The sequence below is a fragment of the Dendrobates tinctorius genome, unplaced genomic scaffold (assembly GCF_039654945.1).
Source record: "Dendrobates tinctorius isolate UK_male_01 unplaced genomic scaffold, ASM3965494v1 ptg000464l, whole genome shotgun sequence".
Taxonomy (NCBI): Eukaryota; Metazoa; Chordata; class Amphibia; order Anura; family Dendrobatidae; genus Dendrobates; species Dendrobates tinctorius.
The window spans coordinates 1,766,978-1,890,000 of NW_027362126.1; the positions used below are offsets into that span (position 1 = coordinate 1,766,978).

At 52.0% G+C, this 123,023-nt stretch overlaps 1 protein-coding gene across 2 annotated transcripts; it reads left to right on the plus strand.

Moving 5' to 3' along the window:
- Window positions 1-280: 280 nt before the first annotated feature.
- MGST1 (microsomal glutathione S-transferase 1) lies at window positions 281-89,172 on the plus strand. 2 transcript variants are annotated; one of them, XM_073564621.1, is made up of 4 exons: window positions 281-417; window positions 21,916-22,033; window positions 74,507-74,601; window positions 88,745-89,172. In XM_073564621.1, exons 2-4 carry the CDS (start codon window positions 21,917-21,919, stop codon window positions 88,989-88,991), a joined length of 459 nt encoding a protein of 152 aa, XP_073420722.1. In that variant the 5' UTR covers window positions 281-417; window position 21,916; the 3' UTR covers window positions 88,992-89,172. The 2 variants fall into 2 exon arrangements, with proteins under 2 accessions (XP_073420722.1, XP_073420723.1); XM_073564622.1 differs by lacking the exon at window positions 281-417 and adding an exon at window positions 14,265-14,392.
- Window positions 89,173-123,023: the final 33,851 nt, after the last annotated feature.

Here is a 123,023-nt window from a genome sequence, read left to right on the forward strand (position 1 = left end):
TGGAGGAGAGAAGGGTTCTCCACCAACTTAGAAGAGGATTCTTTACTGTTAGGGCAGTGAGAATCTGGAATTCCCTGCCTGAGGAGGTGGTGATGGCGAACTCAGCCGAGGGGTTCAAGAGAGGCCTGGATGTCTTCCTGGAGCGTAACAATATTGTATCTTACAGTGATTAGGTTCTTTAGAAGGACGTAGATCTGGGGATTTATTCTGATGGAATATTCTGGACGGACACGGGGCTTTATACAGCTTATGAGGGTTGGGGGAGGACGGGATTGTACCTAGAGGAGGGGACCAGGCGGTGTAGTTTGTGACTGTACAGGGTGTGATCTGAGGGCGGACATAGTCCAGCATTCACACAAGCAGGAAGGAGTTTGTTCTCCACATTGATTTCTGTTCCAGGACCCTCACAGCTCTCAGGTGGGATTCACTAGGTTTCGGCATCTTGTCCTTATCTTTTGCATTTGGACTCTACTGTGCATGCTCTGCGGTTCTGCGCTGCGGTTCTGCTCTGCGGTTCTGCTCTGCGGTTCTGCTCTGAGGTTCTGCTCTGCGGTTCTGCTCTGCGGTTCTGCTCTGCGGTCCTGCTCTGCGGTTCTGCTCTGAGGTTCTGCTCTGCGGTCCTGCTCTGTGGTTCTTCTCTGCGGTTCTGCTCTGAGGTTCTGCTCTGCGGTTCTGCTCTGCGGTTCTGCTCTGCGGTCCTGCTCTGCGGTTCTGCTCTGAGGTTCTGCTCTGCGGTTCTGCTCTGCGGTTCTCCTCTGCGGTTCTCCTCTGTGGTCCTGCGCTGCGGTTCTGCTCTGTGGTTGGGCTGTGCGTTTCTTCTCTGCGGTCCTGCTCTGAGGTTCTGCTCTGCGGTTCTGCTCTGTGGTTCTGCTCTGTGGTCCTGCTCTGCGGTTCTGCTCTGTGGTCCTGCTCTGCGGTTCTGCTCTGCGGTTCTGCTCTGTGGTCCTGCTCTGCGGTTCTCCTCTGCGGTCCTGCTCTGCGATTCTTCTCTGCAGTCCTGTTTTGTGGTCCTGCTCTGCGGTCCTGCTCTGCGGTTCTGCTCTGTGGTCCTGCTCTGCGGTTCTCCTCTGCGGTCCTGCTCTGCGGTTCTCCTCTGCGGTTCTCTTCTATGGTCCTGCGCTGCGGTTCTGCTCTGTGGTTGAGCTGTGCGTTTCTTCTCTGCGGTCCTGCTCTGAGGTTCTGATCTGCGGTCCTGCTCTGCGGTCCTGCTCTGAGGTCCTGCTCTGAGGTCCTGCTCTGCGGTTCTCCTCTGTGGTCCTGCTCTGAGGTCCTGCTCTGCGGTTCTCCTCTGTGGTCCTGCTCTGCGGTTCTCCTCTGTGGTCCTGCTCTGTGGTCCTCCTCTGCGGTTCTCCTCTGTGGTCCTGCTCTGCGGTTCTCCTCTGTGGTCCTGCTCTGTGGTCCTCCTCTGCGGTTCTCCTCTGTGGTCCTGCTCTGCGATTCTTCTCTGTGGTCCTGCTCTGCGGTTCTGCTCTGTGGTCCTGCTCTGCGGTTCTGCTCTGCGGTTCTGCTCTGTGGTCCTGCTCTGCGGTTCTCCTCTGCGGTCCTGCTCTGCGGTTCTGCTCTGCGGTCCTGCTCTGCGGTTCTGCTCTGCGGTTCTCCTCTGCAGTTCTCTTCTATGGTCCTGCGCTGCGGTTCTGCTCTGTGGTTGGGCTGTGCGTTTCTTCTCTGCGGTCCTGCTCTGAGGTTCTGATCTGCGGTCCTGCTCTGCGGTCCTGCTCTGCGGTTCTGCTCTGCGGTTCTGCTCTGTGGTCCTGCTCTGCGGTTCTCCTCTGCAGTCCTGTTTTGTGGTCCTGCTCTGCGGTCCTGCTCTGCGGTTCTGCTCTGCGGTCCTGCTCTGCGGTTCTCCTCTGCGGTTCTCTTCTATGGTCCTGCGCTGCGGTTCTGCTCTGTGGTTGGGCTGTGCGTTTCTTCTCTGCGGTCCTGCTCTGAGGTTCTGATCTGCGGTCCTGCTCTGCGGTCCTGCTCTGCGGTTCTGCTCTGCGGTTCTGCTCTGCGGTTCTGCTCTGTGGTCCTGCTCTGCGGTTCTCCTCTGCGGTCCTGCTCTGCGATTCTTCTCTGCAGTCCTGTTTTGTGGTCCTGCTCTGCGGTTCTGCTCTGCGGTCCTGCTCTGCGGTTCTCCTCTGCGGTTCTCTTCTATGGTCCTGCACTGCGGTTCTGCTCTGTGGTTGGGCTGTGCGTTTCTTCTCTGCGGTCCTGCTCTGAGGTTCTGATCTGCGGTCCTGCTCTGCGGTCCTGCTCTGCGGTTCTGCTCTGCGGTCCTGCTCTGCGGTTCTCCTCTGCGGTTCTCTTCTATGGTCCTGCGCTGCGGTTCTGCTCTGTGGTTGGGCTGTGCGTTTCTTCTCTGCGGTCCTGCTCTGAGGTCCTGCTCTGCGGTCCTGCTCTGCGGTCCTGCTCTGAGGTCCTGCTCTGCGGTTCTCCTCTGTGGTCCTGCTCTGAGGTCCTGCTCTGCGGTTCTCCTCTGTGGTCCTGCTCTGTGGTCCTCCTCTGCGGTTCTCCTCTGTGGTTCTCCTCTGCAGTTCTCCTCTGTGGTCCTGCTCTGCGGTTCTGCTCTGCGGTTCTCCTCTGTGGTCCTGCTCTGCGGTTCTGCTCTGTGGTCCTGCTCTGCGTTTCTTCTCTGCGGTTCTGCTCTGCGGTTCTGCTCTGCGGTTCTGCTCTGCGGTTCTCTTCTATGGTTCTGCTCTGCGGTTCTCTTCTATGGTTCTGCTCTGCGGTTCTGCTCTGTGGTCCTGCTCTGCGGTTCTCCTCTGTGGTCCTGCTCTGCGGTTCTGCTCTGTGGTCCTGCTCTGCGGTTCTGCTCTGCGGTTCTGCTCTGTGGTCCTGCTCTGCGGTTCTCCTCTGCGGTCCTGCTCTGCGATTCTTCTCTGCAGTCCTGTTTTGTGGTCCTGCTCTGCGGTCCTGCTCTGCGGTTCTGCTCTGCGGTTCTCCTCTGCGGTTCTCTTCTATGGTCCTGCGCTGCGGTTCTGCTCTGTGGTTCTCCTCTGCGGTCCTGCTCTGTGGTTCTGCTCTGTGGTTCTGCGGTTCTGCTCTGCGGTTCTCCTCTGTGGTTCTGCTCTGCGGTTCTGCGGTTCTGCTCTGTGGTTCTCCTCTGTGGTTCTGCTCTGTGGTTCTGCGGTTCTGCTCTGCGGTTCTCCTCTGTGGTTCTGCTCTGTGGTTCTCCTCTGCGGTTCTCCTCTGTGGTTCTGCTCTGTGGTTCTGCGGTTCTGCTCTGCGGTTCTGCGGTTCGGCTCTGCGGTTCTGCGGTTCTCCTCTGTGGTTCTCCTCTGCGGTTCTCCTCTGTGGTTCTGCTCTGTGGTTCTGCGGTTCTGCTCTGCGGTTCTCCTCTGTGGTTCTGCTCTGTGGTTCTGCGGTTCTGCTCTGCGGTTCTCCTCTGTGGTTCTGCTCTGTGGTTCTCCTCTGTGGTTCTCCTCTGCGGTTCTCCTCTGTGGTTCTCCTCTGTGGTTCTGCTCTGTGGTTCTGCGGTTCTGCTCTGCGGTTCTCCTCTGCGGTTCTGCTCTGTGGTTCTCCTCTGCGGTTCTCCTCTGTGGTTCTGCTCTGTGGTTCTGCGGTTCTGCTCTGCGGTTCTGCGGTTCTGCTCTGCGGTTCTGCGGTTCTCCTCTGTGGTTCTGCTCTGTGGTTCTGCGGTTCTGCTCTGCGGTTCTCCTCTGTGGTTCTGCTCTGCGGTTCTCCTCTGCGGTTCTCCTCTGTGGTTCTCCTCTGCGGTTCTCCTCTGTGGTTCTCCTCTGTGGTTCTGCTCTGTGGTTCTGCGGTTCTGCTCTGCGGTTCTCCTCTGTGGTTCTGCTCTGTGGTTCTCCTCTGCGGTTCTCCTCTGTGGTTCTGCTCTGTGGTTCTGCGGTTCTGCTCTGCGGTTCTGCGGTTCGGCTCTGCGGTTCTGCGGTTCTCCTCTGTGGTTCTCCTCTGCGGTTCTCCTCTGTGGTTCTGCTCTGTGGTTCTGCGGTTCTGCTCTGCGGTTCTCCTCTGTGGTTCTGCTCTGCGGTTCTCCTCTGCGGTTCTCCTCTGTGGTTCTGCTCTGTGGTTCTGCGGTTCTGCGGTTCGGCTCTGTTCTGTTTGCTCTGCAGTTGCGCTCTGCTGTTCCTCCTGCAGCCTCGCTGTGCTCGGAGCCCCCGCAGGGTTATAGGGCCCCATATTCTCAGTAATTCTCAATGTAGGGGGTGGGGCACCTACTAAACTAAGAAAAAGTATCTGCACCCCCTGTACATACAGAGCTGCAATGACATGACCAAAGTCCTCACGCCAGATCACACACAGGAAAAAGTATCTGCCCCCCCCCACATCATGAATCTGATGAGTCACCAAATCCTTGCACCATGTACTGATCTCACAGGAAGTCTTATCCTCCAGTCACCTCCAGAGCTGCACTCACTATTCTGCTGTTACATCGTGTCTTATCCTCCAGTCACCCCCAGAGCTGCACTCACTATTCTGCTGTTACATCATGTCTTATCCTCCAACTCTTTTATTTTACAAAATTATCAAAATTACACTCAGAAACAAACCACAATACATAAACTAAAGAAAACCAACATAGACAGACATAAAATGTGCAAAACATGCGCAAACAACTGAAAGTCCAAATCCTTTCCTTGTCCCCCACTGAGCTCGGCAGCTTAGGGTCCCCCAGCAGGAATCCACTTAAAAGAGAATACAAAGAAACATAAACCCCACTCCCCACTCTCACCCCATTCACCCCCATTCACCCCCATTCACACCTCACCGATTTTACTAGTTTACTATTTACAATTTTACTATTTACAAAAACGAAAATAACCCTTTCCTGGCCCTCCGCCTTGAAAAAAAACAAGAACTCTGCCACTTTGGCCGACAAACCTTACCTCCTATTACACAGCAAAGATTTTTTTTTTTTCTTTTCTCCCCTCTCCCACACATGGCAACAAGTTCGCAGCCTTTTTTTTCCCACCACCTTGCACCGCAGGTCCTACAAGTTTGTAGCCTTGTCACTGCAAAATCTGGTCCACGAAAGTTTATGGCCTTTTGATTCCACACGAAAACTATTTCCAGGGTCCGCAGAGTCTACTTCTCCTGCCCTGCTCCTTTGCTCCTTCATGTTGCTCTTGGCATCCGGACATCCATCCACCACCCCCCATGCACCCCCCTCCCAACCTGACTACACCCCATCCACACATTCTAACTAAAAAAACAAAAAAAACGTGTGTTATATGTTTTTCCTTTTACCAAAGCACAACCAAAAGACATTTTCCAAACCTCTCAATACCATCCCATCTACTTACGCATTAATATACAAACTAAACACAGCATTTACATACCCAAGGCCCAAGTTTGGCACCTGTAAGCCCAATATCCATTATATGTCCTGTTTTTAAAACAAAAAGCTAAGGTGGCATGCACCAGCCCACCACCAGGAAAACGGGGTCCTAGAGGCTCCATCCCTCACTAACACATTGATCCTATCCCTCAAGAACTAAGACTGTCCCTACTTCTGTCCCTAAAAAAGAAACCTGTCCCTATCTGTCCCTACCTGCCCCTACTCTACCTAACTTATCATAACTAACTCTCTATCTGTCCCTCAGTGCCTGTCCCTCCCTGTCCCTATCTGCCCCTACTTCTGTCCCTAACACACCCAGTGAAACTTATGCTATCCCTACCCTCATTCACACGGAGCTAGCTCTCCCTTGAGTGCGTTTTTAAAAGGAGAGGCCTCTCCAAAGCCAAGAGGCCTTCCTCACACCCAACCTTTCGAACTCCAAAGAACGGACCTTCACCAGGTCACCCAAGATGTTTCCTACCACCTCATCCCTTGGGAGGGTTATTTCCGCGTCAAAACTAGGCACCGTGCATTCCAAGTGTGGAACCTAACCGCTGCACTGACTAGGAATAAAGTGCACAGGTCCCGGCCACCCAGGGATCTGAACGCTCCATAGGCCCATTCAGCGTAGGAGAGGGACACCAGCCGCGGCCAACGTATGGAGACACCCACCCTGTTGTAAACCTCTGAATTAAAGGGACAATGAAGCAGGAAGTGCTCCATGCTTTCCAGCACGTCGCCACACTCCTCACGAGGGCAACCCCGGTCATCGGAGTTCCTGCACTTCAAGTTGTCCCTTACATACAGCCTCCCGTGGAAGCAACGCCAGGTCAAGTCCCAAAACTTCATGGGGATCCGCTTAGAATTTAAAAGCCCCAGCTCGACCTCCAGATCCCGGCCTGGGCAATCCTTAAGGACCAGGGGCTTCTGGAAATGGGTCAACAGGACCCTCCTGTCAAGGCACTGCCTCGACATGGTCCTGATTTCCCACATTCCCAGACCCCACCGGCGGATCACCTTCAGAACCGGGGTAGCATAAGCCGGGAGATGCCCATGAGGTGTGCGTAGGTCCTTCACCCGCCCTCCTGTCTCCCCATTCCTGGAAGAAAGGCCAAAGCCAACCCTTGCAGGAGACTACCCACGGAGGAGCCCTCTCTAGCCAGAGGTTGGAGAAGTTAGTCTTAAGAAAGGTGTTTACTAGAAACACCACCGGGTTGACCATACCCAACCCGCCTAGTCTCCTCGTACGGTATGTAACCTCCCTCTTGATTAGGTTAAGCCTATTCCCCCATAGCAATTGGAAGAACAGGCTATAGACCCGCGTCCAGAGAGGTTCCGGCAAGATGCACACACTGCCCAGGTATATCAATAAAGGTAGCAGATAGCCTTTAGCCAGGGCAACCCTTTCCCTCAGGGTTAAAGACCAACCCTTCCATTGGTCCACCTTTTGGGCGGCGATCTTAAGTCTGCCCTCCCAATTTTGCTGGGGGTAGTCCCCGGGGCCAAATTCGATGCCTAGAATTTTGGCGGTGGCCTGGGGCCCTGGAAGGGTGTCCGGGAGATCAAAACTAGGATCTCCCCCTCCCAGCCAGAGACTTTCACACTTATCCCGGTTGATCATGGACCCGGATGCCTCCGAGTAGCGCACTACCTCCGACATGACCCAGTCCGCCTCCCCTCTCGAGGATACGAACAGGGAAACATCATCGGCGTACGCCACCACCCTCAGAGAGGAGCCAGAGCCCGCCCGGTCCATCCCGACTCCCGCCAACGGTCCACGATCTACCCTCCTTAAGAAGGGATCGATCGCGAACACGTATAAAAGCGGGCTCAGCGGACAGCCCTGACGGACCCCAGAACCCACCTCAAAAGGACGACCTGACCAACCGTTAACCAGCGGAAAAGTCTCAGCCCCTTGGTACAAGATCTCTAACCATTTTACAAACCTCCCAGGCAGACCATACCTCAAAAGGACGGACCAGAGGTACTCGTGGTTGACCCGGTCAAAGGCTTTCGCTTGATCTAATGACAGCAAGTACCCCTTCCAGTGACCTGCCCTACCCTGCTCTACTGCCTCTCGGACACCGAGCACAGCACTAAAAGTACTGCGGCCTGGAACAGAGCAATGCTGGGCCCCTGAAAGGAGCCGGGGTGCAAACTTCACCAGCCGATTAAACAGCACCTTGGCCAGAACCTTCCGGTCCGTATCGAGAAGCGCTATGGGACGCCAGTTCTCGATTCGGGACGGATCCTTACCCTTTGACAGAATAATGAGGGCTGACTTCCTCATTGAGCCGGGAAGAGTGCCCGAGGAGAGACACTCATTAAAGACCCCTGTCAAGAGGGGGACCAAGGAGTCCCTAAAAGTCTTATAGAACTCAGATGTTAAGCCATCCGGACCTGGCGATTTCTTGAGCCGAAGCCCATCAATGGCCAGTCTCACTTCCTCTTCCCTGATTTCTTCTGCCAAAACACCAAGAGAGGGGTCACCCCCTGGCTCAGGGACGGCTTCAGCCAGGAAAGCCGACATCCTGTCCTGATCCAGATCCTTCTTTTCCAAGAGGTGTGAGTAGAAGGATCTGACTACCTCCAGGATCCCTGATTTGGATCTGTTCAGGGATCCCGTACTGTCGATCAGTCCTGTCACCATCTTACAATTCACTGACATCTTACTGTTTCTGTAAGGGTCGGGCGAGCGGTACTTCCCGAAGTCCCTCTCAAAAACCAAGGATGTGTGCCTATCATACTGACACCTCTTGAGCAAAGATTTCACTCTGGAGATTTCCTCTCGGTCACCTCCAGTCGAGACAAGCTGCTCAAGTTTCCTCTCCAGAGCCTGGTACAAGCGGTGCCTGTTCAGACTCCTGAGGCTCAAGAGCTGACGGAAGAACCCCGCCACCCGCTTTTTGAAGATCTCCCACCACTCTGACTTACTACTACAGAGATCCAACAGCGGTACCTGGCTCTGAAGAAAATCCTCGAAGGATTGTCTCACCTCCGCTTCTTCCAGCAGGGACGAATTGAGCTTCCACAGCCCTCTTCCCATCCGAGGAGTCTCTGCAACATTCAGAGAAAAGAAAATTAGACAGTGATCGGAGAACTCCCCCTCAACGGCGGACACAGCAGAAAAGATGGCGTCCTCCTTCAAAAAAAACCTGTCTATTCTAGACCTACAGCTACCCCTATGGTAGGTGAAACCTCCGTGACCTGGGGTGTGCCGGATGTGGGCATCCACCAGGCGAGCTTCACTGGCTATGCTATTCAACGCGACGCTATCATAAGCCAGGCGATCTCCGGGACCCCCCCGGTCACGGGACCTCGTAATGGTGTTGAAGTCCCCACCGAAGACCACCTGTCGGCTCGTAAAAAGAAAGGGCTTGATCCTCAGGAAGAGACATTTGCGGTCCCACTTGGACTGCGGGCCGTAGATGTTGATGAGCCGGAGCTCTTGTCCCCTCATGAAGACATCTAGGATCAGGCACCTCCCCATTTCCAACTCAGTAACCCGTCGGCATTCAACTGCTGCAGTCTTAAAAAGGACTGCCACCCCGCTATACGGCTCGGCCGCAAGAGACCAGTATGAGGGCCCGCACCTCCACTCCCTCCGTGCTTTATAGATGGCCCCCATGTCAGTTAGTCTGGTCTCTTGCAAGAATAAAATTTCTGCCTCAATCCGGGAGAAAAAATCAAAGGCCGTGAAGCGAGCCGCATCTGACTTAATGCTGGCGACATTAATAGACGCCAGCGTCAACGGGGCGAGTTCAGCCATCATGGGTGATCGAGTTGGATGGCCAATTTCTTCCCTACCCCGCTATTACCTCCTCCTGGGGAGGGGTCAGACACCTTCCTTTTCAGGGAAGCTCCCGACGTGTCCATCCCACCCCCCCCGGTGTCCTCGCCCCCGGGTTCCAGATCTGTCCCCCCCTCAGGAGGAGCAATGCCCCCTGAGGGACGGACTCCGCCATCCCCTGAAGGACCCTCCGGTGTTGCCCCCGGCCCAGTACCCTCGTCTTGCGGTTCATCATCTGAACCCCCGAGGGCGCTGAACCGGTTGGAGAGTCTGATCAGAGGGGGGTCAGCGGGCCCTTCCGTATGCACCCTTGTGGTCGGGGGCGGGGGGGACTTTGAAGGCTTGTCAGCCTTCCTCCCCACCGCTTTGCGCTTGGCACGCCTGGTTTTGCCACCTGGTGCTGTAGGCTGCTCTTGGACATCCTCATCAACACTTTCATACTGAGAGGAATTGTCCGAGTCAGCCGCTTTCTCCTCTCTCTCCATCCTCCTGATCTCCTCACTCACCGCACTCTCCCCCAGGGCCTCAGAGGCTTTGGCCACGGGCCTGGAGGGAGGAGCAGGCATCACCCCGGTTGCCCGAGGCTCCACCTGTCCCTTACCTCCCTGGCGCTTTTCCTGCCTCCGCTGGTACGCGGGGCCCCTTGCAGCATTGCCCTTCCTCACTGGCCCCTCAGCCCTTCCCCCTTCGCCACCACCTGCCACAGCAGAAGCAGCGCCACCGGGGGTTGCCCCCCCGCGGTCTCCCCCCACCGGGCCTGTGGCGGCATTAGAGAAAGAGCGAGGGCAGCGGCTGAGAGGGTGACCCAGGTCACCACACAGGTGGCACCGAATGTCTTTGCACAAGGCAGCCAGGTGACCTACCCCACCACACAACGCGCACTTCTGCACCTTGCAGTTGGCGCTGAAGTGAGTGGGGTCGCCGCACTTGTGGCAGACCTTCGGTTGCCCCTGGTAGAAGACCAGGATCCTGTCCCTTCCCAGGAACGCCGAGGAAGGGATGTGGGTGACCGTGCCGCCGGAAACCTTCAATTTGACCATGAAGGTCCAGCACCCCGACCAGATGCCAAACTCGTCCCTGTTCTTTTTTGGGACCTCGGTGACCTCCCTGTAACGGGAAAGCCACGTCATGATGTCCACGCCTGCGAGTGACTCGTTACATGTAACCATGGTCACTCGCTTGACGGAATTTTGGCGAGACACCGCTTGAGCCACGAAGTCTCGCCATCCGGGCTCTTCTCGCACCAGCTCGTAGTTTGACCAGAAGAGCTCAAGCCCCTCTGGCCGCACGAAGCTGACGTCGAAGAAGCGGGACGCCGAAGGGTGTATCAGGGCAAAGATGTCATTCGCCCCGAAGCCCATCTTAAGGAGGAGCTCCACCACCTTGCTCCTAGGTGGACAAGCTTCACTGCCCCCCCACCTAAGACGGACCACATTCCTTCTTGGCGGCCCCTGCCCGGCTGTGGGGAGAGACCAAACAGTCCCTCCCTCCCTTTGATTTTGGAAGGCTGCTAGGCCATGTCTCTCTATCCAGAAAGACAGGTCCACTGTCCTCCCCTCTACCATGATCGATCTTTCTCCCCTTTGGAGGGCCTCCAGGAAACGGCGGTGCAAACCGCCGTCCCCGGAGCCCGGAGGCGAGGAGACCCCCCCGGAACCACCCCGACCCCCAGCCGCGACCCCCGCATAATTACGTTGGGGCCTCGCGGATGGGGGGGCAGACGGGCCAGCCCTCCCACCACTACCACCACTTGTGCCAGCACCCTCATTCACTCTCCCGTTCACTCTTTTATTATTTCCACTCGCTCCGGCACTCACTCCAGCATTTACTGCCACATTCACACTCGCACTCACTCCCTCATCCATATCGCTCACATCACCATTTATGTCCTCAAACAGCTCTTCAAAAATATCTCCTATCTCACTCCCACTCTCACTTCCAGATAGACCACTATTTACATTAGCAGACTTGGTGTTGCAGTACCCCTGCCTGCCTGCTGGGGGCCCTGACTGGCCAGTGCTCTGCTCCTTGGAGCTGCTGGCACTGCTCCAACTCTTGTCCAGGAGTGCCGCTGCCCCTTTAAATACCTCCGAGCAGAGCGCACTCAGTACGCCCTGCCCGAGCCTGGGAGCAGCAGCAGCTCCTGGGTTCTCTGGCTCCACTTTTTTTTCTTTTTGCGGTGTCTTTGCACTGAGGACAGGGACGGCCACTGCCACCGCACCCTGCCCTCTGCTGTTCGCCCCCGCCGGCTTCCCAAGGAGCGCCAGAGCCCCCGCACCACCAGATGGAGGTAAGCGGGCTGGGGACCCCGACAACTCCCTACCGACTTTTGGGGGCACTATGCTGCTTGAGGGGGTAGGCGGGACAGGAGGCAGTGGGCCCGCCAAGGCCACGCCCCCCCGCCGGCCGCAGCCACCCCGGGCAGAGCAGTGACCCCTTGCGAGGCCACGCCCTCCCCAGGTGACGCGGGCACAGCGGGCGGGACAGCGGCCGAGGAGGACACCCCCCCCGCATGCCGCAGCCTTTGCAGGCTGGGCAACACTCGGGGAGGCCACGCCCCCCTCACGGACTGTCACTGCGCCCCTGAACCCACCACTTGATGTTGGCAGGGCTGGCCACTCCCCCTCGTCGCCCAGCGGCGGCGGTGCCCCCAGCACGGACCCTTTTTGGGTCTACGCGCCGGGGACCCCGCTCTTGCCACGGGCGCCGTCAGAGGAGCTACCAGCCCCTTGCATTTTTTTAGCTGCTGCTTCACAGCAGCCTCCACGCCCTTTCTAGGTCTCTGGACCCCCATAAGTGGACCAGACTTAACGGACCCGTGCGTGGGGGATCCAGAGACCCCAGCACTCACCGCCGGAGGTGCGGTCCTGGCTGTACCCGTGCTGAGCGCCAGGCCAGCCCCCCCTGCCACCGGGGACTGAGCCCGGACAGCACTACTGCCAATACCGCCAGCGGCTGTTACACCACTGGCACCAGCACCGACCTCCATGTCGCTGCCTGAACCCTCACCGCCACCACCAGATGTGACGGTAAGGTCCAGGCACACATCACTCTGCCCGCGCCCCCGCTGCGGACCCACCACAGGGCCCGAGCCGGGGTGGGCAGCGGGTTCCATACAGCGGGACAGAGGGGCCCCGGAAAGAGGGACAAACATAAGTTTGTCAGCCACGGTGTTTTTTGGCTTGCGCTTGTTTTTTTTCTTTTTCCTCTTTCCGGTTGCCTCGTCCTCAGGGCAGACCTCATCCCCAAAGAGCAGTGTGCCAAACCGCTCTGGGGACTCGATCTGCCTCACCTGTTGTAGGACGAGGCAGCCCCCCTCACTACTACTGTCCCCACTCCCACCAGCCTCCCCCTCGCCCCCACTTTCCTCAGAGTAACTGGAGTCCGGTGGGAGAGCCACTTGCTCAGGGGCCACCCCGCTGCATGTTACCTGGGTGTTGTTGCTCACCAGGCCTTCAGGTGGGGCAGGCATAGATGTTCCGCCATCCTCCTCCTCCTCTTGGCCCTCCACCTGGCAGGGGCCTCCCGACCCCCCAGGAGACCCTCCGGTCATGGCTCTAAACCGGTCATCGTTTTTCAGTTTCTCTGCGAAGGGCCCGCTCCCACTCAGGATAGCCGCCCGTATCTCCTCCAAGGCCCTGATAGCCCCCTTCAGCCTCTCCACCGTGGCGGAGACCTCAGCTCGTCTCGAGGCGGGGAGCCGGTTCTTAGCCACCGCTCGTGCTCCCCTTAACTCCTCCCGGAGTTTTCTCAGCTGTTTGGCGGCCTCCTCATATTCGCAGAGGTGCGCATGGATGCGGGAGGCGTAGATGGTGGATGGCTCTCCCTCAGCTCTGGAGCCCCAGATGTTGGGGGGCTCTGCCACTGCACCTCTGCTCTGGGCCGCCACTCCTCCGGGAGGAGGAGCCGCCACGGTACCAGCTTCGGGGGGCCCGGTGTCCCGGGGCTCCTGGGTCCTGCGACCCCCTCTCTCCTGGCTCCGTCTCTTCCCCATCTCCCTGGGACTGGCTGGCTGCACCCTGGCCTCCGGATGGTGCTGAGGCCCCCCACCCCCAGCTGGCTTGCCGGAGGGTGGGAGCCAGGGGCACAGCCCCGGCGCTCAGTCCCAGGGAAAGTCCTCTTTCCTGGGAAGGGGGCAGATGGAAAGTCCTTGCAGGAAAAAACCTCCCTTCCCAGGAGCTTAGCAAGGCTCTAGCCTGCAGATGCTCAGCACAGATGCTCCTCCTCTTCCTGGGCGTGCTCTATCCTCCAACTCTTTTATTTTACAAAATTATCAAAATTACACTCAGAAACAAACCACAATACATAAACTAAAGAAAACCAACATAGACAGACATAAAATGTGCAAAACATGCGCAAACAACTGAAAGTCCAAATCCTTTCCTTGTCCCCCACTGAGCTCGGCAGCTTAGGGTCCCCCAGCAGGAATCCACTTAAAAGAGAATACAAAGAAACATAAACCCCACTCCCCACTCTCACTCCATTCACCCCCATTCACACCTCACCGATTTTACTAGTTTACTATTTACAATTTTACTATTTACAAAAACCAAACGAAAATAACCCTTTCCTGGCCCTCCGCCTTGAAAAAAACAAGAACTCTGCCACTTTGGCCGACAAACCTTACCTCCTATTACACAGCAAAGATTTTTTTTTTTTTTTTTTTTTTTTTTTTTTTTCCTCTCCCACACATGGCAACAAGTTCGCAGCCTTTTTTTTCCCACCACCTTGCACCGCAGGTCCTACAAGTTTGTAGCCTTGTCACTGCAAAATCTGGTCCACGAAAGTTTATGGCCTTTTGATTCCACACGAAAATTATTTCCAGGGTCCGCAGAGTCTACTTCTCCTGCCCTGCTCCTTCATGTTGCTCTTGGCATCCGGTCATCCATCCACCACCCCCCATGCACCCCCCTCCCAACCTGACTACACCCCATCCACACATTCTAACTAAAAAAACAAAAAAAACGTGTGTTATATGTTTTTCCTTTTACCAAAGCACAACCAAAAGACATTTTCCAAAACTCTCAATACCATCCCATCTACTTACGCATTAATATACAAACTAAACACAGCATTTACATACCCAAGGCCCAAGTTTGGCACCTGTAAGCCCAATATCCATTATATGTCCTGTTTTTAAAACAAAAAGCTAAGGTGGCATGCACATTTTTTTTTTCTCTGCATTAAAGGGACAATGAAGCAGGAAGTGCTCCATGCTTTCCAGCACGTCGCCACACTCCTCACGAGGGCAACCCCGGTCATCGGAGTTCCTGCACTTCAAGTTGTCCCTTACATACAGCCTCCCGTGGAAGCAACGCCAGGTCAAGTCCCAAAACTTCATGGGGATCCGCTTAGAATTTAAAAGCCCCAGCCCGACCTCCAGATCCCGGCCTGGGCAATCCTTAAGGGCCAGGGGCTTCTGGAAATGGGTCAACAGGACCCTCCTGTCAAGGCACTGCCTCGACATGGTCCTGATTTCCCACATTCCCAGACCCCACCGGCGGATCACCTTCAGAACCGGGGTAGCGTAAGCCGGAAGATGCCCATGAGGTGTGCGTAGGTCCTTCACCCGCCCTCCTGTCTCCCATTCCTGGAAGAAAGGCCAAGCCAACCCTTGCAGGAGACTACCCACGGAGGAGCCCTCTCTAGCCAGAGGTTAGAGATGTTAGTCTTAAGAAAGGTGTTTACTAGAAACACCACCGGGTTGACCATACCCAACCCGCCTAGTCTCCTCGTACGGTATGTAACCTCCCTCTTGATTAGGTTAAGCCTATTCCCCCATAACAATTGGAAGAACAGGCTATAGACCCGCGTCCAGAGAGGTTCCGGCAAGATGCACACACTGCCCAGGTATATCAATAAAGGTAGCAGATAGCCTTTAGCCAGGGCAACCCTTTCCCTCAGGGTTAAAGACCAACCCTTCCATTGGTCCACCTTTTGGGCGGCGATCTTAAGTCTGCCCTCCCAATTTTGCTGGGGGTAGTCCCCGGGGCCAAATTCGATGCCTAGAATTTTGGCGGTGGCCTGGGGCCCTGGAAGGGTGTCCGGGAGATCAAAACTAGGATCTCCCCCTCCCAGCCAGAGACTTTCACACTTATCCCGGTTGATCATGGACCCGGATGCCTCCGAGTAGCGCACTACCTCCGACATGACCCAGTCCGCCTCCCCTCTCGAGGATACGAACAGGGAAACATCATCGGCGTACGCCACCACCCTCAGAGAGGAGCCAGAGCCCGCCCGGTCCATCCCGACTCCCGCCAACGGTCCACGATCTACCCTCCTTAAGAAGGGATCGATCGCGAACACGTATAAAAGCGGGCTCAGCGGACAGCCCTGACGGACCCCAGAACCCACCTCAAAAGGACGACCTGACCAACCATTCACCAGCGGAAAAGTCTCAGCCCCTTGGTACAAGATCTCTAACCATTTTACAAACCTCCCAGGCAGACCATACCTCAAAAGGACGGACCAGAGGTACTCGTGGTTGACCCGGTCAAAGGCTTTCGCTTGATCTAATGACAGCAAGTACCCCTTCCAGTGACCTGCCCTACCCTGCTCCACTGCCTCTCGGACACCGAGCACAGCACTAAAAGTACTGCGGCCTGGAACAGAGCAATGCTGGGCCCCTGAAAGGAGCCGGGGTGCAAACTTCACCAGCCGATTAAACAGCACCTTGGCCAGAACCTTCCGGTCCGTATCGAGAAGCGCTATGGGACGCCAGTTCTCGATTCGGGACGGATCCTTACCCTTTGACAGAATAATGAGGGCTGACTTCCTCATTGAGCCGGGAAGAGTGCCCGAGGAGAGACACTCATTAAAGACCCCTGTCAAGAGGGGGACCAAGGAGTCCCTAAAAGTCTTATAGAACTCAGATGTTAAGCCATCCGGACCTGGCGATTTCTTGAGCCGAAGCCCATCAATGGCCAGTCTCACTTCCTCTTCCCTGATTTCTTCTGCCAAAACACCAAGAGAGGGGTCACCCCCTGGCTCAGGGATGGCTTCAGCCAGGAAAGCCGACATCCTGTCCCGATCCAGATCCTTCTTTTCCAAGAGGTGTGAGTAGAAGGATCTGACCACCTCCAGGATCCCTGATTTGGATCTGTTCAGGGACCCCGTACTGTCGATCAGTCCTGTCACCATCTTACAATTCACTGACATCTTACAGTTTCTGTAAGGGTCGGGCGAGCGGTACTTCCCGAAGTCCCTCTCAAAAACCAAAGATGTGTGCCTATCATACTGACACCTCTTGAGCAAAGATTTCACTCTGGAGATTTCCTCTCGGTCACCTCCAGTCGAGACAAGCTGCTCGAGTTTCCTCCCCAGAGCCTGGTACAAGCGGTGCCTGTTCAGACTCCTGAGGCTCGAGAGCTGACGGAAGAACCCCGCCACCCGCTTTTTGAAGATCTCCCACCACTCTGACTTACTACTACAGAGATCCAACAGCGGTACCTGGCTCTGAAGAAAATCCTCGAAGGATTGTCTCACCTCCGCTTCTTCCAGCAGGGACGAATTGAGCTTCCACAGCCCTCTTCCCATCCGAGGAGTCTCTGCAACATTCAGAGAAAAGAAAATTAGACAGTGATCGGAGAACTCCACCTCAACGGCGGACACAGCAGAAAAGATGGCGTCCTCCTTCAAAAAAAACCTGTCTATTCTAGACCTACAGCTACCCCTATGGTAGGTGAAACCTCCGTGACCTGGGGTGTGCCGGATGTGGGCATCCACCAGGCGAGCTTCACTGGCTATGCTATTCAACGCGACGCTATCATAAGCCAGGCGATCTCCGGGACCCCCCCGGTCACGGGACCTCGTAATGGTGTTGAAGTCCCCACCGAAGACCACCTGTCGGCTCGTAAAAAGAAAGGGCTTGATCCTCAGGAAGAGACATTTGCGGTCCCACTTGGACTGCGGGCCGTAGATGTTGATGAGCCGGAGCTCTTGTCCCCTCATGAAGACATCTAGGATCAGGCACCTCCCCATTTCCAACTCAGTAACCCGTCGGCATTCAACTGCTGCAGTCTTAAAAAGGACTGCCACCCCGCTATACGGCTCGGCCGCAAGAGACCAGTATGAGGGCCCGCACCTCCACTCCCTCCGTGATTTATAGATGGCCCCCATGTCTGTTAGTCTGGTCTCTTGCAAGAATAAAATTTCTGCCTCAATCCGGGAGAAAAAATCAAAGGCCGTGAAGCGAGCCGCATCTGACTTAATGCTGGCGACATTAATAGACGCCAGCGTCAACGGGGCGAGTTCAGCCATCATGGGTGATCGAGTTGGATGGCCAATTTCTTCCCTACCCCGCTATTACCTCCTCCTGGGGAGGGGTCAGACACCTTCCTTTTCAGGGAAGCTCCCGACGTGTCCATCCCACCCCCCCCGGTGTCCTCGCCCCCGGGTTCCAGGTCTGTCCCCCCCTCAGGAGGAGCAATGCCCCCTGAGGGACGGACTCCGCCATCCCCCGAAGGACCCTCCAGTGTTACCCCCGGCCCAGTACCCTCGTCTTGCGGTTCATCATCTGAACCCCCGAGGGCGCTGAACCGGTTGGAGAGTCTGATCAGAGGGGGGTCAGCGGGCCCTTCCGTATGCACCCTTGTGGTCGGGGGCGGGGGGGACTTTGAAGGCTTGTCAGCCTTCCTCCCCACCGCTTTGCGCTTGGCACGCCTGGTTTTGCCACCTGGTGCTGTAGGCTGCTCTTGGACATCCTCATCAACACTTTCATACTGAGAGGAATTGTCCGAGTCAGCCGCTTTCTCCTCTCTCTCCATCCTCCTGATCTCCTCACTCACCGCACTCTCCCCCAGGGCCTCAGAGGCTTTGGCCACGGGCCTGGAGGGAGGAGCAGGCATCACCCCGGTTGCCCGAGGCTCCACCTGTCCCTTACCTCCCTGGCGTTTTTCCTGCCTCCGCTGGTACGCGGGGCCCCTTGCAGCATTGCCCTTCCTCACTGGCCCCTCAGCCCTTCCCCCTTCGCCACCACCTGCCACAGCAGAAGCAGCGCCACCGGGGGTTGCCCCCCCGCGGTCTCCCCCCACCGGGCCTGTGGCGGCATTAGAGAAAGAGCGAGGGCAGCGGCTGAGAGGGTGACCCAGGTCACCACACAGGTGGCACCGAATGTCTTTGCACAAGGCAGCCAGGTGACCTACCCCACCACACAACGCGCACTTCTGCACCTTGCAGTTGGCGCTGAAGTGAGTGGGGTCGCCGCACTTGTGGCAGACCTTCGGTTGCCCCTGGTAGAAGACCAGGATCCTGTCCCTTCCAGGAACGCCGAGGAAGGGATGTGGGTGACCGTGCCGCCGGAAACCTTCAATTTGACCATGAAGGTCCAGCCCCCCGACCAGATGCCAAACTCGTCCCTGTTCTTTTTTGGGACCTCGGTGACCTCCCCGTAACGGGAAAGCCACGTCATGATGTCCACGCCTGCGAGTGACTCGTTACATGTAACCACGGTCACTCGCTTGACGGAATTTTGGCGAGACACCGCTTGAGCCACGAAGTCTCGCCATCCGGGCTCTTCTCGCACCAGCTCGTAGTTTGACCAGAAGAGCTCAAGCCCCTCTGGCCGCACGAAGCTGACGTCGAAGAAGCGGGACGCCGAAGGGTGTATCAGGGCAAAGATGTCATTCGCCCCGAAGCCCATCTTAAGGAGGAGCTCCACCACCTTGCTCCTAGGTGGACAAGCTTCACTGCCCCCCCACCTAAGACGGACCACATTCCTTCTTGGCGGCCCCTGCCCGGCTGTGGGGAGAGACCAAACAGTCCCTCCCTCCCTTTGATTTTGGAAGGCTGCTAGGCCATGTCTCTCTATCCAGAAAGACAGGTCCACTGTCCTCCCCTCTACCATGATCGATCTTTCTCCCCTTTGGAGGGCCTCCAGGAAACGGCGGTGCAAACCGCCGTCCCCGGAGCCCGGAGGCGAGGAGACCCCCCCGGAACCACCCCGACCCCCAGCCGCGACCCCCGCATAATTACGTTGGGGCCTCGCGGCTGGGGGGGCAGACGGGCCAGCCCTCCCACCACTACCACCACTTGTGCCAGCACCCTCATTCACTCTCCCGTTCACTCTTTTATTATTTCCACTCGCTCCGGCACTCACTCCAGCATTTACTGCCACATTCACACTCGCACTCACTCCCTCATCCATATCGCTCACATCACCATTTATGTCCTCAAACAGCTCTTCAAAAATATCTCCTATCTCACTCCCACTCTCACTTCCAGATAGACCACTATTTACATTAGCAGACTTGGTGTTGCAGTACCCCTGCCTGCCTGCTGGGGGCCCTGACTGGCCAGTGCTCTGCTCCTTGGAGCTGCTGGCACTGCTCCAACTCTTGTCCAGGAGTGCCGCTGCCCCTTTAAATACCTCCGAGCAGAGCGCACTCAGTACGCCCTGCCCGAGCCTGGGAGCAGCAGCAGCTCCTGGGTTCTCTGGCTCCACTTTTTTTTCTTTTTGTGGTGTCTTTGCACTGAGGACAGGGACGGCCACTGCCACCGCACCCTGCCCTCTGCTGTTCACCCCCGCCGGCTTCCCAAGGAGCGCCAGAGCCCCCGCACCACCAGATGGAGGTAAGCGGGCTGGGGACCCCGACAACTCCCTACCGACTTTTGGGGGCACTATGCTGCTTGAGGGGGTAGGCGGGACAGGAGGCAGTGGGCCCGCCAAGGCCACGCCCCCCCCGCCGGCCGCAGCCACCCCGGGCAGAGCAGTGACCCCTTGCGAGGCCACGCCCTCCCCAGGTGACGCGGGCACAGCGGGCGGGACAGCGGCCGAGGAGGACACGCCCCCCCCGCATGCCGCAGCCTTTGCAGGCTGGGCAACACTCGGGGAGGCCACGCCCCCCTCACGGACTGTCACTGCGCCCCTGAACCCACCACTTGATGTTGGCAGGGCTGGCCACTCCCCCTCACCGCCCAGCGGCGGCGGTGCCCCCAGCACGGACCCCTTTTTGGGTCTACGCGCCGGGGACCCCGCTCTTGCCACGGGCGCCGTCAGAGGAGCTACCAGCCCCTTGCATTTTTTTAGCTGCTGCTTCACAGCAGCCTCCACGCCCTTTCTAGGTCTCTGGACCCCCATAAGTGGACCAGACTTAACGGACCCGTGCGTGGGGGATCCAGAGACCCCAGCACTCACCGCCGGAGGTGCGGTCCTGGCTGTACCCGTGCTGAGCGCCAGGCCAGCCCCCCCTGCCACCGGGGACTGAGCCCGGACACCACTACTGCCAATACCGCCAGCGGCTGTTACACCACTGGCACCAGCACCGACCTCCATGTCGCTGCCTGAACCCTCACCGCCACCACCAGATGTGACGGTAAGGTCCAGGCACACATCACTCTGCCCGCGCCCCCGCTGCGGACCCACCACAGGGCCCGAGCCGGGGTGGGCAGCGGGTTCCATACAGCGGGACAGAGGGGCCCCGGAAAGAGGGACAAACATAAGTTTGTCAGCCACGGTGTTTTTTGGCTTGCGCTTGTTTTTTTTCTTTTTCCTCTTTCCGGTTGCCCCGTCCTCAGGGCAGACCTCATCCCCAAAGAGCAGTGTGCCAAACCGCTCTGGGGACTCGATCTGCCTCACCTGCTGTAGGACGAGGCAGCCCCCCTCACTACTACTGTCCCCACTCCCACCAGCCTCCCCCTCGCCCCCACTTTCCTCCGAGTAACTGGAGTCCGGTGGGAGAGCCACTTGCTCAGGGGCCACCCCGCTGCATGTTACCTGGGTGTTGTTGCTCACCAGGCCTTCAGGTGGGGCAGGCGTAGATGTTCCGCCATCCTCCTCTTCGTGCTCCACCTGGCAGGGGCCTCCCGACCCCCCAGGAGACCCTCCGGTCATGGCTCTAAACCGGTCATCATTTTTCAGTTTCTCTGCAAAGGGGCCGCTCCCACTCAGGATAGCCGCCCGTATCTCCTCCAAGGCCCTGATAGCCCCCTTCAGCCTCTCCACCGTGGCGGAGACCTCAGCTCGTCTCGAGGCGGGGAGCCGGTTCTTAGCCACCGCTCGTGCTCCCCTTAACTCCTCCCGGAGTTTTCTCAGCTGTTTGGCGGCCTCCTCATATTCGCAGAGGTGCGCATGGATGCGGGAGGCGTAGATGGTGGATGGCTCTCCCTCAGCTCTGGAGCCCCAGATGTTGGGGGGCTCTGCCACTGCACCTCTGCTCTGGGCCGCCACTCCTCCGGGAGGAGGAGCCGCCACGGTACCAGCTTCGGGGGGCCCGGTGTCCCGGGGCTCCTGGGTCCTGCGACCCCCTCTCTCCTGGCTCCGTCTCTTCCCCATCTCCCTGGGACTGGCTGGCTGCACCCTGGCCTCCGGATGGTGCTGAGGCCCCCCACCCCCAGCTGGCTTGCCGGAGGGTGGGAGCCAGGGGCACAGCCCCGGCGCTCAGTCCCAGGGAAAGTCCTCTTTCCTGGGAAGGGGGCAGATGGAAAGTCCTTGCAGGAAAAAACCTCCCTTCCCAGGAGCTTAGCAAGGCCCTAGCCTGCAGATGCTCAGCACAGATGCTCCTCCTCTTCCTGGGCGTGCTCTATCCTCCAGTCACCTCCAGAGCTGCACTCACTATTCTGCTGTTACATTGTCTTATCCTCCAGTCACCTCCAGAGCTGCACTCACTATTCTGCTGTTACATTGTGTCTTATCCTCCAGTCACCTCCAGAGCTGCACTCACTATTGTGCTTACCACTGTCATACAGTCGCCTTCTCCCACAGGGTCACACATAAATTGTCACTCCCTCATTAGGGTTACGAGGGTTACGACTGGGGCGGTTCTTGCAGGAAGCTGCTGTGCCCCCCAGTTGCTCTTCCCCGGGGTCAGTGTGATTTGCTCATGCTCCACCGTCGTCTCTCCTGCAGGATGGTGCAGTTGGCAGATAACGATGTTTTCCGGGCGTTTGCCACCTACGCCACCATCGTCCTTCTGAAAATGATGTTATTGAGCCTGGTGACCGCTTTCTACAGAATCACTCGTAAGGTAAAGATCATGACCACTCTTAGGACCACCACAGACACACTCCAAACCATGACAGACCAGGTCAGACCACCTTAGACACACTCCAAACCACTGCAGGCCAGGTCAGACCACCTCAGACACACTCCAAACCATGACAGACCAGGTCAGACCAACTCAGACACACTCCAAACCATGACAGACCAGGTCAGACCACCTCAGACACACTCCAAACCACTGCAGGCCAGGTCAGACCACCTCAGACACACTCCAAACCATGACAGAACAGGTCAGACCACCTCAGACACACTCCAAACCATGACAGACCAGGTCAGACCACCTCAGACACACTCCAAACCACGACAGACCAGGTCAGACCACCTCAGACACACTCCAAACCACTGCAGGCCAGGTCAGACCACCTCAGACACACTCCAAACCACTGCAGGCCAGGTCAGACCACCTCAGACACACTCCAAACCATGACAGACCAGGTCAGACCACCTCAGACACACTCCAAACCATGACAGACCAGGTCAGACCACCTCAGGCACATGCCAAACCATGACAGACCAGGTCAGACCACCTCAGACACACTCCAAACCACTGCAGACAAGGTCAGACCACCTCAGACACACTCCAAACCACGACAGACCAGGTCAGACCACCTCCGACACACTCCAAACCACTGCAGGCAAGGTCAGACCACCTCAGACACAATCCAAACCACTACAGGCCAGGTCAGACCACCACAGAAACACTCAAAACCACTACAGACCAGGTCAGACCACCACAGACACACTCCAAACCATGACAGACCAGATCAGACCACCTCAGACACACTCCAAACCACTGCAGACCAGGTCAGACCACCTCCGACACACTCCAAACCACTGCAGACCGGGTCAGACCACCTCAGACACACTCCAAACCACTACAGACCGGGTCAGACCAACTCAGACACACTCCAAACCACTGCAGACCAGGTCAGACCACCTCAGACACACTCCAAACCACTACAGGCCAGGTCAGACCACCACAGACACACTCCAAAACACTACAGACCAGGTCAGACCACCTCAGACACACTCCAAACCACTGCAGACCAGGTCAGACCACCACAGACACACTCCAAACCACTGCAGGCAAGGTCAGACCACCACATACACACTCCAAACCACTGCAGACCAGATCAGACCACCTCAGACACACTCCAAACCACTACAGACCAGGTCAGACCACCTCAGACACACTCCAAACCACTACAGACCAGGTCAGACCACCTCAGACACACTCCAAACCACTGCAGACCAGGTCAGACCACCTCAGACACACTCCAAACCACTGCAGACCAGATCAGACCACCTCAGACACACTCCAAACCACTACAGACCAGGTCAGACCACCTCAGACAAACTCCAAACCACTACAGACCAGGTCAGACCACCTCAGACACACTCCAAACCACTACAGGCCAGGTCAGACCACCACAGACACACTCCAAACCACTACAGACCAGGTCAGACCACCTCAGACACACTCCAAACCACTGCAGACCTGGTCAGACCACCTCAGACACACTCCAAACCACTGCAGGCCAGGTCAGACCACCTCAGACACACTCCAAACCACTACAGACCAGGTCAGACCACCTCAGACACACTCCAAACCACTGCAGACCAGGTCAGACCACATCAGACACACTCCAAACCACTACGGACCAGGTCAGTCCACCTCAGACACACTCCAAACCACTGCAGACCAGGTCAGACCACCTCAGACACACTCCAAACCATGACAGACCAGGTCAGACCACCTCAGACACACTCCAAACCACTGCAGACTAGGTCAGACCACCACAGACACACTCCAAACCACTGCAGACCAGGTCAGACCACCTCAGACACACTCCAAACCACTGCAGACCAGGTCAGACCACATCAGACACACTCCAAACCACTACAGACCAGGTCAGTCCACCTCAGACACACTCCAAACCACTGGAGACCAGGTCAGATCACCACAGACACACTCCATTCCACTACAGGCCAGGTCAGACCACCTCAGACACACTCCAAACCACTGCAGACCAGGTCAGACCACCTCAGACACACTCCAAACCACTGCAGGCCAGGTCAGATCACCTCAGACACACTCCAAACCACTGCAGACCAGGTCAGACCACCTAAGACACACTCCAAACCACTGCAGACCAGGTCAGACCACCTCAGACACACTCCAAACCACTGGAGACCAGGTCAGATCACCACAGACACACTCCATTCCACTACAGGCCAGGTCAGACCACCTCAGACACACTCCAAACCACTGCAGGCCAGGTCAGATCACCTCAGACACACTCCAAACCACTGCAGACCAGGTCAGACCACCTAAGACACACTCCAAACCACTACAGACCAGGTCAGTCCACCTCAGACACACTCCAAACCACTGGAGACCAGGTCAGATCACCACAGACACACTCCATTCCACTACAGGCCAGGTCAGACCACCTCAGACACACTCCAAACCACTGCAGACCAGGTCAGACCACCTCAGACACACTCCAAACCACTGCAGGCCAGGTCAGATCACCTCAGACACACTCCAAACCACTGCAGACCAGGTCAGACCACCTAAGACACACTCCAAACCACTGCAGACTAGGTCAGACCACCACAGACACACTCCAAACCACTGCAGGCCAGGTCAGACCACCTCAGACACACTCCAAGGCACTGCAGGCCAGGTCAGACCACCACAGACACATTCCAAACCACTACAGACCAGGTCAGACCACCTCAGACACACTCCAAACCACTGCAGGCCAGGTCAGACCACCTCAGACACACTCCAAACCACTGCAGACCAGGTCAGACCACCTCAGACACACTCCAAACCACTGCAGACTAGGTCAGACCACCACAGACACACTCCAAACCACTGCAGGCCAGGTCAGACCACCTCAGACACAATCCAAACCACTGCAGACCAGGTCAGACCACCACAGACACACTCCAAACCACTACAGACCAGGTCAGACCACCTCAGACACACTCCAAACCACTGCAGACCAGGTCAGACCACCTCAGACACACTCCAAACCACTGCAGACCAGGTCAGATCACCTCAGACACACTCCAAACCATGACAGACCAGGTCAGACCACCTCAGACACACTCCAAACCACGACAGACCAGGTTAGACCACCTCAGACACATTCCAAACCACTACAGACCAAGTCAGACCACCTCAGACACACTCCAAACCACTGCAGGCCAGGTCAGACCACCTCACACACACACTCCAAACCACTGCAGACCAGGTCAGACCACCTCAGACACACTCCAATCCACTACAGACCAGGTCAGACCACCTCAGACACAATCCAAACCACTGGAGACCAGGTCAGACCACCACAGACACACTCCATTCCACTACAGGCCAGGTCAGACCACCTCAGACACACTCCAAACCACTGCAGGCCAGGTCAGACCACCTCAGACACACTCCAAACCACTGCAGGCCAGGTCAGACCACCTCAGACACACTCCAAACCACTGCAGGCCAGGTCAGACCACCTCAGACACACTCCAAACCACTGCAGGCCAAGTCAGACCACCACAGACACATTCCAAACCACTGCAGACTAGGTCAGACCACCTCAGACACACTCCAAACCACTGCAGACCAGGTCAGACCACCTCAGACACACTCCAAACCACTGCAGGCCAAGTCAGACCACCACAGACACATTCCAAACCACTGCAGACTAGGTCAGACCACCTCAGACACACTCCAAACCACTGCAGGCCAGGTCAGATCACCACAGACACATTCCAAACCACTACAGACCAGGTCAGACCACCACAGACACACTCCAAACCACTGCAGACCAGGTCAGACCACCACAGACACACTCCAAACCACTGCAGGCCAGGTCAGACCACCTCAGACACACTCCAAACCACTGCAGGCCAAGTCAGACCACCACAGACACATTCCAAACCACTGCAGACTAGGTCAGACCACCTCAGACACACTCCAAACCACTGCAGACCAGGTCAGACCACCTCAGACACACTCCAAACCACTGCAGACCAGGTCAGACCACCTCAGACACACTCCAAACCACTGCAGACCAGGTCAGACCACCTCAGACACACTCCAAACCACTGCAGACCAGGTCAGACCACCTCAGACACACTCCAAACCACTGCAGGCCAGGTCAGATCACCTCAGACACACTCCAAACCACTGCAGACCAGGTCAGACCACCTAAGACACACTCCAAACCACTGCAGACCAGGTCAGACCACCTCAGACACACTCCAAACCACTGGAGACCAGGTCAGATCACCACAGACACACTCCATTCCACTACAGGCCAGGTCAGACCACCTCAGACACACTCCAAACCACTGCAGACCAGGTCAGACCACCTCAGACACACTCCAAACCACTGCAGGCCAGGTCAGATCACCTCAGACACACTCCAAACCACTGCAGACCAGGTCAGACCACCTAAGACACACTCCAAACCACTGCAGACTAGGTCAGACCACCACAGACACACTCCAAACCACTGCAGGCCAGGTCAGACCACCTCAGACACACTCCAAGGCACTGCAGGCCAGGTCAGACCACCACAGACACATTCCAAACCACTACAGACCAGGTCAGACCACCTCAGACACACTCCAAACCACTGCAGGCCAGGTCAGACCACCTCAGACACACTCCAAACCACTGCAGACCAGGTCAGACCACCTCAGACACACTCCAAACCACTGCAGACTAGGTCAGACCACCACAGACACACTCCAAACCACTGCAGGCCAGGTCAGACCACCTCAGACACAATCCAAACCACTGCAGACCAGGTCAGACCACCACAGACACACTCCAAACCACTACAGACCAGGTCAGACCACCTCAGACACACTCCAAACCACTGCAGACCAGGTCAGACCACCTCAGACACACTCCAAACCACTGCAGACCAGGTCAGATCACCTCAGACACACTCCAAACCATGACAGACCAGGTCAGACCACCTCAGACACACTCCAAACCACGACAGACCAGGTTAGACCACCTCAGACACATTCCAAACCACTACAGACCAAGTCAGACCACCTCAGACACACTCCAAACCACTGCAGGCCAGGTCAGACCACCTCAGACACACTCCAAACCACTGCAGACTAGGTCAGACCACCTCAGACACACTCCAAACCACTGCAGACCAGGTCAGACCACCTCAGACACACTGCAAACCATGACAGACCAGGTCAGACCACCTCAGACACACTCCAAACCACTGCAGACCAGGTCAGACCACCTCAGACACACTCCAAACCACTGCAGACCAGGTCAGACCACCTCAGACACACTCCAAACCATGACAGACCAGGTCAGACCACCTCAGACATACTCCAAACCATGACAGACCAGGTCAGACCACCTCAAACACATTCCAAACCACTACAGACCAGGTCAGACCACCTCAGACACACTCCAAACCATGACAGACCAGGTCAGACCACCTCAAACACACTCCAAACCACTGCAGGCCAGGTCAGACCACCTCAGACACTCTCCAAACCACTGCAGACCAGGTCAGACCACCTCAGACACACTCCAAACCATGACAAACCAGGTCAGACCACCTCAGACACACTCCAAACCACTGCAGGCCAGGTCAGACCACCTCAGACACACTCCAAACCACTGCAGACCAGGTCAGACCACCTCAGACACACTCCAAACCATGACAGACCAGGTCAGACCACCTCAGACACACTCCAAACCATGACAGACCAGGTCAGACCACCTCAGACACATTCCAAAGCACTACAGACCAGGTCAGACCACCACAGACACACTCCAAACCACTGCAGGGCAGGTCAGACCACCACATACACTTTCAAAACCACTACAGACCAGGTCAGACCACCTCAGACACACTCCAAACCACTGCAGACTAGGTCAGACCACCACAGACACACTCCAAACCACTGGAGACCAGGTCAGACCACCACAGACACACTCCATTCCACTACAGGCCAGGTCAGACCACCTCAGACACACTCCAAACCACTGCAGGCCAGGTCAGACCACCTCAGACACACTTCAAACCACTGCAGGCCAGGTCAGACCACCTCAGACACATTTCAAACCACTACAGACCAGGTCAGACCACCTCAGACACACTCCAAACCACTGCAGACCAGGTCAGACCACCTCAGACACACTCCAAACCACTGCAGGCCAGGTCAGACCACCTCAGACATACTCCAAACTACTGCAGACCAGGTCAGACCACCTCAGACACACTCCAAACCACTGCAGACCAGGTCAGACTACCTCAGACACACTCCAAACCACTGCAGACCAGGTCAGACCACCTCAGACACACTCCAAACCACTGCAGTCTAGGTCAGACCACCACAGACACACTCCAAACCACGGCAGGCCAGGTCAGACCACCTCAGACACACTCCAAACCACTGCAGGCCAGGTCAGACCACCACAGACACATTTCAAACCACTACAGACCAGGTCAGACCACCTCAGACACACTCCAAACCACTGCAGGCCAGGTCAGACCACCTTAGACACACTCCAAACCACTGCAGACTAGGTCAGACCACCACAGACACACTCCAAACCACTGCAGACCAGGTCAGACCACCACAGACACACTCCAAACCACTGCAGACCAGGTCAGACCACCACAGACACACTCCAAACCACTGCAGACCAAGTCAGACCACCTCAGACACACTCCAAACCAGTGCAGACCAGGGCAGACCACCACAGACACATTCCAAACCACTACAGACCAGGTCAGACCACCTCAGACACACTCCAAACCACTGCAGGCCAGGTCAGACCACCTCAGACACACTCCAAACCACTGCAGGCCAGGTCAGACCACCTCAGACACACTCCAAACCACTACAGGACAGGTCAGACCACCACAGACACACTCCAAACCACTGCAGACCAGGTCAGACCACCTCAGACACACTCCAAACCACTGCAGACCAGGTCAGACCACCTCAGACACACTCCAAACCACTGCAGACTAGGTCAGACCACCACAGACACACTCCAAACCACAGCAGGCCAGGTCAGACCACCTCAGACACACTCCAAACCACTGCAGACCAGGTCAGACCACCTCAGACACACTCCAAACCACTGCAGGCCAGGTCAGACCACCTCAGACACACTCCAAACCACTGCAGGCCAGGTCAGACCACCTCAGACACACTCCAAACCACTGCAGACCAGGTCAGACCACCACAGACACATTCCAAACCACTACAGACCAGGTCAGACCACCTCAGACACACTCCAAACCACTACAGACCAGGTCAGACCACCTCAGACACGCTCCAAACCAATGCAGACTAGGTCAGACCACCTCAGACACACTCCAAACCACTGCAGACCAGGTCATACCACCTCAGACACACTCCAAACCACTACAGACCAGGTCAGACCACCTCATACACACTCCAAACCACTGCAGACCAGGTCAGACCACCTCAGACACACTCCAAACCACTACAGACCAGGTCAGACCACCTCAGACACACTCCAAACCACTGCAGGCCAAGTCAGACCACCACAGACACATTCCAAACCACTGCAGACTAGGTCAGACCACCTCAGACACACTCCAAACCACTGCAGACCAGGTCAGACCACCTCAGACACACTCCAAACCACTGCAGGCCAAGTCAGACCACCACAGACACATTCCAAACCACTGCAGACTAGGTCAGACCACCTCAGACACACTCCAAACCACTGCAGGCCAGGTCAGACCACCACAGACACACTCCAAACCACTGCAGGCCAGGTCAGACCACCTCAGACACACTCCAAACCACTGCAGGCCAAGTCAGACCACCACAGACACATTCCAAACCACTGCAGACTAGGTCAGACCACCTCAGACACACTCCAAACCACTGCAGACCAGGTCAGACCACCTCAGACACACTCCAAACCACTGCAGACCAGGTCAGACCACCTCAGACACACTCCAAACCACTGCAGACCAGGTCAGACCACCACAGACACACTCCAAACCACTGCAGGCCAGGTCAGACCACCTCAGACACACTCCAAACCACTGCAGGCCAAGTCAGACCACCACAGACACATTCCAAACCACTGCAGACTAGGTCAGACCACCTCAGACACACTCCAAACCACTGCAGACCAGGTCAGACCACCTCAGACACACTCCAAACCACTGCAGACCAGGTCAGACCACCACAGACACACTCCAAACCACTGCAGGCCAGGTCAGACCACCTCAGACACACTCCAAACCACTGCAGGCCAAGTCAGACCACCACAGACACATTCCAAACCACTGCAGACTAGGTCAGACCACCTCAGACACACTCCAAACCACTGCAGACCAGGTCAGACCACCTCAGACACACTCCAAACCACTGCAGACCAGGTCAGACCACCTCAGACACACTCCAAACCACTGCAGACCAGGTCAGACCACCTCAGACACACTCCAAACCACTGCAGACCAGGTCAGACCACCTCAGACACACTCCAAACCACTGCAGGCCAGGTCAGATCACCTCAGACACACTCCAAACCACTGCAGACCAGGTCAGACCACCTAAGACACACTCCAAACCACTGCAGACCAGGTCAGACCACCTCAGACACACTCCAAACCACTGGAGACCAGGTCAGATCACCACAGACACACTCCATTCCACTACAGGCCAGGTCAGACCACCTCAGACACACTCCAAACCACTGCAGACCAGGTCAGACCACCTCAGACACACTCCAAACCACTGCAGGCCAGGTCAGATCACCTCAGACACACTCCAAACCACTGCAGACCAGGTCAGACCACCTAAGACACACTCCAAACCACTGCAGACTAGGTCAGACCACCACAGACACACTCCAAACCACTGCAGGCCAGGTCAGACCACCTCAGACACACTCCAAGGCACTGCAGGCCAGGTCAGACCACCACAGACACATTCCAAACCACTACAGACCAGGTCAGACCACCTCAGACACACTCCAAACCACTGCAGGCCAGGTCAGACCACCTCAGACACACTCCAAACCACTGCAGACCAGGTCAGACCACCTCAGACACACTCCAAACCACTGCAGACTAGGTCAGACCACCACAGACACACTCCAAACCACTGCAGGCCAGGTCAGACCACCTCAGACACAATCCAAACCACTGCAGACCAGGTCAGACCACCACAGACACACTCCAAACCACTACAGACCAGGTCAGACCACCTCAGACACACTCCAAACCACTGCAGACCAGGTCAGACCACCTCAGACACACTCCAAACCACTGCAGACCAGGTCAGATCACCTCAGACACACTCCAAACCATGACAGACCAGGTCAGACCACCTCAGACACACTCCAAACCACGACAGACCAGGTTAGACCACCTCAGACACATTCCAAACCACTACAGACCAAGTCAGACCACCTCAGACACACTCCAAACCACTGCAGGCCAGGTCAGACCACCTCAGACACACTCCAAACCACTGCAGACTAGGTCAGACCACCTCAGACACACTCCAAACCACTGCAGACCAGGTCAGACCACCTCAGAAACACTGCAAACCATGACAGACCAGGTCAGACCACCTCAGACACACTCCAAACCACTGCAGACCAGGTCAGACCACCTCAGACACACTCCAAACCACTGCAGACCAGGTCAGACCACCTCAGACACACTCCAAACCATGACAGACCAGGTCAGACCACCTCAGACATACTCCAAACCATGACAGACCAGGTCAGACCACCTCAAACACATTCCAAACCACTACAGACCAGGTCAGACCACCTCAGACACACTCCAAACCATGACAGACCAGGTCAGACCACCTCAAACACACTCCAAACCACTGCAGGCCAGGTCAGACCACCTCAGACACTCTCCAAACCACTGCAGACCAGGTCAGACCACCTCAGACACACTCCAAACCATGACAAACCAGGTCAGACCACCTCAGACACACTCCAAACCACTGCAGGCCAGGTCAGACCACCTCAGACACACTCCAAACCACTGCAGACCAGGTCAGACCACCTCAGACACACTCCAAACCATGACAGACCAGGTCAGACCACCTCAGACACACTCCAAACCATGACAGACCAGGTCAGACCACCTCAGACACATTCCAAAGCACTACAGACCAGGTCAGACCACCACAGACACACTCCAAACCACTGCAGGGCAGGTCAGACCACCACATACACTTTCAAAACCACTACAGACCAGGTCAGACCACCTCAGACACACTCCAAACCACTGCAGACTAGGTCAGACCACCACAGACACACTCCAAACCACTGGAGACCAGGTCAGACCACCACAGACACACTCCATTCCACTACAGGCCAGGTCAGACCACCTCAGACACACTCCAAACCACTGCAGGCCAGGTCAGACCACCTCAGACACACTTCAAACCACTGCAGGCCAGGTCAGACCACCTCAGACACATTTCAAACCACTACAGACCAGGTCAGACCACCTCAGACACACTCCAAACCACTGCAGACCAGGTCAGACCACCTCAGACACACTCCAAACCACTGCAGGCCAGGTCAGACCACCTCAGACATACTCCAAACTACTGCAGACCAGGTCAGACCACCTCAGACACACTCCAAACCACTGCAGACCAGGTCAGACTACCTCAGACACACTCCAAACCACTGCAGACCAGGTCAGACCACCTCAGACACACTCCAAACCACTGCAGTCTAGGTCAGACCACCACAGACACACTCCAAACCACGGCAGGCCAGGTCAGACCACCTCAGACACACTCCAAACCACTGCAGGCCAGGTCAGACCACCACAGACACATTTCAAACCACTACAGACCAGGTCAGACCACCTCAGACACACTCCAAACCACTGCAGGCCAGGTCAGACCACCTTAGACACACTCCAAACCACTGCAGACTAGGTCAGACCACCACAGACACACTCCAAACCACTGCAGACCAGGTCAGACCACCACAGACACACTCCAAACCACTGCAGACCAGGTCAGACCACCACAGACACACTCCAAACCACTGCAGACCAAGTCAGACCACCTCAGACACACTCCAAACCAGTGCAGACCAGGGCAGACCACCACAGACACATTCCAAACCACTACAGACCAGGTCAGACCACCTCAGACACACTCCAAACCACTGCAGGCCAGGTCAGACCACCTCAGACACACTCCAAACCACTGCAGGCCAGGTCAGACCACCTCAGACACACTCCAAACCACTACAGGACAGGTCAGACCACCACAGACACACTCCAAACCACTGCAGACCAGGTCAGACCACCTCAGACACACTCCAAACCACTGCAGACTAGGTCAGACCACCACAGACACACTCCAAACCACAGCAGGCCAGGTCAGACCACCTCAGACACACTCCAAACCACTGCAGACCAGGTCAGACCACCTCAGACACACTCCAAACCACTGCAGGCCAGGTCAGACCACCTCAGACACACTCCAAACCACTGCAGGCCAGGTCAGACCACCTCAGACACACTCCAAACCACTGCAGACCAGGTCAGACCACCACAGACACATTCCAAACCACTACAGACCAGGTCAGACCACCTCAGACACACTCCAAACCACTACAGACCAGGTCAGACCACCTCAGACACGCTCCAAACCAATGCAGACTAGGTCAGACCACCTCAGACACACTCCAAACCACTGCAGACCAGGTCATACCACCTCAGACACACTCCAAACCACTACAGACCAGGTCAGACCACCTCATACACACTCCAAACCACTGCAGACCAGGTCAGACCACCTCAGACACACTCCAAACCACTACAGACCAGGTCAGACCACCTCAGACACACTCCAAACCACTGCAGACTAGGTCAGACCACCACAGACACACTCCATTCCACTACAGACCAGGTCAGACCACCACAGACACACTCCAAACCACTGCAGACCAGGTCAGACCACCACAGACACACTCCAAACCACTACAGACCAGGTCAGACCACCTCAGACACACTCCAAATCACTGCAGACCAGGTCAGACCACCTCAGACACACTCCAAACCACTGCAGACCAGGTCAGACCACCTCAGACACACTCCAAACCACTGCAGACCAGGTCAGACCACCACAGTCACATTCTAAACCATGACAGACCAGATCAGACACATTCCAAACCACTACAGACCAGGTCAGACCACCTCAGACACACTCCAAACCATGACAGACCAGGTCAGACACATTCCAAACCACTACAGACCAGGTCAGACCACCTCAGACACACTCCAAACCACTGCAGGCCAGGTCAGACCACCACAGACACATTCCAAACCACTACAGACCAGGTCAGACCACCTCAGACACACTCCAAACCACTTCAGACTAGGTCAGACCACCACAGACACACTCCAAACCACTGCAGGCCAGGTCAGACCACCTCAGACACACTCCAAAACACTGCAGGCCAGGTCAGACCACCACAGACACATTCTAAACCACTACAGACCAGGTCAGACCACCTCAGACACACTCCAAACCATGACAGACCAGGTCAGACACATTCCAAACCACTACAGACCAGGTCAGACCACCTCAAACACACTCCAAACCACTGCAGGCCAGGTCAGACCACCTCAGACACTCTCCAAACCACTGCAGGCCAGGTCAGACCACCACAGACACATTCCAAACCACTACAGACCAGGTCAGACCACCTCAGACACACTCCAAACCACTGCAGACTAGGTCAGACCACCACAGACACACTCCAAACCACTGCAGGCCAGGTCAGACCAACTCAGACACACTCCAAAACACTGCAGGCCAGGTCAGACCACCACAGACACATTCCAAACCACTACAGACCAGGTCAGACCACCTCAGACACACTGCAAACCATGACAGACCAGGTCAGACCACCTCAAACACACTCCAAACCACTGCAGGCCAGGTCAGACCACCTCAGACACTCTCCAAACCACTGCAGACCAGGTCAGACCACCTCAGACACACTCTAAACCAGTGCAGACCAGGGCAGACCACCTCAGACACACTCCAAACCACTACAGACCAGGTCAGACCACCTCAGACACACTCCAAACCACTACAGACCAGGTCAGACCACCTCAGACACACTCCAAACCAGTGCAGACCAGGGCAGACCACCTCAGACACACTCCAAACCACTGCAGACCAGGTCAGACCACCTCAGACACACTCCAAACCACTACAGACCAGGTCAGACCACCTCAGACACACTCCAAACCACTGGAGACCAGGTCAGACCAGGTCAGACCACCTTAGACACACTCCAAACCACTGCAGACCAGGTCAGACCACCTCAGACACACTCCAAACCACTACAGACCAGGTCAGACCACCTCAGACACACTCCAAACCACTGGAGACCAGGTCAGACCACCACAGACACACTCCATTCCACTACAGGCCAGGTCAGACCACCTCACACACACTCCAAACCACGCAGGCCAGGTCAGACCACCACAGACACATTCCAAACCACTACAGACCAGGTCAGACCACCTCAGACACACTCCAAACCACTGCAGACCAGGTCAGACCACCTCAGACACACTCCAAACCACTGCAGACCAGGTCAGACCACCTCAGACACACTCCATACCACTGCAGACCAGGTCAGACCACCTCAGACACACTCCAAACCACTGCAGTCTAGGTCAGACCACCACAGACACACTCCAAACCACTGCAGGCCAGGTCAGACCATCTCAGACACTCTCCAAACCACTGCAGGCCAGGTCTGACCACCACATACACATTTCAAACCACTACAGACCAGGTCAGACCACCTCAGACACACTCCAAACCACTGCAGGCCAGGTCAGACCACCTTAGACACACTCCAAACCACTGCAGACTAGGTCAGACCACCACAGACACACTCCAAACCACTGCAGACCAGGTCAGACCACCACAGACACACTCCAAACCACTGCAGACCAGGTCAGACCACCACAGACACACTCCAAACCACTGCAGACCAAGTCAGACCACCTCAGACACACTCCAAACCAGTGCAGACCAGGGCAGACCACCACAGACACATTCCAAACCACTACAGACCAGGTCAGACCACCTCAGACACACTCCAAACCACTGCAGGCCAGGTCAGACCACCTCAGACACACTCCAAACCACTGCAGGCCAGGTCAGACCACCTCAGACACACTCCAAACCACTACAGGACAGGTCAGACCACCACAGACACACTCCAAACCACTGCAGACCAGGTCAGACCACCTCAGACACACTCCAAACCACTGCAGACTAGGTCAGACCACCACAGACACACTCCAAACCACAGCAGGCCAGGTCAGACCACCTCAGACACACTCCAAACCACTGCAGACCAGGTCAGACCACCTCAGACACACTCCAAACCACTGCAGGCCAGGTCAGACCACCTCAGACATACTCCAAACTACTGCAGACCAGGTCAGACCACCTCAGACACACTCCAAACCACTGCAGACCAGGTCAGACTACCTCAGACACACTCCAAACCACTGCAGACCAGGTCAGACCACCTCAGACACACTCCAAACCACTGCAGTCTAGGTCAGACCACCACAGACACACTCCAAACCACGGCAGGCCAGGTCAGACCACCTCAGACACACTCCAAACCACTGCAGGCCAGGTCAGACCACCACAGACACATTTCAAACCACTACAGACCAGGTCAGACCACCTCAGACACACTCCAAACCACTGCAGGCCAGGTCAGACCACCTTAGACACACTCCAAACCACTGCAGACTAGGTCAGACCACCACAGACACACTCCAAACCACTGCAGACCAGGTCAGACCACCACAGACACACTCCAAACCACTGCAGACCAGGTCAGACCACCACAGACACACTCCAAACCACTGCAGACCAAGTCAGACCACCTCAGACACACTCCAAACCAGTGCAGACCAGGGCAGACCACCACAGACACATTCCAAACCACTACAGACCAGGTCAGACCACCTCAGACACACTCCAAACCACTGCAGGCCAGGTCAGACCACCTCAGACACACTCCAAACCACTGCAGGCCAGGTCAGACCACCTCAGACACACTCCAAACCACTACAGGACAGGTCAGACCACCACAGACACACTCCAAACCACTGCAGACCAGGTCAGACCACCTCAGACACACTCCAAACCACTGCAGACCAGGTCAGACCACCTCAGACACACTCCAAACCACTGCAGACTAGGTCAGACCACCACAGACACACTCCAAACCACAGCAGGCCAGGTCAGACCACCTCAGACACACTCCAAACCACTGCAGACCAGGTCAGACCACCTCAGACACACTCCAAACCACTGCAGGCCAGGTCAGACCACCTCAGACACACTCCAAACCACTGCAGGCCAGGTCAGACCACCTCAGACACACTCCAAACCACTGCAGACCAGGTCAGACCACCACAGACACATTCCAAACCACTACAGACCAGGTCAGACCACCTCAGACACACTCCAAACCACTACAGACCAGGTCAGACCACCTCAGACACGCTCCAAACCAATGCAGACTAGGTCAGACCACCTCAGACACACTCCAAACCACTGCAGACCAGGTCATACCACCTCAGACACACTCCAAACCACTACAGACCAGGTCAGACCACCTCATACACACTCCAAACCACTGCAGACCAGGTCAGACCACCTCAGACACACTCCAAACCACTACAGACCAGGTCAGACCACCTCAGACACACTCCAAACCACTGCAGACTAGGTCAGACCACCACAGACACACTCCATTCCACTACAGACCAGGTCAGACCACCACAGACACACTCCAAACCACTGCAGACCAGGTCAGACCACCACAGACACACTCCAAACCACTACAGACCAGGTCAGACCACCTCAGACACACTCCAAATCACTGCAGACCAGGTCAGACCACCTCAGACACACTCCAAACCACTGCAGACCAGGTCAGACCACCTCAGACACACTCCAAACCACTGCAGACCAGGTCAGACCACCACAGTCACATTCTAAACCATGACAGACCAGATCAGACACATTCCAAACCACTACAGACCAGGTCAGACCACCTCAGACACACTCCAAACCATGACAGACCAGGTCAGACACATTCCAAACCACTACAGACCAGGTCAGACCACCTCAGACACACTCCAAACCACTGCAGGCCAGGTCAGACCACCACAGACACATTCCAAACCACTACAGACCAGGTCAGACCACCTCAGACACACTCCAAACCACTTCAGACTAGGTCAGACCACCACAGACACACTCCAAACCACTGCAGGCCAGGTCAGACCACCTCAGACACACTCCAAAACACTGCAGGCCAGGTCAGACCACCACAGACACATTCTAAACCACTACAGACCAGGTCAGACCACCTCAGACACACTCCAAACCATGACAGACCAGGTCAGACACATTCCAAACCACTACAGACCAGGTCAGACCACCTCAAACACACTCCAAACCACTGCAGGCCAGGTCAGACCACCTCAGACACTCTCCAAACCACTGCAGGCCAGGTCAGACCACCACAGACACATTCCAAACCACTACAGACCAGGTCAGACCACCTCAGACACACTCCAAACCACTGCAGACTAGGTCAGACCACCACAGACACACTCCAAACCACTGCAGGCCAGGTCAGACCAACTCAGACACACTCCAAAACACTGCAGGCCAGGTCAGACCACCACAGACACATTCCAAACCACTACAGACCAGGTCAGACCACCTCAGACACACTGCAAACCATGACAGACCAGGTCAGACCACCTCAAACACACTCCAAACCACTGCAGGCCAGGTCAGACCACCTCAGACACTCTCCAAACCACTGCAGACCAGGTCAGACCACCTCAGACACACTCCAAACCAGTGCAGACCAGGGCAGACCACCTCAGACACACTCCAAACCACTACAGACCAGGTCAGACCACCTCAGACACACTCCAAACCACTACAGACCAGGTCAGACCACCTCAGACACACTCCAAACCAGTGCAGACCAGGGCAGACCACCTCAGACACACTCCAAACCACTGCAGACCAGGTCAGACCACCTCAGACACACTCCAAACCACTACAGACCAGGTCAGACCACCTCAGACACACTCCAAACCACTGGAGACCAGGTCAGACCAGGTCAGACCACCTTAGACACACTCCAAACCACTGCAGACCAGGTCAGACCACCTCAGACACACTCCAAACCACTACAGACCAGGTCAGACCACCTCAGACACACTCCAAACCACTGGAGACCAGGTCAGACCACCACAGACACACTCCATTCCACTACAGGCCAGGTCAGACCACCTCACACACACTCCAAACCACGCAGGCCAGGTCAGACCACCACAGACACATTCCAAACCACTACAGACCAGGTCAGACCACCTCAGACACACTCCAAACCACTGCAGACCAGGTCAGACCACCTCAGACACACTCCAAACCACTGCAGACCAGGTCAGACCACCTCAGACACACTCCATACCACTGCAGACCAGGTCAGACCACCTCATACACACTCCAAACCACTGCAGTCTAGGTCAGACCACCACAGACACACTCCAAACCACTGCAGGCCAGGTCAGACCATCTCAGACACTCTCCAAACCACTGCAGGCCAGGTCTGACCACCACATACACATTTCAAACCACTACAGACCAGGTCAGACCACCTCAGACACACTCCAAACCACTGCAGGCCAGGTCAGACCACCTTAGACACACTCCAAACCACTGCAGACTAGGTCAGACCACCACAGACACACTCCAAACCACTGCAGACCAGGTCAGACCACCACAGACACACTCCAAACCACTGCAGACCAGGTCAGACCACCACAGACACACTCCAAACCACTGCAGACCAAGTCAGACCACCTCAGACACACTCCAAACCAGTGCAGACCAGGGCAGACCACCACAGACACATTCCAAACCACTACAGACCAGGTCAGACCACCTCAGACACACTCCAAACCACTGCAGGCCAGGTCAGACCACCTCAGACACACTCCAAACCACTGCAGGCCAGGTCAGACCACCTCAGACACACTCCAAACCACTACAGGACAGGTCAGACCACCACAGACACACTCCAAACCACTGCAGACCAGGTCAGACCACCTCAGACACACTCCAAACCACTGCAGACCAGGTCAGACCACCTCAGACACACTCCAAACCACTGCAGACTAGGTCAGACCACCACAGACACACTCCAAACCACAGCAGGCCAGGTCAGACCACCTCAGACACACTCCAAACCACTGCAGACCAGGTCAGACCACCTCAGACACACTCCAAACCACTGCAGGCCAGGTCAGACCACCTCAGACACACTCCAAACCACTGCAGGCCAGGTCAGACCACCTCAGACACACTCCAAACCACTGCAGACCAGGTCAGACCACCACAGACACATTCCAAACCACTACAGACCAGGTCAGACCACCTCAGACACACTCCAAACCATGACAGACCAGGTCAGACCACCTCAAACACATTCCAAACCACTACAGACCAGGTCAGACCACCTCAGACACACTCCAAACCATGACAGACCAGGTCAGACCACCTCAAACACACTCCAAACCACTGCAGGCCAGGTCAGACCACCTCAGACACTCTCCAAACCACTGCAGACCAGGTCAGACCACCTCAGACACACTCCAAACCATGACAAACCAGGTCAGACCACCTCAGACACACTCCAAACCACTGCAGGCCAGGTCAGACCACCTCAGACACACTCCAAACCACTGCAGACCAGGTCAGACCACCTGAGACACACTCCAAACCATGACAGACCAGGTCAGACCACCTCAGACACACTCCAAACCATGACAGACCAGGTCAGACCACCTCAGACACATTCCAAAGCACTACAGACCAGGTCAGACCACCACAGACACACTCCAAACCACTGCAGGGCAGGTCAGACCACCACATACACTTTCAAAACCACTACAGACCAGGTCAGACCACCTCAGACACACTCCAAACCACTGCAGACTAGGTCAGACCACCACAGACACACTCCAAACCACTGGAGACCAGGTCAGACCACCACAGACACACTCCATTCCACTACAGGCCAGGTCAGACCACCTCAGACACACTCCAAACCACTGCAGGCCAGGTCAGACCACCTCAGACACACTTCAAACCACTGCAGGCCAGGTCAGACCACCTCAGACACATTTCAAACCACTACAGACCAGGTCAGACCACCTCAGACACACTCCAAACCACTGCAGACCAGGTCAGACCACCTCAGACACACTCCAAACCACTGCAGGCCAGGTCAGACCACCTCAGACATACTCCAAACTACTGCAGACCAGGTCAGACCACCTCAGACACACTCCAAACCACTGCAGACCAGGTCAGACTACCTCAGACACACTCCAAACCACTGCAGACCAGGTCAGACCACCTCGGACACACTCCAAACCACTGCAGTCTAGGTCAGACCACCACAGACACACTCCAAACCACGGCAGGCCAGGTCAGACCACCTCAGACACACTCCAAACCACTGCAGGCCAGGTCAGACCACCACAGACACATTTCAAACCACTACAGACCAGGTCAGACCACCTCAGACACACTCCAAACCACTGCAGGCCAGGTCAGACCACCTTAGACACACTCCAAACCACTGCAGACTAGGTCAGACCACCACAGACACACTCCAAACCACTGCAGACCAGGTCAGACCACCACAGACACACTCCAAACCACTGCAGACCAGGTCAGACCACCACAGACACACTCCAAACCACTGCAGACCAAGTCAGACCACCTCAGACACACTCCAAACCAGTGCAGACCAGGGCAGACCACCACAGACACATTCCAAACCACTACAGACCAGGTCAGACCACCTCAGACACACTCCAAACCACTGCAGGCCAGGTCAGACCACCTCAGACACACTCCAAACCACTGCAGGCCAGGTCAGACCACCTCAGACACACTCCAAACCACTACAGGACAGGTCAGACCACCACAGACACACTCCAAACCACTGCAGACCAGGTCAGACCACCTCAGACACACTCCAAACCACTGCAGACCAGGTCAGACCACCTCAGACACACTCCAAACCACTGCAGACTAGGTCAGACCACCACAGACACACTCCAAACCACAGCAGGCCAGGTCAGACCACCTCAGACACACTCCAAACCACTGCAGACCAGGTCAGACCACCTCAGACACACTCCAAACCACTGCAGGCCAGGTCAGACCACCTCAGACACACTCCAAACCACTGCAGGCCAGGTCAGACCACCTCAGACACACTCCAAACCACTGCAGACCAGGTCAGACCACCACAGACACATTCCAAACCACTACAGACCAGGTCAGACCACCTCAGACACACTCCAAACCACTACAGACCAGGTCAGACCACCTCAGACACGCTCCAAACCAATGCAGACTAGGTCAGACCACCTCAGACACACTCCAAACCACTGCAGACCAGGTCATACCACCTCAGACACACTCCAAACCACTACAGACCAGGTCAGACCACCTCATACACACTCCAAACCACTGCAGACCAGGTCAGACCACCTCAGACACACTCCAAACCACTACAGACCAGGTCAGACCACCTCAGACACACTCCAAACCACTGCAGACTAGGTCAGACCACCACAGACACACTCCATTCCACTACAGACCAGGTCAGACCACCACAGACACACTCCAAACCACTGCAGACCAGGTCAGACCACCACAGACACACTCCAAACCACTACAGACCAGGTCAGACCACCTCAGACACACTCCAAATCACTGCAGACCAGGTCAGACCACCTCAGACACACTCCAAACCACTGCAGACCAGGTCAGACCACCTCAGACACACTCCAAACCACTGCAGACCAGGTCAGACCACCACAGTCACATTCTAAACCATGACAGACCAGATCAGACACATTCCAAACCACTACAGACCAGGTCAGACCACCTCAGACACACTCCAAACCACTGCAGGCCAGGTCAGACCACCACAGACACATTCCAAACCACTACAGACCAGGTCAGACCACCTCAGACACACTCCAAACCACTTCAGACTAGGTCAGACCACCACAGACACACTCCAAACCACTGCAGGCCAGGTCAGACCACCTCAGACACACTCCAAAACACTGCAGGCCAGGTCAGACCACCACAGACACATTCTAAACCACTACAGACCAGGTCAGACCACCTCAGACACACTCCAAACCATGACAGACCAGGTCAGACACATTCCAAACCAATACAGACCAGGTCAGACCACCTCAAACACACTCCAAACCACTGCAGGCCAGGTCAGACCACCTCAGACACTCTCCAAACCACTGCAGGCCAGGTCAGACCACCACAGACACATTCCAAACCACTACAGACCAGGTCAGACCACCTCAGACACACTCCAAACCACTGCAGACTAGGTCAGACCACCACAGACACACTCCAAACCACTGCAGGCCAGGTCAGACCAACTCAGACACACTCCAAAACACTGCAGGCCAGGTCAGACCACCACAGACACATTCCAAACCACTACAGACCAGGTCAGACCACCTCAGACACACTGCAAACCATGACAGACCAGGTCAGACCACCTCAAACACACTCCAAACCACTGCAGGCCAGGTCAGACCACCTCAGACACTCTCCAAACCACTGCAGACCAGGTCAGACCACCTCAGACACACTCCAAACCAGTGCAGACCAGGGCAGACCACCTCAGACACACTCCAAACCACTACAGACCAGGTCAGACCACCTCAGACACACTCCAAACCACTACAGACCAGGTCAGACCACCTCAGACACACTCCAAACCAGTGCAGACCAGGGCAGACCACCTCAGACACACTCCAAACCACTGCAGACCAGGTCAGTCCACCTCAGACACACTCCAAACCACTGCAGACCAGGTCAGACCACCTCAGACACACTCCAAACCACTACAGACCAGGTCAGACCACCTCAGACACACTCCAAACCACTGGAGACCAGGTCAGACCAGGTCAGACCACCTTAGACACACTCCAAACCACTGCAGACCAGGTCAGACCACCTCAGACACACTCCAAACCACTACAGACCAGGTCAGACCACCTCAGACACACTCCAAACCACTGGAGACCAGGTCAGACCACCACAGACACACTCCATTCCACTACAGGCCAGGTCAGACCACCTCACACACACTCCAAACCACGCAGGCCAGGTCAGACCACCACAGACACATTCCAAACCACTACAGACCAGGTCAGACCACCTCAGACACACTCCAAACCACTGCAGACCAGGTCAGACCACCTCAGACACACTCCAAACCACTGCAGACCAGGTCAGACCACCTCAGACACACTCCATACCACTGCAGACCAGGTCAGACCACCTCAGACACACTCCAAACCACTGCAGTCTAGGTCAGACCACCACAGACACACTCCAAACCACTGCAGGCCAGGTCAGACCATCTCAGACACTCTCCAAACCACTGCAGGCCAGGTCTGACCACCACATACACATTTCAAACCACTACAGACCAGGTCAGACCACCTCAGACACACTCCAAACCACTGCAGGCCAGGTCAGACCACCTTAGACACACTCCAAACCACTGCAGACTAGGTCAGACCACCACAGACACACTCCAAACCACTGCAGACCAGGTCAGACCACCACAGACACACTCCAAACCACTGCAGACCAGGTCAGACCACCACAGACACACTCCAAACCACTGCAGACCAAGTCAGACCACCTCAGACACACTCCAAACCAGTGCAGACCAGGGCAGACCACCACAGACACATTCCAAACCACTACAGACCAGGTCAGACCACCTCAGACACACTCCAAACCACTGCAGGCCAGGTCAGACCACCTCAGACACACTCCAAACCACTGCAGGCCAGGTCAGACCACCTCAGACACACTCCAAACCACTACAGGACAGGTCAGACCACCACAGACACACTCCAAACCACTGCAGACCAGGTCAGACCACCTCAGACACACTCCAAACCACTGCAGACCAGGTCAGACCACCTCAGACACACTCCAAACCACTGCAGACTAGGTCAGACCACCACAGACACACTCCAAACCACAGCAGGCCAGGTCAGACCACCTCAGACACACTCCAAACCACTGCAGACCAGGTCAGACCACCTCAGACACACTCCAAACCACTGCAGGCCAGGTCAGACCACCTCAGACACACTCCAAACCACTGCAGGCCAGGTCAGACCACCTCAGACACACTCCAAACCACTGCAGACCAGGTCAGACCACCACAGACACATTCCAAACCACTACAGACCAGGTCAGACCACCTCAGACACACTCCAAACCACTACAGACCAGGTCAGACCACCTCAGACACGCTCCAAACCAATGCAGACTAGGTCAGACCACCTCAGACACACTCCAAACCACTGCAGACCAGGTCATACCACCTCAGACACACTCCAAACCACTACAGACCAGGTCAGACCACCTCATACACACTCCAAACCACTGCAGACCAGGTCAGACCACCTCAGACACACTCCAAACCACTACAGACCAGGTCAGACCACCTCAGACACACTCCAAACCACTGCAGACTAGGTCAGTCCACCACAGACACACTCCATTCCACTACAGACCAGGTCAGACCACCACAGACACACTCCAAACCACTGCAGACCAGGTCAGACCACCACAGACACACTCCAAACCACTACAGACCAGGTCAGACCACCTCAGACACTCTCCAAACCACTGCAGACCAGGTCAGACCACCTCAGACACACTCCAAACCACTGCAGACCAGGTCAGACCACCTCAGACACACTCCAAACCACTGCAGACCAGGTCAGACCACCACAGTCACATTCTAAACCATGACAGACCAGATCAGACACATTCCAAACCACTACAGACCAGGTCAGACCACCTCAGACACACTCCAAACCATGACAGACCAGGTCTGACACATTCCAAACCACTACAGACCAGGTCAGACCACCTCAGACACACTCCAAACCACTGCAGGCCAGGTCAGACCACCACAGACACATTCCAAACCACTACAGACCAGGACAGACCACCTCAGACACACTCCAAACCACTTCAGACTAGGTCAGACCACCACAGACACACTCCAAACCACTGCAGGCCAGGTCAGACCACCTCAGACACACTCCAAAACACTGCAGGCCAGGTCAGACCACCACAGACACATTCTAAACCACTACAGACCAGGTCAGACCACCTCAGACACACTCCAAACCATGACAGACCAGGTCAGACACATTCCAAACCACTACAGACCAGGTCAGACCACCTCAAACACACTCCAAACCACTGCAGGCCAGGTCAGACCACCTCAGACACTCTCCAAACCACTGCAGGCCAGGTCAGACCACCACAGACACATTCCAAACCACTACAGACCAGGTCAGACCACCTCAGACACACTCCAAACCACTGCAGACTAGGTCAGACCACCACAGACACACTCCAAACCACTGCAGGCCAGGTCAGACCAACTCAGACACACTCCAAAACACTGCAGGCCAGGTCAGACCACCACAGACACATTCCAAACCACTACAGACCAGGTCAGACCACCTCAGACACACTGCAAACCATGACAGACCAGGTCAGACCACCTCAAACACACTCCAAACCACTGCAGGCCAGGTCAGACCACCTCAGACACTCTCCAAACCACTGCAGACCAGGTCAGACCACCTCAGACACACTCCAAATCACTGCAGACCAGGTCAGACCACCTCAGACACACTCCAAACCACTGCAGACCAGGTCAGACCACCTCAGACACACTCCAAACCACTGCAGACCAGGTCAGACCACCACAGTCACATTCTAAACCATGACAGACCAGATCAGACACATTCCAAACCACTACAGACCAGGTCAGACCACCTCAGACACACTCCAAACCATGACAGACCAGGTCTGACACATTCCAAACCACTACAGACCAGGTCAGACCACCTCAGACACACTCCAAACCACTGCAGGCCAGGTCAGACCACCACAGACACATTCCAAACCACTACAGACCAGGACAGACCACCTCAGACACACTCCAAACCACTTCAGACTAGGTCAGACCACCACAGACACACTCCAAACCACTGCAGGCCAGGTCAGACCACCTCAGACACACTCCAAAACACTGCAGGCCAGGTCAGACCACCACAGACACATTCTAAACCACTACAGACCAGGTCAGACCACCTCAGACACACTCCAAACCATGACAGACCAGGTCAGACACATTCCAAACCACTACAGACCAGGTCAGACCACCTCAAACACACTCCAAACCACTGCAGGCCAGGTCAGACCACCTCAGACACTCTCCAAACCACTGCAGGCCAGGTCAGACCACCACAGACACATTCCAAACCACTACAGACCAGGTCAGACCACCTCAGACACACTCCAAACCACTGCAGACTAGGTCAGACCACCACAGACACACTCCAAACCACTGCAGGCCAGGTCAGACCAACTCAGACACACTCCAAAACACTGCAGGCCAGGTCAGACCACCACAGACACATTCCAAACCACTACAGACCAGGTCAGACCACCTCAGACACACTGCAAACCATGACAGACCAGGTCAGACCACCTCAAACACACTCCAAACCACTGCAGGCCAGGTCAGACCACCTCAGACACTCTCCAAACCACTGCAGACCAGGTCAGACCACCTCAGACACACTCCAAACCAGTGCAGACCAGGGCAGACCACCTCAGACACACTCCAAACCACTACAGACCAGGTCAGACCACCTCAGACACACTCCAAACCACTACAGACCAGGTCAGACCACCTCAGACACACTCCAAACCAGTGCAGACCAGGGCAGACCACCTCAGACACACTCCAAACCACTGCAGACCAGGTCAGACCACCTCAGACACACTCCAAACCACTACAGACCAGGTCAGACCACCTCAGACACACTCCAAACCACTGGAGACCAGGTCAGACCAGGTCAGACCACCTTAGACACACTCCAAACCACTGCAGACCAGGTCAGACCACCTCAGACACACTCCAAACCACTACAGACCAGGTCAGACCACCTCAGACACACTCCAAACCACTGGAGACCAGGTCAGACCACCACAGACACACTCCATTCCACTACAGGCCAGGTCAGACCACCTCACACACACTCCAAACCACGCAGGCCAGGTCAGACCACCACAGACACATTCCAAACCACTACAGACCAGGTCAGACCACCTCAGACACACTCCAAACCACTGCAGACCAGGTCAGACCACCTCAGACACACTCCAAACCACTGCAGACCAGGTCAGACCACCTCAGACACACTCCATACCACTGCAGACCAGGTCAGACCACCTCAGACACACTCCAAACCACTGCAGTCTAGGTCAGACCACCACAGACACACTCCAAACCACTGCAGGCCAGGTCAGACCATCTCAGACACTCTCCAAACCACTGCAGGCCAGGTCTGACCACCACATACACATTTCAAACCACTACAGACCAGGTCAGACCACCTCAGACACACTCCAAACCACTGCAGGCCAGGTCAGACCACCTCTGACACACTCCAAACCACTGCAGACCAGGTCAGACCACCTCAGACACACTCCAAACCACTGCAGACTAGGTCAGACCACCACAGACACACTCCAAACTACTGCAGGCCAGGTCAGACCACCTCAGACACACTCCAAACCACTGCAGACCAGGTCAGACCACCACAGACACACTCCAAACCACTACAGACCAGGTCAGACCAGCTCCGACACACTCCAAACCACTGCAGACCAGGTCAGACCACCTCAGACACACTCCAAACCACTGCAGGCCAGGTCAGACCACCTCAGACACACTCCAAACCATGACAGACCAGGTCAGACCACCACAGACACACTCCAAACCATGACAGACCTGGTCAGACCACCTCAGACACACTCCAAAGCACTGCAGACCAGGTCAGACCACCTCAGACACACTCCAAACCACGACAGACCAGGTCAGACCACCTCAGACACACTCCAAACCACTGCAGGCCAGGTCAAACCACCTCAGACACACTCCAAACCACTACAGGCCAGGTCAGACCACCTCAGACACACTCCAAACCATGACAGACCAGGTCAGACCACCTCAGACACACTCCAAACCACTGCAGGCCAGGTCAGACCACCTCAGATACACTCCAAACCACTGCAAGCCAGGTCAGACCACCTCAGACACACTCCAAACCACTACAGCCCAGGTCAGACCACCTCAGACACACTCCAAACCACTGCAGACCAGGTCAGACCACCACAGACACACTCCAAACCACTACAGACCAGGTCAGACCACCTCAGACACACTCCAAACCACTGCAGGCCTGGTCAGACCACCTCAGACACACTCCAAACCACTACAGGACAGGTCAGACCACCACAGACACACTCCAAATCACTGCAGGCCAGGTCAGACCACCTCAGACACACTCCAAACCACTGCAGGCCAGGTCAGACCACCACAGACACATTCCAAACCACTACAGACCAGGTCAGACCACCTCAGACACACTCCAAACCACTGCAGACCAGGTCAGACCACCTCAGACACACTCCAAACCACTGCAGACCAGGTCAGACCACCTCAGACACACTCCAAACCACTGCAGACTAGGTCAGACCACCTCAGACACACTCCAAACCACTGCAGACCAGGTCAGACCACCTCAGACACACTCCAAACCATGACAGACCAGGTCAGACCACCTCAGACATATTCCAAACCATGACAGACCAGGTCAGACCACCTCAAACACATTCCAAACCACTACAGACCAGGTCAGACCACCTCAGACACACTCCAAACCACTGCAGACTAGGTCAGACCACCTCAGACACACTCCAAACCACTGCAGACTAGGTCAGACCACCACAGACACACTCCAAACCACTGCAGGCCAGGTCAGACCATCTCAGACACACTCCAAACCACTGCAGGCCAGGTCAGACCACCACAGACACATTCCAAACCACTACAGACCAGGTCAGACCACCTCAGACACACTCCAAACCACTGCAGACTAGGTCAGACCACCATATACACACTCCAAACCACTGCAGGCCAGGTCAGACCACCTCAGACACACTCCAAACCACTGCAGGCCAGGTCAGACCACCACAGTCACATTCCAAACCACTACAGACCAGGTCAGACCACCTCAGACACATTCCAAACCATGACAGACCAGGTCAGACCACCTCAAACACACTCCAAACCACTGCAGACCAGGTCAGACCAACTCAGACACACTCCAAACCACTGCAGACTAGGTCATACCACCACAGACAAACTCCAAACCACTGCAGGCCAGGTCAGACCACCTCAGACACACTCCAAACCACTGCAGGCCAGGTCAGACCACCACAGACACATTCCAAACCACTACAGACCAGGTCAGACCACCTCAGACACACTCCAAACCACTACAGACCAGGTCAGACCACCTCAGACACACTCCAAACCACTGCAGACTAGGTCAGACCACCTCAGACACACTCCAAACCACTGCAGACCAGGTCATACCACCTCAGACACACTCCAAACCACTGCAGGCCAGGTCAGACCATCTCAGACACACTCCAAACCACTGCAGACTAGGTCAGACCACCTCAGACACACTCCAAACCACTGCAGACCAGGTCATACCACCACAGACAAACTCCAAACCACTGCAGGCCAGGTCAGACCACCTCAGACACACTCCAAACCACTGCAGGCCAGGTCAGACCACCACAGACACATTCCAAACCACTACAGACCAGGTCAAACCACCTCAGACACACTCCAAACCACTACAGACCAGGTCAGACCACCTCAGACACACTCCAAACCACTGCAGACTAGGTCAGACCACCTCAGACACACTCCAAACCACTGCAGACCAGGTCATACCACCTCAGACACACTCCAAACCACTGCAGGCCAGGTCAGACCACCACAGACACATTCCAAACCACTACAGACCAGGTCAGACCACCTCAGACACACTCCAAATCACTGCAGACTAGGTCAGACCACCATATACACACTCCAAACCACTGCAGGCCAGGTCAGACCACCTCAGACACACTCCAAACCACTGCAGGCCAGGTCAGACCACCACAGTCACATTCCAAACCACTACAGACCAGGTCAGACCACCTCAGACACACTCCAAACCATGACAGACCAGGTCAGACCACCTCAAACACACTCCAAACCACTGCAGACCAGGTCAGACCAACTCAGACACACTCCAAACCACTGCAGACTAGGTCAGACCACCTCAGACACACTCCAAACCACTGCAGACCAGGTCATACCACCACAGACACACTCCAAACCACTGCAGGCCAGGTCAGACCATCTCAGACACACTCCAAACCACTGCAGGCCAGGTCAGACCACCACAGACACATTCCAAACCACTACAGACCAGGTCAGACCACCTCAGACACACTCCAAACCACTGCAGACTAGGTCAGACCACCATATACACACTCCAAACCACTGCAGGCCAGGTCAGACCACCTCAGACACACTCCAAACCACTGCAGGCCAGGTCAGACCACCACAGTCACATTCCAAACCACTACAGACCAGGTCAGACCACCTCAGACACACTCCAAACCATGACAGACCAGGTCAGACCACCTCAAACACACTCCAAACCACTGCAGACCAGGTCAGACCAACTCAGACACACTCCAAACCACTGCAGACTAGGTCATACCACCACAGACAAACTCCAAACCACTGCAGGCCAGGTCAGACCACCTCAGACACACTCCAAACCACTGCAGGCCAGGTCAGACCACCACAGACACATTCCAAACCACTACAGACCAGGTCAGACCACCTCAGACACACTCCAAACCACTACAGACCAGGTCAGACCACCTCAGACACACTCCAAACCACTGCAGACTAGGTCAGACCACCTCAGACACACTCCAAACCACTACAGACCAGGTCAGACCACCTCAGACACACTCCAAACCACTGCAGGCCAGGTCAGACCACCTCAGACACACTCCAAACCACTGCAGACAAGGTCAGACCACCACAGACACACTCCAAACCACTACACACCAGGTCAGACCACCTCAGACACACTCCAAACCACTACAGACCAGGTCAGACCACCTCAGACACACTCCAAACCACTGCAGACTAGGTCAGACCACCTCAGACACACTCCAAACCACTACAGACCAGGTCAGACCACCTCAGACACACTCCAAACCACTGCAGGCCTGGTCAGACCACCTCAGACACACTCCAAACCTCTACAGGACAGGTCAGACCACCACAGACACACTCCAAACCACTGCAGGCCAGGTCAGACCACCTCAGACACACTCCAAACCACTGCAGGCCAGGTCAGACCACCACAGGCACATTCCAAACCACTACAGACCAGGTCAGACCACCTCAGACACACTCCAAACCACTGCAGACCAGGTCAGACCACCTCAGACACACTCTAAACCACTGCAGACCAGGTCAGACCACCTCAGACACACTCCAAACCACTGCAGACCAGGTCAGACCAACTCAGACACACTCCAAACCACTGCAGACTAGGTCATACCACCACAGACACACTCCAAACCACTGCAGGCCAGGTCAGACCAACTCAGACACACTCCAAACCACTGCAGGCCAGGTCAGACCACCACAGACACATTCCAAACCACTACAGACCAGGTCAGACCACCTCAGACACACTCCAAACCACTACAGACCAGGTCAGACCACCTCAGACACGCTCCAAACCAATGCAGACTAGGTCAGACCACCTCAGACACACTCCAAACCACTGCAGACCAGGTCATACCACCTCAGACACACTCCAAACCACTGCAGACCAGGTCAGACCACCTCATACACACTCCAAACCACTACAGACCAGGTCAGACCACCTCATACACACTCCAAACCACTGCAGACCAGGTCAGACCACCTCAGACACACTCCAAACCACTACAGACCAGGTCAGACCACCTCAGACACACTCCAAACCATGACAGACCAGGTCAGACACATTCCAAACCACTACAGACCAGGTCAGACCACCTCAGACACACTCCAAACCACTGCAGGCCAGGTCAGACCACCACAGACACATTCCAAACCACTACAGACCAGGTCAGACCACCTCAGACACACTCCAAACCACTTCAGACTAGGTCAGACCACCACAGACACACTCCAAACCACTGCAGGCCAGGTCAGACCACCTCAGACACACTCCAAAACACTGCAGGCCAGGTCAGACCACCACAGACACATTCTAAACCACTACAGACCAGGTCAGACCACCTCAGACACACTCCAAACCATGACAGACCAGGTCAGACCACCTCAAACACACTCCAAACCACTGCAGGCCAGGTCAGACCACCTCAGACACTCTCCAAACCACTGCAGGCCAGGTCAGACCACCACAGACACATTCCAAACCACTACAGACCAGGTCAGACCACCTCAGACACACTCCAAACCACTGCAGACTAGGTCAGACCACCACAGACACACTCCAAACCACTGCAGACCAGGTCAGACCACCTCAGACACACTCCAAAACACTGCAGGCCAGGTCAGACCAACTCAGACACACTCCAAAACACTGCAGGCCAGGTCAGACCACCACAGACACATTCCAAACCACTACAGACCAGGTCAGACCACCTCAGACACACTGCAAACCATGACAGACCAGGTCAGACCACCTCAAACACACTCCAAACCACTGCAGGCCAGGTCAGACCACCTCAGACACTCTCCAAACCACTGCAGACCAGGTCAGACCACCTCAGACACACTCCAAACCATGACAGACCAGGTCAGACCAGGTCAGACCACCTTAGACACACTCCAAACCACTGCAGACCAGGTCAGACCACCTCAGACACACTCCAAACCACTACAGACCAGGTCAGACCACCTCAGACACACTCCAAACCACTGGAGACCAGGTCAGACCACCACAGACACACTCCATTCCACTACAGGCCAGGTCAGACCACCTCAGACACACTCCAAACCACGCAGGCCAGGTCAGACCACCACAGACACATTCCAAACCACTACAGACCAGGTCAGACCACCACAGACACATTCCAAACCACTACAGACCAGGTCAGACCACCTCAGACACACTCCAAACCACTGCAGACCAGGTCAGACCACCTCAGACACACTCCAAACCACTGCAGACCAGGTCAGACCACCTCAGACACACTCCAAACCACTGCAGACTAGGTCAGACCACCTCAGACACACTCCAAACCACTACAGACCAGGTCAGACCACCACAGACACACTCCAAACCACTGCAGACCAGGTCAGACCACCACAGACACACTCCAAACCACTACAGACCAGGTCAGACCACCTCAGACACACTCCAAACCACTGCAGACCAGGTCAGACCACCTCAGACACACTCCAAACCACTGCAGACCAGGTCAGACCACCTCAGACACACTCCAAACCACTGCAGACCAGGTCAGACCACCTCAGACACACTCCAAACCACTGCAGACCAGGTCAGACCACCTCAGACACACTCCAAACCATGACAGACCAGGTCAGACCACCTCAGACATACTCCAAACCATGACAGACCAGGTCAGACCACCTCAAACACATTCCAAACCACTACAGACCAGGTCAGACCACCTCAGACACACTCCAAACCACTGCAGACTAGGTCAGACCACCTCAGACACACTCCAAACCACTGCACACTAGGTCAGACCACCACAGACACACTCCAAACCACTGCAGGCCAGGTCAGACCATCTCAGACACACTCCAAACCACTGCAGGCCAGGTCAGACCACCACAGACACATTCCAAACCACTACAGACCAGGTCAGACCACCACATACACACTCCAAACCACTGCAGGCCAGGTCAGACCACCTCAGACACACTCCAAACCACTGCAGGCCAGGTCAGACCACCACAGTCACATTCCAAACCACTACAGACCAGGTCAGACCACCTCAGACACACTCCAAACCATGACAGACCAGGTCAGACCACCTCAAACACACTCCAAACCACTGCAGACCAGGTCAGACCAACTCAGACACACTCCAAACCACTGCAGACTAGGTCATACCACCACAGACAAACTCCAAACCACTGCAGGCCAGGTCAGACCACCTCAGACACCCTCCAAACCACTGCAGGCCAGGTCAGACCACCACAGACACATTCCAAACCACTACAGACCAGGTCAGACCACCTCAGACACACTCCAAACCACTACAGACCAGGTCAGACCACCTCAGACACGCTCCAAACCAATGCAGACTAGGTCAGACCACCTCAGACACACTCCAAACCACTGCAGACCAGGTGAGACCACCTCAGACACACTCCAAACCACTACAGACCAGGTCAGACCACCTCAGACACACTCCAAACCACTGCAGGCCAGGTCAGACCACCTCAGACACACTCCAAACCACTGCAGACCAGGTCAGACCACCACAGACACACTCCAAACCACTACAGACCAGGTCAGACCACCTCAGACACACTCCAAACCACTGCAGGCCTGGTCAGACCACCTCAGACACACTCCAAACCACTACAGGACAGGTCAGACCACCACAGACACACTCCAAACCACTGCAGGCCAGGTCAGACCACCTCAGACACACTCCAAACCACTGCAGGCCAGGTCAGACCACCACAGACACATTCCAAACCACTACAGACCAGGTCAGACCACCTCAGACACACTCCAAACCACTGCAGACCAGGTCAGACCACCTCAGACACACTCCAAACCACTGCAGACCAGGTCAGACCACCTCAGACACACTCCAAACCACTGCAGGCCAGGTCAGACCACCTCAGACACACTCCAAACCACTGCAGGCCAGGTCAGACCACCACAGACACATTCCAAACCACTACAGACCAGGTCAGACCACCTCAGACACACTCCAAACCACTGCAGACCAGGTCAGACCACCTCAGACACACTCTAAACCACTGCAGACCAGGTCAGACCACCTCAGACACACTCCAAACCACTGCAGACCAGGTCAGACCAACTCAGACACACTCCAAACCACTGCAGACTAGGTCATACCACCACAGACACACTCCAAACCACTGCAGTGCAGGTCAGACCACCTCAGACACACTCCAAACCACTGCAGGCCAGGTCAGACCACCACAGACACATTCCAAACCACTACAGACCAGGTCAGACCACCTCAGACACACTCCAAACCACTACAGACCAGGTCAGACCACCTCAGACACGCTCCAAACCAATGCAGACTAGGTCAGACCACCTCAGACACACTCCAAACCACTGCAGACCAGGTGAGACCACCTCAGACACACTCCAAACCACTACAGACCAGGTCAGACCACCTCAGACACACTCCAAACCACTGCAGGCCAGGTCAGACCACCTCAGACACACTCCAAACCACTGCAGACCAGGTCAGACCACCACAGACACACTCCAAACCACTACAGACCAGGTCAGACCACCTCAGACACACTCCAAACCACTGCAGGCCTGGTCAGACCACCTCAGACACACTCCAAACCACTACAGGACAGGTCAGACCACCACAGACACACTCCAAACCACTGCAGGCCAGGTCAGACCACCTCAGACACACTCCAAACCACTGCAGGCCAGGTCAGACCACCACAGACACATTCCAAACCACTACAGACCAGGTCAGACCACCTCAGACACACTCCAAACCACTGCAGACCAGGTCAGACCACCTCAGACACACTCTTAACCACTGCAGACCAGGTCAGACCACCTCAGACACACTCTAAACCACTGCAGACCAGGTCAGACCAACTCAGACACACTCCAAACCACTGCAGACTAGGTCATACCACCACAGACACACTCCAAACCACTGCAGTGCAGGTCAGACCACCTCAGACACACTCCAAACCACTGCAGGCCAGGTCAGACCACCACAGACACATTCCAAACCACTACAGACCAGGTCAGACCACCTCAGACACACTCCAAACCACTACAGACCAGGTCAGACCACCTCAGACACGCTACAAACCAATGCAGACTAGGTCAGACCACCTCAGACACACTCCAAACCACTGCAGACCAGGTCATACCACCTCAGACACACTCCAAACCACTACAGACCAGGTCAGACCACCTCATACACACTCCAAACCACTGCAGACCAGGTCAGACCACCTCAGACACACTCCAAACCACTACAGACCAGGTTAGACCACCTCGGACACACTCCAAACCACTGCAGACTAGGTCAGACCACCACAGACACACTCCATTCCACTACAGACCAGGTCAGACCACCACAGACACACTCCAAACCACTGCAGACCAGGTCAGACCACCACAGACACACTCCAAACCACTACAGACCAGGTCAGACCACCTCAGACACACTCCAAATCACTGCAGACCAGGTCAGACCACCTCAGACACACTCCAAACCACTGCAGACCAGGTCAGACCACCTCAGACATACTCCTAACCATGACAGACCAGGTCAGACCACCTCAGACACACTCCAAACCATGACAGACCAGGTCAGACACATTCCAAACCACTACAGACCAGGTCAGACCACCTCAGACACACTCCAAACCACTGCAGGCCAGGTCAGACCACCACAGACACATTCCAAACCACTACAGACCAGGTCAGACCACCTCAGACACACTCCAAACCACTGCAGGCCAGGTCAGACCACCTCAGACACACTCCAAAACACTGCAGGCCAGGTCAGACCACCACAGACACATTCTAAACCACTACAGACCAGGTCAGACCACCTCAGACACACTCCAAACCATGACAGACCAGGTCAGACCACCTCAAACACACTCCAAACCACTGCAGGCCAGGTCAGACCACCTCAGACACTCTCCAAACCACTGCAGGCCAGGTCAGACCACCACAGACACATTCCAAACCACTACAGACCAGGTCAGACCACCTCAGACACACTCCAAACCACTGCAGACTAGGTCAGACCACCACAGACACACTCCAAACCACTGCAGGCCAGGTCAGACCACCACAGACACATTCCAAACCACTACAGACCAGGTCAGACCAACTCAGACACACTCCAAAACACTGCAGGCCAGGTCAGATCACCACAGACACATTCCAAACCACTACAGACCAGGTCAGACCACCTCAGACACACTGCAAACCATGACAGACCAGGTCAGACCACCTCAAACACACTCCAAACCACTGCAGGCCAGGTCAGACCACCTCAGACACTCTCCAAACCACTGCAGACCAGGTCAGACCACCTCAGACACACTCCAAACCATGACAGACAAGGTCAGACCAGGTCAGACCACCTTAGACACACTCCAAACCACTGCAGACCAGGTCAGACCACCTCAGACACACTCCAAACCACTACAGACCAGGTCAGACCACCTCAGACACACTCCAAACCACTGGAGACCAGGTCAGACCACCACAGACACACTCCATTCCACTACAGACCAGGTCAGACCACCTCAGACACACTCCAAACCACTACAGACCAGGTCAGACCACCTCAGACACACTCCAATCCACTGGAGACCAGGTCAGACCACCTCAGACACACTCCAAACCACGCAGGCCAGGTCAGACCACCACAGACACATTCCAAACCACTACAGACCAGGTCAGACCACCTCAGACACACTCCAAACCACTGCAGACCAGGTCAGACCACCTCAGACACACTCCAAACCACTGCAGACCAGGTCAGACCACCTCAGACACACTCCATACCACTGCAGACCAGGTCAGACCACCTCAGACACACTCCAAACCACTGCAGTCTAGGTCAGACCACCACAGACACACTCCAAACCACTGCAGGCCAGGTCAGACCATCTCAGACACTCTCCAAACCACTGCAGGCCAGGTCTGACCACCACATACACATTTCAAACCACTACAGACCAGGTCAGACCACCTCAGACACACTCCAAACCACTGCAGGCCAGGTCAGACCACCTCTGACACACTCCAAACCACTGCAGACCAGGTCAGACCACCTCAGACACACTCCAAACCACTGCAGACTAGGTCAGACCACCACAGACACACTCCAAACTACTGCAGGCCAGGTCAGACCACCTCAGACACACTCCAAACCACTGCAGACCAAGTCAGACCACCACAGACACACTCCAAACCACTACAGACCAGGTCAGACCAGCTCAGACACACTCCAAACCACTGCAGACCAGGTCAGACCACCTCAGACACACTCCAAACCACTGCAGGCCAGGTCAGACCACCTTAGACACACTCCAAACCATGACAGACCAGGTCAGACCACCACAGACACACTCCAAACCATGATAGACCTGGTCAGACCACCTCAGACACACTCCAAAGCACTGCAGACCAGGTCAGACCACCTCAGACACACTCCAAACCACTGCAGGCCAGGTCAAACCACCTCAGACACACTCCAAACCACTACAGGCCAGGTCAGACCACCTCAGACACACTCCAAACCATGACAGACCAGGTCAGACCACCTCAGACACACTCCAAACCACTGCAGGCCAGGTCAGACCACCTCAGACACACTCCAAACCACTGCAAGCCAGGTCAGACCACCTCAGACACACTCCAAACCACTACAGACCAGGTCAGACCACCTCAGACACACTCCAAACCACTGCAGACCAGGTCAGACCACCACAGACACACTCCAAACCACTACAGACCAGGTCAGACCACCTCAGACACACTCCAAACCACTGCAGGCCTGGTCAGACCACCTCAGACACACTCCAAACCACTGCAGGCCAGGTCAGACCACCTCAGACACACTCCAAACCACTGCAAGCCAGGTCAGACCACCTCAGACACACTCCAAACCACTACAGACCAGGTCAGACCACCTCAGACACACTCCAAACCACTACAGGACAGGTCAGACCACCACAAACACACTCCAAACCACTGCAGGCCAGGTCAGACCACCTCAGACACACTCCAAACCACTGCAGGCCAGGTCAGACCACCACAGACACATTCCAAACCACTACAGACCAGGTCAGACCACCTCAGACACACTCCAAACCACTGCAGACCAGGTCAGACCACCTCAGACACACTCCAAACCACTGCAGACCAGGTCAGACCACCTCAGACACACTCCAAACCACTGCAGACTAGGTCAGACCACCTCAGACACACTCCAAACCACTGCAGACCAGGTCAGACCACCTCAGACACACTCCAAACCACTGCAGACCAGGTCAGACCACCACAGACACATTCCAAACCACTACAGACCAGGTCAGACCACCTCAGACACACTCCAAACCACTGCAGACTAGGTCAGACCACCTCAGACACACTCCAAACCACTGCAGACCAGGTCAGACCACCTCAGACACACTCCAAACCACTGCAGACCAGGTCAGACCACCTCAGACACACTCCAAACCACTGCAGACTAGGTCAGACCACCTCAGACACACTCCAAACCACTGCAGACCAGGTCAGACCACCTCAGACACACTCCAAACCACTGCAGACCAGGTCAGACCACCACAGACACATTCCAAACCACTACAGACCAGGTCAGACCACCTCAGACACACTCCAAACCACTGCAGGCCAGGTCAGACCATCTCAGACACACTCCAAACCACTGCAGGCCAGGTCAGACCACCACAGACACATTCCAAACCACTACAGACCAGGTCAGACCACCTCAGACACACTCCAAACCACTGCAGACTAGGTCAGACCACCACATACACACTCCAAACCACTGCAGGCCAGGTCAGACCACCTCAGACACACTCCAAACCACTGCAGGCCAGGTCAGACCACCACAGTCACATTCCAAACCACTACATACCAGGTCAGACCACCTCAGACACACTCCAAACCATGACAGACCAGGTCAGACCACCTCAAACACACTCCAAACCACTGCAGACCAGGTCAGACCAACTCAGACACACTCCAAACCACTGCAGACTAGGTCATACCACCACAGACAAACTCCAAACCACTGCAGGCCAGGTCAGACCACCTCAGACACACTCCAAACCACTGCAGGCCAGGTCAGACCACCACAGACACATTCCAAACCACTACAGACCAGGTCAGACCACCTCAGACACACTCCAAACCACTACAGACCAGGTCAGACCACCTCAGACACGCTCCAAACCAATGCAGACTAGGTCAGACCACCTCAGACACACTCCAAACCACTGCAGACCAGGTCAGACCACCTCAGACACACTCCAAACCACTACAGACCAGGTCAGACCACCTCAGACACACTCCAAACCACTGCAGACCAGGTCAGACCACCACAGACACACTCCAAACCACTACAGACCAGGTCAGACCACCTCAGACACACTCCAAACCACTGCAGGCCTGGTCAGACCACCTCAGACACACTCCAAACCACTACAGGACAGGTCAGACCACCACAGACACACTCCAAACCACTGCAGGCCAGGTCAGACCACCTCAGACACACTCCAAACCACTGCAGGCCAGGTCAGACCACCACAGACACATTCCAAACCACTACAGACCAGGTCAGACCACCTCAGACACACTCCAAACCACTGCAGACCAGGTCAGACCACCTCAGACACACTCTAAACCACTGCAGACCAGGTCAGACCACCTCAGACACACTCCAAACCACTGCAGACCAGGTCAGACCAACTCAGACACACTCCAAACCACTGCAGACTAGGTCATACCACCACAGACACACTCCAAACCACTGCAGGCCAGGTCAGACCACCTCAGACACACTCCAAACCACTGCAGGCCAGGTCAGACCACCACAGACACATTCCAAACCACTACAGACCAGGTCAGACCACCTCAGACACACTCCAAACCACTACAGACCAGGTCAGACCACCTCAGACACGCTCCAAACCAATGCAGACTAGGTCAGACCACCTCAGACACACTCCAAACCACTGCAGACCAGGTCATACCACCTCAGACACACTCCAAACCACTACAGACCAGGTCAGACCACCTCAGACACACTCCAAACCACTGCAGACTAGGTCAGACCACCACTGACACACTCCATTCCACTACAGACCAGGTCAGACCACCACAGACACACTCCAAACCACTGCAGACCAGGTCAGACCACCACAGACACACTCCAAACCACTACAGACCAGGTCAGACCACCTCAGACACACTCCAAATCACTGCAGACCAGGTCAGACCACCTCAGACACACTCCAAACCACTGCAGACCAGGTCAGACCACCTCAGACATACTCCTAACCATGACAGACCAGGTCAGACCACCTCAGACACACTCCAAACCATGACAGACCAGGTCAGACACATTCCAAACCACTACAGACCAGGTCAGACCACCTCAGACACACTCCAAACCACTGCAGGCCAGGTCAGACCACCACAGACACATTCCAAACCACTACAGACCAGGTCAGACCACCTCAGACACACTCCAAACCACTTCAGACTAGGTCAGACCACCACAGACACACTCCAAACCACTGCAGGCCAGGTCAGACCACCTCAGACACACTCCAAAACACTGCAGGCCAGGTCAGACCACCACAGACACATTCTAAACCACTACAGACCAGGTCAGACCACCTCAGACACACTCCAAACCATGACAGACCAGGTCAGACCACCTCAAACACACTCCAAACCACTGCAGGCCAGGTCAGACCACCTCAGACACTCTCCAAACCACTGCAGGCCAGGTCAGACCACCACAGACACATTCCAAACCACTACAGACCAGGTCAGACCACCTCAGACACACTCCAAACCACTGCAGACTAGGTCAGACCACCACAGACACACTCCAAACCACTGCAGGCCAGGTCAGACCAACTCAGACACACTCCAAAACACTGCAGGCCAGGTCAGACCACCACAGACACATTCCAAACCACTACAGACCAGGTCAGACCACCTCAGACACACTGCAAACCATGACAGACCAGGTCAGACCACCTCAAACACACTCCAAACCACTGCAGGCCAGGTCAGACCACCTCAGACACTCTCCAAACCACTGCAGACCAGGTCAGACCACCTCAGACACACTCCAAACCACGACAGACCAGGTCAGACCACCTCAGACACACTCCAAACCACTGCAGGCCAGGTCAAACCACCTCAGACACACTCCAAACCACTACAGGCCAGGTCAGACCACCTCAGACACACTCCAAACCATGACAGACCAGGTCAGACCACCTCAGACACACTCCAAACCACTGCAGGCCAGGTTAGACCACCTCAGACACACTCCAAACCACTGCAAGCCAGGTCAGACCACCTCAGACACACTCCAAACCACTACAGACCAGGTCAGACCACCTCAGACACACTCCAAACCACTGCAGACCAGGTCAGACCACCTCAGACACACTCCAAACCACTGCAGGCCTGGTCAGACCACCTCAGACACACTCCAAACCACTACAGGACAGGTCAGACCACCACAGACACACTCCAAACCACTGCAGGCCAGGTCAGACCACCTCAGACACACTCCAAACCACTGCAGGCCAGGTCAGACCACCACAGACACATTCCAAACCACTACAGACCAGGTCAGACCACCTCAGACACACTCCAAACCACTGCAGACCAGGTCAGACCACCTCAGACACACTCCAAACCACTGCAGACCAGGTCAGACCACCTCAGACACACTCCAAACCACTGCAGACTAGGTCAGACCACCTCAGACACACTCCAAACCACTGCAGACCAGGTCAGACCACCTCAGACACACTCCAAACCACTACAGACCAGGTCAGACCACCTCAGACACACTCCAAACCACTGCAGACCAGGTCAGACCACCTCAGACACACTCCAAACCACTGCAGACTAGGTCAGACCACCTCAGACACACTCCAAACCACTGCAGACCAGGTCAGACCACCTCAGACACACTCCAAACCACTGCAGACCAGGTCAGACCACCTCAGACACACTCCAAACCACTGCAGACTAGGTCAGACCACCTCAGACACACTCCTAACCACTGCAGACTAGGTCAGACCACCTCAGACACACTCCAAACCACTGCAGACTAGGTCAGACCACCTCAGACACACTCCAAACCACTGCAGACCAGGTCAGACCACCTCAGACACACTCCAAACCACTGCAGACCAGGTCAGACCACCTCAGACACACTCCAAACCACTGCAGACTAGGTCAGACCACCTCAGACACACTCCAAACCACTGCAGACCAGGTCAGACCACCTCAGACACACTCCAAACCACTGCAGACTAGGTCAGACCACCTCAGACACACTCCAAACCACTGCAGGCCAGGTCAGACCACCTCAGACACACTCCAAACCACTGCAGACCAGGTCAGACCACCTCAGACACACTCCAAACCACTGCAGACCAGGTCAGACCACCTCAGACACACTCCAAACCACTGCAGACTAGGTCAGACCACCTCAGACACACTCCAAACCACTGCAGACTAGGTCATACCACCACAGACACACTCCAAACCACTGCAGGCCAGGTCAGACCATCTCAGACACACTCCAAACCACTGCAGGCCAGGTCAGACCACCACAGACACATTCCAAACCACTACAGACCAGGTCAGACCACCTCAGACACACTCCAAACCACTGCAGACTAGGTCAGACCACCACATACACACTCCAAACCACTGCAGGCCAGGTCAGACCACCTCAGACACACTCCAAACCACTGCAGGCCAGGTCAGACCACCACAGTCACATTCCAAACCACTACAGACCAGGTCAGACCACCTCAGACACACTCCAAACCATGACAGACCAGGTCAGACCACCTCAAACACACTCCAAACCACTGCAGACCAGGTCAGACCAACTCAGACACACTCCAAACCACTGCAGACTAGGTCATACCACCACAGACAAACTCCAAACCACTGCAGGCCAGGTCAGACCACCTCAGACACACTCCAAACCACTTCAGGCCAGGTCAGACCACCACAGACACATTCCAAACCACTACAGACCAGGTCAGACCACCTCAGACACACTCCAAACCACTACAGACCAGGTCAGACCACCTCAGACACGCTCCAAACCAATGCAGACTAGGTCAGACCACCTCAGACACACTCCAAACCACTGCAGACCAGGTCAGACCACCTCAGACACACTCCAAACCACTACAGACCAGGTCAGACCACCTCAGACACACTCCAAACCACTGCAGACCAGGTCAGACCACCACAGACACACTCCAAACCACTACAGACCAGGTCAGACCACCTCAGACACACTCCAAACCACTGCAGGCCTGGTCAGACCACCTCAGACACACTCCAAACCACTACAGGACAGGTCAGACCACCACAGACACACTCCAAACCACTGCAGGCCAGGTCAGACCACCTCAGACACACTCCAAACCACTGCAGGCCAGGTCAGACCACCACAGACACATTCCAAACCACTACAGACCAGGTCAGACCACCTCAGACACACTCCAAACCACTGCAGACCAGGTCAGACCACCTCAGACACACTCTAAACCACTGCAGACCAGGTCAGACCACCTCAGACACACTCCAAACCACTGCAGACCAGGTCAGACCAACTCAGACACACTCCAAACCACTGCAGACTAGGTCATACCACCACAGACACACTCCAAACCACTGCAGGCCAGGTCAGACCACCTCAGACACACTCCAAACCACTGCAGGCCAGGTCAGACCACCACAGACACATTCCAAACCACTACAGACCAGGTCAGACCACCTCAGACACACTCCAAACCACTACAGACCAGGTCAGACCACCTCAGACACGCTCCAAACCAATGCAGACTAGGTCAGACCACCTCAGACACACTCCAAACCACTGCAGACCAGGTCATACCACCTCAGACACACTCCAAACCACTACAGACCAGGTCAGACCACCTCATACACACTCCAAACCACTGCAGACCAGGTCAGACCACCTCAGACACACTCCAAACCACTACAGACCAGGTCAGACCACCACAGACACACTCCAAACCACTGCAGACTAGGTCAGACCACCACAGACACACTCCATTCCACTACAGACCAGGTCAGACCACCACAGACACACTCCAAACCACTGCAGACCAGGTCAGACCACCACAGACACACTCCAAACCACTACAGACCAGGTCAGACCACCTCAGACACACTCCAAATCACTGCAGACCAGGTCAGACCACCTCAGACACACTCCAAACCACTGCAGACCAGGTCAGACCACTTCAGACATAATCCTAACCATGACAGACCAGGTCAGACCACCTCAGACACACTCCAAACCATGACAGACCAGGTCAGACACATTCCAAACCACTACAGACCAGGTCAGACCACCTCAGACACACTCCAAACCACTGCAGGCCAGGTCAGACCACCACAGACACATTCCAAACCACTACAGACCAGGTCAGACCACCTCAGACACACTCCAAACCACTTCAGACTAGGTCAGACCACCACAGACACACTCCAAACCACTGCAGGCCAGGTCAGACCACCTCAGACACACTCCAAAACACTGCAGGCCAGGTCAGACCACCACAGACACATTCTAAACCACTACAGACCAGGTCAGACTACCTCAGACACACTCCAAACCATGACAGACCAGGTCAGACCACCTCAAACACACTCCAAACCACTGCAGGCCAGGTCAGACCACCTCAGACACTCTCCAAACCACTGCAGGCCAGGTCAGACCACCACAGACACATTCCAAACCACTACAGACCAGGTCAGACCACCTCATACACACTCCAAACCACTGCAGACTAGGTCAGACCACCACAGACACACTCCAAACCACTGCAGGCCAGGTCAGACCAACTCAGACACACTCCAAAACACTGCAGGCCAGGTCAGACCACCACAGACACATTCCAAACCACTACAGACCAGGTCAGACCACCTCAGACACACTGCAAACCATGACAGACCAGGTCAGACCACCTCAAACACACTCCAAACCACTGCAGGCCAGGTCAGACCACCTCAGACACTCTCCAAACCACTGCAGACCAGGTCAGACCACCTCAGACACACTCCAAACCATGACAGACCAGGTCAGACCAGGTCAGACCACCTTAGACACACTCCAAACCACTGCAGACCAGGTCAGACCACCTCAGACACACTCCAAACCACTACAGACCAGGTCAGACCACCTCAGACACACTCCAAACCACTGGAGACCAGGTCAGACCACCACAGACACACTCCATTCCACTACAGGCCAGGTCAGACCACCTCAGACACACTCCAAACCACTGCAGACCAGGTCAGACCACCTCAGACACACTCCAAACCACTGCAGACCAGGTCAGACCACCTCAGACACACTCCATACCACTGCAGACCAGGTCAGACCACCTCAGACACACTCCAAACCACTGCAGTCTAGGTCAGACCACCACAGACACACTCCAAACCACTGCAGGCCAGGTCAGACCATCTCAGACACTCTCCAAACCACTGCAGGCCAGGTCTGACCACCACATACACATTTCAAACCACTACAGACCAGGTCAGACCACCTCAGACACACTCCAAACCACTGCAGGCCAGGTCAGACCACCTCTGACACACTCCAAACCACTGCAGACCAGGTCAGACCACCTCAGACACACTCCAAACCACTGCAGACTAGGTCAGACCACCACAGACACACTCCAAACTACTGCAGGCCAGGTCAGACCACCTCAGACACACTCCAAACCACTGCAGACCAGGTCAGACCACCACAGACACACTCCAAACCACTACAGACCAGGTCAGACCAGCTCAGACACACTCCAAACCACCGCAGACCAGGTCAGACCACCTCAGACACACTCCAAACCACTGCAGGCCAGGTCAGACCACCTCAGACACACTCCAAACCATGACAGACCAGGTCAGACCACCACAGACACACTCCAAACCATGACAGACCTGGTCAGACCACCTCAGACACACTCCAAAGCACTGCAGACCAGGTCAGACCACCTCAGACACACTCCAAACCACGACAGACCAGGTCAGACCACCTCAGACACACTCCAAACCACTGCAGGCCAGGTCAAACCACCTCAGACACACTCCAAACCACTACAGGCCAGGTCAGACCACCTCAGACACACTCCAAACCATGACAGACCAGGTCAGACCACCTCAGACACACTCCAAACCACTGCAGGCCAGGTCAGACCACCTCAGACACACTCCAAACCACTGCAAGCCAGGTCAGACCACCTCAGACACACTCCAAACCACTACAGACCAGGTCAGACCACCACAGACACACTCCAAACCACTGCAGACCAGGTCAGACCACCTCAGACATACTCCAAACCACTGCAGACCAGGTCAGACCAATGGCACAGGAAAGGAACAGAAGGAGAAAGACATAGAACTGCAACCTAAGCTTCCATAAGAGAGAGAAAGAACAGTGCGGAACGAAGGAGTTGTGGGTTGGAAGAGGAACCCTGCCTATAGGTTCTCAGAGCAAGGCCGGGGCCCGGTCCCCGAGGTTGTATTTACACTTATGGTTCTGCAGCAAACACTGGTGGAGTAGTTGGCTGTAAATGCTCTACTCCCATCTAAGACTTGGGGCACAACAGCAACTGAATAGAGAGCCAGGACTCCGGAGAAGGGAGTCCCCGAGAGAGGCTACAGCTGTCTGCCATACAAGTAGAGTTGTTAGGAACATCTGACAGGAGGAACTCCAGAGTACCACGGTACTGGAGCTCTTCACACCTTAAGGCGCAATAGAGGAGTCGTTCAGGAGAGGAACATGTTGGTGGAGTGTTGGAGAGGAGAACCCTGACTTGCCCGGGAGGTTGATTGAGTCTCTGCCCCGGAGGACACGGCACAGAGGCAGGCACCAGTGTGTACCACGGACTGTGAGTAAAGCTTTGGAACTGCAAGCCCTGGTGTCTTCCATTCATTTGTGTGCTAACACCGTCAGCACCGCTACATCTGGGTACCAGCATTCCTCACACCGCCTGCGCCTATTCTCATCTATTGCCATTACACTGCCCTGGGGTTACAGCTTCACCTGTGGGGAGCTACACCATCTATGCTGCAACCCACTATCAGCCCCAGAGGATCTGCACGCAGCGTTGGCTTAACATCTTGCTTGCCAAACACCACAGGTGGCGTCACGAACTATCACATAATCTATATCACAAACCTCCATTGATTTGGGCGCCCAGGGCCACGGACCGGGTCACCGCTGCTGTGAGACCTTTCCACCTGACACCGGCCTGGTACCGAGTACCCCACAGCCCTGGGAGGGTGACCCACAGACTCACCTCAGACCACTATGGACTAAGCAAGACCACTATAAACACACTTCAGTGCACTATAAATGACGCCATACTACCACAGACACAACTCAGAGCCTACAAACCAGGCCAGACCACCACAAACACATCTCAGACCAATACAGACCAGGCCAGACCACCACAGACACACCTCAGACCATGAGCGACCACCACAAACATACCTCAGGCCACTATAAGCCAGACTAGACCATGCCAGACTACCATAGACCATCACAGAATGTTACAAACCACCTAAAACCAGGACAAACCACCCCAAAATAACACTTCACCACCAGAGAACACTACAGATAAGACCAGCACACACCATGCCAGATGACCAGAAAATATCAAATCACCACAGACCACTTCTAACCAACACCAACTCCACCAAATCAGCACAGAACACTACTACAGACCACCTCAAACACTGCACATCACCATAGACCAGCCCAGGGCACCACCAGAACAGGCCCAGCACACCTCAAAACACCCCCAGACCTGTCCATACACACCCCCTAGCATCACAGATCACCACAGACCACTTATGACCAAAACGGAACACAAACAACCACCTGCCTTCCTAGACCACCCGAAGAACCACAGATTACCCTTAATCCATGATCACAGATGACCCGTACTCAGACCAGTAGAGACCAATATAGATCATTCTGCACTGTCACAGGCAGCCCTGACAACCCCTCTGTAAGGCCAGAGGGATTCTATGTCATATGGGCTGTATAAAATAAGCGGAGGACATGACAGGAGGGGAGGTCCATGGTGTAGGACATGAGAAAAGGGAAGGTCTACTTGTATGACATAAGAGGAGGGGAGATCTGCGTACAGGGCACGAGAGGAGGGAAGGTCTGGATGTAGGACATGAGAGGAGTGGAAGTCTGGGTATAAGACGAGATGATGGGAGGTCTGGGTGTAGGACATGAGGAGGGGACTTCTGGGTATAGGATATGAGCGGAAGGGAGGTCTGGGTGTGGGCCATGAGGAGGGGAGGTCTGGGTGTGGGCCATGAGAGGAAGGGAGGTCTGGGTGTAAGGTGTGAGAGTAGTGGAGATCTGGGTGTAAAACATGAGAGGAGGGGATGTCTGGATGTCAGATATGAGAGGAGGGGAGGTCTGCTTACAGGGCACGAGAGGAGGGGAGGTCTGCGTACAGGGCACGAGAGGAGGGGAGGTCTGGATGTAGGACATGATAGGAGTGGAAGTCTGGGTATAAGACCTGAGATGATGGGAGGTCTGGGTGTAGGACATGAGGAGGGGACTTCTGGGTATAGGACATGAGACGTGGGGAGGTCTGCGTACAGGGCACGAGAGTAGTGGAGATCTGGGTGTAAAACATGAGAGGAGGGGATGTCTGGATGTCAGATATGAGAGGAGGGGAGGTCTGGGTGTATGACATGAGAAAAGAAGAGGTCTGGATTTTAAACAAGAGAGGAGGGGAAGTCTGGGTGTAGGACATGAGAGGAGGGGACTTCTGGGTGTAGGACATGAGAAGAGGGGTGGTGTGCGTATAGGACATGAGAGGAGAGGAGGGGAGGTCTTGGTGTAGGACATTAGAGGAGGGGGGTGTGGGTGTAAGACATGGGGCTGGGGTTCTGGTTGTGAGACATTGGCAGCACGGTGGCTCAGTGGTTAGCACTGCAGCCTTGCAGCGCTGGAGTCCTCGGTTAGAATCCCACCATTACAACATCTGCAAGGATGATCCAGGACTTGGTATAGGGTGCCCTTGGGATTCAGGCCTTGGTATAGGGTGCCCCAGGGATCCAGGTCTTGTATAGGGTGCTGTTATGAATGAGTCACCGAGGAGGAAAAACAAAAACAAGCTAAGCCACAGAAAACCAGAGAGGTTGGTAACTAAGCGGATTGCAGACCCCTGATCCTAACCACACAACTAGCAGTAGCCGTGAAGCGTACCTACGAAGATCCTAGACGCCTCGTCACAGCCGGAGAACTAAATAAGCCTAAAGCAAGAAAAGGGGAAATCTAAACTGCCCCAGAGCAGACCCCAAAGTAATAAACAGCCCCCAAACATGTATTGTCGGTGAGACAAGATGAAAACACAAACACAGATAGAAAAATAGCAAACGATGGGGCCCAAACTATCTAGAAAGGACAAGAAAGGAAAGATGCTGTCTGCAATCACGCACAAAACCCTGCCAAAAAATGTCCAACACTTTCTGATAACAAAAACCCTGAAGTCGCTAGACTTCAATTCCCTATATCAGTACTCTGGTATATTCTGAAGACAGAGCAAAAAGAGACCAATCTGATCAGGGACAAAAGCAAACTGGCATAAACAGAGACATAAGAATGGAAATTCAGCACAGCCCCAGCAGGGGCTGGCTGACCACAAAAACTGAGTAAACCAGACCTAATCTCATGTGAAAAAATAGCAGAGCACACTTAGCTTGAGAAGGCAGGAACAGAACTGGAAACCAGAACCTCTGGGCAGGAAATCACCAGCACAAAATTAGGGAGTCGGCTGTCTTAAATCCAGTCAGAGACTCCTGATGTCCACTCACAGTCCTCCTCCTCAGGTGGCAGGTCTCTGCCATTTAGATCAGCTTCATTACCTACTGTCACCAGAACTCACAACTCCTCTGTCAACACAGCCAGCTCCACCACCCTCACCAGAAGCTAGAGGTGAACCAGAAAATGAGTTCACAACAGGGTGCCCCTGGGATCCAGGCCTTGGTATAGGGTGCCCCAGGGATCCAGGTATTGGTACAGGGTGCCCCAGGGATCCAGGTCTTGGTATAGGGTGGCCCAGGGATCCAAGTCTTGGTATAGGGTGGCCCTGGGATCAATGCCTTGGTATAGCGTCGGACTGGGATCCAGGTCTTGGTATAAGGGTTCCTACCAATGACTTTCGACTAACCTCTGCACTAATCCGTGCCTCCCATTCCCAGCTCCAAAACTTCTCCTGCGTTGCGCCAATCCTCTGGAATGCTCTACCCCAGTAATTAGGACTATCCACAACTTACACAGCTTTAGGCTCTCCTGCAAAACACATCTGATCAGAGCGGCCTATCATGTTCCCTAATCAAAGTCCTTTTATGTGTAAGTGTGTGTAGCCCACTATCTATCTGAGAATAACCCTCCATCAAACTCCACCGCACCCAACAACACCACAAATACTGGCTGGTGACTGCCTCATGCTGCCTTTACCTAACCCCTACTCCCTCAAGATGGCCGGACCACAATTGTAAATAAGCACCTGTACTTTGTGTATCCCCCCACCTCATTGTAGATTGTAAGCTCTTACGGGCAAGGTCGTCTTTATTCTGCTTTGATTATTGTATTACTTTGAATGTTGTTACTTATGACTTATATATGAACTGTTGAATTGTAAAGCACTGCAGAATATGTTGGCGCTATATAAATATAGATTATTATTACTATTAATTATAATTAAAGGGTGGCACTGGGATCCAGGCCTTGGTATAGAGTGGCCCTGGGATCCAGGCCTTGGTATAGGGTGGACCTGGGATCCAGACCTTGGTTTAGGGTGGCCCTGGGATCCAGGCCTTGTTATAGGGTGGCACTGGGATCCAGGCCTTGGTTTAGGGTGGCTCTGGGATCCAGGCCTTGGTATAGGGTGGACCTGGGATCCAGACCTTGGTTTAGGGTGGCCCTGGGATTCAGGCCTTGGTATAGGGTGGCCCTGGGATCCAGGCCTTGGTATAGGGTGGCTCTGGGATTCAGGCCTTGGTATAGGGTGGCTCTGGGATCCAGGCCTTGGTATAGGATGGCTCTGGATATAGGCCTTGGTAGAGGGTGGCTCTGGATATAGGCCTTGGTATAGGGAGGCTCTGGATATAGGCCTTTATATAGGGTGGCCCTGGGATCCAGGCCTTGGTATAGGGTGGCCCTGGGATCCAGGCCTTGGTATAGGGTGGCTCTGGGATCCAGGCCTTGGTTTAGGGTGGCCCTGGGATCCAGGCCTTGGTTTAGGGTGGCCCTGGGATCCAGGCCTTAGTATAGGGTGGCTCTGGGATCCAGGCCTTGGTATAGGGTGGCTTTGGGATCCAGGCCTTGGTTTAGGGTGGCTCTGGATCCAGGCCTTGGTATAGGGTGGCTCTGGATATAGGCCTTGGTATAGGGTGACCCTGTGATCCAGGCCTTGGTATAGGGTGGCCTTGGGATCCAGGCCTTGGTATAGGGTGGCCCTGGGATCCAGGCCTTGGTTTAGGGTGGCTCTGGGATCCAGGCCTTGGTATAGGGTGGCTCTGGATATAGGCCTTGGTATAGGGTGACCCTGTGATCCAGGCCTTGGTATAGGGTGGCCCTGGGATCCAGGCCTTGGTATAGGGTGGCCCTGGTATCCAGGCTTTGGTATAGGGTGACTCTGGGACCCAGGCCTTGGTATAGGGTGCCCCTGGGATCCAGGCCTTGGTATAGGGTGGCCCTGGGATCCAGGCCTTGGTATAGGGTGGCCCTGGGATACTACAGTTGTAGTGATTCTGCAGATATCTCTCATTGACAGAGCTGACATTTGACCATGTGCTCATTCTCCAGTCACTCTTCCAGAGTCGTGTTTTCTATTCCACTGCTTTGCTGTTAACTCTCTGGATCACATCTTCTGTCTTCCCACTGGTTCAGCGCTGTGCATGCGACTGTTTGCCTTGTATCTCAATATCCTGGCCAGTTCACAGTGGCTGCTGGGTACCCCATGACCCCTGGCTATATGACTCCTCAATGACTGTTAGAGCAGTCTGTCTAAACCAAGGGGTCACCTCCTCCTCCTGCCCACAATACCTTTGTTCACTGTGTGTTACAATGCAATGATGGCATCAGATATCTTCTCTGGTTACAGGTCTTTGCCAATCCTGAAGATGCTGCAGCTCACAGCAAAGGAGGTGACACCAAGAAATTCCTCCGAACTGACCAAGATGTGGAGCGGGTCCGCAGGTAATAATCACCTATCAAGAGTGCCAGTAATGTAGGGTACGATCAAGTGTCCATATGTACAGGGCATCCTCAGGTCTCTACTTCATGTGTGGAGGGCGTCATTGTATCTCTTCTCCACTGTGGAGGGCATCCTGAGGTCTCTCCTCCATGTGCAGAGTGCGTCCTCGGAGCTTTTCTCTTTCTGTGGAGGGTGTCCTCGGGTCTCTCCTACATCTGCTGAGGGTGCCTTCCTTTCATTCTTCCATCTGCGGAGGGCATCCTCACATCTCTTCTCCATCTGTGGACAGCATCCTCAGGTGTCTTCTCCATCTGCGGAGGGCGTCCTGTTATTCTTCCATCTGCAGAGGACATCCTCGGATCTTGACTTCATCTGCAGAGGCTGTCCACAGAAAGAGAAGAGATCTGTGGACGGTGTTAGATCTTTTTCTCCACATGCGGAGGGCGTCCTTGGACCTCTTCTCCATCTGCAAAGGGTGTCCTCGGATCTCTTCTCTATCTGTGGACTGTGTTCTCAGCAGGTCTTTTCTCCATGTGGAGGGTGTCCCCAGATCTTTTCCCTGTCTGTGTAGGGCGTTCTCGAGTCTGTCCTTCATCTGCGAAGGGTGTCCTTGGATCTCTTCTCTGTCTGTGGACGATGTTCTCAGGTCTTTAGTGCATATGTACAGTAGAGGGCCTCCTTGGATTTCTCCATCTGCATAGGGCATCCTCGAGTCTCCTCCATGTTGCTCAGGTATCTACTCCATCTGCAGAGGGTGTCCTCAGGTCTTTTCTCCATCTGCAGAGGGTGTCCTCAGGTCTTTTCTCCATATGGGGAGGGTGTCCTCAGGTCTTTTCTCCATATGTGGAGGGTGTCCTCAGGTCTTTTCTCCATCTGCAGAGGGTGTCCTCAGGTCTTTTCTCCATATGTGGAGGGTGTCCTCAGGTCTTTTCTCCATATGTGGAGGGTGTCCTCAGATCTTTTCTCCATCTGCAGAGGGTGTCCTCAGGTCTTTTTTCCATCTGCGGAGGGTGTCCTCAGGTCTTTTCTCCATCTGCAGAGGGTGTCCTCAGGTCTTTTCTCCATCTGCAGAGGGTGTCCTCAGGTCTTTTCTCCATCTGCAGAGGATGTCCTCAGATTTTTTCTCCATCTGCAGAGGGTGCCCTCAGGTCTTTTCTCCATCTGCAGAGGGTGTCCTCAGGTCTTTTCTCCATCTGCAGAGGATATCCTCAGGTCTTTTCTCCATATATGGAGGGTGTCCTCAGGTCTTTTCTCCATCTGCGGAGGGTTTCTTCAGGTCTTTTCTCCATCTGCAGTGGGTGTCCTCAGGTCTTTTCTCTATATGTGGAGGGTGTCCTCAGGTCTTTTCTCCATCTGCAGAGGGTGTCCTCAGGTTTTTTCTCCATATGTGGAGGGTGTTTTCAGGTCTTTTCTCCATCTGCAGAGGGTGTCCTCAGGTCTTTTTTTCCATCTGCAGAGGGTGTCCTCAGGTCTTTTCTATATCTGCAGAGGGTGTCCTCAGGTCTTTTCTCCATCTGCAGAGGATATCCTCAGGTTTTTTCTCCATCTGCAGAGGGTGCCCTCAGGTCTTTTCTCCATCTGCAGAGGGTGCCCTCAGGTCTTTTCTCCATCTGCAGAGGGTGTCCTCAGGTCTTTACTCCATCTGCAGAGGGTGTCCTCAGGTCTTTTCTCCATATGTGGAGGGTGTCCTCAGGTCTTTTCTCCATCTGCAGAGGGTGTCCTCAGGTCTTTTCTCCATCTGCAGAGGGTGTCCTCAGGTCTTTTCTCCATCTGCAGAGGGTGTCCTCAGGTTTTTTCTCCATCTGCAGAGGGTGTCCTCAGGTCTTTTCTCCATATGTGGAGGGTGTCTTCAGGTCTTTTCTCCATCTGCAGAGGGTGTCCTCAGGTCTTTTCTCCATCTGCAGAGGGTGTCCTCAGGTCTTTTCTCCATCTGCAGAGGGTGTCCTGATATGAGCTCATTTTCTCCTTCACCTTTGATGTCCGATGAACTCCCTCTGCTGGTGAAAGGAGGTAGTGAAATTGTTTTGGATGGGAAAAACCTGTCATCTGAACAGGTGGAGTGTGATTGGACATTCGGAATCTCTGAGTGGATATAAGGCCGCCGACGCCCTGCTGGGTTGCTGGTGATCCTCTCTGCTCTGAGCTCTGGCCTCCAGTCTAGTCCTGTCTACTAAAGCTAAGTTTTTGCTCTGCTATTGTTCCATGAGATTTTGTCTGGTTTACTTAGTGTTTGTGTTCAGCCAGCCCTGGTTGGGCCTGGCTGAACTCTATTTTTGTCTCTGATCAGTTAATCTCTTTGCTCTGTTTTCAGAATATACCTGAGTGCTGATATAGTGATTTTGAAGTCTAGTGACTTCAGGGCCTTTTCTATCAGACGTGTTGGACATTATTTTTGGCATGGTTTTTGCGTGATTGCAGACAGTTGCTTTTCTTTCCTGTCCTATCTAGTTAGTGAGGGCCCCATCGTTTGCTCAGCCTGTCTTTCTGTCTGTGTTTGTGTTTTCATCTGTTTTCACCGACAATACATGTTGGGGGCTGTCTATTGCTTTGGGGTCTGCTCTGGGGCAATTTAGATTTCCCCTTTCTTTCTTTAGGTTTATTTAGTTCTCCGGCTGTGAACGAGGTGTCTAGGACCACCGTAGGAACACCCCACAGCTACTGTTAGTTGTTGTGAATAGGATCAGGGGTCTGCAATCCGCTAGCTACGAACCTCTCCGGTTTTCTGGACTTAGCTTGTATTTTTGTTTTTTCCTCCTCAGGTGACTCATTCATAACAGAATCACCAGCCATACCACAGATTATAGGGTACTCAATAGCAGGAAAGAATTGTAAAAAAAAAAAAAAAAGTGTCAGAATTGTTTTTTTTTTTTTAATGTATATTTTTTCCTCTTTTTCTCTGGGGCCGTAGGAGGAATTTTCTCAATGGAGATAAAGCAATTGTCTGATCGTGTGGAGCAGCTTTCTGCTGAAGTGCGGGGAATTTCCGCCTATCTTGCTCATTCACATGCTGCTGAACCAAAGATCCCTACTCCTGATGTGTTTTTTGGGGATTGGTCTAAATTTTTGAATTTTAAGAATAATTGTAAATTATTTCTTGCCTTGAAGCCTAACTCATCGGGGAGCTCTGCGCAGCAGGTTAAAATTGTCATCTCTTTGCTGCGTGGCGATCCCCAGGATTGGGCGTTTTCTTTGACACCTGATGATCCTATTCTAACTAATGTGGACGCATTTTTTCAAGCCTTGGGGTTGTTGTATGATGAACCTAATGCTATTGATCAGGCTGAAAAGGCCCTGTTGGCATTGAGCCAGGGTCAGGATTCTGCAGAGTTATACTGTCAAAAATTCCGAAAGTGGGCGGTCCTTACTACCTGGAATGATGGTTCCTTGGCAGCTCTCTTTCGGAAGGGTTTGTCAGAAACCATAAAAGATACTATGGTGGGATTTCCTGTTCCCTCTGGTCTTGACGATTCTATGTCATTAGCCATTCAGGTTGATCGGCGTTTACGTGAACGTAAAAGTACACGAGAAATATTGCCATCTGTTGAACAAATGTCTGAACCTCTGCAATGTGATAGAGTTTTGTCTAGGGCGCAACGTCAGGAGTAAAGAAGGCGTAATAAGCTGTGTTTTTTCTGTGGAGACGCCTCTCACATGATTTCTGTCTGCCCTAAACGAGAGAAACGTTTTGCAAACACATTTGCTGTTGGTAGTGTTCAACCTAAGTTTCTTCTGGCAATTACTCTGATCTGCTCCCTGTCCACATTTTCCACTAAGGTTTTTGTGGATTCGGGAGCAGCTCTGAACCTGCTATGACACCTCTGCGGACGCCTATTCCTTTGAGGGGTATTGATGCTACTCCTTTGGCGAAGAATAAACCTCAGTCTTGGACCCAGGTGGTAATGCGGGTTGCCCCAGACCATCAAGAAAATTGCAGATTTTTGGTGTTGCATGGTCTGCATGATGCCGTTGTTCTGGGATTTCCCTGGTTGCAAATCCATAATCCAGTTTTGGATTGGAAATCTGTGCCTGTGGTGAGTTGGGGTTGTCGGTGTGCTCTTAGTGACGCTCCTGTTTTCTCCACTTCTCCCCAGTCGCATGATGTTCCTGACTATTTGCCTGATTTCTCTGATGTATTTAGTGAGAATGAGTCTGCGTCTTTGCCTCCTCATAGGAGTTATGACTGTGCAATTGAGCTGAGCCCTGGGTGTAAATTTCCCAAGGGTCGACTTTTCAATTTATCTGTACCCGAGCACGAAGCTATGCGATCTTATATTAAGGAGTCGTTGGAGAAGGGTCATATTAGACCATCCTCTTCACCCTTGGGTGCTGGGTTTTTTTTCGTGGCCAAGAAGGATGGTTCATTAAGACCTTGTATTGACTATCGTTCCCTCAACAAATTACTGTTAAATATCAGTATCCGTTACCCCTGATTTCTGATTTATTCTTCAGAGTTAAAGGTGCTTGCTGGTTTACCAAGCTTGACCTCAGGGGGGCATATAATCTTATTCGCATTAAGCATGGGGATGAATGGAAGACGGCGTTTAATACTCCGGAGGGACATTTTGAGTACCTGGTGATGCCTTTTGGGCTCACTAATGCCCCTTCTGTCTTCCAGTGCTTCATGAATGATATTTTCCGGGACTTTGTGGATAAATTTTTGATTATCTATCTGGATGATATTTTGATCTTCTCCAAGGATTGGCATTCTCATGTGGAACATGTTCGGACTGTGTTCCGGATTTTGAGGGAGAATTCCCTGTATGTTAAGGGATCGAAATGCCTTTTTGGAGTACAGAGGGTTTCATTTTTGGGATTTATTTTGTCTCCGTCAACTATTGAATTGGACCCGCCCAAGGTACAGGCCATTTATGATTGGGTTCAGCCCACTTCTTTGAAGGCCCTCCAGAAGTTTTTGGGTTTTGCTAATTTTTATCGTAAATTTATAGCTAATTTTTCTGGTATTGCCAAACCATTGACTGATCTGACTAAGAAGGGTGCTGATGTGCTGAATTGGTCTCCAGAGGCTGTTTCTTCCTTTCAGGAGCTGAAGCGAAGCTTCACTTCTGCTCCGGTTTTGCGGCAACCTGATGTCTCACTCCCGTTTCAGGTGGAGGTGGACGCTTCTGAGATTGGTGCAGGAGCTGTTTTGTCCCAAAAAGATCCGGTAACATCTAAAATGAATCCCTGTGCTTTCTTTTCCCGAAAGTTGTTCCCATCCGAACGCAACTATGATGTGGGGAATCGGGAACTGTTAGCCATGAAATGGGCATTTGAGGAGTGGAGACATTGGTTGGAGGGAGCTAAACATCAAGTCGTGGTCCTTACTGACCACAAGAATTTGATTTACCTTGAGTCGGCCAAACGCTTGAACCCTAGACAGGCTAGGTGGGCCTTGTTTTTCACACGTTTTGATTTTGTGGTCTCTTTTCTTCCGGGCACTAAGAATGTCAAGGCAGGCGCCCTCTCTAGGAGTTTCTTTGCTGATTCTCCTATTGTGACCAAGCCTGCTTACCATCTACCGTTCTTTCTGCCATCTCGCCCGATTTGAGACATGCTCTGGAAGAGTTTCAGGAGGACAAACCTGAGCGTTGTCCCATTGGAAAATTGTATGTTCCTGACCAGTGGAGGAAGAGAGTAATGTCTGAAGTTCATTGCTCCGCATTGGCTGGTCATCCAGGTATTTTTGGTACTAGAGATTTGGTGAGTCCGTCTTTTTAGTGGCCCGCCTTGTCTCGTGATGTCAGGAATTTTGTGCAGTCCTGTGGGACTTGCTCCCGGTCTAAACCTTGTTCTCGCTCTAGTGGGTTGTTGATGCCTTTGCCGGTGCCCAAGAGGCCACGGACCCATATCTCAATGGATTTTATTTCTGATATGCCTGTCTCTCAGAGAATGACTGTTATTTGGGTGATTTGTGATAGATTCTCTAAGATGGTCCATCTTGCACCACTCCTTAAGTTGCCATCTTCCTCAGAGTTGGTGCCCTTGTTTTTGCAACAGGTGGTTCGCTTGCATGGAATTCCTGAGAATAGTCTGACAGAGGAGTTCAGTTTGTTTCTAGATTTTGGAGGACTTTTTGTTCCAAGCTGGGAATTCAGTTGTCCTTCTCCTCTGCGTTTCACCCTCAGACCAATGGGCAGACGGAGAGAACAAACCAGACTTTGGAGTCTTATTTGAGATGTTTTATTTCTGCTGATCAGGATGATTGGGTTTCATTTTTGCCCTTGGCCGAATTTGCTTTAAATAATAGAGCTAGTCCTGCCAATTTGATGTCACCTTTTTTTTGTAACTTTGGGTTTCATCCTCGATTCTCTTCAGGGCAGGTGGAGTCTTCTGCCTGCCCAGGTGTTGACACTGTGGTGGAGAGAATGCACCAGATCTGGGACCAAGTGGTGGATAAGTTGTCTCTCTCCCAGGAAAAGGCCCAGCGGTTTTCCAACCGGCATAGGACCATTGGTCCCAGGTTTAAGGTGGGTGATATGGTTTGATTGTCATCAAATAATATCTCTATGAAGGTGGCTTCTCCAAAGTTTAAACCTAGAGTTATTGGACCTTACAAGATTTTGGCGATTCTTAATCCGGTCTCTTTTCGATTGGCTCTTCCTGTTACATTCAAGATCCATAACGTGTTTCATAAGTCTCTGTTAAAGAGGTTTGTTGAGCCAGTAGTTCCTGTGGTGGCACCTCCTTACCCTGTATTGGTTGAAGGTAATGTGGAATATAAGGTTGAGAAGATACTGGATTCTCATCTGGCTAGATGGAGACTCCAGTATTTGGTTAAGTGGAAGGGTTATGGCGAGGAGGATAATTCTTGGGTCTCTGCATCCGATATTCATGCCGAAAGATTGGTTCGTGCTTTTCATCGGGCCCATCCTGATCGCCCTGGTGGCGTGGATGAGGGTTCAGTGACCCCTCCTCAAGGGGGAGGTACTGTTATGAGCTCATTTTCTCCTTCACCTTTGATGTCCGATGAACTCCCTCTGCTGGTGAAAGGAGGTAGTGAAATTGATTTGGATGGGAAAAACCTGTCATCTGAACAGGTGAAGTGTGATTGAACATCCGGAATCTCTGAGTGGATATAAGGCCGCCGACGCCCTGCTGGGTTGCTGGTGATCCTCTCTGCTCTGAGCTCTGGCCTCCAGTCTAGTCCTGTCTACTAAGGCTAAGTTTTTGCTCTGCTATTGTTCCATGAGGTTTTGTCTGGTTTACTTAGTGTTTGTGTTGAGCCAGCCCTGGTTGGGACTGGCTGAACTCTATTTTTGTCTCTGATCAGTTGATCTCTTTGCTCTGTTTTCAGAATATACCTGAGTGCTGATATAGTGATTTTGAAGTCTAGTGACTTCAGGGCCTTTTCTATCAGACGTGTTGGACATTATTTTTGTCAGGGTTTTTGCGTGATTGCAGACAGTTCCTTTTCTTTCCTGTCCTATCTAGTTAGTGAGGGCCCCATCGTTTGCTCAGCCTGTCTTTCTGTCTGTGTTTGTGTTTTCATCTGTTTTCACCGCCAATACATGTTGGGGGCTGTCTATTGCTTTGGGGTCTGCTCTGGGGCAGTTTAGATTTCCCCTTTCTTTCTTTAGGTTTATTTAGTTCTCCGGCTGTGAACGAGGTGTCTAGGACCACCGTAGGAACACCCCACGGCTACTGTTAGTTGTTGTGAATAGGATCAGGGGTCTGCAATCCGCTAGCTACCAACCTCTCCGGTTTTCTGGACTTAGCTTGTATTTTTGTTTTTTCCTCCTCCGGTGACTCATTCATAACAGTGTCCTCAGGTCTTTTCTCTATCTGCAGAGGGTGTCCTCAGGTCTTTTCTCCATCTGCAGAGGGTGTCCTCAGATCTTTTCTCCATCTGCAGAGGATGTCCTCAGGTTTTTTCTCCATCTGCAGAGGGTGCCCTCAGGTCTTTTCTCCATCTGCAGAGGGTGTCCTCAGGTCTTTTCTCCATCTGCAGAGGGTGTCCTCAGGTCTTTTCTCCATCTGCAGAGGGTGTCCTCAGGTCTTTTCTCCATATGTGGAGGGTGTCCTCAGGTCTTTTCTCCATCTGCAGAGGGTGTCCTCAGGTCTTTTCTCCATCTGCAGAGGGTGTCCTCAGGTCTTTTCTCCATCTGCAGAGGGTGTCCTCAGGTCTTTTCTCCATCTGCAGAGGGTGTCCTCAGGTCTTTTCTCCATCTGCAGAGGGTGTCCTCAGGTCTTTTCTCCATCTGCAGAGGGTGTCCTCAGGTTTTTTCTCCATCTGCAGAGGGTGTCCTCAGGTCTTTTCTCCATCTGCAGAGGGTGTCCTCAGGTCTTTTCTCCATATGTGGAGGGTGTCCTCAGATCTCTTCCTTGTCTATGGAACGGTGTCCTCCAGTGTCTTCTTCTTGTGCGGAGGACGTCCTAACATTCTTCCATCTGCAGAGTGCCTCCTCGGATTTCTCCTCCATCTGTGTAGGGCGTCCTCATGTCTCATGCTTTCTCCTGTCATACGTCTATCTGCTAAAGGGCAACCTAGGGTCTCTCTTTTATCTGTAGACAGCGTCCTTGGTTCTGTCCTCTATCTGCAGAGGGGTTCCTTGGGTCTTTTCCCATCTGTGAAAATTGTGTTCAGGTGTCTCCCCCATCTGCCGGGGGGCGCCTTGTGCTGCCCAGTATGGTGACATTATATGTGACCGGCTGCAATCTACAGAAAATGCCTTACTAAGCTACTAGAGACTAGTGCCTGTAGTTGGAGGTGCAGTAACTTCATATGGTCACTGGAGGGCAGCAGTGGCCCACCCCAGGGATGCTGGATTTCCTGGCAGTTCTGAGATTCGCTCTCTGAGGTTTTGTGCTTTACATTTACAATATAAAAGTGGTGAAAATGATGATGTTCATGTACACGGCAGGCCGCACCATACTAACCACCTGTGGTACAAGCATGGATGGGGCTAAAGAAAGTGCTGATAAAAAGGCTACAGGTGTAGAGCGCTGACTCGCCGCAGACCCAAATCCCCTCCTCTAGTGACTACCATACCCCCCACCTCTAGGCAACGCTCCACAGATTTCTTCTAGTCACCACTCCACCCCCTCCTCTAGTGACCACTCCACCCCCCTCCTCTAGAGACCATTCAACCCCCTCCTCTAGTGACCACTCCACTACCGTGCTCGAGAGACCATTCCACCGACCCCCTAGTGACCGCCCCCTCCTGTAGTCACCACTACACACCCTCATCTAGACACCACTCCATCCCCTCTAGTGACCACTCCACCCCCTCCTCTAGTAATTACTCCACCCCCCCTCCTCTAGAGACCATTCCACCCCCTCTCTATTAACTGCTCCACCCCCTCCTCTAGTCACCACTCCACCCCCTCATCTAGGAACCACTCCACCCCCCTCCTCTAGTGACCACTCCACCCCCCCTCCTCTAGTGACCACCTCCCTCCTCTAGAGATGATTCCACCCCCTCTCTAGTGACCGTTCCAGCCCCCTGTTCTAGTCACCACTCCACCCCCTCATCTAGGCACCACTCCACCCCCATCATCTAGTGACTGCTCTACCCCCCTCCTCTAGTAATTACTCCACCCCCCACCTCTAGAGACCATTCCACCCCCTCTCTATTGACCGCTCACCTCTCCTCTAGTCACCACTCTACCCCCTCATCTAGGCACCACTCCACCCCCCTCCTCTAATGACCACTCCACTCCCCTCCTTGAGACCATTCCACCGACCCTTTAGTGACCGTTCCACCACCCTCATCTAGTCACCACTCCACCCCCTCATCTAGACACCACTCCACCCCCCTCCTCTAGTGACCACTCCACCCCCTCCACTAGTGACCACTCCACTCCCCTCCTCTAGAGACCATTCCACCCCCTCTCTAGTGACCGTTCCAGCCCCCTCCTCTAGTCACCACTCCAACCCCTCATCTAGACCCCACTCGACCCCCCTCCGCAAGTGACCACTCCACCCCCCTCCTCTAGTGACCACTCCCCTCCTCTAGAGACGATTCCACCCCCTCTCTAGTGACCGTTCCAGCCCCCTGCTCTAGTCATCACTCCCCCCGTCATCTAGGCACCACTTCACCCCCATCATCTAGTGACTGCTCTACCCCCCTCCTCTAGTAATTACTCCACCCCCCACCTCTAGAGACCATTCCACCCCCTCTCTATTGACCGCTCACCTCCTCTAGTCACCACTCCACCCCCTCATCTAGGCACCACTCCACCCCCCTCCTCTAGTGACCACTCCACTCCCCTCCTTGAGAGACCATTCCACCGACCCCTAGTGACCGTTCCACCCCCCTCCGCTAGTCACCACTCCACCCTCTCATCTAGACACCACTCCATCCCCCTCCTCTAGTGACCACTCCACCCCCCTCCACTATTGACCACTCCACCCCCCTCCTCTAGTGACCACTCCACTTCCTTTTCTAGAGACCATTCCACCCCCTCTCTAGTGACCGTTCCAGCCCCCTTCTCTAGTCACCACTCCACCCCCTCATCTAGGCACCACTCCACCCCCATCCTCTAGTGACTGCTCTACCCCCCTCCTCTAGTAATTACTCCACCCCCCTCCTCTAGAGACCATTCCACCCCCTCTCTATTAACTGCTCCACCCCCTCCTCTAGTCACAACTCCACCCCCTCATCTAGGCACCGCTCTACCCCCTCCTCTAGTCACCGCTCCAACCCCCTCCTCTAGAGACCATTCCATCCCCAACATCTAGTGACTGCTCCACCCCCTCCTCTAGTAATCACACTACCCCCTCGTCTAGAGACCATTCCACCCCCTCTCTAGTGACCACTCCATCACCCTCCTCTAGTAACTGCTCCATCCCCCCTCCTCTAGTGACCGCTCCACCCCCTCTAGTAACCACTTCACTTACCTCCTCTAGTGAACATTTGACCCCCTCGTCTAGTCACCACCCCCCTCCTCTAGTCACCACTCTAACCCCTCCTCTAGTGACCAATCCACCGCCCTCCTCTAGTCACCGCTCTAACCCCTCCTCTAGCGACCGATCTACCACCCTCCTCAAGTCAACACTCCAGTCCCTACTCTAGTAACCCCCTTCTCTAGTTACTGCTCTAACTCCTCTTCTAGTGCCCAATGGACTGCCCTCTAGTCACCACTCACCCCTCCTCTAGTGACCGATCCACTGCCCTCCTCTAGTCAACACTCCAGCCTCTATTCTAGTCACCGCTCTACCACCACCTCTAGTCACCACTCTATAGCCCTACTCTAGTGACCGATTCATCCCCCTCCTGTAGTCACCACTCCACCCCCTCCTCTAGTCACCACTCCACCCCCCTTCTAGTCACCACTCTATTTCTCCTCCTGTATTGACCGCTCTACCCCTCCTTCTCTAGTGACTTCTCCACCCACCCTCCTCTAGAGACAGCTCCATGCTCCTCCTCTAGTCATTGTTCCACCCCCTACCTCTAATGACCACTTCACCTCCTCTAGTAACTGCTACACCCCCTTCTCTAGTCACGCCTCTATTACCCCTCATGTAGTCACCAATCCACCCTTTCTTTAGTCACCGCTCCATCCTCCTCCTCTAGTCACCACTCCACTCCCTCCTCTAGTCACCACTCCATCCCCCTCCTTTAGTGATCAGCCCATCCCCCTCCTCCAGTGACCACTTCACCAACCTCCTTTCGTGACCAATTCCCCCCTTCTCTAGTTACCGCTCCACCCCCTTCTCTAGTGACCAGTCGACACTCTTCCTCTAGTGACCACTCCACACACCCCTGCTCTAGTGACCACTCCTCCCCACTCTTCTAGTGACCACTCCACCCCTCTCCTCTGGTGACCCCTCCACTCCCTGCTCTAGTCACCACTCCACCACCCTCCTCTAGTGACCACTCCACCCCCTTCCTCTAGTGATTACTCCACTCACTTCCTTTAGTAACCACTTCACCCCCTCCTCTACTGACCACTTCTCCCCCTCTAGTCACCACTCCACCCCCTCCTCTAGTCACCGCTCCACCACCCTCCTCTAGTCACCACTCCACCCCCTCTTCTAGTCACTGCTTCACCCCCCTCCTCTAGTCACCGCTCCACCACCCTCCTCTAGTCACCACTCCACCCCTCTCCTCTAGCCACCCCCTACCACCTCCTCTACTGACCAATCCACTGCTCGCCTCTAGTAACCATTCCACCCCACTCCTCTAGTGACCACTCTACCCCCTCCTCTAGTCACCACTCCACCCTCACTCCTCTATTCACCACTTCACTCATCTCCTCTAGTGACTGCTCCACCCCCTCCTCTAGGGACCGCTCCACCCCTTCTCTATTCACCACACCACCCCCTCTCCTCTAATGATAGCTCCACCCCTCCTCCTCTAGTGACCACTCCAACCACCTCTTCTAGTGACCACTCCACCCGCCCTCTATTGACCACTCTACCCTGCACCTCTAGCCACCACTTCACCCCCCTCCTTAAGTGGCAGCTCCACCTCCCTCCTCTAGTCACCAATCCCTCCCCTCCTCTATTGACCACTCCACCCTTCTCCTCTAGTCCCCACTCTACCCCCCTCATCTAGTGACCACTCCTCCCCCTTCTCTAGTGACCACTCCACCCTCCTTCGCTGCACTCCACTTTACTTCCTCCTCTAGTGACCACTCCACCCCCTCTTTTGCTCACCACTCCACCCCTCCTCTAGTCACTGCTTCACCCCATCCTCTAGTCACTGCTCCACCCCCTCCTCTATTGATCACTTCACCCCTCCTCTTGTCACCACTACACCCTGCCTCCTCTAGTGACCACCTCACCCCCTTTAGTCACTGCTGCATCCCCATCCTCTTTTAACCACACAACCCCCCTTCTGTAGTGACCACTCCACCCCATCCTGTACTGACATCTTCACCCCCTTCCACTAATCACCGCCCCACCCCTTCCTCTAGTGACCACTCCACCCCATCCTCTAGTCACAAAACACCAATTCCTCTAGTCACCACTTCACCCCCTCTTCTAGGCATGTCTCCACCCCCTCTAGTGACCGATCCATTCCCCCTCAAGTCTCCACACTACCCTGCTTCCTGTAGTGACCACGTCATCTCCCCTGCTCTAGTGATGCTCCACCCCCCATCCTCTAGTGACTGCTCCACCCCCCATCCTCAAGTCTCTACTCCACCCTCTTCTCTAGTTACCACCACACCTCCTTCCTCATATCCTCCCTCCTCTTGTCGGTCCTCCTCCACCATCTTTCTCTAGTCATTCAGCTACTTGTCCTCTTCTAGTCACCCCTACTCTAGCCACCTCTCCACCCCCTCCTCTAGTCATCCCCCTTCTGCTCTAGTCATCACTCCACTTTTCTCCTCTAATCTTCCCACCTCTTGTAGTTTCCCCACCACCTTCTTACTCTAGTCACTCATCTTCTTCTCCTCCTCTAGTCACCCCCTCCCCCTCCTCTAGTCACCTCTCCATTCCCTTCCTCTATTCACAGCTCCATTCCCCTCCTCTAGTCACCGCTCCATTCCCCTCCTCTAGTGACCACTCCATTCCTCTTCTCTAGTCACTGCTCCATTCCCCTCCTGTAGTCATCGCACCATTCCCCTCCTCTAGTCACCGCTCCACCCCCTTATAAAGTCCCCACTCCACCCCCCTCCTCTAGTCACTGCTCCATTCCTCTCCTCTGGTCACTGCTCCATTCCCCGCCTCTAGTCACCACTCCAACCCCTTATATAGTCATCTCTCCAACCCCCTCCTCTAGTGACCGCTCCATTCCCCTCCTCTAGTCACCACTCCAACCCCTTATATAGTCATTGCTCCATTCGCCTCCTCTAGTCACCATTCCACCCCCTCTTCTAGTCACCGCTCCACCCATCTCCTCTAGTCACTGCTCCACTTCCCTCCTCTAGTCACCGCTCCATTCCCCTCATCTAGTCACTGCTCCACCCCCTCCTTTAGTCATCCCCCTCCTGCTCTCATCAGTGCTCCACTTTCCTCTTTATCCTCCATCCTCTTTTAGTTCCTCCTCCACCCTCTTCCTCTAGTCACTTATCTAATCATCCCTCTCTAGTCACACGTGCCCCTCCTTCTTTAATCACTTCTTTCCTACACATTTAGTCACCCCCTCCGTCCCCCCATCCTCCAGTCATCCCCTTAATCACATGTCCTAGTCACCCACTCTCCCCCTCTAGTTGCCCCCTATGTTTTGTAGTACTAATGTGCATCTCTCTTTGCAGGTGTCACCTGAATGACATAGAGAACATCATCCCATTTGTTGGGGTGGGGCTCCTATATGTGCTGAGCAATCCTGACCTGTACTTCGCTCTTCTGCATTTCCGTGTCTTCGTCGCCAGTCGCGTGCTGCACACCATCTGCTACCTGATGCCTCTACCGCAGCCCAGCCGAGCACTCACCTTCTTTGTGGGATACCTGGTGACGGTCTCCATGGCGGTGTCCACCCTGCGGAGCCTGCTCTACATCTAGAGGAGCTGCCTACATACAGCAGAGGGCGGAGTTTACTAGAGTCCTGCCTCTGCAGAGCCTGAGCAACATTTTCATTTCTCAAGCCCTGTTCCCTTGTTTCTGCAGCAATGTGATGCAGATTCTGATTTTCCTCATTTGTTTTTGTATCTGAAACTAAAAATAAATCTACCGGCTTCCAACATCCCTTGTCCATGTGTGGCCCTGTGTGTGTGGACCTGCAGCTAAGCCCCCCCTACATGGCCGCCACTACAACATAGCAAACAAGCAAAAAAGGAAGCACACTGTAGCGCCATACCATGCAAATATGAAAAATGAAAAATGATTTGCAGTACTGCATTAGAAATATGAAAAATTGAGAAAGTTTAGCGCATAAAATGGCTAAGTTATGTGTACCTTGAAGCCACGGTAAGGCATTTCTCGTTTTCCAGGTCCCTGTCTATGCCAATCCTCTCAATTTTTCATACTTCTAATGCAGTAATGCAAATCATTTTTCATATTTGCATGTTATGGCGCTACAGTGTGCTTCCTTTTTTGCTTGAATGTATATGAGTTGGTGACTCTGGGTTAAGCACCTGTTCACACTATGCTTATGCTTGGATGTGACAGTCAGTTTTTGAAATTTACAACATAGCATAGTCATATGAAGTCCAGCATCCTGCATACCTCATGACAACCCTCCCTGTATGCTACTCTCCCTTACATTGTAACAGCCCATGACATCTGACAAGTATGGGGCTAAGAGGGTGAGAAATGAAGTGAGGACGGTAGATACGCCCCTGATGTCACCAACAAACCACGTACAGTGTCTTCTGCTCCCGAGGTGGCCGTGACAGAGCAGATCTAAGTCTAACCATCGCCATCCTGGGATGAGATCCCACAGACCCAGAAAGGCAAACGAACTGTCGCTTCGAAGTAATTCTGCTCCTCGTGCAATTGTGGCTGCTAAACTGGATTAAGGGGAAGTTTCGCTGATATCAATGTGTGAGTTTCTCGAAGTTCATGTGAGAGTTACGCTGAGATCATGCATATCCACATGACTCAATTATACCCACATCCCACGATTATACCCACGTGCCACGATTATACCCCCGTGCCACAATTATACCCACATCCCACGATTATACCCACGTGCCACAATTATACCCACGTGCCACGATTATACCCACGTGCCACGATTAAAACCACGTGCCACGATTATACCCACATCCCATGATTATACCCACATGCCACAATTATACCCACATCCCACGATTATACCGACATCCCACGATTATACCCACATCCCACGATTATACCCACGCACCACAATTATACCCACATTCCACGATTATACCCACATCCCATGATTATACCCACGCGCCACAATTATACCCACATTCCACGATTATACCCACATCCCATGATTATACCCACGCACCACAATTATACCCACATTCCACGATTATACCCACATCCCACGATTATACCCACGTGCCACGATTATACCCACAACCCACGATTATACCCACATCCCATGATTATACCCACATCCCATGATTACACCCACGTGCCACAATTATACCCACATCCCATGATTATACCCACATCCCACGATTATACCCACGTGCCACAATTATACCCACGTGCCACAATTATACCCACATCCCACGATTATACCCACATCCCACGATTATACCCACATCCCATGATTACACCCACGTGCCACAATTATACCCACATCCCATGATTATACCCACATCCCACGATTATACCCACGTGCCACAATTATACCCACGTGCCACAATTATACCCACGTCCCACGATTATACCCACGTGCCACAATTATACCCACGTCCCACGATTATACCCACATGCCACGATTATAACCACGTCCCACGATTATACCCACATCCCACGATTATACCCATGTGCCACGATTATAACCACGTCCCACGATTATACCCACATCCCACGATTATACCCACGTGCCACGATTATACCCATGTGCCACAATTATACCCACGTCCCACGATTATACCCACGTGCCACGATTATAACCACGTCCCACGATTATACCCACATCCCACGATTATACCCACATCCCATGATTATACCCACGTGCCACAATTATACCCACATCCCACGATTATACTCATGTTCCACGATTATACCCACGTGCCACAATTATACCCACATCCCACGATTATACTCACGTGCCACGATTATACCCATGTGACACAATTATACCCACATCCCACGATTATACTCACGTGCCACGATTATACCCATGTGACACAATTATACCCACATCCCACGATTATACCCAAGTCCCACGATTATAACCACATCCCACGATTATACCCATGACACAAATATACTCACATCTCACAATTATACCCACGTCTTGCGATTATACCACGTGCCACAATTATACACATGTGACACAATTATACCCACGTCTTGCAATTATACCAATGTGACACAATTATACTCACATCCCACGATTATACCTACGTCCTACGATTATACTCATGTCCCATGATTATACTTACATCCCACAATTATACCTGTAATGGGGTCTACCAAGCTGGGGTACCTCTTTCAGTACCACCCCGTGTTTTCGGAGGTCCGCTCTGCGTTGGCTGGAGTCTGAATGAATGACGCTGGCTGGAATTCCTTGGTTACATTGGCACATATAAAAGATCACTGCTTCTCCACGTATTTCCAGTCTGACAACACTTTACTCACAGGACACAGAATATATCACACAGATACAGAGGGCAGGCCAATAGAAAAGCGGCAGGCCAGACATGCATTACAAAAGCCGCAGGTGGCCGGAGCCTGCCGATGTTTACTGTGGAAATTACAAAGGTGGGAGGAGGGCGGACAAAAGGAGAATATCGTGTCCCCTCTGCCCAGGGGCACAGCCTGTGTGCTGATACATTAGGGACATGCATCTCACATAGAACCTATTATACATACATATAACTGCACAACATATTCTGGGTGCTGAGTGGTTCTGCAACAATACCCACGTCTTAAATTATACCAATGTGACACAATTATACCCACATCCCACGATTATACCCACGTCATACGATTATACCCATGTCCCACGATTATACCTACGTCCCACGATTATACCAACGCCCTACGATTATACCAATGTCCTACGATTATACCAACGTCCCACGATTATACCCATGTGACACAATTATACCCACATCCCACGATTATACCCACGTCCCACGATTATACCCACGCGCCACAATTATACCCACATTCCATGATTATACCCACATCCCACGATTATACCCACGTGCCACAATTATACCCACGTGCCACAATTATACCCACATCCCACGATTATACCCACATCCCACGATTATACCCACATCCCATGATTACACCCACGTGCCACAATTATACCCACATCCCATGATTATACCCACACCCCACGATTATACCCACGTGCCACAATTATACCAACGTGCCACAATTATACCCACGTCCCACGATTATACCCACGTGCCACAATTATACCCACGTCCCATGATTATACCCACGTGCCACGATTATAACCACGTCCCACGATTATACCCACATCCCACGATTATACCCACGTGCCACGATTATACCCATGTGCCACAATTATACCCACGTCCCACGATTATACCCACGTGCCACGATTATAACCACGTCCCACGATTAAACCCACATCCCACGATTATACCCACATCCCATGATTATACCCATGTGACACAATTATACCCACATCCCACGATTATACCCACGTCCCACGATTATACCCACGTCCCACGATTAAACCCACATCCCACGATTATACCCACATCCCACGATTATACTCATGTTCCACGATTATACCCACGTGCCACGATTATACCCAAGTCCCACGATTATAACCACATCCCACGATTATACCCATGACACAAATATACTCACATCTCACAATTATACCCACGTCTTGCGATTATACCACGTGCCACAATTATACACATGTGACACAATTATACCCACGTCTTGCAATTATACCAATGTGACACAATTATACTCACATCCCACGATTATACCTACGTCCTACGATTATACTCATGTCCCATGATTATACTTACATCCCACAATTATACCTGTAATGGGGTCTACCAAGCTGGGGTACCTCTTTCAGTACCACCCCGTGTTTTCGGAGGTCCGCTCTGCGTTGGCTGGAGTCTGAATGAATGACGCTGGCTGGAATTCCTTGATTACATTGGCGCATATAAAAGATCACTGCTTCTCCACGTATTTCCAGTCTGACAACACTTTACTCACAGGACACAGAATATATCACACAGATACAGAGGGCAGGCCAATAGAAAAGCGGCAGGCCAGACATGCATTACAAAAGCCGCAGGTGGCCGGAGCCTGCCGATGTTTACTGTGGAAATTACAAAGGTGGGGGGAGGGCGGACAAAAGGAGAATATCGTGTCCCCTCTGCCCAGGGGCACAGCCTGTGTGCTGATACATTAGGGACATGCATCTCACATAGAACCTATTATACATACATATAACTGCACAACATATTCTGGGTGCTGAGTGGTTCTGCAACAATACCCACGTCTTAAATTATACCAATGTGACACAATTATACCCACATCCCACGATTATACCCACGTCATACGATTATACTCATGTCCCACGATTATACCTACGTCCCACGATTATACCAACGCCCTACGATTATACCAACGTCCTACGATTATACCAACGTCCCACGATTATACCCATGTGACACAATTATACCCACATCCCACGATTATACCCACGTCCCACGATTATACCCACGTCCCACGATTATACCCATGTGACACAATTATACCCACGTCCCACGATTATACCCACGTCCCACGATTATACCCACGTCCCACGATTATACCCACGTGCCCCAATTATACCCATGTCCCACGATTATACCCACGTCTTACGATTATACCCACGTGCCACAATTATACCCATGTCCCATGATTATACCCACATCGCACGATTATACCCATGTGCCACAATTATACCCATGTCCCAGGATTATACCCACATCGCACGATTATACCCATGTGCCACAATTATACCCATGTCCCATGATTATACCCACATCCCTCGATTATACCCATGTGCCACAATTATACCCATGTCCCAGGATTATACCCACATCGCACGATTATACCCACGTGCCACAATTATACCCATGTCCCATGATTATACCCACTTCCCTCGATTATACCCACGTGCCACAATTATACCCATGTCCCACTATTATACCGACATCCAATGATCATACCAACGTCGTACAATTATACCAATGTGACACAATTATACTCACATCCCACGATTATACCCATGTGACACGATAATACCCATGTGACACGATTATACCCTCGTCCCACGATTATACCCACATCCTACGATTATACCCATGTCCCATGATTATACTCACACCCGACAATCATACCCACATCCTACGATCATACCCACGTGACACAATTATACCCACATCCCATGATTATACCCACGTTCTACGATTATACCTATGTCCCATGATTATAGCCACATCCCACGATTATACCCACGTCTTACAATTATACCAATGTGACACAATTATACCCATGTCCCACGATTATACCCACATCCCACGATTATACCCACGTGCCACAATTATACCCATGTCCCATGATTATACCCACATCCCACAATTATACCCACATCCCACGATTATACCCACGTCCTACGATTATACCCATGTGACAAAATTATACCCATGTCCCACGACTATACCTACATCCTACGATTATACCCATGTGACACAGTTATACCCATGTGTGATATACAATGTCTGCAAAATGTTTTCTGTTGGAATGTGCTAGAAATCCTCCATTCTATGACATTGTAAACTGTCAGCCTGGCATGGAGCTGCAGCTTTCCCCCCCTCCTCTTTTCGCCCACAGCTTACACACACACAGACCAGTGCCCCCCTGCTTGCAGCTCTGTGAAACCTGAAACCGGCCACTTCCTCTCGAAGTAAGTGTGGAATTCTTCCCTTCCCCCCTGCCTGCACAGGACAGGAAATCCTTGCTTCTCTGGAAATGCGCTGGGATCAATATGAGAAATAGTAAACAAGTCATATTGCAAAAACCATACCCAGCACGGATATAACAATCATATTTCTGTGATCTGCGCGATTCCGGTTTCCCTACAGTGGCTCTTGCATAGTTCTCGGACTTCCAGAGACTGAGATATGGATTGCACCCAAATAGAATGTCTCAGTTATGGCATGTTTGGTGTTTTCGGATTCTATTCGGTAAATTACAACCAATGATACCAAATATGTGTTTGTGCGAGCTCCTCTCGCTAAGCTATGGTTATTCTAAAGTTTGTAGCCAGATCATAACTTGAAGAGCGAGAGGTGGGACCCCTCCAGACTACCCCTTTCATGAGGTCACAAACCCTAGTTTATGGGCGTTCCCTATGATATCCCGGGCAGTTGGAGCTGAGTTTTGATGCTGAACAGACCTACCCCCATGTCTTGGGACGTCTGGCCCCTCCCCCATGCCGCATGGGCTGCCTAAGGAACAATATGCAACTGTGAGTGTAATTTCTTTCTGTTTCATTTATTCTTGTTTTGTACTTGTCTACTGTACATATTTTATGTCTCAATTTTATAGCACCTTTTATCTGTATAATCACTGCCCTACTTTTTCAGGGAATAAATAATACTTAGTCTGTCTCCATGCTCTAAGAAACGAACTAAGCGCCTCTTTTAGATAATCGCTACTAATTCAAGGGGTTTGCCACGGACCCTCTTAATTACCTCTGTGAATTAAGTAAACCGTGACTGGTGGCAGCGCGTTGTGTATGGTTATTGCGGCTTGCTGGCAGTCCAGAAGAGTCTTATATTGCTGAATGAGGGGCTGCGGCCACAACATTGATAATTCCCTTACTGCAGAAGCCTAATTGCCGGTTCACAACAGGCAGTCCGTCCGGCGACTAATTATCCTAGGTGCAGTTCCCTGACTGACCTAAGGGTAAGGGGGGTGCCGGAGAGCTGTGAGTTCCAAAGTGGAACTGAGAAAGTGGGATATACACAAATCCCCGCAGTTCATAGACGATTGTTAGCAGTGGTGGGGCACCCAAAATACCCCCCTGTGGCAAATTGTTAGAGCGAGATTAGCTTGCTGGATATTTTTGTCACATGGTGCCAGTGGTGGGATAACTAAGATAAGCCCCCACTGCGCCTGTGATAGCCGTGTGCCGGCAGTGTGTCGCGTCCCTCCGTCCGCTGATACACCCGTGTTAGTGGTGGGAATGTGACATAGTGGTGACAGGGTCTGCTGTCCGTCACGTTTTGGTGGCAGCGGGACCCCCATTCGTCACGTATTGGCAAACACCAGCGGGCTGTTCATCACACCATGTCCCACGATTCTACCCATGTCCCATCATTATACTCACATCCCACGATTATACCCACGTCTTACGATTATACCAATGTGACACAATTATACTTACATCCCATGATCATACCCACGTTCACGATCATACCCATGTCCCACAATTATACCCACGTCCCACGATTATACACATGTGACACAATTATACCCATGAAAATGAGGATGAGTGAACTCAAGGAGATCAACATCAAACACTGCGGAGACACCATCACATGCTTCTCAACGCAGTTGTGACGGACTCAGCTACTGCTGAGCCCATTTTCCTTTTAGAGTGGACCCTCTAGGCCGTGGCACCCACCCACCGAGGGCGAGCTTACCTTGTGAGAACCCACCCCCTGTACAGGGAGTGTCAGGGGCAAGACCAAGGGGGTGAGCCACCACGGCAGCTGGACCAGACGGCCGGCTCAAGGGACACTAGACGAGTGTCTGACGACTAGGACAAGCAGAAAGCAAGACGGGACAGACGTTGGTGAAAGGTAACTTCATTAGAATAACTCAGGATCACATACAGTGTAAACAAGCAAAACGTGCAAGGTGCGCGTGGGCACGCCAAGGTCCATAACATGGTACGTGCCAGGTGGCACGCCTAGGTACAGGTAAAGACATGATGGCATCGGACTCCGGACTGCTGGCAACGATCGACATCATCAAGGCATCAGGCTGCGGACATTAGCTCCAGACATCAGGCCGCAGTCATCCAGCTCATGATCTCTGGCAGCGATCGGCAGGTTCCGGGCATCCGGCAGGCAAACCAGGTTTCAGGCAAGGAAGCACGACAGGTATCCAGGCATGGTGCGTGTTACGGAACACACCGAGGTCCGAGGCTAGGTGCGTGTGTAGGAGACACGCCAGGGTTCAAGACTAGGTGCGTGTGTAGGGGACACGCCAGGGTTCACAAACGAGACAGGGTGCGTGTAGAGACACGCCAAGGCACAAGGTACGAGACAGAGTCCTGAGCGTGCAGAGAGGCACGCCAGGGACAGGCGAGGCAGAGTCCTGCGCGTGCAGAGAGGCACGCCAGGGACAGGCGAGGCAGAGTCCTGCGCGTGCAGAGAGGCACGCCAGGGACAGGCGAGGCAGAGTCCTGCGCGTGCAGAGAGGCACGCCAGGGACAGGCGAGGCAGAGTCCTGCGCGTGCAGAGAGGCACGCCAGGGACAGGGTTCAAGGACCAGGTTAGGACCTATGTGTGCAAGAGGGCACGACAGGGTACATGGCCAAACCTGCACGTACTAATATAGAAGCACGGGGAGGTATGCCATGGGCAGGCGAGCCCTGCGTGTGCTATAGAGAGCACGCAGAGCACAGTGCAGAAACAGCATGAGGTGCAAGGGAGCACAGAGAGCACGGCTGGGGCACTGGCTAGCTGATCGGGCTGCGGCACTGACAGACGGGCAAGACTCCAGCGAACCCGGCTGAGGCATGGCAGGCGACACAGCTGTCACTGACCGACGAGCACGGCTGAGGCACAAGCATGAGGCTAGGAAGGCCAGGCGCATGCAACAAGCATACGAAGAAACAGAGCAAGGGAAGACAAGACGAGAAACAAGGCAGAGCTTAAGCAGAGTACAGAACCAGGAACGGAAGCAGATCAGAGCTAGCAGCGGAGCGTAGGCCGAAGCCCAGAGCCAGGCCAAGGGAGAACCTTGGGACTAGACATGGAAAAGAGAGGAGGAAGGGTGCGTGTGCCAGGGAGCACAACAGAGCACCATAGGAGAGAGCGAGGCAGAGCAAGCAAAGACTGAGACCATAGGGAGGAACAAGGCAGAGCAAGGCAAGGTACAGAACAAGGCATAGCGAAAACAGGCAAGGCAGAGAAACAGAAGGACTACAAGTCCAAGCAGGATAAGGACGAACATGGCACAACAGACAAACATAAGACAAGGCACGGGACAAGAGATGGAGTACGAGCACGGAGCGTGTGCAGAGACGCATGACAGAGCAAAGTGCAAGGGCACAGAATAGAGGGAGCGCCCCACAGACCAAGCAGCCATGCAGGGAAACAACACAATACTCAGGCCCTGAGCAAAGGAAGGGGCGGCCTGATATAGGGCATAGCACCTCCTCTTCCAGGTCAGGACCAGGGGAGCACTTCCGGGTTCAGATCCACAGGACAACAGAGCACAGTCACATGATCAGAGTTCCAGACATGACGAGACGACTGCAGATCCAGTGCTGAAACCTAGACAGGTCACCTGATCAGCGTTCCAGACATGACGAGATGATTGCAGAACCAGACAGTGCAGGATCCAGGCAGGGACACATGATCAGGGACTCGAGACAAGACGAGAAGATCACAGAAGGCAGAGCAGAAACGCAGGCATCCCGCAGCTCAGACATGAGGTGAGTGTGCACACTGCTCTAGTGAACATGCAGGACAGCAGACAAGATATGCGCATCGCTCCAGGAGTTCTTGAGACAAAACAGACATGGCGGACATGACAGCAGTGATTCTAGGGCAATGCTCCCACCCTTATGGGAAATATGTAAATATATGCAAAACACAAGTCGCGGAGACACCATCACATGTTTCTCAACGCAAGCAATGACTAGCCAGGTCTTTCACCGGGAAGGAACAACCACGGGAAGGGCAGTCTCCAATGAAGGAAACCACCTATGCCAAAACATGGTATCCATGATGGTGTCTCCGCAGTGTTGGATGTTGATGTCCATGATTCCTACTCCACACTGATGAGGGGCTATACCCCGAAACAGCTGTCTGTGGATGGATACCATGTTTTGGCATAGGTGGTTTCATTCATTGGGGACTGCCCTTCCCGTGGTTGTTCCTTCCCGGGGAAAGACCTGGCTAGTCATTGCTTGCATTGAGAAACATGTGATGGTGTCTCCGCGGCTTGTGTTTTGCATGTATTTACAATTATACCCACGTCCTACGATTATACCCATGTCTTACGATTATACCCATGGCTATACCCACATCCCACGATTATACCCATGTCCTCTGATTATACAGACTTCTTACGATTATACCCACGTCCCACGATTATACCCACGTCCCACGATTATACCCACGTCCTATGATTATACCGACTTCTTACAATTATACCCACGTCCCACGATTATACCCACGTCCCACAATTATACCCACGTCCCACAATTATACCCACTTCCCACAATTAAACCCAGGTCCCGCAATTATACCCATGTGACACAGTTATACCGACATCCCACGATTATACCCACGTCCTACGATTATACCCATGTGACACAATTATAACCACGTCCCACGATTATACCCAAGTCCTACGATTATACCCATGTGACACAATTATACCCATGTCCCACGATTATACCCTTATGACACGATTATACCCAAGTCCCATGATTATACCCACATCCCACAATTCTACCCGCACCCCACAATTCTACCCACATCTCACGATTATACCCAAGTCCCACGATCATACCCATGTCCCACGATTATATCCATGTCCCACAATTATACCCATGTCCCACGATTATACCCATGTCCTACGATTATACCCATGTCCCACAATTATACCCATGTCCCACAATTATACCCACATCCCACGATTATACCCACGTCCCACGATTATACCCACGTCCTATGATTACGATTATACCCACATCCTATGATTTTACCAATGTCTTACGATTATACCCATGTGAAACAATTATACCCATGTCCCAATATTATACCCACATCCCACGATTATACCCACGTCCCACGATTATACCCACGTCCCACGATTATACCCACATCCCACCATTATTCCCACGTCCCACGATTATACCCAAGTCCCACGATTATACTCATGAGCCACAATTATACACATGTCCTATGATTATACCCAAGTCCCACGTTTATACCCACATGCCGTGATTATACCCAAGTCCCACGATTATCTTCAAGTCCCACGATTATCTTCAAGTCCCACGATTATCTTCAAGTCCCACGATTATCTTCAAGTCCCACGATTATCTTCAAGTCCCACGATTATCTTCAAGTCCCACGATTATCTTCAAGTCCCACGATTATACCCACGAGCCACAATTATACCCACGTCCCATGATTTTACCCAAGTCCCACGATAATACCCACATCCCACGATTATACCCAAGTCCCACGATAATACCCACATCCCACGATTATACCCAAGTCCCATGATTTTACCCAAGTCCCACGATAATACCCACATCCCACAATTATACCCACGTCCCATGATTTTACCCAAGTCCCACGATAATACCCACATCCCACGATTATACCCAAGTCCCACGATAATACCCACATCCCACGATTATACCCACGTCCCACGATAATACCCACGTCCCACGATTATACCCACGTCCCATGATTATACCCACATCCCATGATTATACCCACATGCCACAATTATACCAATGTGACACAATTATATCCACATCCCACGAATATACCCACGTCCTACAATTATACCCATGTCCCACGATTATACCCACTTCTTATGATTATACCAATGTGACACAATTATACTCACATCCCACGATTATACCCATATCCCACAATAATACCCACGTGCCACGATTTTACCCAAGTCCCACGATTATACTCACATCCCACAATTATACCCACAAGCCACAATTATACCCACGTCTCATGATTTTACCCATGTCCGATGATTATACCCACGTCCCATGATTTTACCTAAGTCCCACGATTATACCCATGTCCCACGATTTTACTCACGTCCCACAATTAAACTTATGTCCCACGATTATACCCACGTCCCACGATTATAGCCACGAGCCACAATTATACCCATGTCCCATGATTTTACCCATGTCCCACGATTATACCCACGTGCCACAATTATACCAATGTGACACAATTATACCCACATACCACGATTATACCCACGTCCTACGATTATACCCATGTGACACAATTATACCCATGTCCCACGATTATACCCACGTCTTACGATTATACCCATGTGACACATTTATACCCATGTCCCATGAATATACCCTTATGACACGATTATACCCAAGTCCCATGATTATACCTACATCCCTCGATTATGCCCACATCCCACGATTCTACCCACATCCCACGATTATACCCATGTCCTACAATTATACCCATGTGAAACAATTATACCCATGTCCCAATATTATCCACATCCCACGATTATACCCACGTCCCATGATTATACCCACATCTCACAATTATACCCACGTCCCATGATTAAACCCACATCCCGCAATTATACCCATGTCCCACGATTATACCCACGTCCCACGATTATACCCACGAGCCACAATTATACACATGTCCTATGATTATACCCAAGTCCCACGATTATACCCAAGTCCCATGATTATACCCACGTGCCGTGATTATACCCATGTCACACGATTATCTCCAAGTCCCACGATTATACAAACGTGCCGCGATTATACCCAAGTCCCGCGATTATACAAACGTGCCGCGATTATACCCAAGTCCCGCGATTATACCCACATCCCACGATTATACCCACGTCCCACGATTATACCCATGTCCCACGATTATACCCACGTCTTACGATTATACCCATGTGACACATTTATACCCATGTCCCACGAATATACCCTTATGACACGATTATACCCAAGTCCCATGATTATACCTACATCCCTCGATTATGCCCACATCCCACGATTCTACCCACATCCCACGATTATACCCATGTCCTACAATTATACCCATGTGAAACAATTATACCCATGTCCCAATATTATCCACGTCCCACGATTATACCCACGTCCCATGATTATACCCACATCTCACAATTATACCCACGTCCCATGATTAAACCCACATCCCGCAATTATACCCATGTCCCACGATTATACCCACGTCCCACGATTATACCCACGAGCCACAATTATACACATGTCCTATGATTATACCCAAGTCCCACGATTATACCCAAGTCCCACGATTATACCCACGTGCCGTGATTATACCCATGTCACACGATTATCTCCAAGTCCCACGATTATACAAACGTGCCGCGATTATACCCAAGTCCCGCGATTATACAAACGTGCCGCGATTATACCCAAGTCCCGCGATTATACCCACATCCCACGATTATACCCACGTCCCACGATTATACCCATGTCCCACGATTATACCCATGAGCCACAATTATACCCACGTCCCATGATTTTACCCACGAGCCACAATTATACCCACGTCCCATGATTTTACCCACGTGCCGTGAATATACCCATGTCCCACGATTATACCCAAGTCCCACGATTATACCCAAGTCCCATGTTTATACCCACGAGCCACAATTATACCAACGTCCCATGATTTTACCCACGTGCCGTGAATATACCCATGTCCCACGATTATACCCAAGTCCCACGATTATACCCATGTCCCAAGATTATACCCATGAGCCACAATTATACCCACGTCCCATGATTATACCCAAGTCCCACGATTATACCCACGTCCCACGATTATACCCACGAGCCACAATTATACCCACGTCCCATGTTTATACCCAAGTCCCACGATTATACCCAGGTCCCATGTTTATACCCACGTCCCACGATTATACCCAAGTCCCACGATTATACCCAAGTCCCACGTTTATACCCATGTCCCATGTTTATACCCATGTCCCACGATTATACCCAAGTCCCACGATTATACCCAAGTCCCATGTTTATACCCAAGTCCCACGATTATACCCAAGTCCCACGATTATACCCAAGTCCCACGATTATACCCAAGTCCCACGATTATACCCAAGTCCCACGATTATACCCAAGTCCCATGATTATACCCAAGTCCCATGTTTATACCCATGTCCCATGTTTATACCCATGTCCCACGATTATACCCAAGTCCCATGTTTATACCCAAGTCCCACGATTATACCCAAGTCCCACGATTATACCCAAGTCCCACGTTTATACCCACGTCCCACGTTTATACCCACGTCCCACGATTATACCCAAGTCCCATGATTATACCCAAGTCCCATGTTTATACCCATGTCCCATGTTTATACCCATGTCCCACGATTATACCCAAGTCCCATGTTTATACCCAAGTCCCATGTTTATACCCATGTCCCACGATTATACCCAAGTCCCACGATTATACCCAAGTCCCACGTTTATACCCACGTCCCACGATTATACCCAAGTCCCATGATTATACCCAAGTCCCATGATTATACCCAAGTCCCATGATTATACCCAAGTCCCATGTTTATACCCATGTCCCATGTTTATACCCATGTCCCACGATTATACCCAAGTCCCATGTTTATACCCAAGTCCCATGTTTATACCCACGTCCCACGATTATACCCAAGTCCCACGATTATACCCAAGTCCCATGTTTATACCCATGTCCCATGTTTATACCCATGTCCCACGATTATACCCAAGTCCCATGTTTATACCCATGTCCCACGATTATACCCAAGTCCCACGATTATACCCAAGTCCCACGATTATACCCAAGTCCCATGTTTATACCCACGTCCCACGATTATACCCAAGTCCCATGTTTATACCCATGTCCCACGATTATACCCAAGTCCCACGATTATACCCAAGTCCCATGTTTATACCCACGTCCCACGATTATACCCACGTGCCACGATTATACCCATGCCCCACGATTATACCCACGTGCCCCGCTATACCTTTGATTTCATGGTATGTGTTCTACTCACATTTACATAGTTGTATTGTAAAGCTTTTTTTACATCCATTCAGCTTACACTTATTGTTCCTTTTTCCTCCCTTCTCCTTCTCCTTTTTTTCTACATTTCCTTGTTTTCCTCTTCCTCCTCTCTTTTCCGATTGTCAGTAGCACAGCAGGTTATTTTACATGTCTGCACTTTTTATCTCATTTTAGGCCTCTTTCACATGTCCGTGTCTCTGGTACATGTGGTAACAATTTTCACACGTTCTCATGTACACCCATTCTGCACATGTCAGTGTGTTTCCACGGACCGTGTGTACATGGGAAAAACACGCTGACATGTCCTTTTTTTGCCGTCAGCATGAATGGCAAAGCGTCACGCACACGGAGAACACACATTGATGTCCTCCATGTATCACGCAACGGCACCAGGGAAGAAGAGCTACAGTAAGCGCTGTTCCCCGGCGGCTGGTGCTGAAGACGGCTGTCATTCTCCCCTGCCCTGCCGGTGAGCAGAGGAGAATGATGAGCGTTATATTAAAGTCAGACCGACAGCAGGTGGGGGCTTTTGGGACTCTTACCCCCACTATCCGACACCTACTGCCGCTAATAACAGTGACAGTAGCTGCAGATGATCGGGGTGTTCTACAGCCCCCACCTGCTGTCGTGCAGTCTTTAATATAACGCTCATCACTTCTTCCCCGGTGGCTCTCCGTATGGTACTGAGGCGGCACATGGGTGCAGCACATGCCAAACACATGCCACCCGTAGTATACACATGGACACATGGACACATGGACACGGATATCTCGGATATCTTCATTACTATTGGATGTGTGACAGAGGCCTTACATGTCAGTATGTGTCACATATTTGCAATTGCTTCTGGTTAATGCAATGCATTCATTGTTCTCTTTATAGGACGTGATATTGCTTGTTAGGTGTTTATATGCAATCTTCAGCCCATTGTAATCGGAGCACTAGATGTTAGTTTTTGGCGCTTGCACTTTAATTGATGAATTGGTCCATGAATAACTATCTTCTCCACATGTGTCTCTTCTGGCCACACAGTGTTCCTGGTGTACAATATCAGAAGGCCACAGGCGTTCCACCACACACATCCGGGAAGTCCCTCCTCACAAAATGAGGTGCAGCAGACGAGTCATTGGTAGATGAATAGTATAACTAGGCAGCTGCCCCTCACTCTGACACCCTCTGGAAGAAGCAAGGTGAAATGCGCGTCGGGGTGTAGGGACACAGCGCCTGGGATTCTCTGTGCTTCAGTGATCTTTTCACCACAGCTGTGCATTGTGTCCCCTCCTGTGAGGCATCTCCTGTTATATTCTTTAACCTCTTTTGGGATTTTACACTTCATTCATGTTTCTCTTCTTTTCCTGGGAAAGATGAGTATACCTTAGGAAATTGGTTGTACTGCCATTATTCATGTAGTTCCTGCTGTAAATGCTGGGTGACCCTAAGGGAGTGAGGTCTCTGGGCAATTGCCCTGTTCCCTGCCCCTCTAATGCTGGCCCTTCTGGAGAGGGACTAGTGCACATGGTGATAGGGTGAGAAGTAACAAGGAGCCGTGACCAGTTCAAAGACCAAATGTGAACTTAATTAATTAACGGAATGGGATCAATGACTTTATGGTATTATATGGTCGATTTTTTCTTGGAAATAAGTGGCCAGATTTTCAGAGATTAAGTTGTTGATTGGGGCAGTCACTTTAGGACTGAGGAGAGAGTAAAAACTGGAGGGCTGTGTGGGGGCGATTATACTGTGTGGTGGGCTGTGTGGGGGCCAATATGCTGTGTGGGGTCATTATACTTTGTGTAGGACTGTGGGGTTATTACTTTATGTGGGGGGTGGGGGTTGTTGGGACCATTATACTGTGTGTGGGCAATGAAACTGTATGGAGGCCTGACTGGAGGCCATTAAACTGTATGGAGGGCCTTAGGGGCCATTATATTGGGTGAAGATCTGTATGAGGGTGAATATACTTTGTGGAGGTCATTATACCGTGTGGGGGCCAATATAATGTGTTGAAGGCTGTAGGAACCATTATATTGTGTGTAGGACTTTGTGGGGGCAATCATGCGGCATGGTGCCATTATGTTGTGCTTAGGGCTGTATGGGGTCCATTATACTATAACTCTAACTGGCCCCATAATATCGCTGTTATCTAGTACAATGCTTACACTTGGAGGATTTCAACAGGTTCTGACCCCCTAATTAAGGCTGGCCGTGTCACTTGCCGGAGGGTTTCTCCAGGTGAAATATTGGTGCAATTAATTGGATTTGATACAATTCAAGGTCAGAGCATCTCCGATAATTCTCATCATCCCCAGGAGACGCCAACATAGAAACCAGTGAGGACAATAATGAATGCAGAGAGCGGGTCCTTCAGAGATGAGGCCAAGACTGGTCTGAGGAGCCACTAATCACCGCTCATCTCCAGGAGAACCTTCCAGAATCAGTGCCACTTACAAACCTGAAATTAAAGCCACTTAAAGGAACTTACTGAGAAATGGCTCCATTATCATTATCAGATGTTTAATAAGTGCTCAAGAAGCCATCGTCTCTAATTATATCCATGAGAGGAGGTAATGATGCCCTTGACACAGCTGAGAATCTCTAGACTTGTGCTCTCCTCCATCAGGACACTGCAAAGGATGTAGGGGGAGAATACAGGACAGGAACACGTATGGGAATTAATAATAATAATAATAATAATAAATTTTATTTTTATAGCGCCGACATATTCCGCAGCACTTTACATTTCAGAGGGGATTTGTGCAGACAATAGACATTACAGCATAACAATAATCACATAGATCATAACAGATACCAAGAGGAGTGAGGGAGTGAGGAATTAGGCGTATACCTACATTGGGTCTAAATATAGACATATAGGGAGTGTGCAAGAAACAGTCAGGGTGTAGATGTAGGAGGTGTAGAGGCAGCTATCGCATTGTAGGTTGATAAGTCGGGGGTGTAGATCTAGTAGGTGTCGAGGGTGCGGTTGGGGTTGTAGATATAGAAGATTTAGACAGCGGTCAGGAGTGTAGATATAGCAGTAAAGGGAGCTTTCAGGGGTGTAGCTATAGGACGGGTAGAGTGAGTAGTCAGGAGTGTAGATATAGAAGGTATAGATGGAGTGGCCGGGTGTAGAAATATGAGGTGTAGAGGGAGTGGTTGTGGTGTAGATATAGGAGGTGTAGAGGGAGCGGTTGGGGTGTAGATATAGGAGGTGTAGAGGGAGCGGTTGTGGTGTAGATATAGGAGGTGTAGAGGGAGCGGTTGTGGTGTAGATATAGGAGGCGTAGAGGGAGCGGTTGGGGTGTAGATATAGGAGGTGTAGAGGGATCGGTTGAGGTGTAGATATAGGAGGTGTAGAGGGACCAGTTGGGGTGTAGATATAAGAGGTGTAGAGGGAGCGGTTGGGGTGTAGATATAGGAGGTGTAGAGGGATCGGTTGAGGTGTAGATATAAGAGGTGTAGAGGGAGCGGTTGGGGTGTAGATATAGGAGGCGCAGAGGGAGCGGTTGGAGTGTAGATACAGGAGGTGTAGAGGGAGCGGTTGTGGTGTAGATATAGGAGGCGTAGAGGGAGCGGTTGGGGTGTAGATATAGGAGGTGTAGAGGGATCGGTTGAGGTGTAGACATAGGAGGTGTAGAGGGACCAGTTGGGGTGTAGATATAGGAGGCGTAGAGGGAGCGGTTGGGGTGTAGATACAGGAGGTGTAGAGGGAGTGGTTGGGGTGTAGATATAGGAGGTGTAGAGGGAGCTGTTGAGGTGTAGATATAGGAGGTGTAGAGGGACCAGTTGGGGTGTAGATATAGGAGATGTGGAGGGAGCGGTTGGGGTGTAGATATAGGAGGTGTAGAGGGAGCGGTTGAGGTGTAGATATAGGAGGTGTAGAGGGAGCGGTTGGGGTGTAGAAATAGAAGGTGTAGAGGGAGTGGTTGAGGTGTAGATATAGGAGGCATAGAGGGAGCGGTTGTGGTGTAGATATAGGAGGCACAGAGGGAGCGGTTGGGGTGTAGATATAGGAGGTGTAGAGGGAGCAGTGGGGGTGTAGATATAGGAGGTGTAGAGGGAGCGGTTGAGGTGTAGATATAGGAGGCGTAGAGGGAGCGGTTGGGGTGTAGATATAGGAGGTGTAGAGGGAGCGTTTGGGGTGTAGAAATAGAAGGTGTAGAGGGAGCGGTTGAGGTGTAGATATATGAGGTGTAGAGGGAGCGGTTGAGGTATAGATATAGGAGGTGTAGAGGGAGCGGTTGAGGTATAGATATAGGAGGCATAGAGGGACCGTTTGAGATGTAGATATAGGAGGTGTAGAGGGAGCGGTTGGGGTGTAGATATAGGAGGTGTAGAGGGAGCGTTTGGGGTGTAGAAATAGAAGGTGTAGAGGGAGCGGTTGAGGTGTAGATATATGAGGTGTAGAGGGAGCGGTTGAGGTATAGATATAGGAGGTGTAGAGGGAGCGGTTGGGGTGTAGATATAGGAGGTGTAGAGGGAGCGGTTGTGGTGTAGATACAGGAGGTGTAGAGGGAGCGGTTGAGGTGTAGATATAGGAGGTGTAGAGGGCGCGGTTGGGGTGTAGATATAGGAGGTGTAGAGGGAGCGTTTGGGGTGTAGAAATAGAAGGTGTAGAGGGAGCGGTTGAGGTGTAGATATATGAGGTGTAGAGGGAGCGGTTGAGGTATAGATATAGGAGGTGTAGAGGGAGCGGTTGAGGTGTAGATATAGGAGGTGTAGAGGGCGCGGTTGGGGTGTAGATATAAGAGGTGTAGAGGGAGCGGTTGGGGTGTAGATATAGGAGGTGTAGAGGGAGCGTTTGGGGTGTAGAAATAGAAGGTGTAGAGGGAGCGGTTGAGGTGTAGATATATGAGGTGTAGAGGGAGCGGTTGAGGTATAGATATAGGAGGTGTAGAGGGAGCGGTTGAGGTATAGATATAGGAGGCATAGAGGGACCGTTTGAGGTGTAGATATAGGAGGTGTAGAGAGAGCGGTTGGGGTGTAGATATAGGATGTGTAGAGGGAGCGGTTGTGGTGTAGATATAGGAGGTGAAGAGGGAGCGGTTGGGGTGTAGATATAGGAGGTGTAGAGTGAGCGGTTGTGGTGTAGATATAGGAGGTGTAGAGGGAGCGGTTGGGGTGTAGATATAGGAGGTGTAGAGGGAGCGGTTGTGGTGTAGATACAGGAGGTGTAGAGGGAGCGGTTGGGGTGTAGATATAGGAGGTGTAGAGGGCGCGGTTGGGGTGTAGAAATAGGAGGTGTAGAGGGAGTGGTTGTGGTGTAGATACAGGAGGTGTAGAGGGAGCGGTTGAGGTATAGATATAGGAGGTGTAGAGGGAGCTTTTAGGGTGTAAAAATAGAAGGTGTAGAGGGAGCGGTTGAGGTGTAGATATAGGAGGCATAGAGGGAGCGGTTGTGGTGTAGATATAGGACGCGTAGAGGGAGCGGTTGGGGTGTAGATATAGGAGGTGTAGAGGGAGCGGTTGAGGTGTAGATATAGGAGGTGTAGAGGGAGCGGTTGTGGTGTAGATATAGGAGGTGTAGAGGGAGTGGTTGAGGTGTAGATATAGGAGGTGTAGAGGGAGTGGTTGAGGTGTAGATATAGGAGATGTAGAGTGAGCTGTTGGGGTTTAGATATAGGAGGTGTAGTGGAAGCGGTCAGGGGTGTAGACAAAGGTGGTGTAGAGGGAGCGCTTGAGGTGTAGATATAGGAGGTGTAGAGGGAGCGGTTGAGGTGTAGATATGGGAGGTGTAGAGGGAGCTGTTGGGGTTTAGATAGGAGGTGTAGAGGGAGCGGTTGAGGTGTAGATATTGGAGGTGTAGTGGAAGCGGTCAGGGGTGTAGAAAAAAGGAGGTGTAGAGGGAGCTGTTGGGGTTTAGATAGGAGGTGTAGAGGGAGCGGTTGAGGTGTAGATAAAGGAGGTGTAGTGGAAGCAGTCAGGGGTGTAGATATAGGAGGTGTAGAGGGAGCGATTGGGGTGTAGATATAGGAGGTGTAGAGGGAGCGGTTGGGTGTAGATATAGGAGGTGTAGAGGGAGCGTTTGAGGTGTAGATATAGTGTTAAGGGTTAATACTAAAATCAGAGTTGAAGTTTCGTTTTATCCATTCAATGTAAGGTTTCGTTTCTCCGTTTTTTGTTGCTGTAAGATAAATTTTTATAATTGGCATGGGATGTCATGAAACCAGATTGTTCTCATCAGGTGCAAAGATAAGGGAGGTGGGAATGTTAAACTCTGAAGAATATGCCATTATACTACTTTCTATTTGGATACGGACATATATGTAGTTTCCGGTTTTCTTGCAATATTATTGGCTTATAAAGTGAAATGATGCTATTGGTAGTTGAGAACCTTGCATAATTAAGCAAAAGATTATAAAAGATGTAACTAAAATAAAGGAGCTTAGTGATCTGCCTCGATCCTCCCTACAGAGACCCCAGTCTCCGTGTGGTCATTTGAGTTGCTAGCAACACTGGAATAATTTGGAAATCACTGGCTCAACCGTGAAGGGTTAATTTAGCCCTCCCAAAATAACTACCTCAACAATAGGAGATGTAGAGGGAGCGGTTGTGGTGTAGATATAGGAGGCGTAGAGGGAGCGGTTGAGGTGTAGATATAGGAGATGTAGAGGGAGCGGTTGAGGTGTAGATATAGGAGGCATAGAGGGAGCGGTTGAGGTGTAGATATAAGAGGTGTAGAGGGAGCGGATGGGGTGTAGATATAGGAGACGTAGAGGGAGTGGTTCTGGTGTAGATGTAGGAGGCGTAGAGGGAGCGGTTGAGGTGTAGATATAGGAGGTGTAAAGGGATCGGTTGGGGTGTAGATATAGGAGGTGGAGAGGGAGCGGTTGGGGTGTAGATATAGGAGGTGTAGAGGGAGCGGTTGGGGTGTAGATACAGGAGGTGTAGAAGGAGCGGTTGGGGTGTAGATATAGGAGGCATAGAGGGAGCGGTTGGGGTGTAGATATAGGAGGCGTAGAGGGAGCGGTTGTGGTGTAGATATAGGAGGCGTAGAGGGAGCGGTTGTGGTGTAGATATAGGAGGTGTAGAGGGAGCGGTTAGGGTGTAGATAAAGGAGGTTTAGAGGGAGCGGTTGTGGTGTAGATATAGGAGGCGTAGAGGGAGCGGTTGGGGTGTAGATATAGGAGGCGTAGAGGGAGCGGTTGAGGTGTACATATAGGAGGTGTAGAGGGAGCGGTTGTGGTGCAGAAATAGGAGGTGTAGTGGGAGCGGTTGGGGTGTAGTTATAGAAGGTGTAGAGGGAGCGGTTGCGGTGTAGATATAGGAGGTGTAGAGGGAGCGGTTGGGGTGTAGATATAGGAGGCGTAGAGGGAGCGGTTGGGGTGTCGATATAGGAGGCGTAGAGGGAGCGGTTGAGATGTAGATATAGGAGGTGTAGAGGGAGCGGTTGTGGTGCAGAAATAGGAGGTGTAGAGGGAGCGGTTGGGGTGTAGTTATAGAAGGTGTAGAGGGAGCGGTTGCGGTGTAGATATAGGAGGTGTAGAGGGAGCGGTTGGGGTGTAGCTATAGGAGGCGTAGAGGGAGCGGTTGGGGTGTCGATATAGGAGGCGTAGAGGGAGCGGTTGAGATGTAGATATAGGAGGTGTAGAGGGAGTGGTTGAGGTGTAGATATAGGAGGTGTAGAGGGAGCGGTTGAGATGTAGATATAGGAGGTGTAGAGGGAGCGGTTGGGGTGTCGATATAGGAGGTGTAGAGGGAGCGGTTGTGGTGTAGATATAGGAGGTGTAGAGGGAGCGGTTGGGGTGTAGACAAAGGTGGTGTAGAGGGAGCGCTTGAGGTGTAGATATAGGAGGTGTAGAGGGAGCGGTTGAGGTGTAGATAAAGGAGGTGTAGAGGGAGCTGTTGGGGTTTAGATAGGAGGTGTAGAGGGAGCGGTTGAGGTGTAGATAAAGGAGGTGTAGTGGAAGCAGTCAGGGGTGTAGATATAGGAGGTGTAGAGGGAGCGGTTGGGGTGTAGATATAGGAGGTGTAGAGGGAGTGGTTGAGGTGTAGATATAGGAGATGTAGAGTGAGCTGTTGGGGTTTAGATCTAGGAGGTGTAGTGGAAGCGGTCAGGGGTGTAGACAAAGGTGGTGTAGAGGGAGCGCTTGAGGTGTAGATATAGGAGGTGTAGAGGGAGCGGTTGAGGTGTAGATATGGGAGGTGTAGAGGGAGCAGTTGAGGTGTAGATATAGGAGGAGTAGAGGGAGCGGTTGAGGTGTAGATATTGGAGGTGTAGTGGAAGCGGTCAGGGGTGTAGATAAAGGCGGTGTAGAGGGAGCGGTTGAGGTGTAGATAAAGGAGGTGTAGAGGGAGCTGTTGGGGTTTAGATAGGAGGTGTAGAGGGAGCGGTTGAGGTGTAGATAAAGGAGGTGTAGTGGAAGCAGTCAGGGGTGTAGATAAAGGAGGTGTAGAGGGAGTGGTTGAGGTGTAGATAAAGGAGGTGTAGAGGGAGCTGTTGGGGTTTAGATAGGAGGTGTAGAGGGAGCGGTTGAGGTGTAGATAAAGGAGGTGTAGTGGAAGCGGTTGAGGTGTAGATAAAGGAGGTGTAGTGGAAGCGGTTGAGGTGTAAGCAAAGGTGGTGTAGAGGGAGTGTTCAAGTATGTAGATATAGGAGGTGTAGAGAGCAGTGGGGTGTAGAAGTAGGGAGTGTAGAAGGAGAATAATAATAATAATAATAATAAATTTTATTTTTATAGCGCCGACATATTCCGCAGCACTTTACATTTCAGAGGGGATTTGTACAGACAATAGACATTACAGCATAACAATAATCACATACAGTAGATTATAACAAATACCAAGAGGAGTGAGGGCCCTGCTCGCAAGCTTACAGTCTATGAGGAAAGAGGTAGACACGAAAGGTGGGTGGTAACAGTTGCCCTGATTGTATGGACCAGCCATAATGTTAAGTGTGTAACAGTACAGACACAGAGGGCTAATGGATGCATAAAGCATGTGGGAACATGATGCTGGGAACCTGGTTATGGTAAAATTTTTGGCTCTGCCACACAGGGATAGGTTAGGTTAATGTGTTGAGGCGATAGGCCAGTCTGAATAAATGCGTTTTCAGGACACGCTTAAAATTGTGGGGACTGGGGACTAATCGTATTGACCTGGGAAGTGCAAGAAGATGAAGTGTAAGGAGAACAGTAGGGTGTGTAGAGCCTCTGCACTACCAATAACTCGGAAACGCCCTATATTTCCGTTAACAGATGACGCACCCGAATGGGGACTTGATTTTTTTTGTGGACTGAGTTGAAGCTTTCGTTAGGAACATTGTACATATCTATTTTATAGAAAAAATAATTATTTTTGCATCCCTATATTCTGAGAGCTATCCCTTTTTTATTTCTCCACTGATGGAGCTATATGGGGGCTTGTTTTTGCAGGTCAAGATGATGGTTTCAGCGGTACCATTTTTATCTATATTCATCTCTTTTACCCTGTTTTATGCCACTCTTTGTTCGGTGGTATGATAAAGCATTGCTTTTTTTTGCCTTGGTTTTTATTTTTTTTATGGTATTCACTAAAAGGGTTAAATATTGGGACAGATTTATAGGTCAGGTTGTTCCGGACACGGTGATACCAAATACGTGTACTTCTGTTTACGGTAGTTTTTTTTCATTAAAATATTTATTCATGTATAAATATATTTTGATTTTTCTATTCTTATTTTTTAATATTTTTACAATATTTTTAAAACTATTTTTAAATGTTTTTACTTTGTCCCACTATGAGACTTTCATTTTTTGCAGGATGATGGCATATCATGTTATCTGATAAGTTATGGATTTCTACATGTTTACTGGATCAAAACCATGATCTGTGCAGAAATACATCACCAGAAGCATTACTAGTACATGAATACAGCACCAGAAGCACTACTAGTACATGAATAGAGCACAAGAAGCACTAATAGTACATGAATACAGCACCAGAAGCACTACTAGTACATGAATACAGCACCAGAAGCACTACTAGTACATGAATACAGCACCAGAATCACTAATAGTACATGAATACAGCACCAGAAGCACTAATAGTACATGACTACAGCACCAGAAGCACTACTAGTACATGACTACAGCACCAGAAGCACTACTAGTACATGAATATAGCACCAGAAGCACTACTAGTACATGAATACAGCACCAGAAGCATTAATAGTACATAAATACAGCACCAGAAGCACTACTAGTACATGAATACTGCACCAGAAGAACTACTAGTACATGAATACAGCACCAGAATCACTAATAGTACATGAACACAGCACCAGAAGCACTAATAGTACATGACTACAGCACCAGAAGCACTACTAGTACATGAATACTGCACCAGAAGCACTACTAGTACATGAATACAGCACCAGAAGCACTACTAGTACATGAATACAGCACCAGAAGCACTACTAGTACATGAATACTGCACCAGAAGAATTAATAGTACATGACTACAGCACCAGAAGCACTAATAGTACATGACTACAGCACCAGAAGCACTACTAGTACATGAATACAGCACCAGAAGCACTATTAGTACATGAATACAGCACCAGAAGCACTAATAGTACATGACTACAGCACCAGAAGCACTACTAGTACATAAATACAGCACCAGAAGCACTACTAGTACATAAATACTGCACCAGAAGCACTAATAGTACATGACTACAGCACGAGAAGCACTACTAGTACATGAATGCAGCACCAGAAGCACTACTAGTACATGAATACAGCACCAGAAGCACTAATAGTACTAGACTACAGCACCAGAAGCACTAATAGTACATGAATACATCACCAGAAGCACTACTAGTACATGAATACAGCACCAGAAGCACTAATAGTACATCACTGCAGCACCAGAAGCACTAATAGTATATGAATACAGCACCAGAAGCACTACTAGTACATGAATACTGCACCAGAAGCACTAATAGTACATGACTACAGCACCAGAAGCACTATTAGTACATGAATACATCACCAGAAGCACTACTAGTACATGAATACTGCACCAGAAGCACTAATAGTACATGACTACAGCACCAGAAGCACTACTAGTACATGAATACAGCAACAGAAGCACTACTAGTAGATGAATACTGCACCAGAAGCACTAATACTACATGACTACAGCACCAGAAGCACTAACAGTACATGAATACAGCACCAGAAGCACTACTAGTACATGAATACAGCACCAGAAGCACTAATAGTACATGAATACAGCACCAGAAGCACAAATAGTACATGAATACAGCACCAGAAGCACTAATAGTACATGACTACAGCACCAGAAGCACTAATAGTACATGGCTACAGCAAGAGAAGCACTACTAGTACATGAATACTGCACCAGAAGCACTAATAGTACATGACTACAGCACCAGAAGCACTACTAGTACATGAATACATCACCAGAAGCACTACTAGTACATGAATACTGCACCAGAAGCACTAATAGTACATGACTACAGCACCAGAAGTACTACTAGTACATGAATACAGCAACAGAAGCACTACTAGTACATGAATACTGCACCAGAAGCACTAATAGTACATGACTACAGCACCAGAAGCACTAACAGTACATGAATACAGCACCAGAAGCACTACTAGTACATGAATACAGCACCAGAAGCACTAATAGTACATGAATACAGCACCAGAAGCACAAATAGTACATGAATACAGCACCAGAAGCACTAATAGTACATGACTACAGCACCAGAAGCACTAATAGTACATGACTACAGCAAGAGAAGCACTAATAGTACATGAATACTGCACCAGAGGCACTAATAGTACATGACTACAGCACCAGAAGCACTAATAGTACATGAATACAGCACCAGAAGCACTACTAGTACATGAATACTGCACCAGAAGCACTAATAGTACATGACTACAGCACCAGAAGCACTACTAGTACATGAATACAGCAACAGAAGCACTACTAGTACATGAATACTGCACCAGAAGCACTAATAGTAAATGACTACAGCACCAGAAGCACTAACAGTACATGAATACAGCACCAGAAGCATTAATAGTACATGAATACAGCACCAGAAGCAATAATAGTATATGAATACAGCACCAGAAGCACTACTAGTACATGAATACTGCACCAGAAGCACTAATAGTACATGACTACAGCACCAGAAGCACTAATAGTACACGACTACAGCACGAGAAGCACATCTAGTACATGAATACTGCACCAGAAGCACTAATAGTACATGACTACAGCACCAGAAGCACTAACAGTACATGACTACAGCACCAGAAGCACTACGAGTACATGAATACAGCACCAGAAGCACTAATAGTACATGACTACAGCACCAGAAGCACTAATAGTACATGACTACAGCACCAGAAGCACTACTAGTACATGACTACAGCACCAGAATCACTAATAGTACATGAATACAGCACCAGAAGCACTAATAGTACATGACTACAGCACCAGAAGCACTATTAGCACATGAATATAGCACCAGAAGCACTACTAGTACATGAATACTCCACCAGAAGCACTAATAGTACATGAATACAGCACCAGAAGCACTACTAGTACATGAATACAGCACCAGAAGCACTAATAGTACATGACTACAGCACCAGAAGCACTACCAGTACATGAATACAGCACCAGAAGCACTACTAGTACATGAATACAGCACCAGAAGCACTACTAGTACATGAATACTGCACCAGAAGCGCTAATAGTACATGACTACAGCACCAGAAGCGCTAATAGTACATGACTACAGCACCAGAAGCACTACTAGTAGATGAATACAGCACCAGAAGCACTATTAGTACATGAATACAGCACCAGAAGCACTAATACTACATGACTACAGCACCAGAAGCACTAATAGTACATGACTACAGCACCAGAAGCACTACCAGTACATGAATACAGCACCAGAAGCACTACTAGTACATGAATACAGCACGAGAAGCACTACTAGTACATGAATACTGCACAATAAGCACTAATAATACGTGACAACAGCACCAGAAGCACTAATAGTACAAGAATACATCACCAGAAGCACTACTAGTACATAAATACAGCACTAGAAAATCTAATAGTACATGAATACATCACCAGAAGCACTACTAGTACATGAATACAGCACCAAAAGCACTAAAAGTACATGACTATAGCACCAGAAGCACTAATAGTACATGAATACAACACCAGAAGCACTACTAGTACATGAATACAGCACCAGAAGCACTAACAGTACATGACTACAGCACCAGAAGCACTAATAGTATATGATTACAGCACCAGAAGCAATACTAGTACATGAATACTGCACCAGAAGCACTACTAGTACATGAATACAGCACCAGAAGCACTACTAGTACATGAATACTGCACCACAAGCACTAATAGTACATGACTACAGCACCAGAAGCACTAATAGTACATGAATACATCACCAGAAGCACTAATAGTACATGAATACAGCACCGGAAGCATTAATAGTACATGAATACAGCACCAGAAGCAATACCAGTACATGAAAACATCACCAGAAGCACTACTAGTGCATGAATACAGAACCAGAAGCACTAATAGTACATGACTACAGCACCAGAAGCACTAACAGTACATGAATACATCACCAGAAGCACTACTAGTACATGAATACAGCACCAGAAGCACTAATAGTACATGACGATAGCACCAAAAGCACTAATTGTACATGAATACATCACCAGAAGCACTACTAGTACATGAATACAGCACCAGAAGCACTAATAGTACATCACTACAGCACCAGAAGCACTAATAGTACATGACTACAGCACCAAAAGCACTAATAGTACATGACTACAGCACTAGAAGCACTACTAGTACATGAATACATCACCAGAAGCACTACTAGTACATGACTACAGCACCAGAAGCACTACTAGTACATGAATACATCACCAGAAGCACTACTAGTACATGCATGAATACAGCAACAGAAGCACTACAAGTACATGAATACAGCACCAGAAGCACTAATACCACATGACTACAGCACCAGAAGCACTAACAGTACATGAATACAGCACCAGAAACACTACTGGTAAATGAATATAGCACCAGAAGCACTACTAATACATGAATACTCTACCAAAAGCACTAATTGTACATGAATACATCACCAGAATCAGTAATAGTATATGAATACAGCACCAGAAGCACTACTAGTACATGAATACTGCACCAGAAGCACTAATAGTACATGACTACAGCACCAGAAGCACTACTAGTACATGAATACATCACCAGAAGCACTAATAGTACATGAATACAGCAACAGAAGCACTACAAGTACATGAATACTGCACCAGAAGCACTAATACTACATGACTACAGCACCAGAAGCACTAACAGTACATGAATACAGCACCAGAAACACTACTGGTAAATGAATATAGCACCAGAAGCACTACTAATACATGAATACTCTACCAAAAGCACTAATTGTACATGAATACATCACCAGAATCAATAATAGTATATGAATGCAGCACCAGAAGCACTACTAGTACATGAATACTGCACCAGAAGCACTAATAGTACATGACTACAGCACCAGAAGCACTAATAGTACATGACTACAGCACCAGAAGCACTACTAGTACATGAATACATCACCAAAAGCACTACTAGTACATGACTACAGCACCAGAAGCACTACTAGTACATGAATACAGCAACAGAAGCACTACAAGTACATGAATACTGCACCAGAAGCACTAATACTACACGACTACAGCACCAGAAGCACTAACAGTACATGAATACAGCACCAGAAACACTACTGGTAAATGGACATAGCACCAGAAGCACTACTAATACATGAATACTCTACCAAAAGCACTAATAGTACATGAATACAGCATCAGAAGCACTACTAGTACATGAATACAGCACCAGAAGCACTACTAGTACATAAATACTGCACCATAAGCACTAATAGTACATGACTACAGCACGAGAAGCACTACTAGTACATGAATACAGCACCAGAAGCACTAACAATACGTGACTACAGCACCAGAAGCACTTATAGTACATGACCACAGCAACAGAAGCACTGCTAGTACATGAATACAGCACCAGAAGCACTAATAGTACATGACTACAGCACCAGAAGCACTAATAGTACATGACTACAGCACCAGAAGCACTAATAGTACATGAATACTGCACCAGAAGCACTACTAGTACATGAATACAGCACCAGAAGCACTAAATGCACTAATAGTAAATGACTACAGCACCAGAAGCACTACTAGTACATGAATGCATCACCAGAAGCACTACTAGTACATGAATACTGCACCAGAAGCACTAATAGTACAGGACTACAGCACCAGAAGCACCACTAGTACATGAATACAGCAACAGAAGCACTACTAGTACATGAATACTGCATCAGAAGCACTAATAGTACATGACTACAGCACCAGAAGCACTAATACTACATGACTACAGCACAAGAAGCAATACTAGTACATGAATACTGCACCAGAAGCACTAATAGTACATGACTACAGCACCAGAAGCACTAATAGTACATGACTACAGCACCAGAAGCACTACTAGTATATGAATACAGTACTAGAAGCACTAATAATACATGAATACATCACCAGAATCACTATTAGTACATGAATACAGCACCAGAAGCACTAATAGTACATGACTACAGCACCAGAAGCACTTATAGTACATGACTACAGCACCAGAAGCACTAATAGTTTATGACTACAGCACGAAAAGCACCACTAGTACATGACTACAGCACCAGAAGCACTAATAGTTTATGACTACAGCACGAAAAGCACCACTAGTACATGAATACTGCACCAGAAGAACTAATAGTACATGACTACAGCACCAGCAGCACTAATAGTACATGACTACAGCACCAGAAGCACTACTAGTACATGAATACAACACTAGAAGCACTACTAGTACATGAATACTGCACCAGAAGCACTAATAGTACATGACTACAGCACCAGAAGCACTACTAGTACATGAATACAGCACCAGAAGCACTAATAGTACATGACTACATCACCAGAAGCACTACTAGTACATGAATACAGCAACAGAAGCACTACTAGTACATGAATACTGCACCAGAAGCACTAATAGTACATGACTACAGCACCAGAAGCACTACTAGTACATGAATACAGCACGAGAAGCACTACTAGTACATGAATACTGCACCAGAAGCACTAATAGTACATGAATACAGCACCAGAAGCACTAATAGCATATGAATACAGCACCAGAAGCACTACTAGTACATGAATACTGCACCAGAAGCACTAATAGTACATGACTACAGCACCAGAAGCACTAATAGTACATGACTTCAGCACGAGAAGCACTACTAGTACATGAATACTGCACCAGAAGCACTAATAGTACATGACTACAGCACCAGAAGCACTACTACATGAATACATCACCAGAAGCACTACTAGTACATGAATACTGCACCAGAAGCACTAATAGTACATGACTACAGCACCAGAAGCACTACTAGTACATGAATACAGCAACAGAAGCACTACTGGTACATGAATAGTGCATCAGAAGCACTAATAGTACATGACTACAGCATCAGAAGCACTAATACTACATGACTACAGCACGAGAAGCACTACTAGTACATGAATACTGCACCAGAAGCACTAATAGTACATGAATACAGCACCAGAAGCACTAATAGTACATGACTACATCACCAGAAGCACTACTAGTACATGAATACAGCACCAGAAGCACTACTAGTACATGAATACAGCACCAGAAGCACTACTAGTACATGACTACAGCACCAGAAGCACTACTAGTACATGAATACAGCACCAGAAGCACTAATAGTACATGACTACATCACCAGAAGCACTACTAGTACATGAATACAGCAACAGAAGCACTACTAGTACATGAATACTGCACCAGAAGCACTAATAGTACATGACTACAGCACCAGAAGCACTACTAGTACATGAATACAGCACGAGAAGCACTACTAGTACATGAATACTGCACCAGAAGCACTAATAGTACATGAATACAGCACCGGAAGCACTAATAGCATATGAATACAGCACCAGAAGCACTACTAGTACATGAATACTGCACCAGAAGCACTAATAGTACATGACTACAGCACCAGAAGCACTAATAGTACATGACTTCAGCACGAGAAGCACTACTAGTACATGAATACTGCACCAGAAGCACTAATAGTACATGACTACAGCACCAGAAGCACTACTAGTATATGAATACAGCACTAGAAGCACTAATACTACATGAATACAGCACCAGAATCACTACTAGTACATGAAAACAGCACCAGAAGCACTAATATTACATGACTACAGCACCAGAAGCACTAATAGTATATGAATACAGCACCAGAAGCACTACTAGTACATAAATACTGCACCAGAAGAACTAATAGTACATGACTACAGCACCAGAAGCACTACTAGTACATGAATACATCACCAGAAGCACTACTAGTACATGAATACTGCACCAGAAGCACTAATAGTACATGACTACAGCACCAGAAGCACTACTAGTACATGAATACAGCACGAGAAGCACTAATAGTACATGACTACATCACCAGAAGCACTACTAGTACATGAATACTGCACCAGAAGCACTAATAGTGCATGAATACTGCACCAGATGCACTACTAGTACATGACTACAGCACCAGAAGCACTAATAGTACATGAATACATCACCAGAAGCACTAATAGTACATGAATACAGCACCAGAAGCACTAATAGTACATGACTACAGCACCAGAAGCACTACTAGTACATGAATACTGCACCAGAAGCACTAATAGTACATGACTACAGCACCAGAAGCACTAATAGTACATGACTACAGCACCAGAAGCACTAATAGTACATGACTACAGCACCAGAAGCACTAATAGTACATGACTACAGCACGAGAAGCAGTACTAATACATGACTACAGCAGGAGAGCACTAATAGTACATGACTACAGCACCAGAACCACCATCAGAACATGAGGACACCACCAGATGCACCAAAAAGAAAGGAACACTTCACCATAGCCACCATTAGCACACGAATACATTAGCAGAAGCATCAGTGCAAGAGTCCAGTACCAGAACCACCATCAGTCCAGAATTGTAGCATCAAACCACCATCAGTAGGCGACCAAGCTTAGTACAGCCATCAATTACAATTCAGGTCAACTCCATCTACAATTCTGTCACATGAAGCTACAACTCCCAGTATGTCCTTAACCCCTTTACTACCTAGATGTGTGGTGAGAACTTTGAACCCCCAAGTGCTTCACAGAAGTTTATAACGCCCAGGCGTGAAAATAAAAAAATATTTTTTTTCCACAAAAATGATATTTTTGCCCCCAAATTTTTTTTTTCCTAAGGGCAACAGGAGAAATAGGACTCCAAAAGTTGTTTTGCAAATTGTCCTGAGTAGGCTGATACCCTACATGTGGGGGTAAAACACTGTTTGGGCGCATGGCAGAGCTTGGAAGGGAAGGAGCACCATTTGACTTTTTCAACGCAGAATTGGCTGGAATTGAGATCAGACGCCATGTTGCGTTTGGAGAGCACCTGATGTGCGCAAATAGTGGAAACCCCCAATTCTAACCCTAACCCTAACCCTAACCCTAGCCCTAGCCCTAACCCTAACCCTAACCCTAGCCCTAGCCCTAACCCTAACCCTAGCCCTAACCCTAGCCCTAACCCTAATGGAAAAATGGAAATAA

Excerpts from the sequence above, each read along its gene's own strand:
- MGST1 (XM_073564621.1), top strand. The coding sequence starts at position 21,917 with ATGGTGCAGTTGGCAGATAACGATGTTTTCCGGGCGTTTGCCACCTAC. Across the intron at positions 22,034-74,506 it reads TCTACAGAATCACTCGTAAG|GTCTTTGCCAATCCTGAAGA; the intron begins GTAAAGATCATG and ends CTCTGGTTACAG. Across the intron at positions 74,602-88,744 it reads GATGTGGAGCGGGTCCGCAG|GTGTCACCTGAATGACATAG; the intron begins GTAATAATCACC and ends CTCTCTTTGCAG.